The sequence below is a fragment of the Oryctolagus cuniculus genome, chromosome X (assembly GCF_964237555.1).
Source record: "Oryctolagus cuniculus chromosome X, mOryCun1.1, whole genome shotgun sequence".
NCBI lineage: Eukaryota > Metazoa > Chordata > Mammalia > Lagomorpha > Leporidae > Oryctolagus > Oryctolagus cuniculus.
In genome coordinates this window covers 37,112,684-37,255,115 of record NC_091453.1, presented here as the reverse complement: position 1 = coordinate 37,255,115, position 142,432 = coordinate 37,112,684, and the positions used below count along the sequence as shown (strand labels likewise).

At 48.6% G+C, this 142,432-nt stretch overlaps 3 protein-coding genes, 4 long non-coding RNA genes and 1 other non-coding gene across 15 annotated transcripts in view; 2 read left to right on the top strand and 6 right to left on the bottom strand.

The window, feature by feature from the left end:
• Positions 1-4,405, bottom strand: part of LOC108178762 (uncharacterized) — a 20,086-nt gene extending 15,681 nt beyond the window's left edge. The window contains exons 1-2 of the transcript XR_011385674.1: positions 4,274-4,405; positions 805-884 (exon numbers count right to left, since the gene is read on the bottom strand). This is a non-coding gene — a transcript (uncharacterized protein). The remainder of the gene's footprint in view (positions 1-804; positions 885-4,273) is intronic.
• A 6,051-nt stretch (positions 4,406-10,456) lies between these two features.
• Positions 10,457-11,660, bottom strand: LOC138843247 (uncharacterized). Its single transcript, XR_011385673.1, has 2 exons — positions 11,543-11,660; positions 10,457-10,715 (listed from the first exon to the last, which is right to left on the bottom strand). It is a non-coding gene; the product is annotated as an uncharacterized lncRNA (long non-coding RNA).
• A 228-nt stretch (positions 11,661-11,888) lies between these two features.
• TSPYL2 (TSPY like 2) lies at positions 11,889-18,345 on the bottom strand. Of its 2 annotated transcripts, none has more exons than XM_008272646.4 (7): positions 17,363-18,345; positions 16,062-16,139; positions 15,837-15,948; positions 15,604-15,749; positions 15,383-15,480; positions 14,330-15,075; positions 11,889-12,653 (listed from the first exon to the last, which is right to left on the bottom strand). In XM_008272646.4, the coding sequence occupies exons 1-7, from the start codon at positions 18,191-18,193 to the stop codon at positions 12,505-12,507; spliced, it is 2,160 nt and encodes a 719-aa protein (XP_008270868.1). In that variant the 5' UTR covers positions 18,194-18,345; the 3' UTR covers positions 11,889-12,504. The 2 variants fall into 2 exon arrangements, with proteins under 2 accessions (XP_008270868.1, XP_051683072.1); XM_051827112.2 differs by having other exon boundaries at positions 14,343-15,075; positions 17,363-18,326.
• A 1,137-nt stretch (positions 18,346-19,482) lies between these two features.
• Positions 19,483-45,577, bottom strand: GPR173 (G protein-coupled receptor 173). Its single transcript, XM_008272645.4, has 2 exons — positions 44,882-45,577; positions 19,483-23,625 (listed from the first exon to the last, which is right to left on the bottom strand). Exon 2 carries the CDS (start codon positions 23,526-23,528, stop codon positions 22,407-22,409), a length of 1,122 nt encoding a protein of 373 aa, XP_008270867.1. The 5' UTR covers positions 23,529-23,625; positions 44,882-45,577; the 3' UTR covers positions 19,483-22,406.
• Positions 45,578-80,530: 34,953 nt separating this feature from the next.
• LOC103351833 (uncharacterized) lies at positions 80,531-100,108 on the top strand. The gene is made up of 3 exons (XR_519500.4): positions 80,531-80,744; positions 83,598-83,699; positions 99,762-100,108. It is a non-coding gene; the product is annotated as an uncharacterized lncRNA (long non-coding RNA).
• Positions 83,825-120,951, bottom strand: LOC138847725 (uncharacterized). 3 transcript variants are annotated; one of them, XR_011385668.1, is made up of 3 exons: positions 120,733-120,951; positions 120,413-120,551; positions 83,825-84,261 (listed from the first exon to the last, which is right to left on the bottom strand). It is a non-coding gene; the product is annotated as an uncharacterized lncRNA (long non-coding RNA). The 3 variants fall into 3 exon arrangements; XR_011385670.1 differs by having other exon boundaries at positions 120,403-120,551; positions 120,733-120,863; XR_011385669.1 differs by having other exon boundaries at positions 120,704-120,822.
• Positions 120,852-133,593, top strand: LOC138842970 (protein FAM156A/FAM156B-like). Of its 5 annotated transcripts, none has more exons than XM_070067287.1 (3): positions 121,049-121,205; positions 131,645-131,944; positions 132,147-133,593. In XM_070067287.1, exon 3 carries the CDS (start codon positions 132,266-132,268, stop codon positions 132,920-132,922), a length of 657 nt encoding a protein of 218 aa, XP_069923388.1. In that variant the 5' UTR covers positions 121,049-121,205; positions 131,645-131,944; positions 132,147-132,265; the 3' UTR covers positions 132,923-133,593. The 5 variants fall into 5 exon arrangements, with proteins under 5 accessions (XP_069923390.1, XP_069923388.1, XP_069923386.1 ...); XM_070067288.1 differs by lacking the exon at positions 121,049-121,205 and adding an exon at positions 123,078-125,824; XM_070067289.1 differs by lacking the exons at positions 121,049-121,205; positions 131,645-131,944 and adding an exon at positions 120,852-120,984.
• Positions 133,594-136,085: 2,492 nt separating this feature from the next.
• Positions 136,086-142,186, bottom strand: LOC138847726 (uncharacterized). The gene is made up of 2 exons (XR_011385671.1): positions 141,601-142,186; positions 136,086-141,426 (listed from the first exon to the last, which is right to left on the bottom strand). It is a non-coding gene; the product is annotated as an uncharacterized lncRNA (long non-coding RNA).
• Positions 142,187-142,432: the final 246 nt, after the last annotated feature.

Genomic DNA, 142,432 nt, shown 5'->3' with positions numbered 1-142,432 from the left:
GTGAGTACAACTACTGGGTGTGTGTGTGTGTGTGTGTGTGTGTGTGTGTGTGTGTGCGTGTGTTCTATGGATGCTTTCTTTGGATAGTTTCACTTTTTTAGTCAAGTAGAGAACCAGAGTATAAGGATGGCAGATGAGGTATTAGAAATATGAAAAGAAAGAAGGTGTGAAGTCCAGCTCTCTGCTGTGGCCCGGGAGTGCAGTGGAGGATGGCCCAAGTGCTTGGGCCCTGCACCCGCATGGGAGACCAGGAGAAGCACCTGGCTCCTGCCTTCGGATCAGCAAGGTACACCGGCCACAGTGGCCATTGGGGGGTGAACCAACGGAAAAGGAAGACCTTTCTTTCTGTCTCTGTCTCTCTCTCTCTCTCTCTCACTGTCTAACTCTGCCTGTCCAAAAAATAAAATAAAATAAAATAAAATAAAATAAAATAAAATAAAATAAAATAAGAAAGGAGGTGTGAAATAATCACTTTGGAGGTAGGAGAGCATGTGGCCTGGGGAAACGGGGCAAAGCAGGAAAAGAGCTGGATTTAATCAGGGCTGGGGTCTCCCCTGGCAACTATGCTGGAGAGACAGAGGGGTCAGGATGATGAAGGTGTATGCAAGGGGAGGACTGTGACAAGCCCTGGGACCTATCCGGATTAAAGTGAAGGGTAGTAGAAATGTCCCATCCCGGTGGGATTGAAGGAGTTAGCAGAGGGAGTGATCTGGGAGGGTAGGAGGTGCTGGGTGGATGGCAGGATGTCAGAAACTGAGATTGAGGTGACAATGCAGTCATAGGCAATGACAAGAAGGATAATACCATTGGAGCAGGCGGCTCAGGTGGGGTTGAAAGGCAGAGTCTTTGCAGGAGAGTGGATCACAGAACGTGGGCAGGATCACCTAAGAGGATATTAAAATCATCAAGAATTAGGACTGGAACAGAGTTCGAGACAGTAAACTCATAGTTAAATTCCTCTAGGAATGAGGAACAGCAAGGGCTGGGGAGGCGGGTGTGCGTGCCTGTATGTGACTCTGACACAGAGTGGGGGCGGGTTTGCTGGTATAATCTGATGATATGAGATTTAAAACAAGGTAGCTGATATTTACATCACCTCAGAACATCTCACCATAAATCACTTAGGAATTACACAGGCAAAAGAGTACAGTCACACGTCACTTCACCATGGGGGATATGTCCTGAGAAACGCGTTTTTAGGTGATTCTGTCATTGCTTGAACATCACAGAGGGTACTTAAATGCAAATGGAGAGAGTGTCACAGGTGATATAATCTTACAGGACCGCTGTTGTGTATGTGATCTCTTGTTGACCAACCCGTGGTGGTGCAGTATGTGCCAATAGCCAGAGTGAGGAAATCTGGCAGGCATCAGCTTCAACAAGCTGTCAAAATGAAAGCAACCCGTGTTGGAACACAATGACATGGTGTGCATCCTGATATGACACACTGAAGACACAACATCTCTTCTGTGGTATGCTTTGCCAAAATTACACAATCACCTGCAGACAATCCAAAATTCTATGCAATAACTACCATGGCTATTCGGAAGCATCGAAGTTGTGAAAGACAGAGAAAGACTTAAAGAACTGGTTCAAATTAGAATGCTTTAGGGGTCATGATGACCAAATGCAATGTGGGATCCTGCACAGGACCCTAGAAAAGAAAAATAGTATTAGTGGAGAAACTGACAAAAATCTAAACGCAGTCTATGCTTCTGGTCCCAGTATTATTACCCCAAGGTGAATTCTCTATTGGATACTTATGCTGCAGTTCTATAATGCATTAACATTTGGTAGATCTGAGTGAGGATATATGGGAATACTTTAATTTGTACAGTGTTACAATCTTTTTTAAAGCCAGAAATTCCTTAAAAGTAAAAAAACGCTTAAAACTCTACAGGGAAACAAACAGTCAAAAAGGGTTGTTTAAGGAGGAGGGAGACAGAGATGTGTAGAAAGTGCAATCAGAAGCAAGGACCCATGTCTCCTGGTCAGAGGGATATGAGGGTGGAGCTGGGTAATGGTGTATCCAGGCAAATGCCAGACTGCCATCTGTGCGGTGGTTCTTGGCCGAGGTGGGAATCAAGGGATGTTTGGGGGAACTTCTGATCGTCACAATAATTCAAGACTATGGGTGACATTTAGTGGGCATTCAGTAGTGCACGAGGCAGCTCCCTCCACATGCCAAAGCATTTTACTGCATCCCATATTTCTTTAGAGTATCCCACCAGACACTCACACAAGTTGGTCCCTTCATGTAGTCATTTGACAAACATTTAGCAGGAGAGCCTACTGTGTATCCAACTCTGCTTTAGGTAATGGGGAGAACATCAGAGGACAAGACAAAAAAAAAAATTCTTGCCCTTCTGGGCTTACCACTGAGTGGTAGAATCATGTCATAAAAACCAAACACAATAGAGAGGTTAAGTTATATATTATGCAAGCAGGTCCAGAACACTCTGGGAAAAAAAAAAAAACAGAACTAAGAGAGCGCTGCAATTTTAAACAAGATGGTCAGGGTGGCTTTCATTGAGTAAAGAGCATCTGAGTAGAAGCCTGAAGGAAGTGAGGGTCGGAGCTTTGTGCACAGTCAGGGAGGGAGCATTGAAGGCCCAGTACCAAACTGAAGGTGGGAAGTGTGCAGTATGTGTTCAAGGAACATTAAGGAAGACAGCACGGAGGGAACAGGGTGACGGGGGGTGGGGGGAGCAGTATGAGAGAAGGTTGGTCTGTGTGTGTGGGCAGGGGAGCTCAGGGATCTTAATATACACTAGCTTTTCTAGAAATGCAACAACCATATAAATTGAGGGAAGATGGCACGCTGTTTTGTTTAGAACTTCACGAAGACTTGTACATCAGTTATGAAAACTGCACCACCCCGCTTGTGGCTTCTGAATCACCAATCAACACACATGTGCAAGTTTCACTATATGCAAGACCATTTCATTGTAGCTTCCCATGGAGGCATATCCCAGCTTTTACGTATTGAAATATGCAAGAAATATGCACTGTTTTATAAATCAGTCTTCTTTTCCTTGTCCCGTATAGTTCAATGACGGCACCATATTGGTTTTCAGAGAGTTACATATATAGATAGGTTCCATGTTCTATGTGTTTCAGTGCAGAAACACATAGAACATGGGACATTACAAAAACACTCATTATAAAAATGGGCTGCTGGGTCCAATATGCTTGGGACCTATCAAGGCATGGCAAGAAAATTTTGAAGGAAGTATTCAGAAGCCAGGATGAGAATGGAGGTGATTTTTGCTGCTGACCAAAAGTGAGTTCTAGAAGGACTGTAGGTAGGGGACAAAAAGACCGGCAGGGCTGTGTGGAGAGAAAATGTGGGGATTCCTGGACTCCTTGTGGCAAGTAGCACTACATAGGATAAACGGCCATTATAAAGGGGTTTTTTAATCTCTAAGTGTCTCTCCCCACTCAAGGTGTCTCTACATGTTTAACAGAGGATGCTGGGATACAAACAGGGTTCTCTCCTCAACCAGACCAGAAGCAGCCCAAGACCAGGCTTTGTATTTTTATCCACACGATAGTTCAGAGCCCCAGGCTTAGCTCATAGGTGTCCTGAAGCCAAGTTCATGGCTACGAACAGTGCACTTCTACCCTCTTCAGGGATGGGAAGAGACAGGAGAAAGAAGAAAAACAGTAACAGAAAGAGCCCTGAGAAGGAAGACTCAACAGGAGACAGGGAGAAAACAGAGACCAAGAAAGACATTTGCTTTTCAATCACGACTGTCATCATTTATTTAAACATTCCTAGGGGCCAGGGGCTGGGCAACGTGATGTATAGGACTGTCTCAGGTAGAGATTACTACACTCCCATTCAACAGATGAGAAAACTGAGTCAGGTGATGAAACATATGGTTCAAGGTCGGGTCAAGATCCAGTCTGCTAGGTCTGGGTGGTCTACTATGTCTCAGAGAGGTAAACGGACAGAAAGAGACAGAGACCGTGCTAATGTTGGTGGTGGGAGAAACGGAGACAGACACGGACGCAGAGAACCACGTGAGCGACAGGACCCGCACAGAATTTTTTCCTAGAGACCGGGGGTGGGGGCCGCGGAGATCGGGCACAGGTGTTACTCACCTGGTTGCCGTCTGGGGGCCGCGGGAGCACTCGCCCACCCTTTCCTACCCGAATGAATTCTCTGCAACCCGCTGACCTACGGTTGAGAGGCCGTCCGGGTAAAAGCTCGCCCAGGCCCCACCCCTCATGCACTCTGGCCCGGCCTCTTCTCCCACCTGCCCCGCACCTGTCTTTCTGGCTTCTCACCAGACACCTCCGGCCTTAGACGCCCTGCCGCGCTCCAACAGACACCAAGGGTCGGCAGCAGGACCTGCCGTATACACTAGCCGCGTCCCTCTGGCCGGCTGGAGTGCGAACCGGGTCACAGGCCGCCACTGCTACCGACGGCTCCCCGGCTCCCATTGGAGGAGTGCCCTCCTGCCTTCCCTGCGATTGGCTGGAGATGGAAACACTTTATTTTTACCCCTCAGGCCGGGATCCAAGCCCAAGAAAACTCCGCCCCTTCGGGGGACTTTGATTGGTTTACGAGCCAAGCCCACCCTTTCATGGGATTGGCCAGGACAGGAGCATTCATCACTGCCCTTTGCAGGTCTGCTCGACTGGGCTTCCAGGATTCGTTGGGAACACGCAGGCGCGAAGCCTGAACCGAAGCCCGGCCCGAGTCGAGGTAGGAAACCGTTAGCGATCTCAAGTTTCCTGACGTCTTACGCTTGGTCATCCACCTCGCGCTTTCACCGCTTTGCAAAGAGACGCAACTTGGCCCCGTTACCGAAGGCTGCGCCCCCTGCTGGAATTTCCGAGCCAGGTTTCTTTGGTTTAAAGTGGGCAGAGTTCCTAATTTCATCCAGAAAGTATTAGGTGGTTACGGGGAAATGGCGGTTATCCACCAACCCCAGCTATTTACTGAGATATTTAGTCAAGTGACAAGCTCGCTAGGAGCCTCAGCTTAACCCTCTGTGAAATGGAAAGATCCTATTTTTTTCTCCCAACGTAGTGAGGATTCAATGGGAGAAGATAAATTAATTACCAGGGGCACGAATAATTAAACTCGTCTCGCCCAATAATTGCCTTTCCCAACATTCAGGCAGAGGGACTATGCATGGCCCAGAAAGGCAAACTGATTGGCTTGAAGTCACACAGCAATAAGACCCAGAATAAAACCCAGGCTTCTGTTTTCCAAAGGAAAGCTGTTTAACAAGGAAAGACAGACTAAAAAGTCTCCTATTAGCAAGTTTTAAAATTTGGATTCTATAGATTTCTAACCGAGTCAGGATTTGGAGGGGTCCATGACACTGGATGTGAAAATATCTACATCTTTATTTTCTCTCTCTTCACGAATTGAAATTTAGCATTTTTAAAAGACTTAGTTTTGTTTATTTGAAAGGCAGGGCTACAGAGAGACCTTCCATTCACTGACTCACTCCACAAGTAGCTGCAATGGCCTAGGCTGGGACAGGCTGAAGCCAGAAGCCTGGGAGTCCATCCAGCTCTCCCACATGGGTGCAGGGGCCCAAGGACTTGGGCCATCCTCTTCTGCTATCCCCAGGCCCATTAGCAGGGACCTGGATCAGAAGTGGAGCAGCAGGGACCAGGGTTGATACAGGATGCCAACATTGCAAGCTGTGGCTTAGTCTGCTGCACCACAATGCCAGCCTTGAAATTTAGCATTTTTTGTATAAAATAATGTAACCATAGTAACAGTATCAGTGACTGTCACCAATAGAAATCACAGGTTTTCGTATCACCTTATAGTATAGACCTCTTGAAATGTTGTATAAACTCATCACTGTTATAAAATCATGATAGTCATTACATCCTCCATTAGATCTTATTATTTAATGGATTAATAAGGACATTAATTACATGCATTACTGTAGCACATAGTTGATTTTCCCATATTTTGATATTCATATTTAGATGTTATTCTAGTGTAGCCGACGCTGTGGCACAGCGGGTTAAAGCACCGCCTGGAATGCTGGCATCCTGTATGGGCACCAGTTCAAGTCCTGGCTGCTCTACTTCTGATCCAGCTCTCTGCTCTGGCCTGGGAAAGCAGTAGAAGCTGGCCCAAGTGCTTGGACTCCTGTACTCACGTGGGAGACCCAGAAGAAGCTCCTGGCTCCTGGCTTTGGATCGGTGCAGCTTCGGCCACTGTGGTTATTTAGGGAGTGAACCAGTGGATGGAAGACCTCTCTCTCTGTCTCTACCTCTCTCTGTAACTCTGTCTTTCAAATAAATAAAATAAATCTTTAAAAATAAATAAGTGTAATTCGAGGTATATTATTTTATCTATTTAAATGATTTTTTTCTGAGCAAAGGGCATAGGGTTCACTAAATCACCAAACAGGTCCATAGCACCAAAAATATTAAGAATACTTGTTTTGAATTCTGGGCTCTAAGAGAACAGACTTGGCCTATCCCATTTCTTTGCTGTATCCCTATATTGCAGTGCAGTATGGGGCACACAGTAGGTGCTCAATAGGTGTTTAATGAATGAAAACAGGATTCCTCCCCAGTCATCCTCTGCACTCCAATTGAGGGAGCCAGTGCTGGCCCTTTTGGTCACTTAAGAAGGAGGACAGGAGCCAGTGGTGTGGTATAGCTGGTTCACCCTGTATCAGAGTGCTGGTTCAAGTCCCTGCTGCTCCACTTCCAATCCAGCTCCCTGCTAATGTGCCAGGGAAGGCAATGATAATGGCCCAAGTACTTTGGCCCCTGCCACCCATGTGGAAGTGAAAGATGGGAGTTCCTGGCTTCTTGCTTCAGGCTGGCCCAGACCTGGCTGTTGTAGTGATTTGGAGAGTGAATCATCAGATGAAAGATCTCTCTCTGTCTCTGCCTTTCAAATAAATAAATATTAGACAGAAGGAGCAGCATTCCTGAATCTAATTTTGTTCCTGCTAATATTCTGTTCACAGTAGAGGGTGGCACTTTAAAGGCCTGGCCCCAGGGAATCCTGGGAAGCTCACACGCAAGAGGAGGGCACTGTGAAGCAGAGGTGTTGGAGCAGGCTATGCAGGATGATGAAGACTAGTAGTTGCGGCATGGCAGCAGGTCCTGGGTTACACTGGGCTCAGGACTCCTCAGTTTCCTCCTGGATTCTGTTTAAGATCCCAGAAAATGGGGCATGTTTCTCTAGCCTTCAGCAGAGACTGTATTTTGCAGCTCAATGTGATTTTACAGACCTTCTAGAATAGTCTTCCCCTTTGGAGGTGAGCCTCATATCTTACTCCTCATATTGAGGAGTGAGAGGAGAGCACAGGGAATAGAGAACTTCCTCTCTTTCCATGCCTCAGCCCAGGAAATGAGAAGGCACTCCAGAAAGTTGGGGGAAAGTGGAATCCAAAGTTTATTGTAGGGGGCTGGCACTGTGGTGCAGCAGGTGAACACCCTGGCCTGAAGCACCGGCATCCCATATGGGTGCTGGTTTGAGACGCAGCTGCTCCACTTCCTTTTTCTTTTTTTAAAAGATTTATTTATTTTATTTGAAAGTAAGAGTTACACAGAGAGGCAGAGGCAGAGAGAGAGAGAGAGAGAGGTCTTCCATCCACTGGTTCACTCCCCAGATGGCTGCAACAGCCAGAGCTGCACCGATCCGAAGCCAGGAGCCAGGAGCTTCTTCTGGGTCTCCCACACAGGTGCAGGGGCCCAAGGACTTGGGTCATCTTCTACTGCTTTCCCTGGCCACAGCAGAGAGCTAGATTGGAAGAGGAGCAACCCATAATGGGATGCTGGTGCTTCAGGCCAGGGCTTTAACCCACTGCACCACAGTGCTGGCCCCTGCTCCACTTCCAATCCAACTCTCTGCTATGGCCCGCGAAAGCAGTAGAAGATGGCCCAAGTCCTTGGGCCCCTGCACCCGCGTGGGAGACCCAGAGGAAGCTCCTGGCTCCTGGCTTCGGATGGAAGACGCCCCCTATCTGTAACTCTGACTTTCAAATAAATAAATAAATCTTTAAAAAATAGGCCGGCGCCATGGCTCAATAGGCTAATCCTCTGCCTCTGGCGCTGGCATCCTGGGTTCTAGTCCCAGTCAGGGTGCCGGTTTCTGTCCTGGTTGCTCCTCTTCCAGGCCAGTTCTCTGCTGTGGCCCGGGAATGCAGTGGAGGCTGGCCCAAGTGCTTGGGCCCTGCACCCGCATGGGAGACCAGGAGGAAGTACCTGGCTCCTGGCTTCGGATCAGTGTGGTCTGCTGGCCACAGCGTGCCGGCTGCAGTGGCCATTGGAGGGTGAACCAACAGAAAAAGGAAGACCTTTCTCTCTGTCTCTCTCTCTATCTACTCTGCCTGTCAAAATAAATAAATAAACCAAAGTTTATTGTGATGCAAAAACTGATAGAAATATATGCATACTTTTTTCCATAATACACATTTTTCCATGAACCTTTTGAAGACTCCTCATATTAGAATCCCCTAATTGGGTCCTCCGAGTTTCCCTGAAGACCAATGGCCCTTTTTGATTGGGTGGGCAAAGAGGAACTTCAAATACCGGGCTGAGGGGCTGGGCAGTTGGGAATGGGGGCAGCAGAGAGGAATCAGGGATGGGCAATAAGAAATGCAGACTCCAGAGACCTGCTTCAATGCTAGATGCTATCCAGGGATCCTGCAAAGGCTACTTCCGCTGGACAGCTCCTGTGGCATGATCAGCCCAATGCTGTAGATGAGGCCCTCGAGAGAGCATTGAGGGAGTCATGTTGTGAGCTACGAGTAAGCATGGACTTCAACACTGCCTGCACCAAAATAAGCTCTGCTTTTATTTATATGTTTAGGTTTTATTTACTTGAAAGAGTGACAGAGAGGGGGAGAGACCAGCGAGACAGAGAGACAGACAGAAAGAAAGAGAGAGAGAGAGAGAGTCCGCCCATGCTCTGGTTCACTCCCCAAATGGTTGCAATAGCCAAGGCTGGGCCAGGCTAAAGCCAGGAGCCTGGAACTCCAAGTGGGTCTCCCACATGGGTGGCAGGGGCCCAAGCACTAGGTTCACCTTCTGTCATTTTCCCAGGCCATTAGCAGGGAGTTGGATCAGAAACAGACAGACAGAACTCAAACCAGCACTCTGATAATGGTGTCGCAGGCAGTGTGATAACTTGCTGGGCCACAATACCAGCTCCTAAACTTATCTTTTAATTCTGTTTTCCACAGACTCTTTGAAGAACCCTCATAGGGCAGGCAGGTGGGCAAGGGAAACTAGGCTAACTGTCTCTCACACTGGCTGTGATCCTCTTGCTAGTCTGAACTCTTAGCCCACTGCAGGGCCTTTGTCCCTGCTGCTTTTCCCTCACCTCCTCCTCCTCACTATTGTTAATCAGGACTGGCTCCACATATTGCATGTAGATGTCTCTTTTCTCTGCATCAACTTAGGATCCTGCACACTCAGCTCTAACCTGGAAGTACTGCATTACCTTGGGCAAGATGTTGCTCTTTCTAGCCTCAGTCCTGTCTACCTACCTCTGACAGTGTGATTCAAGGTCCAAACTAGAGGCATGGAGCCAGCACTGTGGTGCCACCACCCCATATAGGCACTGGTTCAAGTCCTGGCTGCCTCACTTCCAATCCAGCTCCCTGCTAATGTGCCTGGGAAAGCAGTGGAAGATGGCCCAAGTACTTATGCCTCAGCACCCAACGTGGGACACCCAGATGAAGCTCCTGGCTCCTGACTGGCCCAGCTCTGTCCACTGCAGCCATTTGGGGAATGAACCAGCAGATGGAAGATCTCTCTCTGTGTCTTTCCTCTCTCTCTCTGTAACTCTACCTTGTAAATAAATAAATAAATCTTAAAAAATAAAACTAGAGGCATGAAAACCACCATCCTCTCTCCCAAAACATTTATCGGAATTATGTGCAAGATCTAGTATTGCAACCATTTCACAGAAGAAGCCCAGAGAGGGAAGGGCCTTTGACAAAGGTTCCACAGCAACTTGGCAGTCATGTCTACTCCTCTCAATCTCTTTCTACCCACATCTTTTTAAAAAATATTTATTTTATCTATTTGAAAGGCAGAGAAAGACACCTTCCATCCACTGGTTTACTCCCCAAATGGCCTCAATGGCCAGGACTGGGCCAGGCTGAAGCCAAGAGCCCAGAACTCCATCTGGATCTCCCACGTGGGACTCTCCACTCACATCTAAAGCCAGTTGACTCTAACATCTTCAAAGCTCTCGTATAATAGGCAAATTTCTCATGCAGAAGAATTCTGATTAATTCATGAAGATACTTCCCTCTCAAGGAAATGAAACATAATTCCCCACTCCCTAAGCATGGGCTGCGCTCAGTGGCTTCTTTCCAAAGAGGGCAGCCTGGAAAGCGGGGGTGCAGAAAGCAGTGACTTTAAAGTGGAGAAACCTGACAGACACTACCTCGGCCAGGTGATGAAAAGTCACAACAGTCATGTCATATTGATGGTATGCATCTTTGATAGGGATGTGATGAGAAGGTAATTTTATTTCTGTGGTCTTCCTGCCCCAAACTTATAACCCCAGCAGAATTGTGAGAAAAACACCAGTCCAATCCCCATGAAGAGCCACTCTTGTGGAATACCTGACCAGTACTCCTCAAACGTTGATGATTCCAGGTCATCAAAAACCAAGGACAGTCTGAGAAGCGGTCACAGCCAAGAGAACCCTAAGCAGATACAATGGATAAATGCAGTGTGGTATCCTGGGTAGGATCCTGGAATAGAAAAAAGGACATTAGGCTGTGATTAGGAAAATCTGGATAAAGTGCTTACTAGTAATATGGGGATATTGGCTTATTCATTGTCACAAATGTAAATTGTAGAATGTTAATAGGGGAAGTGGTTGTGAGTTTTCCATATTATCTTCACCTTAATTCTGTAAATCTAAACTGTCGTGAAACTAAGTTTATTTTGTTTAAACTCCCATCTTTGCCCCCATCTGGCCTCTCTGACCTGAGGAATACAGCTAGCATCCGTGCCCTTCCTCCCTGCTCTTCTCCACTCCAATCCATTCCACCGGCAGCCAGCAGGGGGCATCCGCTAAACCGCAAATCTGATAATATTGGAAGCTTTCCAGAAAAGCAAGATATTGGATGGAAAGTTCCGGAGATAGTGTAAAAAGAGCTGATGTCTTTATAAAAGTTATCATTATTATCAAGAACTGACGTGGGAAATGTTCTGGTGTTCGCTGAAATAAAGTTAGAGTATCTAAAAAGTAATACAAGTAATACAAGGCCTCCCACATAAAGCCTGCCTTTCAGATGCCACCTGATCGCACAGATGCATAGTAATTTCTTTTTTTTTTTCTTTATCTCTATGGGAACTCCTCAGCCCGAGCCATCTTTTTTCCTGCCTTATCCCGCACATTCAGCTCCAGGGACCCCACACCTCCTTCCAAAGATAAGAGTCATTCCTGCAAGACTGGGCTGTACTGTCCGTACCCCCCCCCCTTTTTTTTTGACTACTTGCAAAGGAGAAAAATGAATTCCTTTGGCTCCCCTACACCCAGCTCACACTAGGCCCGAAGAAAGGTTTGACGCACTCCAAATGAAAAGATGAATCACCAAATACATGAATGTTCTAGGGCGCAGGGCTTCTCGGTGCGCTTGCGCCGGTCGGAAAGGCGTGGGAAGCTCCCGGCTACCTGGCTGGCTCTACTGCAGCCGCCGGGAGTGGGCGGGGCCCCCTCAACCTCGCCCTGCCATTGGCCAGGACGGTCCGCATTGGTCTGACGCAAAGCCTCTGCAGCTGAACGCCCCCCCCCCCCCCCCCCCCGCAACTAGCATCCTGCAGGCTACTGCGTAGGCCAGGCCGTTTTGTGTGGGCCTGTGGGGAGGACAGCCGCTGGGGACGGCGCACGGGGCAGGACAAAAGACTCGAAGCAGCACTTTTTGAGTTTGCTCAGGATTTTATTAGGATCACGGGGGATCACAGGGAAAGAGGCGGGGCTTCTGGGGGTGGAGGGCAGGAATACCGCAATGGCGAAGAGGCCTTGCATAGACACCGAGGCGGGCTAGCGGGCGCGGCGTGGGGGAGAGGAGAATGGAAAAGGAGAGAGAGAGAAGAGAGACTTGGGAGGGGGAACAGGATGGCAGCAGTGCCTCCAAGGCCACTGCGCGGCTGCAAAGAAGGCCACAGCGACCCTCCCTGCTTGGGGATCAGGGTGTCCACTCCACACTGCACGGAGAGAGGGGCTGGGATCAACACTGACGAGGAGAAGGGGGGTGGAGGGGCCCTGACCAAGGCATCACAATAAATACGGTTAGCAGCACACAGAAGCCTGCGGGGGAGGAGGGCCAAAAAAAAGGGGGAACCCCCCTTCCCCTCCCCCCAAAATAAGAACTTTGCAATTACTAAACCATAAAAATAAACTTTAAACCCGTGTACGAAGTCGGTCACCCCCCAGAAGTGCAATGTGGGGCTGCGCGGCCCTAGCTGAGGGGGAGGGCAGATGGGGTAGGGGCAGGGGGATACAGAGAGGTGACCCTCACAAGGGCGAGATGTTTATCCAGTTTTCCCCCTCTTCCCCAGGGTGGCCCAAACGTTTGGGACCTGCAGCACCTCCTCTATGTCGGAGTCTTCCGAGTTGACTTCGCTTCCTTCTTCCTCATAGCTTCGTTCTTCCTCGTAGCTGTCTTCACCTTGCTCACTGCCTGCGTGGGGCAGAGAGGAAAGGGAAGGCCGCAGGGCAGTTAGATGTGCAGGTAAATGTTGCTCCAAAAGCGAGAAGAGCCTACAGTCAGGGCTGTTGGCGGGAGAGGGGAGAGGGCGGCTGGGACTTGACACAGGCAGCCAAATGTGTGTGTGTGTGTGTGTGAGAGTGAGAGTGAGAGTGAGAGAGAGAGAGAGAGAGAGAGAGACTACCAGCAAGCCCCCAGGGGTGAGGGGGCTGGGAGGGAGGGAGGCAGGAAGGCAGGGTGGGCTCCCCGCCTCTGTCCTGCCAAAACTGACACATCTGAAAATAGGTTTTCCTCCTCCCTGAATTTGTCAATGTGTGTCTCTTATGGAGACACCACCTCCGCTGAATAAACCTTCTATTCATCCCCGGCAGCTCCTTAGCTCCTTTTCCCTGGTCCAATCCAAACAGGCCCCGGTCTGTCTTGTTCAGGCCGATTCCGCGCCCCCACTCCCACCCCAGTCTGGGGAAACAGCTCTCCTCCCTTTCTCAGAGAGAAGAGATGCCATCCGGTGGAAGGACAGAGGGGGCTGACCATGGCCTCGGTTTCTCTAGCCTACCTGAAAAGTATGTCTGGATTGAGGCTACTCACTCAATGTCTCCTTCCTCAGTGCACTGCTTTGGGCCTTGATGGAAGTTTGACAGGGACCCCATGGCCAAAAGCCCCAGGAGACTTCCCATCCCTTCTGCTTCCCCCACAGGCTACAACTAGGCTCTGATACCTCCCTTTGCCAGTCATCTGGGCCACAAAGCTGGGAGTAGCCTTAACTACTACTTTCTCCCTCCAACCCTTGAGTGCCACCCTTCCTTAGCATTTCTCAAAGTGGGTTCTTTGGTAAGCAGTGAGCTTTGACTTCTGTGGTCAAGAAGTCTGTAAAAACACTGGGTTCCTCAAAGTGAAATTGTTGTTTTTTTTACAGGACTTTTCAGAGCCTTTAATGTGCTAATACATAATCTGACTCCACAGGAGAATATTAGCGTATGCAGTATTTCCTTTTGTGATAACTGGTAAAGGGTCCTCAGGAGACAATTTTGGAATGCCTGCCCAAGACACCCTGCACCTTCACCCTTCCAGGTCCTTGTTCACATGATCCCTCCCATCAGGAATGCCCCTTGCTGACAATGTAGCTTGCAAATGGAACGCTACATTCCTCTAGCTCTTCCCTCCCTTATCACTCCTGAGGCAGCATCAGTGTTCCCACTTGTGGCTTCCCAGAGCACACTGTTCACTTCACCCCCTCTCCAATATAGGCCTTGATGTTCCCAGGTGGCCAGGGCTGGGAAAAGAGTACTGCTGAATTGCAATGTGTTTGCTACTTTTTCTCACCTCTTCCCCCTCTCTGTGTGCATGTGATATGGGGACTCGTCTTTTTAGTTTTTCATCCACTGTCTCCCGTCTCTTTGTCTATGTCGGTGGTCATTTGCTCTGTTGCAACCTACCTATCCATCACCCAGAACTGAAGTCTGCTTCTTTGGTCTTTGTTAAATTTGTAAATGAAATTTTCCCTGGTCTGCCCATTTAAAAAGTTGCACAGAATGCCTTTTCCTTCTTCTGTTAAGAGCAGACCACATCTGCGCCTTGACACACTGACCCTGGCCAGGCTTCCTGTGAGTGAAGGGAAAGGAGAGAAGACAAGACAGGGCCTAGCTCACCTTCCTCACTGACCTCCTCCTCCTCTTCCTCCTCCACTGAGTCTTCAGAGATGATCTCTACCTCGTCCTCATAGTCATCCTGGTTGGTGCTGTCCTCTTGATCCTTGTTGAAGTCTCCAATGCTATTCTTGTAATACTCAATGTCTCTTTCGTCATCATCACTGCCTTCATTGTCACCTTCATTGCCATCATCATCACTGCCTTCGCTGTCACCTTCATTGCCATCATTATCTTCATCATCACTGCCTTCATCTCCTTCATTGTCACTGTCACTGCTGTCTTGGTTGTTGCCAATGCTGTTCTGGTTGCCACCTCTGAGGCTGGTATAACCACCAGCATTCTTGTTGCCATCAAAGTTCTTGCTGAGGGTCTCATTGTCATCAGCTTTCTTGTCTTCCGGGTTCTCACAGTTGTCATCAGGGCTTTCATTGTCATCGGCACTGTCATTGTTGTCAGTGGTCTCATTTTCATCAGTGCTCTCGTTGTTGTCAGTGGTCTCATTGTTGAGGTTCTCATTGTGGTCAGGGCTTTCGCTGTCACAGAGACTCTCATTGATGTCAGTTATCTCATTGTCAGTGGTCTCGAAGTAGTCAGTGGTCTCCATAAAGTCGGAGATCTTGATGTCATGAATGGTGTCGTTGTCAGTGGTCTCATCAATGTCTGAGATCTCGCTGAAAATATCTTCTACTGCAAAGTAGTCATGACCGTCTTCCATGATCACCACCTCACATTCGTCCTTTGTTTTACTGTGGGGGAAGGCTGGGGTGAGTAGGGGATTGGTGGGAAGGGGTGTACCCAGAGCAGACACTGAAAGCTGGTCAGTAACTGAGGAGGCAATAAGCTACAAGGGCTTCTGTGGATGAGGCTAGGGTGGGAGGAGCCCCACTTCTGCCCCTGATGGTGTAACCTCAGGCTATTTCGGGGCATCATTCCACACGTGTAAAACACTGTACTAGGTTATCTCAAAGGTCTCTTTTGCCTCTGTGTGACACTAACCTTTCCTTGCCTCCTCGCCAATAAACCATCTCTCAGCCACCCCTCCCCCCTCATTACCTGTCTTTCTCTTCTTGCTTCTTTCTGTTGGCCCTGTAGCCCCCTTCTCTCATCATGTAATAGCGGACAGGGTTAACCCACAGGTCATTCTTGATAATCTGTTGGGAGGACAGAAGACAGAAAACAGCCATGAGTATAAGCCCCAGCCTCACTCCCAATTTTCCAGGCACTCAGGTAAGTGTAGCAAGGCCTTCTCTGGCAATGCCAGGAAGGGCACCCACCTCAGCGATCCGGTCAGCCTCTGGGAGGCTATGGCTCGAAAACCAGCTGAAGAAGCTGTGGCTGGCATCCTGCTTCCTGCGACTCTGGGCCTGGGGTTCCTGGCCCCGGTGCCAGCGGATCGGGGTGGAATGAGACACCAGCCGTCCTAGGGGGAGAAGAGGTTGTGGAGAGAGGACTGAACAAGGAAAACACTGGAGGATGGACATGGAGTTACCCTAGGACCATGTCTTACCCGAGCGGTTGCGCTGGAACTCCTTAACGATCACCATGTTTGTGAAGTAGGGGTTTGTCTGGAAGTACAGCTTCATTTTGTAGCCCATGGAGATATGTCTGAGATCCTGTACCTGCTCAAGGTGGGGGTAATAGTGGAATCTGTCCCCCGAAATACACCATGGCCCCTGCCACCCACCCCTCACCTCCGAGGACCAGATTCCTTGGCCTTCCTCTTCAGCCTGACCTGCAGATTGGTCAAGTAGCGGAAAATGTCTTCATCACGTTGGTTGATCAAGATTGAAATTCTGGGGTGGTTGAGGAACTGATGAGTGGAGCAGTTTAGGTCAAGGATTAACTGTTCAATGAGAGGGAGGGAGGGAAGGCCAGGCAGGGCAGAGCAAGAGAGAGGCTGGAGTGGGAGGATTCCTTCTGTGTTCATGTGTGGAACAAGCAGGTCCTGTGACTTCTATGTACCTTTCTTCTCTTGATACCATCTGTGTAGCGAAAGCTGCTTATGAATGTGAAGCCTGCATTTGCTGGCCTTGCCATTGTTCATGTTTGCTGCCTGGGTGCTGAAGGTTTATGTCCACGAGACGTTTGTCTCTGGGTGCTGAGGGCTTATGTTCTCAAAATGCTTATGTGTCTGTGCCTAAAGTCCCATGTCCCAGTGATGCTCTATCTGGTTGCAGAGAGACTGTGGTCACAGGATGTTGCACGTGTGGGTGTGGACGTTGTGTCCACGTGTTATATGAATGGCTCCAAGGGTCTGTGTTTAAGTGAGGCTGTGTATCTATATGCTGAGAACCTGGGGCTACATGGTGCTAAGGTCTGGTGTCTACGTGATACTATCTGGGTACTGAAGACCCATGGTCATGTGATACTTTGTGTCAGGGTGCCAAGGATCTGTTATCCACGTTAAACCCATGTGTTCCCAACATGCCACATGTATGTCCCCGGAAATGATTCTTCTTTCCATTTCCTTCATGGAATTCTGTGGTCTCCATATCCAGATACTCTCTCTGACCCCCTTCCCTTCAATGTAGGGGGCTCTAGCCAGGAGTGGGCCTCCTAGGATCTAAGCAGAACCCTAGACTTGCTTTCTGGGCAGTTTCTCTGCTCTGTGCCTTGCCCCTCCCTCATCACTGTCTCTGAGTCACTTTATCTTCTGTATGCCCCTTCCACTGTTCCTTTCACCATCTTTGGTCCAATTTTCCTGCTGTGTGCCCCTGTGTTCCCCTCCCCCTTTTACTGTCTGGGATCTTTTTTTATTTTTTTAACATTGCACATCACTCTTGCTTTCCCATCTGTGGTCCAATTTTTATGCTATGTGCCCCCTCCCCCTCCCCCTTCATCATTGCCATCCAGTCCAGCTTCTCCGATGTTTTGCCCTCCTCCTTCCGTCCCTCTTCCACCCAATCGAGCCAGTCTTCCACAGGGGGCTTACCACCCCATCTTTAGCCATTCTCCACACCTTTTCACCTTTTCTCTCCCCCTCCCCCTTCCTGTCATGGGCTTCTGGCCCATGAATATCGATGAGAAGGATACTGCTTTGACCCAGAAGCCTGGAATATGCTGGATGATGAGGTCTCTGCGCTCCAGGAAGGGTCTTCGCATCTGGATGAACTTGCGCTTGAGACGGAGGAAGGCCTTGCCTGCCTTGATATTCACTGCCTCCAGGTCCATTTGAATACTCTCCAGTGCTTGCAGGATGCTCTCCATCCTCTCACCATTCCCATTCCTCTCTTTGCTTTCCTTCTTCATCTTCCTCTGCTTCCTCCTCCTCCTCCTCCGCCGCCGCCGCCTCCTCACACTTTCCTTCTCATCCTCATCCTCATCCTCCACTATGATGACAGCCTCTTCCTTCCTCTTTGGACCGATTAACCTCTGGGACCCCCACACCCCTGCGCTACAGGTTTCTAGGGCCTTCTCTCCAGCAAGGCTGCTGGGCTCTGCAACCTGAACGTCAATTTCCAAGCTTCCCCCAGAGGCCTCGGAAGGGGACAGTGTTTCCAGGCTTCCCATGGGAGGGGGCGCCTCCCCGTACCCCGACTCCATCGCAGGCTCCCAGTCAGGACCCCCAGCACCCAGGGTGAAATATGCGCGGACCCCTCCCTCCTCAAGAATGACATAGGGCGGCGGCGGGGGCAGAGCGGGGCCCAGCCCCACCCCCCTCATGTCAGCCAGCACCTGTGCCGCCTCGGTTTCCTCCCGGAGCCACGGGCGCTGCTGGAGTGGAGGCAGAGGCAGTCGCAGGAGCGGCGGCGGCGGCGGGGGAGGCGGGGGCGGCGGCGGCGGGGGCGGCGGATCGCGCTCTGGAGACTCAGAGCTGCTCAGGCGGCGGGTCTTGGCCGGAGGCCCCTCATCCGGGCGGTCCATGGTGACCGCACTCGCCCCTTCGCTATCAGCGCGGCCGCCGCTACCAGTCACACCTGAAGCGCAGCTTCTGCACCTCACGCGACCAGCTCGCCTCTCCGCCTCGCTCTGGCGTTCCCTCCCACAGTGCCTGCCCTACTCCCTCCGCGCCAATCGTCGAGGTCCCGCCCACTCCTTGACGTAAAGGGCCTGCTCTGCCTCGCCATTGGCTGTCGGCCGCCGCGGCGGCGCGCGCGCTCCCCCGACCCCCTGCCCGCTCTCACGCAATCTGCTTGCCAACACTACACGTCATCAGTTTCCAATTGGTTCCCCCTCAGAACCGCCAATCAGCGGGCTGACTCCCCCAGCGACGAGAGGGAAACTGAAGGGCGGTTGGCTGTGAGGAATGCCAAAGAAGCCCCTCTCCCTAGCCCTCCCGGCGTTTTATCCAATGGGAAAAGTACCAGTGGTTCTGAAGACCAAAAAACAAGACGAAAAACAAACGCAGGCACTGAGCAGGATGTGCTCAAATAAAATCGGGAGAGCCTCGCTATCATTCTACCTCCCCCATTCGCCTCCTCCCCTCAGCAACTACGCACTTCTAAAATCTGCTCCTTCCCCCACGGCCTGCTTCTTCCCTTGGGGCGAACTGGGCTGTAGCTCTTCAGGGCTTGGGTTGCCCTACAAGCTACTGTATTTAGGCACCCCGGGTCTTTGGTTTGGTACCTAGGTTTTGACGTGCCGTTTTCCATCTCTGCAAAATAGCTCTAGAAATGATAATCACACACAAAGAGTAACTTCCTCTGCGTCATAAAAATGATTGTGATTCAGCTTGTCTGCTAGATTTTTCTAGAGCTTTTTCTTCACCCACTTGACATTTCTCTTCCATCCGTTCTTCTTCCTTTCCCCAATATATGTTGCTTTTAATCATATATATATATATATATTTTTTTTTTCGATCAGAGATGGATGGTCTTTTGAGAGGCATGGTGCTGGAATTCTGGTTTTGGTTCTGGGATTCACACCATGGCTGTATCCTTCACATTGAAACTCTGAACATCACTGCCCCTCTATGAGCTTCAGTTTTTTCTCTCATCTAGGTGTCCCTAAAGAGAGGCGTAGGTAACTGCCCATTGCAGCCTTGTGGTAGCAGAGACTTGGCAGCAACCGAGGGATCCATCACCAGGGGAATGGATAAGAAAAATGTGATACATGTTTCAGATGGACCACTAGAATGAATTAGGTCTGTATACGGCAACATGGCTGGATCTCGCAAAAACAGAATGTTGAGTGAAAAAAGAAACAGAACAAGATTTATAGTACAATACTGTTTATGTAAATTAAAACACACAACAATACCATATACTTTTCACAGATATACATATGTAAATAAACACATGAATGGTGGATTGGAAGGACATACATTAAATACACGAGAGTGAGTGCCTATGTTGGTGGGGGGAGAATGGGATCCGGGATGGGCGATGAAAGGGGACAAAAAATAAAATCAAGAATAAAAGGACCTTGCATGAACCAGTGATGATATACTGTGCCAAGAACTGAGGAGTATGGTCAACTCAATTCTGTGCACCTGAGGGAATAAGCAAATAAATAGATAGTAAATTAATTGAGTGCCCAGGGAGCAGCCCGGCTGGGTAGACTCCCAGGCTTGGATCCTCCCCCTCCCCGTGACATCCCTCCCTCTGAATTGAATCAAAGCTGACCAAAGTATCCCCTTAGGAAGGGCTCCCATCCCAGTCTGAGCAGTTCCTCCAGAAGCCACTACTTTGTGTGTGTGTGCGTGTGTGTGTATGGGGGGGGGGGTGTTTCCTAAACCTTTGAGCTCCTCTCAAGTTAGATTCCCAATTCTCAGTCTGCATTCTCCATGGTGGTCCAATTTCAGGAACAACTCGTTTGAGTTTGGGGAGGAGACTAAGACAGGGCTGGGAGTGATACCTGGGGCTCCAGGCTTCGGGAAGAGGTGAGGTTCTCAAGTGCCCTGCTCCCCTCCCTGCTCGGAGTCTGGGGGCCAGTGGTGGACAATCTTATGGGATGGGAGTGTACCCTCTTGTTAACATACATATGTACAGTTTCCAAGTTCCATTTCCAGACCACTGTTTCCTGCTGCAGGCAAATACTCTAGTGTGTCTCCTCTCAACTAAGAGTGTATGTGTGTGTGTACGTGTGTGTATGCTGTATATGTCTCCACATATGGGCATTTGCTCACATGTGTGTACCAAGCAAGATTTCCTCAGGGGTGCTTCTCCACACAAAGTCACACAGACACACACTATCTCACTCAATCACATCTTCCCACATGTGATCACGCAGACAGGACACACAACACACGGACGCAGACACACACACAGATACACAGACACACAATACACAGTCAGAAAGAGAAAACATCCAATATAGCATTGTTCATTTCAGTTTTTCCATTTACAAAATCCAATGGTGAATCCAGGCAGTTAGAAAAAAGAAATGGAGGAAAACCCTCCCGAGTGTACCCTATCTACCCCCCACCCCCTTGGTCTTCCCACCCCACCCCCTTGGAAAGGCACCCCCATCACTATCACTGAGAGAACAGGTACCCCCACTCCTGGCCTCCCAGCCACTCTGGCCTGCCTTTCCAGGGCCACTCCACAGACAGGCTCATTAATGTCTCTCCTGCCTAGAGGGCCCTCCTCATTCCTTTTAGGTCAAGGCTTCCCCACTTCTGGGGGCTGTCTTGGGGTAGGGAGGGAGCTCAGAACAGGGACTTCAATAGGAAGGAAAAAGAGAGGGGTGGATAAATACACATCCTCACCCATCTCCCTCAGGAAATGAGAGGGGGCACAGAGTCTGGGCAAGCCCAGGCAAAAGAGTGGCGGCTTGGCCCACCAGTCCACAGAACTGGCCTTGCAGTAAGCCCAAAGTCAACCTTGCCCCTGGGAGGGAGTCTTGTGCCTCCCCCCTCCGGGGAATCTGGCTGCAGTCTACTCCATTTGGGGTGTAGGCAAGAGCAAAGGGAGCAAGGGAGAAAGGACTGTTAGGAGGAAGGATGTGTGGGGCTGAGGGCCCAGAAGGCCAGGGACTACCAAGGAGGAGGAAGGGGCTTGAGGCCCCTGAGGCTAGAGGGGAACAAAAAGAAGTCAAACAGGAATGGATTCAAGTCTCAAACACCTTGGAGTCTGTACCACTATCGGTTTCCAAGGACACCCCCCCCCCCCGATTTCCATCTTCCGAAGAGTAGTATGAACCCGGGAAGCAATCTGGGGTTGCATTCAACTCTGACTCCAGGCACTAGGGTCTAGCTCCTCTGGGGAGTTCAGCTCCCATTCCTACACTTCTCTGGAGAGCTGCTCCTGCCTGCATGGCCCCCACATCAGCCCCTGTGGGGCTGTCGTGGATTTTTCAACCTTAGGAAGAAGAGTTGGAGGGTCAGGGATCCAGTGCTAGAGAATGCAGACAAACTTGGGTCTCTTCAGCTTGAGGAGTTCAGCTCACAGCCTGCTCTTCACCTAGCCTGGGCCCATGCTGGGGCCCTTCTCCCTGCCCTCTTGGCTTCTTAAGTAGATGTCGAAGAAACACTTTGGAGGTCTGGACACGGGATGTGGGAGGGAGAGGAGACGGGGCTTGGTACCAGGGTTAGCCAAAAACAACATTGCACACAACATAGCAATTAAACATCCCTGCTCCCTGGGGACCCAGCACCCCCTTAGGTCCCTCTTATCAGCAGCCTTGGATCAGTTTCTCCCTCAACATCCAGGCCTTGCTAAAGGACTTGGGAGGGAAGGGTGCATGGGAGCAGGGGGCGGGGGGAGGCAATAGAGCTCTGGAAATCTATTTTACAGGACAAATTTGCCCCTTCTGGACAACGTCAGAAGGAGAGACACTTAAAGCAAGAAAGCCTGTCTCCTCTGCTGTTAGTATAAAAACCTGCATTTTCAGTTTTGTTTTCTTTTTCTGAATTGTCACTTGAGAGAGAGAGAGAGATAGAGAGAGAGATAGAATGAGATTGTAGAAGTGGAGAAGGAGGTGGTGGAGACAGGCCCCACAAAACTAGGAATGTCTCTTTCCCAGTCCCCCACCCTGGGGAGGTGTTGGCAAAGGTGCCTGGATTCCGGGTGGTTCGAGGGACTGGGGCTGGAGCTCAGAAAGGAAGGCTCCCATAAGGGGCCCCATCTGTCCCTTTCATTTGGCCCCATCATGGTGACCATGACCTTTTCCCTGCCTGTCTGCCTACCAGCCTGCTTCACATGACACAGTAGGGTTCTCTGGGAGCCGGGGCACCTCCTGTGCCCCAGCAGGGGGCGTGAGTCCTCAGGCACTTCTTGAGGTCCTTGTTGAGCAGGAAGCAGACGATCGGGTTGACGGCAGCCTGGGCGAAGCTCATCCAAACAGCGGTGGCCAGGTAGCGATGGGGCACGGCGCAGGCTTTCACAAACACTCGCCAGTAGCAGGCCACAATGTAGGGTGACCAGAGGAGCAAGAAGAGCAGTGTGATCGCGTAGAACATGCGGCCCAGCTGCTTTTCACCCTTGACCTCGTCCATGCCCAGCAGCCGCCGGCTGGCTGCGTGCCCATTCTGCCGGATACCCAGCAGGGTTGGTGGCATAGGCCCACGGCCAAAGCCGGCGATCCAGTTGGCAGCAGCCTGGCCGGTGGCCCCAGGGCCATGGAAAGTCCAGTTCTGGCTGATGGCTGGCACCATCTGCACTGGCTTCATCTTGCGGTGACGATACTCGAAGAGGAGAAGCTTGCCATAGACAGCATGTGTGGCTGCCATGAGCACAGCCAACATAAGCATGAAGCCGAGTGTGTCATTGGCCTTGAAGTAGCGATGCTCAAAGATGCACTGGTCCTCCTCCCGGATAAACTTGTAGGTGCCCACGTCGAAGACGGGTGGGAAGGCCATGGCCACAGACAGGGTCCAGGCCATGCAGATGACAGCTGCACATGTCCAGAGTGTCATGCGCTTGGCGTAGAAGCGGTGGTGGGCAATGGCCATGTAGCGGGTGACACTGATGCAGAACAGCATGAAGGCCGCATGGAAGCAAAAGAGCACGGCCATGAAGGCCACAATCTTGCAGCTGAGTGCACTGAAGGTCCATGAGGAGCCGTGGCGCACAGAAGCCAGCACAAAGGGGAAGCAGACGGCAGAGCGTATGCCATCGGCCAGGCACAGGTCCAGCAGAAAGTAGTAAGGAGCCTTGTGCAGGGCACGCTCCTTGAGCACCAGCAGGGACAAGATGGCATTGCCCGCCAGGCTCACGCACATGATCAGTCCCAATAGCACCAGCTTCACATAAGCCGACGCTGACGGCGGGGACAGGGCGCCGCTCACCTCCTCCGGCTCTCCGGTGGTGTTGGCCATACTGAGGGGGCAAGGGCCGCTCTCAACCCTATGGGTTCAGCCGGGCTGGTACCCGATGGGCCCTGTGGGACTCCATCAGTTGTCCTGTGGGCTGTACCTGTGAATGGAGCAATGGTGGAGACACAAAGAGAGAAAAATATATACAGATACCCAGAGATGGAGTGGGAGAGAATGGGAGATGGAACAAAGAGGAAAATGGCAGGGAGATATAAATGGAGAGGAATGTATATAGAAACGGGGGGAATGAGAAAGTTGAGAGAGAGAGAGAGAGATTTGGTTAGTATGTGTCTGAGAGGAGGACTAGTGCACAGAAGGTTGGGGTGAGGTGGGGCAAGAGGACAAGACAGGAGAGAGACAGTGAGAACCTGATGGAAAGGGAAGCTGAGGAAGAAACAGAAAAGTCAGGCTTAGCGGGTCTTACAAGTCCTCCCTGCCTCGGGCTCACTCCTGCGGCTCCCCCCGCTTTGCTGAGTGAGGCTGCCCAATCTTTCTGGGTGTCATTGGTTACCTCCATCCCCCGTGACTGTGTCTGTGATATGGGGATGTTGCTGTGTGGCTCTTATCCCACTTCACAAAGCCCTAAGGCTGTGCTGAAACATTTTTGACCGCTGCCCTCAATCAAACATGCGTTTTACAGCACAACCCAGTACACACACAGGCCTGGCTCAACCAAAGGCTTCACCACACAGTACTGATCCAGTATATAATGCATTAAATGTGTTCTTACTACTAGTTTATAATGGTTAATACTATTCTAGTTCATGGTCTTTTTTTGTCTTTTGAAAGAAATGGCCGGTAGCCACTCATTAAACAGATTTATTTACTGCTTACCAGGAATGTGCTCAAGAAACAGCAAAAAGACTAGTGTGGCTGGGATGGAGTGAGGGAGGCAGGTCACAGAGGGGTCTGGGGCCAGATCATGTAGGGCTGAGGCATTCATTTTAGGTGGGGGCTTGGGTCTGCATTTATTTTTTTAAAGATTTTATTTATTTGTTTGAGAGGTAGAGTTACAGACGGTGAGAGGGAGAGAGAAAGGTCTTCCATTTGCTGGTCACTCCCCAATTGGCAGCAACAGCTGGACCTGAGTCGATCTGAAGCCAGGAATCTGGAGCTTCCTCCGGGTTTCCCATGCAAGTGCTTGGGCCATCCTCTACTTCTTTCCCAGGCCACACCCGACAGCTGGATCAGAAGAGGAGCAGCCGGGACTAGAACCGCTGCCCACAGGGGTTACTGGTGCTGCAGGCGGAGGATTAACCTACTTTGCCACAGCGCTGGCCTTGGGTCTTTATTTTAAGTGAAATGGGATGTGTGTGTGATTGTAGAGCTGGAGGCAGGCTTGAGTCTATTCCACACTCACTGAAGAAAGCATTTACTGGCCGGCGCCGCGGCTCAATAGGTTAATCCTCCACCTAGCGGCGCCGGCACACGGGGTTCTAGTCCCGTTCGGAGTGCCGGATTCTTTCCCTCTTCCAGGCCAGCTCTCTGCTGTGGCCAGGGAGTGCAGTGGAGGATGGCCCAAGTGCTTGGGCCCTGCACCCCATGGGAGACCAGGAGAAGCACCTGGCTCCTGGCTCCTGCCTTTGGATCAGCGCGGTGTGCCAGCCGTGGCGGCCAATGGAGGGTGAACCAACAGCAAAAGGAAGACCTTTCTCTCTGTCTCTCTCTCTCACTATCCACTCTGCCTGTAAAAAAATAAACAAATAAATAAAAAGAAAGCATTTACTAAGCATCTAGTGGGTGTTAGGCACTGAGGGTACAGCTGTGAGCCAGCCGGACAAGGACCTCTGTCCCCATGGGGCTGACAGTCTAGATAACCCAGGACCATCAGAGGAGTATATAACTTGTCTGAAGACAAGTTCCTGGGAAGAAACATAACGAAGGGAAGGGAGCAGGAAGTGCTAGAGATGAGGGGAGGCATTGCGGTGGTCGATGAGGTAGACCAGGAAGGCTTCCCGGAAGAATCGTGTAAGTACACAGCTGAAGGAGGTGAAAGAGTGAGCCACAAGGGTGACTGTGGGAAGATCAGTCCAGGCAGGGGAGCCATATGGCATGCGTAAGGAAGAACAAGATGCTCCTTGAGTACTGGCAGGGACCAGATGGCGGGTAGAATAGAGCAAGCAAAGGGAAAGTGGTGGGAGGAGAGGTCAGATCATGGGCCTGTGAGGACTTGGACTTGGACTCCGAATGAGATGGGAGTCTTGGGAGGGTTTTGCACAGAGGCAAGATGTGACACAACGTGGGGCTGTGAAAGCAGGTAGGTGGGGCAAAGGAGACCTCTCAGGAGGCTCCTGCATAATCCAGGTGAGGTGTGATAGCACCCCCACATCCATTTTCCTCTTGTAGTTTTCTTCCTAGAATTTCTCTTTTCTAGCACACTATATGATTTTCTTTTAAATTTCCTTTGTTGCCTGTTTCATCCTCATAGAATGAAAGCTCCTTGAGGGCAGGGATTATAGACTCAGTCTCCTCGAGAGGGACTCTGCATGGCCACGGCAGGCACGCAGTGAAAATATGGCCCATCAGTTGATGGTGAAGGGACGAAATAGGCTGGCAGGTTGAGAGGGCCCCCTGGAGGCCTCCGGGTAGGACTGCTGAAGGAGGGGCCCGGGGAGTGCATCTGGCAGTAGGGGCCACATAGCAAAGCTCCCACCCAGTGTGTACAGGAAGGAAGTGGAGGGATGTGATTATAACACGGACGATCCCAGAATGAAGTCAGCCAGGCAACGCAGGTAACGCTGGAGGAACTCGGGATTACTGTTGGGGCTAAGGAGAGGCTGGGACCCGGGGAGGTGGAGCTTGAGCAGGTATCCTCCCATCTCCGTCCTCCCAGGGAAAGTCTCCCCTCCATGCTGTTCCCCAGCCAGGCTTTTTTTGGTGGTGAAGTCTTGGTGCCAGCAGGGCACGAGAGGGGGCCAGGGAGGGGCTGGTTGGAATAAGTGGGGTTGGTGGGCCCCCTTTCAGCCCTTCTAGGCCCAACAGCCCCTTCAGAATTGTGGAGCAGTCCTTGGCTGGGTGTATGGAAATGTCTGACTGTGTGCACACCCGTGCATTCACACACACACACACACACACACACACTCACTCGCTCACTCTTTAGCCCTGAGAAGAGGCAGGGAGAAAGGAGTAGAGATAGATGAGAAACTGAATGTAACAGAGTCAGACAGAGTGATGGAAAAGGAGAGAGGGGTGTTGTAACAGACAGATGGAGGGGCCAGCATGGTGACATAGCGGTAAAGCCGCTGCCTGCAGTGCCGGTATCCCATATGGGCGCCGGTTCCAGTCCTGGCTGCTCCACTTCTGATCCAGCTCTCTACTGTGGCCTGGGAAAGCAGTAGAAGATGGCCCAAGTCCTTGGGCCCCTGAACCTGCATGGGAGACCCAGAGGAGGCTCCTGGCTCCTGGCTTCGGATTGGCACAGCTCCAGATGTTGCGGCCAACTGGGGAATGAACCAGCAGATGGAAGACCTCTCTCTCTCTGTCTCTCCTCTCTCTGTGTAACTCTGATTTAAGCAAATAAATAAATCTTTTTTAAAAAGAGAAAGACAGATGGAGACATAGGAGGGAGAGGGAGGGAGGGAGGCCTCACACACAGAGGAATAAATAGAAATAAAGACAGGGGGCTGGTGCTGTGGCGCAGCGGGTTAGGGCCCTGGCCTGAAGCGCTGGCATATCATGTGGGCACTGGTTCTAGTCCCGGCTGCTCCTCTTTTTTTTTTTTTTTTTTTTTTTGACAGGCAGAGTGGACAGTGAGAGAGAGAGAGAGAGAGGGAGAAAGGTGTTCCTTTGCTTTGGTTCACCCTCCAATGGCCGCTGCGGCCGGTGCACCATGCTGATCTGAAGGCAGGAGCCAGGTGCTTATCCTGGTCTCCCACGGGGGTGCAGGGCCCAAGCACTTGGGCCAGCCTCCACTGCACTCCCAGGCCACAGCAGAGGGCTGGCCTGGAAGAGGGGCAACCGGGACAGAATCTGGCGCCCCGACTGGGACTAGAACCCGGGGTGCTGGGGCCGCAGGCGGAGGATTAGCCTATTGAGCCGCAGCGCCGGCCGCTTCTCTTCTGATTCAGCTCTCTGCTATGGCCTGGGAAAGCAGTGGGAGATGGCCCAAGTCCTTGGGCCTCTGCACCCTTGTGGGAGACCCGGAGGAGGCTCCTGGCTCCTGGCTTCGGATTGTTGCAGCTCCGGCCATTGCGGCCATCTGGTGAGTGGACCAGCAGATGGAAGACCTCTCTTTCTGTCTCTACTTCTCTCTGTAACTCTGTCTTTCAAATAAATAAAATAAATATTTTAAAAAAAGAAATAAAGACAGAAAGGGAGAGAAAGAGAATGATACATAGAGAAACAGCATGACAAAGAAGAGAGAGAGACACAGAGACAGACAGAAAGAGGAAGAAAAGAGAGGGAGAAGGCAGGCATAATGCCAGGGAGGAAAAAGATACAGAAGATAGAGACGCGAGAGGGGAGCCAGAGAAAGAGAGGGGAGCTGGAGAGAAACCAAAATAAAGTTGGAGACAGGGAAGGACACACAGAGAGACATCTAAGACCAAGAAGGTGAACAATGTGTAGCTCAGGGTCTCAGTGAAAACAAAGGCTAAATCTAAACCAAGCAACCAACCAACAACAAAAGCAGTCACAGTAAATAGAACCATGGCATTGCAGGGCCAGCTGGGGAGGTGGTATAATTAAAAAGAGGGCTGTCCTGAGCGTGGACTGGCAGCGCTGAGTGGGTCCAGCAGAGGCTGTGTGTGCACATGCAGAACACATGCATGCCTACTGGGGCCCAGCCACCCTTGTGCGCACGCACACACTCACAGGCTGAGGTATGTCTTGGAGTCTGCCTACACACGGATACACAGTGTACCCTGCCTCCGCACAGGTACACAGTGTACCCAGTCGTTAAGTGCCAGAGCTGTGTCATCAACCAAGGTACTACTGCCCCCTAGGGGACATTTGGGAAATTGGTTGGAGCTTTTTTTTTTTTTTTTTTTTTTTTTGGCTGCGGCATGGCTGAGGAGTACCCTGTCTTTCTAACAGCTAGGGGTCCAGGGTGAGGGTGCTCGCTATCCAGTGATAGGTGTAGCAGTCCCACACAGCCAGCACACGGTCCGCATCCCCTAGGTCTTTGGACTTGGAATGTGGCTGTCAGACAAGAGGGGACCATTACTCTTTCCTTGGAGTCATGCACTATTTCAGAAAATCTCGCCCCAAGGACTTGCTTATCATTTTCCTGCACGTTGTGCGTCTGACTTTCCTCCTTCTCCTAAATTGATATTCACTCATTATAACACATTACAAGCCTCTAGTAACTTCCTGCTTTTTCCTGGGCAATGTCACACCCAAGTACTTACATATTGAAATGAATTATTTTCTTACAAATCACTTTCCTTTTATTTATCTTTTGTACTATTATAAATACAATGTGGATATTATATAAAATACTATGTGGTTTTTCTTTATTTTGGGTTAGTGTGAGAGAGATTACATTAGCTAAAACTTCAATTCCAGAAAGCAAAAGGCTGTTATGAAATTCAACTGGCCCTCTTTACCTGTGAATTCAACCAACTGCACACTGAAAATATTTGAAAGCAAAAAAAATTGTGTCTGGATGAACATGCTTAGACTTTTGACTTGTCATTATTCTGGAAGCAATACACTATAGCAACTATTTACATTTACATTTTATTAGGTATTATATGCCATCTGGAGATAATGTAAAGTATATGAAGATGTGCATGGACACCTGTATCTGTTACATGAAAGAGGGAGTTGAGCGTGCGAAAGCACAGAATTGTTCATACACACAGACACATGCAAACACTTGCAATGGTGCACAAAACCACACTCCTTTATCCTACACACACAAGCGGATGAATTCTCCAAAACACTGACAGAAGCCGGCGCCGTGGCTCAATAGGCTAATCCTCCACCTTGCGGCGCCGGCACACCAGGTTCTAGTCCCGGTTGGGGCGCCGGATTCTGTCCCGGTTGCCCCTCTTCCAGGCCAGCTCTCTGCTATGGCCAGGGAGTGCAGTGGAGGATGGCCCAGGTGCTTGGGCCCTGCACCCCATGGGAGACCAGGAAAAGCACCTGGATCCTGGCTCCTGCCATCGGATCAGCGCGGTGCGCCGGCTGCAGCGGCGGCCATTGGAGGGTGAACCAACGGCAAAAGGAAGACCTTTCTCTCTCTGTCTCTCTCTCTCACTGTCCACTCTGCCTGTCAAAAAAAAAAAAAAAAAAAAAAACACTGACAGAAACACACAAGCAGATTTACTCACATACACTGTCCCTCACACACAGACACACACTTGTATATGCCCGCTGTCCCGATATACCTGATTATTCAAATCCTTTCGCGTATTCAAACTCTCACAATACCGATATATACAGTGGCTTATCTCTATCATCACATCTACCAGCACTGTTACAAACATCAACGCTTAGATTCAAAGTCACTTATACAGGCCAGCATGTTCACACACATCCATGAGTGTATGTATATGTATGTATATATAGACAGAATTCCCCTAGGATACCTGCAGTTTATTTGCACAGAGAAAAAATAGGCAGGTAAAAAAACTGTTCATATCAACACACACACACACACATACATACACATGTACTCTAACAGAGAAACCCTCTCACGTAGATTAGGTGCACTCGCCAACACAGACATGTACATCCTGTCATATGTACCCACACAGCCATTTACAGATGTGGTCACTCAATCACAGCTCCAGCACACACACACACACACACATACACACACACTTTTAGTAATATGCAAGTACTAACACAGATAAAAATCACCACAGTAGGGTGAGAGTTTGGTACAGTAGTTAAGACACCACTTGGGACACCTGCAGCCCATGTGACAGTGCCTGGCTTTGAGTCCTGGGTCTGCTTCCAATTCCAGCTTTCTGCTAATGTGCACCCTTGGATCCCAACACCTACATGGGGGAGCTGAGTTCTGGGCTTCTGGCTTCAGTCTGGCCCAGTCCCAAGTTGCAGGCATTTGCAGAGTGAACCAGCACATGGACGATCTCTGTCTCTCTTTCTGCCTTTCAAATAAACAAAATAAAGTTTTTAATAATCCTGTATATATGGATACACTCTCAGATGCAGACTCCTACAAGTGGGGGAACCTGTGCATACAAAATTGGTCACACCTGCAACAGATACACTCCTAAAGACAAACTTGCTCTCTCTGCACACACCAGATAACTCCTGCAGCATAACTGGAAACATAGTAGGGATGCCCAGTTGGTGGATACCTGGCACAGCACGGGGGCAGAAGAAGGGCTCCAGGGAGCCACACCTTGCAAATGTTTTCATTGCTTCCTGTTAATCATCACTGAGGGTTTTGGTTTGGCTTGTATCTATGTGTACAATGCTCCTCTTTTATTTTTTTAAAAAGATATATTTTTATTTGTTTGAAAAAGTTACTGAGAGAGAGGGAAACAGAGAGTGATACAGACATCTCCCATCCACTGGTTCACTTCCCAAATGGCCACAACAGCCAGGGCTGGGCGAGGCCAAAGCCATGAGCCAGAAACTCCATCTGGGTCTCCCACATGGGTGGCAGGGATCCAAGCACTTGGGCTATCCTCTGCTATCTTCCCAGGAAGCTGGATTGGAAGTGGAGCAGCTGGGACTTGAACTGGCACTCATATACGTTGCCAGCGTTGGAGGTGGCAGCCCAACCCACTGAGCCACAACACCAGTGGCCCCCCATGTTTCTATTTTAATGGGATATTTTTCTTATTTTTCTGCAATTCTTTTTCCCTACAAAAATAGAAGGGTTGTATTATTGTTGCTATTATGGACTACAGGTTGAGTATCCTGTATCTGAAATGCTTGGAATATTGGCATACAGATAATGAGATATCTTGGGGATGGAAACCAGACCAAACACAAAATTCATTTATGTTTCATATATATATATATATATCTTGTACACACAGCGTGAAGGAAATTCTTCACAGTATTAAGATTGCACCTGCGTTTTGACTGTGATCCATATATCACATGAGATAAGATGTGGAATTTTTCCTTTGAGTTTTCATCCCAGTGCTCCAAAAGTTTCAGACCCTGGAGCATTGCAAATTTAGAATTTTTGGATTAGGGATGCTCAACTCATATTGTATAGTATTAAGTGTTTCTAAGGAGAGCTGTATTACTTTGTTAACTTCCTTGATTGTTGCTTCTTTACATAAAAACATAAAAATGTACTGTATGTACCTCAGTGTGGGCATTATTCAGAATCACTAATTACCTACTCAGAGCCACTCGTTTTGCCTGTAACCCTGCGCAGTCCTCTCACTTTGCTGTATGCTCAAGCATACCTGCTATGCCATTTCATCTATAAGTATTTTAGTCTCTGCTTCCAAAAGACAAGGACTCTTTTTAGAACATTACATCACTACCATTTTATGATTTTTTAGCTTATTTCTCAATTTGTTTTTCTGGCATTTGACACTAAAAATTAGCCAAATCTGATTCTTCTTGGGATTTCCTAATTATTCTCTTGTTTTCAGATAAAACTATCTGTCAATCATTAAATGACACCTTATAAAAGTTTAATTTTATTGACTCAGTAAACGGAAGTTTAGATCTTTGCGGCTTTGTTTCAGAGTACTGCGTACTGCTTCTTTTTTTTTTTTTTAAAGAGAGATTTATTTTATTTATTTGAAAAGCAGAGTGACAGAGAGAGGAGGAAAGAAAGAGGTATCTTCCAACCACTGGTTCACTCCCCAAATGGCTGCAACGGCCAGGGCAGAGCCAGGCAGAGGCCAGGAGCTTCATTCGGGTCTCCCACGTGAGTGAGGGGCCCAAACACTTGGGCCATCTTCCACTGCTTTCCCAGGCACAATAGCAGGGAGCTGGATTGGAAGTGGAGCAACAGAAACTTGAACCAATGCCCATATGAGATGCCAGGGCAGCAGGCAGTGGCTTTACTTGCTACTCCACAACAATGGTCTTGGCCTCCAAAGTATTGATTTCTTAAGAATGCAGAGAGGGGCCAGCACTGTGGCGTGGTAGGTGGGGCTGCTGCTTGCAGTGCTGGCATCCCATGTGGACACCAGTTTGAGTCCTGGCTGCTCCACTTCCGATCCGGCTTTCTGCTATGGGCTGGGAAAGTAGTAGACGATAGCCCAAGTCCTTGGGCCCCTGTGCCCGAGTGGGAGACCTGGAGGAAGCTCCTAGCTCCTTGTTATTGGATCAGTGCAGCTCTGGAGGTTGCTGCCATCTGGGGAGTGAACCAGCGGATGGAAGACCTTTCTCTCTCTCTCTTTCTCTCTCTCCCTGCATATCTGTAGCTCTGCCTTTCAAATGAATAAATATTTTTTTAAAAAAAGAATGTAGAGAATAATCAGTTTCAGAAGTCACAGAAGTCTGCTGACTCCTTCAATAGAAAGATTTGGACTTGGATTTTTCAAAGTGTCTGGAAGTACAAATTAAGAAATCGAGATCTGGGGGTCAGCGCTATGGTGTAGCAGGTAAAGCCACAGCCTGCACTGCCGGCATCCCATGTGGATGCCAGTCCCAGAGTCTCTACTTCTGATTCAGCTCTCTGCTATGGCTTGGGAAAAGAGTAGAAGATGGCCCAAGTCCTTGGGCCCCCGCTCCCGCCTGGGAGACCGGGAAGAAGCTCCTGGCTCCTGGCTTTGGATCAGCACAGCTCCAGCTGTTGCGGCCAACTGGGGAGTGAACCAGCGGATGGTAGACCCCCTCATGCACCTCTGCCTCTCCTTCTATCTCTGTGTAACTCTGACTTTCAAATAAATAAATAAATCTTTAAAAATTTTTTTTAAAAAAGCAAAACTTTAACTTAGGAGAAGGGAGAATAATATGGTTTCCCAGGTGATATTTATTTGGTTTTGCAATTTGGATACTAAAGAAAACTCATCAGGATGGGTAGAGCATCATCTGTATTTAGGAGGAAAGTGCCATCATTATTTTGAGATACTTAAAATGACTACTTGTGGCAAGAAATTCCAATATCACATTTGATTGAAAGAAAAGAAATATTCAGTTTAAAGAAGAATCTTCCTTTTGAAGCACAAAATTAAAAGACTACAAATTATGCAAATTGTCATTACTAGTGAGAAAGTTTAAATCAGTGAAAACGATATATAGTTTGAGAATTTACTGCCACCTCCTTGTGCAGTGTCTTGTTGGTGCTGACCACCAAAAGATGGAAGAGACAATGCAGTTTTTTCAAGCAGAGAATCTGGGTCTCTACTTTGCCATGGCAAGAACAAGGAAATTATGAAAGAGGGGTGGAAAAGAGAGGCAAGAACAAGCAGCTGTTCTGTTTCTTAGGAGAAGCTGGTGTGGTGTGAAAGCACCAGCCAACGCTAGAAACTACCTGATGCTTCAGAGAAACCCAAATGGCATCTGATGGCCCCAGAGCTGCTATTGGTTTTTTTATGTAAATATTTATTATTTACTTATTTATTTGAAAGACAGAGTTACAGAGAGAAGTAGAGACAGAGAGAGAGGTCTTCCATCCACTGGTTCACTCCCCAGATGGCTGCAATGGCCGGAGTTGCGCCAATCCAGGAGCCAGGAGCCAGGAGCTTCTTCCGGGTCTCCCACGCGGGTGCAGAGGCCCAAGGACTAGGGCCATCGTCTACTGCTCTCCCAGGCCATAGCAGAGAGCTGGATAGGAAGAAGAGCAGCCAGGACTAGAACTGGCACCCATATGGGATGCCCAGCTTGGCCCAGCCCAGGCAGTTGTGGGCATTTGGGGAGCAAACCACAGGATGGAAGATCTCTCTCTTTCTCTGTGTCTCTTCCTGTCTCTGTGTAACTCTGCCTTTTAAATAAATTTTATATATATATATATATATATATATGCCAAACTACTAGCTGTTACTTGCTTCATTTTTTTTTATAGAGGTTTTCACCAAGGAACACAATAACTTGATGTAAGACCAACACCCCAGGACCAATGCATTTACCAAATCAAGTTGAAAATGGCTGCAAGTGAATCAAATGACCAAAAAATAAATCAGGGCAGTCATGACCAAGTCTCAGAAGTGAGTACAAATGTTGGCCATTACAAATTCACATCAGGGAATAAAAACATTGCATTGCTAGAAGTGAGCCCAAATGTGTCATGAAAAAAATCCTGCAAAGATTGCATTCGAAAGTTGTATACTGATTCAATATTGAGTAAACCCCTTAAAACTGTGCACTTTTGCTTTTCTTCTCATAATTGTATAGTATCAAGAAAATGCAAAAAAAAATTCTTTTTCACCAAACTCTAGTATTGCTAACTCCTTTTCCGTTCACTGCATTCAATCATTTCACTTTCTTTATGTGCTGACTTGTGAATGCCCTGACCCATTCACATCTAGTCACATTGCATAGAAACACTGGCACATACAGATATGTGCACATGTGTACATGGAGATTCAAACTGGCATTCACATGCAAACTTACACCAGCTGATAACTGCAATTAGATACTCTCTCACACACACACATCTGCATGTACACAGTTATGCATGCATGGAGGTACCTACTCATTAGCAAGTCACTCAAAGATATAACACCTATGCGTGCACAGATCTAACACTGTGTTTCTATAGAAATAGAGGCCTAGGCAGAGGCACAGTCAGTATTAACACAGGCACTTGCAGACACACAAACATACAAAAGAAACTACCTGGACCTACACACTTTCAGATGCAGTTCTAAGAACTGACATTTAGATATAGGTGAAGTCCTGCTCACATCCTATAGATCCTCTGCCCCCATGCCACTGGCTCCTACACTAAGATACTAAAACCCACTGTCGGCCAGGGCCACAGCTCACTTGGCTAATCCTCCGCCTGCGGCACTGGCACCCTGGGTTCTAGTCCTGGTTGGGGGCGCTGGATTCTGTCTCGGTTGCTCCTCTTCCAGTCCAGCTCTCTGCTGTGGCTTGGGAAGGCAGTGGAGGATGGCCCAAGTGCTTGGGCCCTGCACCCACATGGGAGACCAGGAGGAAGCACTGGGCTCCTGGCTTCGGATTGGCACAGCACGCCGGCCGTAGCGGCCATTTGGAGGGTGAACCAACGGAAGGAAGACCTTTCTCTCTGTCTCTCTCACTGTCTAACTCTGCCTGTCAAAAAAAAAAAAAAAAAAAGCCCACTGTCTTGGGGCCAGCGCTGTGGCATAGCAGGTGAAGCTGCCGCCTGCAGTGCCTTCATCCCATATGGGCACCAGTTCGAGTCCTGGCTGCTCCACTTCCAATCCAGCTCTCTGCTATAGCCTGAGAAAGCAGTAGAAGATGGCCCAAGTCCTTGGGCCCCTGCACCTGCATGGGAGACACAAATGAAACTCCAGGCTCTGGCTTCAGATCGGGTCAGCTCTGACCATTGTGGCCATTTGGGGAGTGAACCAGAGGATGGAAGACTTCTCTCTCTTCCTCTGGCTCTTCCTTTCAAATAAATAAATAAATCTTAAAAAACAACAACAACAACACTGACTTATACAAAGTCAGTCTCACGAATCTGCCCTGGTACACAGACATACACATACAGTACAGACATTCTCATGTGTAAAGGCACTTGGCTCAGGCTCACTGCTACACACACAGAGGACAAGCAGGCATGCAGAGCCAGGCAGACTCAGGCATGCACACTCACGTAGCCACCGAGCCTTTCCAAGACAGAGAGGCATAAACCCCCAGAGACACACACCATTCACACCTGCACATACACCCACACAACACAGATAGAAACATCCTAATGCATCGGCATATAGGCACAATCCTTTATGTGCACACATACCTGCATCATATTACATAAACCTGGATGCCAACCTGCTGGCGTTTTCAAACACTCACAATGGAAATTGACATGCACACATTTACATAGCAACCACTACAAACATGTCTACGTGGTCAGATGAAAACCCACTGGCATGTGCGCATGCACACACGCACACAGAAGCATGCTCACATGTGCAGATGTACCAGCAATGCAAGCAGCAGCACCTGCACTCACACAGACACAACCACAGATACAGATGGGTGCCCTCATACATCCTGATGTTGGCACTGGGAAAGATACCACGAAGGGCCAACCCTCCCCAACCTGTTCCCTGGACACATAATACTTCCTTTTCTCCACACCCGCCCATGGTTTTATAGGCACACTGGGACATATATAAATTTGTAATTTCCTATGCAAACACACGCACGTACACATAGGACAAACAAGCTCATTCTTTTACACAGATATGTGGACATGGATAATGGAGCAAATATGCCCATAGAAGCTTCCTTCACACTTGCAGCGGGGCACATACTGTTACTCAGATACTGGTACAGATAATTATCATAATAGATAGTATATTCTATGGCACAGAGGACTCATTATGTTCCAGGCACTGTTCTAGGACTCATTATGTGCCAGGCACTGTTCTAAGTGCTTTTGATCTATTAACTCATCCAATCCTCACCCTACGAAATGGGAATATTTTTATTCCTACCTTAGGGATCAGATACTGGGCCATGTTGAAGTTAGGGGACTTTACCCAAAGCCACAGCTAGTTCATAACCAAAACCAAGATTCAAACTCAAAAGTTGCCTCTAGAGACTGTGCAGGTCCAATTTTGCCCCACGGAGAACTACTCTCACATCATGCCCAGAGACAGCTATACCTCCACTCTCATGCAAGCACATGCACACACAAGCCAGCTGCCATTTACTGACACCCTCAGACACAAATGGCCCCACATACCCAGTCACACAGTCACAAACACGGACAGATAAGGACATGTCCACGTTGACAGCCATTCCAGCAGAGATATACTTGTATGTGTCCCAGGAAATATTTAGATAGATAGAGATCATATATATGTATAAAATATATTTATGTATTATATAAACATTATATTATATATTATATAATATATAAATAAATATATAAAATATATGCATTCATACACATGCCCACATTCACACACTACCTAGCCATATCCACAGTGCTGAACTCACAAAACATTCAGAAACACCACCTACACACCATCCAGATCAATTTGCACTCAAATACAGATATACCACATTGTCAAACACACTCCCCATCTACATACAGCCAAACACTCACACACATGATCCAGATACACCCACATGAACACCTGCCCAGATTCACTCACATTTATACCCCCCCTGTATACTGATTGGCCTATGCACACTCTGTCTGACACCACCCAGATACACCTGCTCTCTCTTATATACCATCCAGAGAGAACTGGATACATTATGCTCACACTTTCACAGATCGCAATTCAGATAAACCCACATTCTTTCTAACACACACTACTGGGATATATATTGCACACATAGATTTCATCCAGTGCCACACAGTTTCCCACATATCTCATCTAAATATACCCATCCTCATATATGTGCACCCCAAATACACTTACATGTGCAGGCATTCCACCCAGATATAGCCACACTTAAACAAACTCCCAACTCGGTACACCTGCACTCTCACGTACAACACTCACAGACACTCAGAGTTATACCTCCCCAACTCAAGAGTCCTCAGACCTCATTCAGATACACCTACAACCTGTCTTGCACACACACACAGTATCAAAACACATCCCAATGATACACCTTTCAAAGGCACTACACATACACATGTCCCACCCAGATACACTAACAAATTCTAAATCCAAAAACATACACATACACACACATACATGATACAGCTACCCACCCACATATAGTCCAGAAAACCCACACTCACATACAAACCCTATCCAGATATACGCCCAGTTTCTCATGTTCTTTCTTTTTCACAAGCACACCTGCACACACTCACACAAACACACACATGCATACCACAAGCACAGACCCACTCAGATACACCATCCCCCACAAACACACACCACCATTCAGATTCATCTCATGTAGACTACTGAGATCCACTCAAACCCACACACATCAACTACATACATCCATAACCACATATATATCTCGCCCACATATACCCAACTTTCATTCTGGTTGTCCAGGGATAGCGGCCCCCACAAATCCATGCTCCCGTCCCCTCTACACCATCTGGATGCATACACACTCCACCCAAACGTACCCTCAAATGATTTATTTCACATACCCCATCTATCGACATACACATATCCAAGCACATACACACCCATGCTCTCCATCCAGATACACGACTGAAGCCCTCACAACACATCATCCAGCTATATTTTACTACACATGCTACCATCCAAATACACTCATGCTCTCACCTGTCCATTATCCAGGTATGCCTACCCACAAATCCACTCCACTCCAAACACACCAACACATGGTCTTATACACAGCCCAAATGTACCCACATGCTTGCTCATGCACATGCATATCTCTCATACACTGTCATCCTGATACACACACTCCCATTCACATTGTATCACCCCCACTGAGCCCCAAGCTGGATAAACCCAAATTCTCATACTCCATCCAGATCCGCATACACGCTCCTCCTACCAGAGATATCCATGCACTCACATTCCCACCACACTCAGAAGTGCCCACCCTCACACATACACATACATTCCAGATTCCCCATTATCCAGATCTTCCCACACTCCACACACACAATGCAGATACACCCATTCTCTCTCACACACCACACACACACACACACACACACTTCTCACCCAGATACACCCCCATGTACCATCTACAGACATCCCCATATACTCATATACACCCCATATACACTCATATCCACCCCCAACCTCACCCAAATGTGCCCAAGTTTTCTCTCTAACACACAGTCTGGATACACTCCATCACTCATTTCCATTGCCTAGACACACTTGTGCTCTCACCCACCTACACATCATCCAGATCAACCTACACTTGAATCCCTACACCCCAATATGCTCACACACCCTCATATACAAACTCTATCCCAAAACACCCACACTCTCTGTTACACAACATAGATACAGACACACTGTCAAACACATACCCCATCCAGAAAATCCCTGCTCTCTCAAATCATCCAGATACACTCATATTCACATACCCCTCAAATATGCACATCATCACATGTATTCCCACATAGCCTCACCCAAACTCTCATCCATACCACCCTCCACCCAAACAGGCCAGCTTACACCCACATTCACCCCTCCTCTCTGAAACACACCCAAATGTCACAGACATAAATCCTGCCCAGAAATACTCATGTTCTCTCTTCTGTCCCCACAACCCACATTCTCTCTCATCAGATGTATCACACACACACCACACACGCATGCGCACACACACACACACACACAGAAGCTATAACTTCACTGATATGTACACATTTACATCTAGGTTTCTGTCTGGATGGCATAATTTGGGTGCTGTCTGTGAAAATCATTTATCAACTTTAGACATTATATAATGCCATTCTGTCCTAGGCCTTTGATGGTAGAGGCATGGGAAGGAAGGTCTTTGTATTCAAATGAGTCCTTTACTGTCTTTTTTCAAAGATTCATTTATTTTAGAGGTCCAAATTCCAGAGACAGAGGGAGAGGTACAGGGAGATCTTCCATCCACTGGTTTACTCTCCAGATGGCCACAACAGCCAGCACTGGGCCAGACCAAAGCCAGAAGCCAGGAGATTCATCCGGGTCTCCCACATGGGTGGCAGGGGACCAAACACTTGGGCCATCTTCTGCTGCTTTTCCCAGCAGGGAGCTGGATGGGAAGTGGAAGAGCCAGGATTCAAATCAGTGCCCATATGGAATGCTGGCATCGAAGGTGGTGGCTTTACTGAGTACGCAACAATACTGGCCCCAAAGAAATTATTTTCTAAAGAGATCACATGTATCCTCCCATGAAGACATCAGCCATGACTGGTCCCAGTTCCTGGGTATGAATCCTGATAATTATCCTACCACAGGGAGCTGGCATTGTGGCATAGCAGGTAAAAGGTAGCAGGCAAAGCAGGTAAAATCACCGCCTGTGATGCCAGCATCCCATGTGGGCCCTGGTTTGATTCCTGGTTGCTCCACTTCTGATCCAGATCCTTCCTGATGGCCTGGGAAAAGCAGTCGAAGATAGCCCAAGTATTTGGGTCCCTGCCACCCATGTAGGAAACCCTGCAGGAAGAAGCCCCTGGTTCCTGGCTTCAGTCTGGCCCAGCGCTAGCCATGGCAGCCATCTGGAGAGTGAACCAGCAGGTGGAAGATTCTCTCTCTCACTTTCTGTGTAACTATGATTTTCAAAATAAATAAATAAATCTTAAAACCAAATTATCCTACAAGGAGTGACCCTGGGGCAGGAGGCATAGGCTGCTCAGGATTTACAGCTTGCCAATCTGTAGGGCGTGTAGAGAGTTACAGACAGACATGGTCTAGTGGGGCACCACTGACATTCAGACAAACATATAAAGTCACACAGACTTAAAAGCACCTTTATCACCCATTCAGCGAGAAGGCCCATGCCCATAGGCCCAAGGCCAAGTATCTCTCTCTCTCAAACACGGTCAGACAAGCACATGCCCACAAACAGGCAAATTCTATATCACACCCAAGGAGACAATAAACAAACACAGACAGAGATGAACTGCCAAAGGTGTACACACACATACATGTAGACATGGCCATATGCATACATTCACATGCACTCACACATCTGTGCAGGTATATTCACACATGGACACCCAGCTATGTACATGCTTGAAATGAGATGATGTATACATATACAGACACTCTAACACATAGAATTTTGTTGCACAACTGGGCATGTACACCTATGAGCATATTCACACAAATGTACATTGCTACATTAATTCTTTCCCATTCACATATAATCAGACATGAAAACACAAATGTCCTCACAAAACACACTCACACTATGACAGCCAGGTATACACACTATGTACATTGACACACATTCACATGCCCACATAAGAAGCTATGCAAACAAAAGAAGAATCATTTACATTTGCATTCCCACAGACAAACTTGGACACAAAGGCATGCTTACACATGTGCATACATGGGAGAACACTCACATACTCACACACACGTACATCTGCACAAGAACTGATCCACCCTCATCACAGACACACACATGCAAAGACATTGTCAAATATATATATATATATATATTCCCAAATGTACTAATAGGCTGAGAGTGTTAGACACAAATGTATTCACATTTTTCAACAACATATGCTCCAGAGCAAATATATATATAAATACAAACACATGCATGCAAATAGGATTATGCAAACTGGTACATACACACACCTGTACATTTGGTCAGGCACACTCACAGACATAGTCACACACAGAGAGATGTACAAGAACACACAGATACACACACACACACACACATATATATTCTCTCAGATACACACCTAAACAGATGTTCATGTATACTAATGTATACCCACGACCACACACAGGCATATTCAAACACACATTCACATGACACACACTCAGAAATTAAAACAAAACATGAGACATGCACACCCAAGTATTATGAAATGTAGCTACTCATGCATACCACAATCAGACATGCACTTACACATCACAGTGTACACACAGAATTAGACACACGAAATGCATCCATTCACCTATGCACACAGCCTTTGCTGTGCATAGGTGTATACATACACATACAGGCATACACTTCCCACAGCCACAGTCATACATATGATCAAATGTTCACACATACCCATCTTCATAGGTCTCTTTTCATTCATACACTCCCTTACCCCCACAATTAGTTTTCCTCATCCTAGTGTGCCAATCCACCCTAATGTTTCTTGAATCCATGTGGACACATAGACTTGTCTACAGACAATACACACTCAGACAGTCACACACAGGCACATATATAATTTAAAATGCTGGAGAATCCACACCCATGCTCACTCACAGAAATACATGAGAGACACACCTACACAGAAGCATGTTCACATACACACACCATCCCACACATGCATGGGCATGCACACATACATGCCCTGACACTCACCATTTAGATGCACCCACAGTCATGTGCACATGTGGGCATACATGAATATACACAATCAAATACAATTAGGTATTCACCTGATTGGCACTAGGAAACCCATATACTCATACACATAGAATTAGACATGTGCACTCAAAGGCAAATTGATACCACACACATATACAACCAGACATGCAACAGGCCTGTTGGCTACAGAAACACACCCACACCCAAGCCAAAATCAAATACACCCCTTTGCTCACCCAGCAGACATGCAAAGTCATACCCACCCCTCTGTACACACACAAGCCTGCCTAGGCACTCACACACTCCCTCATACCATCATACAGCCTGCTCACACACAAACATATTCAGTGTCCAGGAACAATTACACACACACACAGCCACACAGTTTCAGTTGCACACAGACACCCACGCTCAGGCCCAGATGCCTCTGGACCACAGACTGGGTCCTCTCCCTTCCACACCAAATGCTTCTTCAGAAAAGTCGACTTTATGCCTCAAAGCCCAGCCAGCCCTCCTTGCCCCTACGGAGGGGGCCTTCTGGGCTTCAGTTTCTCCCCTCCCCCACCTCCCCTTGGTCCCTGACCCCTCACCCCATGTTCCACCACATCTCCACACCCACGAACCAATGAGCACACCCCACTCTTCCCCCACTCCAGGCTCTAGGTGACCAAATCCCTGGGACCTGTTCCCCATAGGTCTGGCAGCTGCATGGGCCACACCCCAGCTCCGTTCAAAGCCCTGTGAGCTCAGAAGCTTCAGCCTTGTCTCTAGGCCCTGCCAACCACTGACCACAAGCCACACTCCTGCCAAGTCTCCCCTCAACAGGGAGACACATATATCATCCAGGCCAGGAATGCTGCAGGCTGCAAACTGGGCTTCTGCTGGCTCCAGGGGGCCCAAGCCTGTGTGTGTGTGTGTGTGTGTGTGTGTGCACGCGCGCGCACGGGTGCATGTGCACAAACAAGGGCAAGAGCAAGAAAGGTGGCAGGGATTGAGGTAGAGCCAGAGCCGAGAGGCTCTGCCCCCAGGCACCTCTTATCATTCCCTACAAATGAGAAGTGACCACATAGAGTTGCTTCTGCCTCCCCTCCACTTCTTCTCCCATTTGCCCACCTGCTGCCCTCCACAGATCCCTGCTGAGACCCTGGAGAGGAGGGTCTCCCAAATAATCAATAACAATATTAATCAGTAACAATAGTGATGGCGTCAGTGCCACCTCTAAGCACACCCCACATCTACTTACACAAACTAATTTAATTCCTTCACACACTCATGAAGGAAGGGTTAGCAGTCTCTGACAGGTAGGAAAACTGAGGCTTAATAAGTGGCGTGCTCTACTATAAAGTTACAGAGCTAGTAGTTGGGAAAACGGCCCTGGTAGACTCCATGTTCTCCATGTCCTAGGTTTTCCTGCCTTTCCTGATAGAGGGACCTCTGGCCACTGTGCACAAGGCCATAAGATCGGAGGCCCCAGACACAATACTGACATGTGAAACACAGAGAAAGCCTTGTGATGGAGGCTGGAGCCCACACTGAGGGGAGACTGCTGTGCCTGGCCTCTGTGAGTTGTTGTGTGGCTTGGTCCTTGTCTCCACAGAGCCATCGGGCAGCCCAGGGCCGGGAAGTGCTCCCCACCCCACCTCACCTCCCTTTAGCCCTCCAGTGGCTTCCTCTCCCCTAGCTGGGCATCACAGGAATGTCTCCCTGAGTGAATGAGTAAAAGCCTGTGCTACCTGTGGGGAGAGACAAGGGAGCGAAGGAAGGGAGGGAGGCAGGGAGGGGAACAGAAAAGGAGAAGAGAAGGAAAGAAGGGGTGATCTGGACTGGAAGCAGCTTCTCTGTCATGTCTACCCACCTGCTTGCTACCCAGGTGCTCACACACAGAGAGACACACACAGACACATGCACACTTGGCAAGCAGGCCAAGGAACCGGGAGGAGAGTGGAGGAGGAGGGAGAGGGAGAGGAGGCAGCTGCAGGAGGCTGAGCCTGCCTGGGGTTCAGGCATTGTGAGGGGGAATGCCGGCTTCCCAGGCTTCCCTTCCACAGTTAGCACAGCCTCGTGCCCAAACGCAACCATAATGACAAAAACAGACCCTGTGCAGGGAAACAGGTGGTGGTTCCCTTTCTCATGGGACATTTAGGATTGAGGAAGATGAGGGAAGATGAGGAGTCTCCAGGCTTGGGTAACCCTGTGATGGAAGAGAGAGAGAGAGAGAGAGAGAGAGAGGGACTGACTAACGGAGTGAGAGAAACAGAGCATGGCAGTGATGGAGACTCTGAAATATGTGTGGGGAGGCAGAAGGGAAGTCCCAGCCCCCCACCCTTGGTGAACGGATGCTGACTGCTTACCTGGGCTTTTTCTCAGCAGGGCTGTCTTGGAATCCAGGAAGAGGGCTCAAGCTGTCTCACCATGGATAAATCACAGCCCAGGCCACATTGTGGGACCCTCTGTGATCTGGAGGCCAGTGACTCTCCCGCTTCTGTTGCCGTGGATACAGCCAGGCTGGTCTAAATCGCAGGCATCAGGGGAAGCAGGCACCGGAGGGGTGCACTAGGCAGGGCTGGGGGTGTTGGGGAATACCAAGTGGGCAGCATACTGCCTTAGGGTGCCCAACTAGCTGGCAGGTGGGGGTCCCGGTAGGTGCTTCCCCCATTACACACTACCACCCCCATCTTCATGCCACTGCCAAGCTGGGAGGGGGCCCAGAGCTGGCCCCTGCTGCCCGTCTGTCCACCTGGCTGCCGGTCCCCCTCCCCCCACCCCCCCACCCCGTCTGCCTGCTGGCCGCCGCCTTTTGTCCTCAGAAGACACGGTCCCCGCGGGGCCTCTGCCAAGCCTCTAGCAGATGCTCAGGGTCCGGGGCTCCTCCCTGGGAGCACCCGGGCCATGGCCTGGGAGAGCCCCAGTTGGGGGGGGGCTCTCATCCAGGCTCACCCTGCTCCCGGGACCTGGCGGGGACGAGGAAGAGGTGCAGGTCCACAGCCAGAGGCAGCAGCAGAGGTGGTGTTGGGGAGGGGATGGACGCCAGAAAGAGGGGGTGGGGTGGAGAGAGAGAGGCTGGCCTGATAGCTGTGTCCCGGGTTTTAGATCCGGGTTGAGGAGGGTGGCTGAGAGCATCCGAGGGGGGTCCTGATGGAAAACGAGGTCTCCACGGGCCTGCCGGAGGGACCCTCCTGGTCTGGGAACCACCCCAGCTCACAGAAATCCAGGTCCCAAGATGCTGGGAACATTCAGCCCCGACAGGGCATCAGTGAGGAGTCCGGGGTCCTAAGCTGGACCCCATCCGGCCGCTCCGTCCCCCCCTCTCCTCGATTTGCACGGTCCCTGCCTCAGGGGCGGGCGGAGGAGGGAGGGAGGCAGGGAGGGAGAGGGAGGGAAGGAGGGAGGCTGAGCAGGCAGGGAGACTCCCAGCCGCCAGCCTGGTCCTCCCCGGGGCGGGGCGCGGGGTGTGTGTGTGTGTGTGTGTGTGCGCGCGCACGCGTGCGTGCGTGCATGGTGTTGGGGGTGGGGGTGCAGCGAGGGCACGGGAGCCGGCAGCGGGCTGACTGGGTGGGGATGCTGGCGTGGCGGCTTGTGCTACCAGGACAATAGCTGGCTGGGCAAGTGAGACTCGGCCTTGCTGAGATGCTCCAGAGAGGCGTGCGTGGAGGTGGGGAGAAGTGCCCTGGAGGCAGCCGAGAGCAACTCACGTGGGCTACAAGTACAGGGGAGGCGGGGCGGGGGACAGGGAAGTGGGGGCTGGGGTCCCGGGAGAGACAAAGGTCCTGTGGAAGTTTCTGAAACTTCATCTTATTTAGAATGGGGTTCTGTGGGCAGAGGCTGGAGCAGGGATCCGGGGGAAAGAGCACAACCCAGCTCCAAAGAACCCCTCTCAAAATGTCTCCTGGACCACCTTTAATAGTTCCAGCAGGTAGGCATAAACCCACACTAAAGGCCAAGATCCAGGAAAGTAGAACGGGACAGGCGAGGAAAACACTTGGAAGTTCGAGATAAGAAAAGGAAAAACTACTTGTGTCCTTCCTGCAAGGGATTAAATTGGGACCAGTGATTCCTCTCATTTATAGCATTCAAAAATTCCAATGTATTCGATATAAGAAATTTTCTTCTCTGCTTTTTTTTTCGCCCTTATGTATGTATTGGTTCATTGATTTATTAAACAGTGTTTTATGTTAGCTCCAGGGCTGGGCAGTGATGATGTAGACTTCTATCTGATGAATCACACTTGCTTCCTGCTCTTAGGAAACCCATGCACCACTATCCAAGTGTGGGGCTGGAACCCATCTGCATTTGAATACCCTGGAGAGATTGAAGTGTAGGCACCCTCCCCCCAGGCCTACCTCCCAGAAAAACTAATCTAGTGTAGCCTTGGGATGGGGTCTCCGACCTTTATTTGACCAGATCCTCAGGTGGTTATGGCCCCCTGAAGTTTGTGCACCATGCTGTGGGAAGCAGGAAAAACCACATGGGTCAGAGAGAAATTCACAATGGAAATTAGAAAATATTTTGGATTGACTGATAATGAAAATTTGAAGACCTGTGGGATGCTGCTAAGACTGTGCTTAGGGGCCGGTGCTGTGGCATAGCAGGTAAAGACGCCGCCTGCAGTGCCAGCATCCCACATGGGCGCTGGTTCCAGTCCCAGCTGCTCCACTTCCCATCCAGCTCTCTGCTATGGCCTGGGAAAGCAGTAGAAGATGGCCCAAGTCCTTGGGCCCCTGTACCTACATGGAAGACCTGGAAGAAGCTCCTGGCTCCTGGCTTCATCAGCTCAGCTCCAGCCATTGTGGCCAGTTGCAAAGTAAACCAGAAAAGAGACCGGATCAACAAAACTAAAAGCTGGTATTTGAAAAAAATTAGAAAACATAAATCCCTGAGACCAATCCAGAAAAACAAACTGTAGGAGGTACATGAAGAGTATCAACAGCAAAAGGAGACACTACAATGCAGGTCACAGAGACATTAAACAGTAAGAAGGGTTTTTTTTTTTTTAAGACTTATTTATTTATTTGAAAGGCAGAGTAGAGAAATGGCCACATCCAAAGCCAGGAGGTTCTTCTTGGGCCATCTACTGCTTTCCCAGGCCATATCAGAGAGCTGGATCTGAAGTGGAGCAGCCGAGACTCGACCTACACCCATATAGGATGCCAGCACTTACAGACAGCAGCTTTACCTGCTATGCCACAGCACCGACCCCAGTAAGAAGGTTTTATGAAAAACTTTATATCGACAATTTTTTTAAGATTTATTTATCTGAAAGGCAGAGTTACAGAGACAGAGTCAGAGAGACAGAGAAAGAGATCTTCCATCTGCTGCCCCAAATGGCTGCAACGGGAGGGGTTGGGCCAAGGTGAAGCCAGGAACCAGGAACTCCATCTGGGTCTCCTACATGAGTGGCAGGGGTCCAAATACTCAGGTTGCTTTCCCAGGCACATTAGTAGAGAGCTGGATAAGAAGTTCAGCAGCCAGGAATCAAACTGGGTGCCCACGTGGGATGCTGGCCCTGCAGGCAGCAGTTTAACCCTCTATGCCGCAACGCCTGGTCCCAACAAATTGGAATATTTTGAAAAAATGGAAAAATACAATTCACTAAAATGCACACAAGAAAAAATAGAAAGTCTGAACAATCTATTAAATATATTGAATTTATCATTAAAAAAATTTTCACAAAGAAACTTCCAGGCCCAGAGACTGTCAACAATGAATTCTACAAAATATTTTTTAAGGTTTATTTTATTTATTTGAAAGTCAGAGTTACACGGAGAGAGAAGGAGAGGCAGAGAGAGAGAGGTCTTCTATCCGCTGGTTCACTTCCCAGTTGGCTACAATGGCCGGAGCTGCGCAAATCTGAAGCCAGGAGCCAGGAGCTTCCTCCAGGTCTTCCCACGCAGGTGCAAGGGCCCAAGCACTTGGGCCATCTTCCACTGCTTTCCCAGGCCACAGAAGAGAGCTGGATTAGAAGAGGAGCAGCCAGAACTCAAACCAGCGCCCATATGGGATGCTGGCACTGCAGGCGACGGTTTTACCCACTACACAACAGCGCGGGCCCCCACAAAATATTTAAAGGAAAAAAAAACTTTTAATTTTCTGATTTTATACAGATTCTTCCTGGGAATTGGAGGAAAATTATATGATCATTTTAAAAGATGCAATAAAATGACACAACTTTAAGTTTGCGAAGAATATAGGGGAAAATCCTTTAAAATGCTGTAGAAATATCACATCTAATTAAGACATGTTGAATGTTTTCTGTTTAAGATTGGGAATGAGTGAGTCACTATAATCACTTTTAATCAAATTGTACTGGAAACACTGGCTAGTGCTTTAAAGAAGGAAAAATAATAAAAGACATAAGATTAAAAAGAAAAAATGGGGGTTGGCGCGTAGCGCAGTAGGTTAATCCTCCGCCTGCAGGGCCGGCATCCCATATGGGCGCCAGACCTTTCTCTCTGTCTCTCCCTCTGTCTGTAACTCTACCTCTCAAATAAATAAATAAAATATTAAAAAAGAAAAAAAATGAAAATATGCAAATATTTACAGATATTATAATTTTTGTGTGTAGGAAGTCCAAAAATGTATAGAAAGATTATTAGCTGGCCGGCGCCGCGGCTCACTAGGCTAATCCTCCACCTAGCGGCGCTGGCACATTGGGTTCTAGTCCCGGTCGGGGCGCCGGATTCTGTCCCGGTTGCCCCTCTTCCAGGCCAGCTCTCTGCTATGGCCCAGAGTACAGTGGAGGATGGCCCAAGTGCTTGGGCCCTGCACCCCATGGGAGACCAGGAGAAGCACCTGGCTCCTGCCTTCGGATCAGCGTGGTGCGCCGGCCGCGGCGGCCATTGGAGGGTGAACCAACGGCAAAAGGAAGACCTTTCTCTCTGTCTCTCTCTCTCACTATCCACTCTGCCTGTCAAAAAAAAAAAAAAAAAAGAAAGAAAGAAAGAAAGATTATTAGAAAAAATTAATCAGGGTTGTGAGGCACAAGGTCAATATATTTAAAAAAAAAAACACAGTATTTAATGCACCAGAAATAGGAAATTAGAAAAGTAAAAAAAGAAAACATTTATATCAGCATTAAAACATCGAGTCAAATATGAAATAATAAACCTAACAAAAATATGCAAGATCTCTATACAGCAAACTATAAAACATCATTAGAAGTAATTAAGGGGCCGGCGCTGCGGCTCACTAGGCTAATCCTCCTCCTTGCGGCGCCGGCACACCGGGTTCTAGTCCCGGTCTGGGCGACAGGTCCTGTCCCGGTTGCCCCTCTTCCAGGCCAGCTCTCTGCTGTGGCCTGGGAGTGCAGTGGAGGATGGCCCAAGTGCTTGGGCCCTGCACCCCATGGGAGACCAGGAGAAGCACCTGGCTCCTGCCTTCGGATCAGCGTGGTGCGCCGGCTGTGGCAGCCATTGGAGGGTGAACCAACGGCAAAAAGGAAGACCTTTCTCTCTGTCTCCCTCTCTCACTGTCCACTCTGCCTGTCCAAAAAAAAAAAAAAAGTAATTAAAGAAGACAAATAAATGGAACAATATACCATGTTCATGAATTGTAATGACAAAATTGATAGAGATGTTGAAATTCTAAACAAATCCCAATGTGTGTGTGTGTGTGTAATTTGAGAAGTTCATTCTAATATTTTTATAGCATCTCAAAGGCCCAAGAATAATCAACACAAGAAAGAATTTCCTCTACTAGATAGTAACACTATTAAAGCTACAGTATTTAAGATAGGGCAGCATTGATGCAAGGATAGAAAATAGACCAACAGAACAGAAGATGAGTCCATTACGTAACCCATGCATATATGATCACTTGATTTATGAGAAAGTTGGTATTGTAGAGCAGTAGGAGGGTAGTCTTTTGGATATTCATATGCAAATGTGTCTTAACCTCTGCTTCATTAAACACCCCTAAATCAATTTGCTGTATATTGAGATGTCAATCTAAAACATCAAACAATAAAGCTTCTAAAATCTGATATACGAGAATATTTTCATCACCTTGGAGTAAGGAAAGACTTGAATGAGACAAGAAGTAGTTACCATAAAGGATTGATACTTTGAAAATTAAACTGTAAAACATCTGGTCATCAAAAGACATCATTGAGAGAAATAAAGAGTAAGTCACAGAATGGAAGAAAATATTTACAAAATGTATATACTACAAAAGAATCACATCCAGAATATCCAAAGAACTCCTGCCAGCCATAAAAATAAAAATAAAATGACAAATAACCCAACAGAAAACAGGCAAGACACTTGAACAGAGCAGTTAAAGAAGAATATCCAATTAGCCAAAATCATGGAAAAATATGCTTAACCTCACTGGTGTGTTTACAAAATGAAACCACACTCACCAGAATGACTAAAAAGAAAAGGACATATTGAGTGTTGGTGAGAATGTGGGGTAACTAGGATTCACATGCAATGTTGATGAGAGTACAAACTGATAGAACCACTTTGGACACTGTTTAGCAGTATCCGCTAAAGGTGACCACACGCACATCTCATAACCCAGTAATTCTATTAGGTACATGTCCATCAGAAATGCTTATATGTTTACCAAAAAGGCATATGCAATTATCTGAATAAAAGCACCATTTGTAACAGTGCAAACTGGAATCAACCCAAATGCCATCAACAGGGAAATGATAAATAAATTATGGTCTCTTCTCAGAATAGAATACTATACCTCAATGAGAAGAAATGACCACACAACCACATACAACAATATGGATGAATCATGAAATAAACCAGAGATAAAAGAGAACATACTATCTGATTCCATTTATATAAAATTCTAAAACAGGCAGAACTCAACTGTGGTGAGTCAGAATAGTGATTAACATTGGGGTCTGAGTAGGAAGCCCAAGGAGACTTTCTAGAATGCTGGAAATATTTCTTTGTAGAAAAGATTTTATTTATTTGAAAGGCAGAGTTACAGAGAGAGAGAGAGAGGGAGAGACAGAGAGAAAGAGATCTTCTATCTGCTGGTTTGTTCTACATATGACCAAAATGGCTGGAACTGGGCCAAGCCAAAGCCAGGAGCCTGGAACTCCAACTGGGTCTCCCACGGTAGAGTGGGCCCAAGTACTTGGGCTGTCTTCTGCTGCTTTCCCAGGCACATTAGCAAGGAGCTGAATGGAAAGTGGATCAGTTGGGACTTGAACAAGCGCCACATGGGATAACAGCATTGTAGGTGGCAGCTCAACCCACTGCGCCACTATGCCGGCTCCTGCAAATGTTTCCTGATTTCAATGCTGATTACGTGAGTGGTTACCTAGTGACAATTCATTGAAAGCTGTGCATTTAGACCTTGAATACTTTTCCTTATGTGTGGTACTCTTTATTTTCAAAAAGTTGTGGAATAAGCATTTGGCCTAGTAGTTTAGACACCAGCATAGTTTAGGCACCATATCACAGTGCCTGGGTTCGATGCCCAGCTCTGGCTGCTAACTCCAGCATTCTGCTAATGCAGATCCTGGGAGGCAGCAGTAATGGCTCAAATGATTGGGTTCCTGCCACTCATATGCAAGATCCGGACTGAGTTCCTGGCTCTCAACTACACCAGCGCTGGCCTGGGACTTTGCAGGCATTTGGAGAGTGAACCAGTAGATGAGATCTCTCTCTCCCTCATTCTCAAATAAATAATTTTTTAATTGTTAAAAAATGGAAAAAGTAAAAATGGCAACCAGACTGATTCATATAATATGAGGAAAAGGTGGGATCTGGGAGCTGTGGGAGATGGAAAATTTGAGGGGTGTGGTGGGGAGAGGTATTGATACCCAAGATGAGTGTGGGAGAAGTGGAAATGAGTTGGAAAAAGTGTAAGAGGCAGTTGAGTATACTAGCGAACAGCACTGACCCTGCACCAGATTGCTTGGATTTGAATATGTGCCTCTTACTCTCCTGCCCCAAGTTCCTTAATGGGTAAATGAAGTAATAATAGTCCTTGCAACATAGAGTTGTGAGGACAAAGGAAGGAATATCTGTAAAGTGTTCATAATAGTGGCAAGACATAATCAGTACCGTGTACCTCTTAATTAAATTTTAGAAAGTGCCCAAGGGAGTGAAACAGCCTATATAAAGACTTGGGGATGGCTGGCACCGCGGCTCAACAGGCTAATCCTCCACCTAGCAGCGCTGGCACACGAGGTTCTAGTCCCGGTCGGGGCGTCGGATTCTGTCCCGGTTGCCCCTCTTCCAGGCCAGCTCTCTGCTGTGGCCAGGGAGTGCAGTGGAGGATGGCCCAGGTGCTTGGGCCCTGCACCCCATGGGAGACCAGGAGAAGCACCTGGCTCCTGCCTTCGGATCAGCGTGGTGCGCCGGCCGCGGCAGCCATTGGAGGGTGAACCAACGGCAAAAAGGAAGACCTTTCTCTCTGTCTCTCTCTCTCACTATCCACTCTGCCTGTCAAAAAAAAAAAAAAAAAAAAAAAAAGACTTGGGGCAGGGTAGTCTCAGAAAGCAACATGTGTTTGGAGTATGGTAGAAGCAATTTCTTTTATTTATTTATTTTAAAGTCAGAGTTAACACAGAGAGAGGAGAGGCAGAGAGGGAGGGAGAGAGAGAGAGATCTTCCATCTGATGGTTCATTCCCCAATTGGCCACAACAGCCAGAGCTGCGCTGATCCAAAGCCAGGAGCCAGGAGCTTCTTCCGGGTCTCCCATGCGGGTGCAGGGGCCCAAGGCCTTGGGCCATCTTCTATTACTCTAGAGCTGGATTGGAAGTGGAGCAGCCAGGCCTCGAACCGGCGCTCATATGGGATGCCAGCGCTTCAGGTCAGGGCGTTAACCCACTGCGCCACAGCGCTGGCCCCAGTAGAAGCAATTTCGTATAGCCTACTGAGTGACACTCATCAGGCAGGTATCCAACCCTGAATGGTAGACCTTTGATTTTTATCTCAAAGACGGAGACCTTGGGATCTACTGTGGCACAGTAGGTTAATCCTCTGCCATGTGGGCGCCGGTTTGAGTCCCAGCTGCTTCTCTTCCAATCCAGCTCTCTGTTATAGCCTGGGAAAAGAGTAGAAGATGGCTCAACTCCTTGGGCCCCTGCACCCATGTGGGAGACCCAGAAGAAGCTCCTGGATCCTGGCTTCAGATTGGCCCAGCTCCAGCAGGTGCAGCCATTTGGGGAGTGAACCAGTGGATGGAAGACCTCTCTTTCTCTCTCTCAATCTCTCTGTAACTCTCCCTCTCAAATAAATAAATAAAATCTTAAAAAAAAAAGATGGAGACTTTAACCTTGACTCTTGTTTATTTCTGTTTGCCTGAGTTAGCCTTCAACCTATAACCTTCCAAGACCCTCAGGAGAAAGGATTATTCTGTTGAGGTTGTGGGCAATGGTGAGGAAGAGTGATGAGGGAAAGAATGGCTTGCAGAGGATGCAGGGAGACACAAAGGAAGCTGGGAGAGGTCAATTGGATGCAAACCCTTCCTTTCCCTCCCTGCTGAAGCAGCCTTCCTCCTTCGGCAGTTGGAAAAATGCGTTCTCCATAAGGCCTAAGTCTATGAAATGAGCGTGCGGAAACCAACAGGCAGAGCTGCAGGGGGGAAGAATAGGGAAACTGAGTCATACACTTATAGCCACATCCCTCTATTTTGAATCGACTCAAACACTCTAAGCATGGAAGAGCTTCGGTTTCCTTCTGCCTGTGTCCCTCCCTGTTTAGCATCCCAAGCAGGTGGGGAGATGAGTTTATTTTAGAGGATGCAAGAAGTTGCTTATTTCCTTCTGTTCCTTTCCGTGAAACTACAGTACTCCAATAGCTGTGCAGAGCCTCTCTGTGGGCCTGCTGTGATGTCCTTAACCAGTCCAGGCTGTACTGAATCAAGAGAAAGAATGTTATGTTTTACCATTCAATTCTACATATTCAAAATTCAACTTTTTAAGGGTGAGTGTTTGATCTAGCACTTAAGATGTCCATATGCTTTCTCAGAGTGCCAGCTCTGGACTTCAGCTTCCTGCTATTGCGCATTGTGGGAGCCATCAGGTAATGACTCAAGTAGTTGGGCTCTTGCCACCCACGTGGAAAATACGGATTGAATTCTTGCTTCCCAGCTCCAGCTGGGGCCCAGTTCTGGTTTCCATTACAAGCTTTATAGGAGTAAACTAACAGATGGGAGGTCTGTCTCTCAAAAAAATTCAACTTTTAAAATTGTGAAATATAAAGTACAGATAGAAACATGCATAAATCTTAGAGACACAGATCAACAAATAGTTATAAAGTGAACATCCATATAACCACTGCTCAGCTCAAGAAATAGAATATTAACAGTACCCGGAAGCCCTTAATATAAATGATTCTTTCATCTTGAAAAATAAAAACACATTCCTATCACATTCCTGTTCCTTTTCTGCTTGCCGTATAAACACCTGGGAATGATTTGGTACATATTTCACCCATTTTTAACTGTTATTGAATCAAATCAAGGGGTTCATCCCAGGCTTGAATAAAAGTGCTTTTTTCCAGGATGGACGTTTGGTCTAGTAGCTAAGACACTGGTTAAGATGTCTGTGGCCGAGTTAGCCCTTAAGGCACTCGGATCTGGCTGAAGAGCCCATGAGAGTATTTTAGGCATGGAAAGCCAAGACACTCTGGCGAAAAACAAACAAACAAACAAACAAAAAAACCTAAATGAAAGATCTCTGCGAGTGAGATCCCAGTGGAAAGAACAGGCCATCAAAGAAGGAGGTACCTTTCTCTGAAGGGAGGAGAGAACTTCCATTTTGACTATGACCTTATATAAGATCGGAGTCGGTGAACTCAAAATGCTTCCCTAGCCTTGGCAACTCATGACAAGAGCCTAGGGTGATTACTGCCACCATAAACAAGAGTGTAAATTTGCTAACTCAACAACAGGAGTCACTGTGCACTTACTCCTCATGTAGGATCTCTGTCCTTAATGTGTTGTACAATGTGAATAAATGCTATAACTAGTACTCAAACAGTATTTTATACTTTGTGTTTCGGTGTGGGTGCAAACTGTTGAAATCTTTACTTAATTTATACTAAATTGATCTTCTGTATATAAAGATAATTGAAAATGAATCTTGATGTGAATGGAATAGGAGAGGGAACGGGATTTGGGAGGGTTGTGGGTGGGAGGGAAGTTATGGGGGGGGAAGCCATTGTAATCCATAAACTGTACTTTGGAAATTTATATTTATTAAATAAAAGTTAAAAAAAAAAGATGCGTGTGGCCCACATTAGAATGCCTGGTTTGATGGCTGCCTCCAACTCCTCACTCCAGTTTCCCGTTAATGTGCACCCTGGAAGACAGTCAGGATGGCCCAAATGATTGGGTTTCTGCCACCCATGTGGGAGACTTGGATCACATTTTCAGCTCCCAGCTTCAGCTCCAGCTCAGTCCTGGCTGTTGTGGGCATTTGGAAAATGAACCAGTGGATGAGAGCACTCTATCTCTATGTTTTTCAAAAATATACTTTTAAAAAAGTTTCTTTCCAACTTACTAAAAATTTTCTGAGAGTCATGATCCTCTTTCATCCTCTCAAAAAATGCTAGTTTTAAAAATTATGAGTGGAGCCGGCGCTGTGGCACATAAAACTGCTGCCTGCAGCGCTGGCATACCATGTGGATGCCAGTTCAAGTCCTGGCTGCTCCACTTCCAACCCTGCTCTCTGCTGTGGCCTGGGAAAGCAGTGGAAGATGGCCCGAGTGCTAGGGCCCCTGTACCAATGTGGGAGACCTAGAAGAAACTTCTGGCTCCTGCCTTCAGATCAGCCCAGCTCTGGCCAGTGCAGCCATTTGGGAAGTGAACCAGTGGATGGAAGACCTCTCTCTCTCTCTGCCTCTGCCTCTCTGTAAATCTGCCTTTCAAATAAATAATCTTTTTATTTTATTTACTTTTTAAAAAATTATGAGCATTTTAAGCATACAGAGAGAAGTTCCATGAAAACACACACACCAAAAGGTAAGCAAACAAAAACAAAGACACCCCACTGCTATAGCTTGAACATGATTTGACTCCCAAACTCATGAAGGTCATTGTACCCCAGAGCCATATGTCGATGGTACTAAGAGGGTGGATCCTTAATCTAGTTATGGTGTTTGCGGAGTGGGCCTAGTAGGAGATAATTAGGTCATTGGGGGCGTGGCCTTGGAAGGTAGAGAGAAAGTTACAAAAGCCTGATTGGGCCCAGCCATTCTCGCTGCTTCCTGGCTTGCCATGTGATCCTTCCTCTGCACATGCTCTGCCCTCCACCACCCAACCAGCTGTCAAACCAATGAGGCAGCTCAAAACTGTAAGCTAAATAAATCTCTCTTTCCTTCATAAGTAGCTTCCTTAAGGTAATTTTGTAATGATGAAAAGCTGACTAATACAACCATCCAGATTGGACAGTGAAGGAGATTTATTTCATCTGCTCTTTTTTTGTCTTTTGTGACAGCATTTTAAAGCAAATCCTGAACATTGCATCACATCCCTGTGTACTTCAGTATGCAGTTCTTAATACGGTTCTGGTTTCCGTATGCCTGTGTCCCTCAGTCATTTCTCCAAAGAACCCTGGCTCCTTTTAGTTAGGAGGTACCCTTAATAAATAATTGAATACGGAAGCAGTTTTAATAAAACCACTATGCCATTATCACACTTAAGCATAGCAACAATTACGTGGTAATGTCTAATAATAGCAAATCCACAATTACCCAATTGTCTTCATAATCAAATGGCTTTGTACATTGGCTTGTTCTAATCAGAACACATTGAATTGTTCAATATGTCTCTTGAGGGTCTCTTAAGCCTCAAGTCCGTCGTCTCTTTCCATTTTTTGTTTTATGCCTCTGACTCATTGCAGTTGTCCTATAGAAGGACTCATCTTCCAGATTTGTCTGCTTCGATGTGGTATTATTTAATATGCTCTCTATTTTCTCCAGAGATAGAAGTTGACGCTTAGAACCTTATTGCATTTAGGTCACTCATTATTTATTTATTGCAAGAACATTCATGGGCAATGCTGTCAGATTCCTAGTTCATCATACCAAGTGGCACATACCTGGTGGTTCTACTTTTAATGAAGTTAAAATTTATCAGCAAATTCAAGTGGTAATAGTCTGATCTCTCCATGGTAAATTTCCTCATCATCCTTTCTTCTGGTGCTTTTATCAATAGATAATGTTACCTGAATCAGCTATTTTATTAGGACTTGCAAAGTGGTGATATTTCTAATTCTGTCTCTTTTCTACATTTAGTAACCAGGATTCTTCTGTAAGTAAAAACTTTCCTTCATCAACTTGGACTATTGAGTTATCTCAAAATACAGTTCATGTAGGAAATACAGATAATGTATTCTGCCACTAGAAATGTCAATTTTCAGAGGAAGCAACTGATACCCTAGTAATTTCTATAGTTCAAATGGGGGTTTTGTTTTTGTTTTACTTTTACTGTCATTATGAACTCAGGTTTTTTTTTTTTCAAAAATAAATTCAATGTGTTTCAATCCATTGCCATCATTATTCTATTTGATGTTCAAATTGTCCAAATCTAGCTGGTGGAAGGCCCTTCATGATTTTTCTCTGTGCCTTTTTGACATGGCACTAGTAGTCTTTGATAGTTTTCTTCATTTCTAGTGTGAAAAGATGTCCCAGACTCATATTGGATATTGCCTGTTTTAGACCTATAATCAGCCATTTCTGTAAGGAACCTAATACCTTGTAGATAGGATGTATTTAGACACCAGGATGTGGACTGTAGGTGTGCTCATTGATCCTAGGTGTCACTACATCTGGGTATTTCCAATGAACAGGGAAAAGGAATTTTTGTGAAAGAAATAAAAATGTCACTTGATCATAACTGATATTTTCAATTCAAAATTAACATCCTGGGGCCGGCGCTGTGGCTCACTTGGTTAATGCTCCTCCTGCAGCGCCGGCATTCCATATGGGTGCCGGATTCTAGTACTGGTTGCACCTCTTCCAGTCCAGCTCTCTGCTGTGGCCTGGGAAGGCAGTAGAGGATGGTCCAAGTCCTTGGGCCCTGCACCCGCATGGGAGACCAGGAGGAAGCACCTGGCTCCTGGCTTCAGATAGGTGCGGTGCGCCAGCCGTAGCGGCCATTTGGGGGGTGAACCAACAGAAGGAAGACCTTTCTCTCTGTCTCTCTCTCTTTCTCTCACTGTCTAACTCTGCCTGTCAAATAAAAAAAAATTAACATCCTAAGATGTTTATGTAATTTTTAAAATGTTATATTTGGGGGCTGGCACTGTGGAGTAGTGGGTAAAGCACTGCTGGCATCTTATTTGGGTGACTGTTCGAGTCCCGGCTGCTCCACTTCCTTTTTTTTTTTTTTTTGACAGGCAGATAGTGAGGGAGAGAGACAGAGAGAAAGGTCTTCCTTTTGCCGTTGGTTAACCCTCCAATGGCCGCCACGGCTGGCACACCGCGCTGATCCAAAGGCAGGAGCCAGGTGCTTCTCCTGGTCTCCCATGGGGTGCAGGGCCCAAGCACCTGGGCCATCTTCCACTGCAACCAGCAGAGAGCTGGCCTGGAAGAGGGGCAACCAGGAAAGAATCCGACGCCCCGACCAGGACTAGAACCCCGTGTGCCGGCGCCGCTAGGTGGAGGATTAGCTCCACTTCCAATCCAGCTCCCTGCTAATGTGTCTGAGAAAGCAGTAGAAGATGGCCCAAGTCCTTGGGCCCCTGCACCCATGTGCAGAGACTTGGAAGAATCTGTACGCTCCTGGCTTTGGATTGGCCCAACTCTCAACGTTGTGACCATTTGGGGAATGAACCAGCAGATGGAAGACTCTCTGCCTGTGCCTCTCTGTAACTCTGCCTTTCAAATACATAAATAAATCTTTAAAAATATTTATATTTCATAGGTGGCACTTGTCCCTGGTTCTTTTACATTTATGTAATGATTCCTTTGTATTAAAATAATAAAGCCAATATTTTTACTAACAATTAGACTCCCCAAAGAAGTGTAAGATTTCTTAGTAGTTCTATTTGTTCTTGGAATATATCCCACTGAAGATATGCATTCAAAACACTATGTTCTTTTTTTTAAAAAAAAAGATTTATTTATTTATTTGAAAATCAGAGTTACACACAGAGAGAAGGAGAGGTACAGAGAGAGAGAGAGGTCTTCCATCTCTGGCTCACTCCTCAAATGGCTGACCCGAAGCCAGGAGCCAGGAGCTTCCTCCGGGTCTCCCAAGTGGGTGCAGGGGCCCAAGGACTTGGGCCATCTTCTTTTGCTTTCCCAGGCCATAGCAGAGAGCTGGATTGGAAGTGGAGCAGCTGGGATATGAACTGGCACCCATATGGGATACCGGCACTGCAGGCGGTGGCCTTACCAGCCATGCCACAGCACTGGCCCCCAAAACACTATGTTCTAAAGTTGCTGGAAATAGTGTGTCATCTCTGGAAGCTATGTCACCAATTTAATATAGTTAGGTTTATCCATTCCAGGTTGTTTTTAAATTTTTAGAATTGAATTTTAATTTTCATATATGTAAAATATTTTCAGATTTCCGAAGTTTCAACTATATGTCCAGGCTTATTCAGAGAAATCCCACCTCTACCCTGCTCTGACACCCTTTTATACCTCTTCCCTCATAAGTCACTGTTTTTGCTAATTTTTGGTTTATCCTTCCAGTGTTTTCTTAAAACATAAATATATGTGAGGGTAATTTTAAAAGTTCATGGAGGGGGCCAGTGCGGTGGTGTATTGGGTTAAGCTACTGTCTGAAGCCTGCTGCTCTACTTCCTACCCAGTTCCTTGCTAATACACCTTGGAAAGCTGCAGAGGCCAGCCCAATTCCTTGGATCTCTACATTATGTGGTAAATCCAGAAGAAGCTCCTGGCTCCTGGCTTTGGCCCAGCTATGGTTGTTATGGCCATTTGGGGAGTAAATAAGTGAATGGATGATTCTCTCTCTCTCTCTCTCTCTCTTCCCTTCTCCATCTCTCTCTCCTCTCTATAAATCTGACTTTCAAATAAATAAAATAAAAATCTTTTTGAAAGCAGTTCATGGAAAATGAAATTAAAAGTTTAGTTTGGTGCAAAAATATTTTGAAACCCATGTGTCGTTTTTTCATAACAGGCATTTTGACCGAACTTTTTGAAGACTCCTTGTAAGCATGGATTTCAATTTTTTGGTACCAAATAAACCTTTCTTTTAATTCTATTTTACAGGAACATTTTGAAGTACTCACATACATAGATACATAGGAGTGTATCCACATATATGATATATGATTTAAATACTTATATTTTGCATCCCCCTTTCTTATGCAAAGTTGCAGACCAGCTATACTGTTTGACATCTTCTGTGAGTATCTATTGAGTGCTATTTATGTTGTCAGCAGTGTTTTGGGGTAGTCAGGCAAGGCAATCCTACTTATCACCACATTCTAGCATTTTTTGGTGTTATAGTTAATTAGGGCTGCCACTCTTATCTCTGTCTCTCAGGAGACAGTGCTCCTGGGTGCCACCTCCGTGTTACTTACTTATTGCCACTATCTTGCAGGAGCACTGACAGTCACAAACACTTGTCCCTCAGCAAAGACTATACACATTTTTAATTGCACAGGTAATGCATGAGGACATGCACGTTGTGAGACGCTTGAACAACACAGGAGTGTATGGAATAAAAAAGCTCTCATTTTCCCTCACCCTCACCCAATCCCGCTGCACTTGCTGGAAATGTTTGTTATTTTGTTGGCTGCCGAATGGTAATTTTCTGAGTCCCATATTCCTTCTACATTTGTTAGGTCACATTTCACGCTTCTCCATGTATTTATTCATTCATTGAGCCAGTATTATCATATGAATAGACTCTTTTTCATTTTTTAAACATGCATTTGCAATGTATTCCCATCTACTGGTTCACTCCCCAAACTCTGAAATGGCCCCTGCCTGGGGCTGAAGCTGGAGCCAGAAGTTCAATTGAAGTTTCCCACAAGGGGGAAAGAAACCCAATCACTTGTGCTATCATTGCTGCCTCCAAGGGTTTGCATTACAAGGAGGCTGGAGTCAGGAGGAGAGGCAGGAATCAATCACAGGCATTCTGATACTCCTAGGGGTGTCTTGACTGCTAAGCCAAACGCTCAGCTCTGGATTTGTGAATTCTTATTTCATTCAATAGGTTATAAATGGCTACATTATTCATCCTGATGCCCAAATGATGCAAGGATTTGACATGGGGCCCCCTTTGAGCTTGCTTTTATGTCTTTTTGTTATGTCGCAACATTCTTGGAGGATGTCTTCACTTTCTAAAACAGCAAGCTGATTCACGTTTTCTGCCTCAGCTCTGGAGTCAGCCAGGTACCCAAGAATCTAGGTTTGTTTCCTCTGGGGAAGAGATACTAAGATGTGGGCAGTAGGTTTGCTCTTGCTATTAACGACTCACTGTTTCCAGGCCATCTCAGAGGACAGAGCTAGGAAATACATATTCCCCCTACACACCCACACACGTACACATACACTTCTATGTATCCTATCTACCCATCGATCATCTCTCAAATCTCTGATTCATCTTAAACACAATGAGCTCATACAGATATACCAATTCTAATCCAAAACCACCAAGATCATTCTAGGCTTCCTGCTTGTCATACTTCTGACTACCTTGTCTGACAGTAAGAAATCCATTTCCACTATCCACAATATATTTACTTCTTTGTTCAGTTCTAAGATACTCATACAGTAGTTTCAGAATTGTTAACCCACAGCACTGTGAAAAACTAAAGCTACTAAGTAGGGTTTAAGATGTGTTGATAATTCTTTTGGTTTACCCCCTTCAGTATAGTCATGTTATTCATCTGAAGTGGGTACATTTGTTTCTGTGTGTATTCTTTTTTGTTTTCCCCCATCCTTGTTGGCTTATTGACTATAGGAAACATTAACATGTTATTTTTTAAAGATTTATTTTATTTGTTTGAAAGGCAGAGTAACAGAGAAAGGGAGTTGGACAGAGAGAGAAAGATCCTCCCTCCATTATAATTTTCAATATACAAGTCTTGTACAATCTTTTAAAAATCTTTTGTAAAAAACTTTTTTATTTATTTATTTGAAAGGTAAAATAAGAGTGGGGGGTGAAGGGGAAAAAGGTGGGGAGAGAAACAAAAAAAGAGAAAGAGTATCTTCCATCTGCTGGTTCACTCCCCAAATGACCACAACAGCTGGGGCTGGGCCAGGCCAAAGTCAGGAGCCAGGAACACCATCCAGATTTCCCATGTGATTGGCAGAGGCCTAAGTACTTGAGCCATCATTTGCTGCTTTTTCAGGCATATTATCAGGAAGCTGTATTATAAGCAGAGCAATAGGGACTCAAACTGGCACTTCAATATAGGATGCAGGTGTTCCAAAAAGTGGTTTAACCCACTGCACCACAATGCCTGACGCTTGTACAACTTTTTTTTTTTAAGATTTACTTATTTAATTGAAAGTCAGATTTACACAGAGAGAGAAGGAGAGGCAGAGAGAGAGAGAGAGAAAGAGAGAGAGAGAGAAAGAGAGAGAGAGAGAGACATTGGCTCACTCCCCAATTGGCCACAATGGCCGGAGCTGCGCCAATCCGAAGCTATGAGCCAGGAGCTTCCTCCAGGTCTCCCATACGGGTGCAGGAGCCCAAAGACTTGGACCATCTTCTACTGCTTTCCCAGGCCACAGCAGAGAGCTGGATTGGAAGTAGGGCAGCCGGGTCTGGAACCAGTGCCTATATGGGATGCCGGCACTACAGGCGGTGGCTTTACCCACTACACCACAGCGCCAGCCCTCACTTTTTTTTCCTAAGATTATATTTATTTATTTGAAAGGCAGAGCTACAGAGAGAGAGGGAGAGACAGAGAGAGGTCTTCCATCCGCTGGTTCACTCCCCAAATGGCTGCAAAGTCCAGAGCTGGGACAATCCAAAGCCTAGAGCCAGGAGCCTCTTCCAGGTCTCCCACGCAAGTGCAAGGGCCCAAGAACTTGGGCCATCTTTCACTGCTTTCCCTGGCCATAGCAAAGAGCTGGATCGGCAGAGGAGCAGCTGGGACACAAACCAGAACCCATATGGGATGCTGGCGCTGCAGGTGGAGGCTTACCCTACTATGCCACAGTACCAGCCCTGCTTGTACATCTTTTAAAACTTATTTATTTATTTAATTGAGAGGCAGAGAAACAGAGACAAAGAAAAAAGCATGAGAATTGAGAGAGAAAGAGAAAGAACACTCCCATCTATTGGTTCATTTCCTAAATGCCTGCAACAGCCAGGAGATGGTTGAAGCTGGGAGCTAGGAACTCAATCCAGGTCTCCCATTGTGGGTAAAAGGAACACAACTAGTTGAACCATTACTGATGCCTCCTAGGCCCTGCGCTAGCAGGAAGTTCAAATCAGGAACCAAAACCAGGAACTGAACCCAGGTACTTGTCTGTGGGATGTAGGTGTCCTAACCAGTGGTTAAGCCACTAGGCTAAATGCCCACTCTGCTTTATTTTAAATTACGTATTTAGTAATTTATTTGAGATGAGAGAGAGAGAGAAGGTCTTGTACATCTTTTCACAAGTTTATCTTCAAGAATTTTTATCAATAGTGATGCTATTGTAAATATTTAAAATTTCAAATTATGTTTATTAATTGCCACTACACTCATCCCTCTGTATCCATAGGTTGGTTCCAGGACTCCACCTCGATACCAAAATCTGTGCATGCTTAAAGTCCTTTACATAAAATGACAGAGCATTTGCATATAACCTACATACATCCTCCTGTATACTTTAAATCATCTCTAGATTACTTATAATAGCCAACACAATGTAGCTATTATGCCAATCGTTATTACACTATTGTTTAGGGAATAAATGAGAGAAAAATCTGTATCTGTTCAGTACATACACAATATTTTTTTCAAAAGATTTTACATATTTATTACTGAACTAACCTACTAGTACAGAACATAGAAACAAAGAGAAAAATCTTTTTCCCAATAAAATATGCCCAACTGCACAGTGGTGACATCTTCAGCATGATATAGTGAGATGATAGCGACCTTGATATAATAAGTATGTGTACTGTCTCATGTCCAATTCCTTGTAGAGTCAGCTTAGTTCTTCTCCAATGTGTCCTTTTGGAGTTGTGCCTGATTTCATTATACTAGTTTTCATCCAAATCCATTAGGATTTTGATTTTTGGATACGAATCTCTTCAACCTAAAAGTCTTATGAGAAGACATATCGAGGAAAGGAGTTCAGCATGTACAGTACGATGGTAGAGGGAAAGAGGATGCCAGATACATTCCTTTTTCCAATATTTTTGAATCCACAATTGATTGAATCCATGGATTCATTTTATCCTGACATGTTGCTGAACTCATTTTCTTTTATAAAAGATTTATTTATTTGAAAGGCAGAGAGACAGAGAGAGAGAGAGAGACAGAGAGATGTCTTCCATCCACTGGTTTACTCCCCAGATGGCTGCAATGGCCCGAGCTGGACTCATCCGAAGCCAGGAGCCAGGAGCTTCCTCCAGGTTTCCCATGTGGGTACAGGGGCCCAAGCACTTGGCCTATCCTCTGCTTATTTTCCCAGGCCATTACCCGGGAGATGGATCATAAGTGGAGCAGCTGGAACTCAAACCAGCACCCATATGGGATGCCAGTGCTGCAGGCTGGGGCTTTAACACACTGTGCCACAGTGCCAGCCCCTCTTCTTTTAAAAATGTTAAAATTTATTTTCATTTTATTTGAGAGAGAGAGAGAGGAGAACTTCCATTTTCTAGTTCACTTCCGCAATGTTCACAACAGCCAAGGGTGGACCAGGCCAAAGCTAGAAGCTGCAACTCAATCTGGGTCTCTTACATGGATGGCAGGGACCCAAGTGTTTGAGCCATCATCTGCTCCTTCCAGGGTGCACATTAGCAGGAAGTTGGATTGGAAGTGGGGGAGCCAAGACTCGAACCAGACACAAGAATATGGGATGCAGGCATCCCAAGCAGTGACTTGGCTGCTGTACCACACCACACACTTGCCCCCATTGCTATCCTTTTAAAGCCTGTGGAATCTATACTCATTCCCAATGTTGGCAATATATGTCTTCTCTTTTTCTCATTATCATTCTGCCTAGGCATTTACCAAGCTTATTGTTCTTTTAAAAGAAATAACTCTTGATTTCATCAATTGTTCCCTATTATTATTTTCTTTTCTGGTAAAATTCTGACATTTTTTCTTCCATTTACTTTGGGTTTTCTTTGCTCTTCTTTTTCTAATTTATTATGCCACAAACTGAGATCATTGATTTGAGTGGCTCCTTTTGTAACTGCCTTCTTTCACTTCAGAGAACGTTTTCAGGGTCACACATATTGTAGCATGGATCAGCACTTAATTTCTTTTCTTTGCCAAAATAATATTTTGTTAAATTGGTATATCATATGTTATTTGTTTATTCATCAGTGGGTTTGTTTATTCATCATTAGGGTTGTTTCCACTTTTGTGTTATTATAAATAATGCTGCCATAAACACTGGTGTGCAAGTTTTTGTGTGGACATTTGTGTTTTTAGTTCTCTTGAGTATATAACTAGTTGTGGAATTTCTGAGTCATATGGGGACACTATGATTAACATCTGAAGACTTGCCAGCCTGTTTTCTTTTTTAAAAAGATTTATTTGTTTGTTTGTTTCAAAAGTAGAGTGAAAGAGAGAGAGATAGACAAAGATCTTCCATCCTTTGGGCACTCTCCAAATGGCCATAATGGCCAGGGTAGGGCCAGGCCAAAGCCAGGAGCCTGGTGTGGGGAGCAATCCGGACCAGACTAAGTTACTCGAATTAGGACTTATTCTATGCATCTGCTCTCCCACAATATGGCGCTGGGAGAGAAGTAAACAGCTTCCGCACAGCTGCCTCCAGTTCAACCAATTAACTGTAGGACTTGCTCCTGATTGGAGAGCAGCGTACTCGGCGTGTGGGCAGCCGAGTTGGGATTGGCAGAGAAGGACTATAAAGGAGGAGAGAGACGGCATGCACCAGGAACATCTAAGGGGAACACCTGTGCAGCCCCCCGAGAGAGCCGGCCGGCGGTGTGCCGCTCCCCTGCGGAAGTGGGGAATGCGGCCAGGGGGAACTGCCCTTCCACGGAGGTGGAAGGGATAGTAGCCAACCCGGGAAGAACCAGCAGCAAACCCGGGGAGGGCCGAGCAGACGAAAGAACAGCGCAGGGTCCTGTGTTGCTCCTCCACGAAGAGGGGGAGCGACACCTGGAACTCCATTTGAGTCTCCCATGTGGGTGGCAGGGGCCCAAGAACTGCATCATCCACTGCCTTCTCAAGCACATTAGCAGGGAGCTGAATTGGAAGTGGAGCAGCTGGGACTCCAGTCAGCACTTTGATATGGGATGCTACTATTGCAAGTGTTGGCTTAACCTGCTCACCACAACACTGGCTGCTAAGTAGATTTTTTTAAAAATACCTCTTTGGTTTTTTTAAAACATTTATTTATGTATCTGAAAGGAAGTTACAGAGAGGCAGAGAGAGAGAAAGAGAGAGAGATCTTCTATCAGCTGGTTCACTCCCCAGATGGCCACAACAGCCAGAGCTGGGCCGATCCAAAGCCAGGAGCCAGGAGCTTCTTCCCAGTCTCCCATGTGGGTGCAGAGGCTCAAGAACTTGGGCCATCTTCCATTGCTTTCCCAGGCCACAGCAGAGAGCTGGGTTGGAAGTGGAGGAGCCAGGACTTGAACCAGCACCTGTATGGGATGCCAGCACTGCAGGCAGTGGCTTTACCCACTACACCACAGCGCTGGCCCCAGTAGATGTTTTTGAAAGCAACATTTCTTTATTTGTTCTGTGTCCTTAGGACATTTCCTGAATTTTAAATTTTTATTTAAAAAAAATATGAATTAACATGAAATACCTGTACATTTTATGTGGCATAGTGTAGTGTTTCAACAGATATACACAGCATAAATCAATCATCAGGTAATACAAAATTATATTTATATATTTGAGAGCCAGAAAGAGAGAGAGAGAGAGAGAGAGAGAGGTCTTCCATCCACTGGTTCACTCCCCAGTTGGTCACAACGGCCAGAGCTGTGCTGATCTGAATCCAGGAGCCTAGAGCTCCCATCTGCTTCTTTATTTTCCCAATGTCCACAGTGACCAAGATTGGATCAGGGTCGAAGACAAGAGCCTGGAATGTAATTCAGGTCTCCCACATGGGTAGCAGGAAAAAAATTACTTGAGCCATCATCACTGCCTCCCAGGTTCCACACTAACAGGAAGCTGGAGTCAGGAGCCAGAACTGGGCATTGGACCCAGGTACTCCAATGTGGGTAACAGGAGGTCTTAACCAACATCTTAACCAGAAGGCTAAATGTCCATTCCATGGACATTTTAAAGGAGTCTTTTCTACTCCGCTGACTGCTTTTAAGATGTTCTCTTTTCTTGTTTACTGCTTTTAAACATTTTTATTATAATGTGCCTTGATGTAGTTTCCTTTATATTTCTTGTGCCTGAAACTTCTTGGATGTGTGGGTTCATGATTTGCATCAGATTTGAGAAAATTTCAGCTGTTATTCTGTAAATTTTTTTGTGTCCACTTCTTTCAGCAGCTCCAGTGATATGTATTATTAGGCTACTTGAAGTTGTCCTCCAGCTCACTGTTATTCAGTTCAGTTTCTACCAAGCTTTTATATTCCTTTGTTAGCTTCATTTTAGATATGTGGGGAAAAAATCTCATTATGTCTTTAAGTTCACTAAGCGTTCTTTCTGCAATCTCCAATTTGCTATTAACTTTATTCAATGTATTTTTCATCTCGGGTCATGTAATTTTCTTTTATCTCTAGAAGTTCAATTTGGGGCTTTTATATAACTTCATGTCTTACCATGCTCACCTTTTCTTCTACCTTCTTTAATACATAGAATACATTCACATTAGCTGTCAATTAACTTTATCACCTGTTATTTCTGTGTCAGTTTCTCCTGATTGATTTTTTTCCTCATGATTGGTTGCAACTGTTTGCTTCTGTGCCTGCCTAAGGAATTTTTTATTGGATGCCAAGCATTGTGAATTTTTCCTTGTTGGGTTCTGGATTTTATAACAACAATAACAATTCCTTTAAGCGATTTTGAGCTTTGTCCTGGGATGCAGTTAATTTACTTGGAAACAGTTTAATCCTTTTGAGCTTGCTTTCAAGTATTGTTATATGGGGCCAGAGCAGTCTTTAGGGCTAATTTGCTTTACCACTGAGGTTACATCTTGCTAAGTACTCTCAAAAAGACTGCATATGATGAGATTTTTCCTGTCTCTGGCAGGTGAGAAGATAAAGCATTTCCATTCTTTGGGGAGCTCTGAGGTTTTTCCACCCACTCCTTTTTGATGGCTCTTTTCCCAGCTTGGGGAGTTTCCGCACACGCTTCTGCTGATCAGAATTCAGCTGAGGACTTGAGGGAACCCTTGGCATTCTCAGACCTCTCACTTTCTCTCCCTGCCTCTCTCTCTCCTGAACCGTGCAGCTTTCTTTCTTTTCTTGGGACTTCTGTTCTGTGAATTCTAGCTGTCTTGGCTTCCCCAAAACTCTCAACTCTGTTTCCTCAACTCTAGAAGACTGCTGGTCCCTGAGTCTGAACATGCGCAGGGAGGAGGGGCTCATGGGCACTGAGAGCACTCCACATAGCCACTGTCTCCTCCGCATGTTGTGAGGGCTGTATTACTTTCAGAGGCTGTACAAATGGGGCCTTCACGCAGCTTTGACTACCTTTGGTTTTTTTCAAATTAATTTATTTTTTAAACATTTATTTATTTGAAAGCTAGAGTTACAGAAAGACAGAGGCAGAGAGTGAGACAGATAAAGAGATCTTTCTGGTTCACTCCCCAAATGGCTGCAACAGCTGGAGCTGGGCCAATCTGAAGCCAGGAGCCAGGAGCTTCTTCTGGGTCTCCTACACAGGTGCGGAGGCCCAAGCGCTTGGGCAGGGGTGCAAGGGCCCATCTTCTGCTTTTTCAGGCCATAGCAGAGAGCTGGATTGGAAGTGGAGCAGCCAGGACTCGAACCGATGCCATATGGGATGCTGGCAGTGCAGGCAGCAGCTTTACCCGCTATACCACAGCACTGGCCCCATTGACTACTTTTTTTAACTCTAGTGGTTATTTTCATTACAGACACTGCTGTGGAATAAGGCATAGCCAGGTATTATGGACAGGAACTCTGGGGCCAAGTAGAACTAGGCACGACTATGTGCCTTTCCCCTCTGGTTTGGGGAAGTTAGCTGGTGCACTGTGCCTCAGTTTCTTCAGCTGTAGAATGGTGACTGATAATAACAACCTCCCTCCGGGGTATGCTGTCAATGTTACAGCAGTAACAGATGATTAAAACAAGGGATCTCAGGAAACGGTATTAATGACAAGGACAATAATAATCCTGGCTATTTATGTCACATTTACTCTGTGCCAGGCCCTATGGAAACTCTCACTGGGGCCGTCTTATTTACCATTCATCATAACCTGTGAAGGCTAACACTATCTCACCAGGGAGAAGACAGAGGCCCAGGGCGGGTCAGGCAGTGATCCCCACTCCCACAACTAAGAAACAAACCTGGGATTTGCATTCAGAACCCAACCTCCTGGTCACCACCGGCGTGGAGGGGCCCAGCCTGGAGGGGGCTCTGCTGTAGCTAGTACTGAGAGAAAGGATCAGAGTAGCGGGCTGTCTACCATGAGCATGGGAAGATACAAGTAGAAGAATGGTGGCAGAGTGAAGGTGAAGACGCCTACCACAGGGCTTCTGTAGAATTTCTGTCAGCTTTTCGTTACTTTAACTACCATACCCAAGAGGAGCATCTTAGGATGGAAAAGGTTTATTTCAGCTCACATTGCTAGAGGCACACAGAGTTCAAGATCAGGCAGCCTCATTGGCCTAGCATCTAATGGAGACTGGCAGTGGCAGAGTGTATGCAGAGTGGGGACCACTTGGCCAGCTGGGAAGCAGAGAGAAACAGGAAGCACACTCTTCCCTATCCTCTATGTGGTCTCTCTCTATTTTTTTAAAGATTTATTTATACAACCAACTTATATTTGACCAAGGAGCTAAAACAAATTCCTGGAGCAAGGATGGTTTCTTCAACAAATGGTGCTGGGAAAATGGATCTCCACATGCAGGAGTATGAAGCAAGACCTCTACCTCAGCTTACACAAAAATCCTCTCAACATGGATTAAATAGCTAAATCTATGACCCGACACCATCAAATTCCTGTAGAACACTGGGGAAACCAGGCAAAACGTTAGGCAAGGACTTCTTGGAAAAGACCCCAGAGGCACAGGCAGCCAAAGCCAAACTCAACAAATGGGATTACATCAAATTGGGAAGTTTCTGTACGGCAAAAGAAACACTCAGGAAAGTGAAAAGGCAACCGACAGAATGGGATAAATTACTTGCAAACTATGCAACTGATAAAGGATTAATAACCAGAATATACAAAGAAATCAAGAAACTCCACAACAACAAAACAAACAACCCACTTAAGAGATGGGCCAGGGACTTAAACATTTTTCAAAAGAGGAAATCCAAACGGCCAACAGACACATGAAAAAATGTTCAGGATCACTAGCCGTCAGGGAAATGCAAATCAAATCCACAATGAGGTTTCACCACACTCCAGTTAGAATCGCTTTCATACAGAAATCAACAAACATCAAATGATGGTGAGGACATGGGGAAAAGATACCCTAATCCACTGTTGGTGTGAATGTAAACTGGTAAAGCCAATATGGAAGACAGTATGGAGATACCTCAAAAACCTGAATATAGACCTAACATATGACCGAGCCATCTCACTCCTGGGAATTTACCCAAGGGAAATGAAATCAGCAAACAAGAGTTATCTGCACCTCCATGTTTATTGCAGCTCAATTCACAATAGCTGAGAAATGGAATCTACCTAAATGCCTATCAACCAAAGACAGAAATTATGGGCTATGTACACTATGGAATACTACACAGTAGTAAAAAAAATAAATGAGGGGCCTGCGCTGTGGCACAGCAGGTTAACACCCTGGTCTGAAGTGCCGGCATGCCATATGGGTGCCAATTCAAGATCCGGCTGCTCCTCTTCCACTCCAGCTCTCTGCTATGGCCTGGGAAAGCAGTAGAAGCTGGCCCAAGTCTTTGGGTCCCTGCACCCACGTGGGAGACCCGGAGGAAGGTCCTGGCTCCTGGCTCCGGATCGGCACAGCTGTGGCCATTGCTGCCATCTGAGGAGTGAACCTGCGAGTGGAAGACCTCTCTCTCTCTCTCTCTCTCTCTCTCTCTGCCTCTCCTTCTCTCTCTGTGTAACTCTGACTTTCAAATAAATAAAAAAATCTTTAAAAAATAAGGGTGTTAATTATTAAATTAACAACAAGAGTTACTGTGCCCTAACTCCCTATGCAGGACCTCTGTCCTCAATGAGTTGTATTACGAGAATTAACTGTAAAACTAGTTCTCAGGTGTATCTGTGTGTGTGTGTGTGTGTGTGTAAATTATTGAAATCGTTACTTAGTATAGAGTTGGTCTTCTATGTACAAAGTTAATTGAAAATGAATCTTAATGGAGAATGGGACTGGGAATGGGAGAGGGAGGAGGAGGAGGTGTGGGAGGGTGAGTATGGTGGGCAGAATAAATATATTACTAAAGTTGTACCTCTGAAATTTGTATTCCTTAAAAAATAAATTTAAAAATTATTTACAAAATGTTCATTTATTTGAAAGGCAGAGGGAGAGGGAGAGAGAGAGAGAGATAGAGAGAGAGAGAGAGGTATTTTCCATCTGCTGGTTCACTCCACAAATAGACCATGTGGGATGCCGGCACTGCAGGCAGTGGCTTTACCCACTACACCAGAGCACTAGCCCCAGTGGCCTCTTCTTATAAAGCCATCATGATTTCATCATGGAGCTCCACCCCAGCAACCTAATCCAATCCAGTCCCTTTCCAAAGCTCCCATCTTCAGACACCAAAACTGGATCAAACCTCCACCCTAATACATCAACCATTAGCCATTAACATAAGATTTTGGGGTTCAAATATCTGGATAACTTTGAGAGGAGCCAAGTTCTGTTCAATTCATAACAGTGTCCCAGAGGACATCAGTGGCTGAGAATAGGGACCATTCTGCAGGTAGGAATGTTAGCCCCTGGTCTCATTCATTTATTCAAAAGGCTTTTTTTTTTTTTTTTGACAGGCAGAGTGGACAGTGAGAGAGAGAGAGAGACAGAGAGAGAAAGGTCTTCCTTTTTTTTGCCGTTGGTTCACCCTCCAATGGCTGCCACGACCAGCAGGCTGCTGCCGGTGCACCGTGCTGATCTGATGGCAGGAGCCAGGTACTTATCCTGGTCTCCCATGGGGTGCAGGGCCCAAGCACTTGGGCCATCCTCCACTGCACTCCCTGGCCACAGCAGAGAGCTGGCCTGGAAGAGGGGCAACCGGGACAGAATCCGGTGCCCCGACCGGGACTAGAACCCGGTGTGCCGGCGCCGCAAGGCGGAGGATTAGCCTAGTGAGCCGCGGCGCCGGCCTCAAAAGGTGTTTTCTAAACTCTCACTCTCTTCCAAAAGGACTCCAGAAAGGTCTCAGGAAGATTTGCCTCAGACTGGGGTCTCCAGGCCTGATCCCACTCCCAGGCACATTGTTCTACATGGCTTATGTTGAGAGATGAACCACAATTTTTTCTATTTAATTTTTTTAAAAAACAGCATTTGTGTGCAAAGGTGCTGTTTTCATCACTTGACCTTGCTATACAGAGTTACTGAAATATGAGTACTCACATGGGCCTGGTGTCCAAGACTCCATTAGTACATTAGTACACGGACTGCCCAGGTCATCCCTTCCCAACCACATTCTCTCTCTCCCCAGCTTACCACTGGAGTAAGATGTGGGCATTTCTTCCTTGTTTTCTTTCAAGCATATTTCCCTGTATTTAAACACATGCGCGCACTAACACGTGGATCCCACTATGTGCATCTTCTCCTTGCTCCCCGTCCTGCCACAGACACAGCATTTCCTGAAGATGATCCCTTGAATCAGTGCACACTGGTCCTCTCATTCTTTTCCAGGTGGTGCTCCACAGTATAATATCAATACCCCATCATACTCAGCACCGTTTATCATCCAATGATCATTGACTATTAATGTATCTTTAAAGGTTTTCATGGCTATCTGCTACTGCCTTCCTTGTACACAGAGCCCTATGCATGTGCATCTCTTTATTATGTATTCTTCTAAAATTTTATTTTAATTTAAAATCATTTTATTATTCCAAATTTTTTATGAACGTGGAATACTAGTGCATTTAAAGGGGGTACTGTGCGATATTTCAGCATGTATTATGCATTCATTTAAGTGTACTTGCTGGATCAGAGTTCAGTCATTTAACAATCATCCAGTGTGCACTTACTATGTGCTAGGAACTGGGGAGACTGAGGAAACAAGAAAGAAAAATGGACCTAACATTCTCAGGGCTTAAATCCAAGGAGTTTTCATTTTGATACATGCTGTCATGGTACTGCCCATCAGAGGTACAGAAGAAAAGTTTATTTCCTTCCACCCTCATGTCACTCATGGGGCAGAAACTGAGGCGATGGATTGGATGCTTGGAACTTTGATCCCTTTAAGATTTTCAGGGCAGTACGGAGATGCCTCAGAAATCTGAGAATAGATCTAGCATATGACTCCTGCCATCCCACTCCTGAGAATTTACCCAAGGGAAATGAAATCAGCATATGAAAGAGTTATTTGTACCCCCATGGATTTATCAGCTCAAGTCACAATAGCTGGCCGGCGCCGTGGCTCAATAGGCTAATCCTCCGCCTTGCGGCGCCGGCACACCGGGTTCTAGTCCCGGTCGGGGCGCCGGATTCTGTCCTGGTTGCCCCTCTTCCAGGCCAGCTCTCTGCTGTGGCCAGGGAGTGCAGTGGAGGATGGCCCAAGTGCTTGGGCCCTGCACCCCATGGGAGACCAGGATAAGTACCTGGCTCCTGCCTTCGGATCAGCGCGGTGCGCCAGCCACAGCGGCCATTGGAGGGTGAACTAACAGCAAAAGGAAGACCTTTCTCTCTGTCTCTCTCTCTCTCACTGTCCACTCTGCCTGTAAAAAAAAATTCACAATAGCTAAGATATGGAATCAATTCAGATGCCCAGCGACTAATGACTAGATAAAGAAAATGTGGTATATATACACACTATGAAGTACTACACAGCTATAAAAAATAATGAAATCCTTTTGCAATAAAATGGATGCAACTGGAAACCATAATGCTTAGTGAAATAAGCGAGTTCCAAAAAAGACAAACATCATGTTTTTTTCTGATAAGTGGTAGTTAATGTAGAATACAAAAAAGTGTATGGAAATGAAGCAGACATTCTATGATTTGATTGTTGTTTATAGCCCTTCCTATATTCCTGTGGAGATGTGGTCTTTCTAACTTTTACTTGTTGACCATTATGATTAGTGGTGCATTAAGGCTGTGATTATAGAGTAGATTGAAATTATGTTTTGCAAAAATTAAAAGAAAAAGGAAGGAAGGAGGGGGATTGAGAGAGGGAGTGAGGAGAAAATGGTTATCTTCTTAGAACTGTACCTATGACATCCATGAAGTCTGTTCTCTTTATATTAATAAAGTGTTTTTTAAAAAGAGAAAATAGGAACATTCACATAAAATGAACACTTTCCTCGTGGGCTGTAATGCTACACCGCTGTCTGCTGTTCATCTCTTGGAGTCACATAGTGCCTTCTGGTGGAGTTGCCCAATGGCTTCCCCATGAGCACTGTGTCTGTGTACTCTATTCATAAAATTGTAAGGTAAAGAAGTCCCCTCCTTGCTCCTTGAGTTCCCATTGTGAAATAAACAAACTGACCTTAAAAAAAAAAAAAAAGCTCATCAAGGGCTGCAGATAAGATGGTCTATTGAGATGTGTTGGGGTTCAAGGAGAGAGGGAAAGACAGGCAAGTAGAAAGAGACAGGAATAACGTCCATTTGGTTGCCTGAGAGGGACACTGGGCTTGGTTGGAAATGCACATTCTTGGGTCTCACTTCAGATCCAGTGATTCAGAAACTCTGGGAGGTAGCACCCAGAAGTCTGTGTTTGAACAAGCTTTCTAGGTGATTCTCATATACGGTAAAGCTTGGGAACTACCAGAATTCTCCATGGGACTTAAACATGAAGTGCCGCCTCTTCTTGGGTCTCAGCTACTGGGAGGGTGCCCAGATGAAGCATGAAAGATGGAGCTGTCCTCTCATGGAGAAGGCTATTGCAGGTGCCAGGAACAAATACATCACTGTGGAAGCTACTGCAGGGGAGGGGCTGAGGGGGCACTGGTATTTTATAAGAACACAAATACTTTGTATGTGAGGGCAATAAAGCTCACTCCACTGCAGCAGAATCAGTCCCACCCTTTGACGGAGTAGGGATCACACTGAGTTGACTGTCCCAGCCGGCAACCTGGACCCTGGGTTGCACCTGGCCTCAAGTGGACTTCCCCAGAGACTGCACTCATCCCATTTCTGGCCATGCCCTTCCTGTTCCACAGATTTGAATAAACCAGGAACCTACAAAGGAGCCATGATTGGTTGTAAGATGAGGAAAGTGAGAATCAAGGACTGCTCTGGGAGATTTAGTGGGGGACTGCTGGCTCTGGCTTCTACAGGGTACAGAGGGATGAGCTCCCAAAGCCCAGTGTCTATGCTTTGCATACTGTCAGTGCCTGATGGCTGGGAGCTCGTGATGCAGAGCCTGGCCTTTAAAAGACTGGAGGACCAGTTGAGTCTCGTCCCCAAGACTTGATTGGCTGTCAGGTGACAGAGCTGAAGATGCTTCCCCAGTCAGAGGTAGGGTCAGCAGGTGCTCTGACTGACAGTGCCCTAAGCTCTTTGTATGTGCCATCTCATTTAATCCTCACCAGGCCTCTGAGAAGAAAAACCTGTCACTGATTAGGCCTCTGAGGCACTGAAAAGCCGGGTCCCTGACTCAGGTCCTCCAGCCAGGGTGGTGCAGAGCCCTGGTCTGATGGCAAAGCCCTGGAGAATGGCAGCAGAGGCATCCCCTGTGTTCATACTGACTCAGCCGCTCTCAAGTTCCCTCTCCCTGTCTTCATCCACCCAGCTCTGCGTTGTCATCCCATTTCATGAATCAAGCGACAGTCACCACAGCTCTTTCCTCAGGAACTCTGCCCCCTTCCAGCCCTAGTGGATCTGCCTTGGACGCCCAGTCTGGACCTGAATTGCATCTGCATCCTGCAGAGACTTTAAATTCTGCCCTATCAGGGCCGTCATGACAGAGCCGTGTGTGGGGGCAGGAGGGAGCTCTGTCCTGCACGATGGTCTGCACATTAGGAAACAGGACAAGTCCTGAAGGCATCCTCTGGCAGCAAATGGAGCGAGAGGGCATAAGCGTGGCCCATGGCTAGAGCTAGGGGATGAGCCTTAAGGGGTTCCTGGAGGGAAAGAGAAGGCCTGGTGACCCACAGAGGTGGGGATTTGGGAAGAGAGGTGAGGTGTGCCAGCTGCACACAGGGTAGTTTGGGGGAAAAGACTGAGCTGTTCAGAGGGAGCTTAATGGGGTTTGCTATAGGTGATGTGAAGGGAAGACTTCTGCCCTCTCCAGGATCCAGTGTCCCACAGTGGGTGCTGAGAGATGGCAGAGATGATTGGGCACATGGGTCTCCTCCTGGGTTCTGAAATGCAGGATGTGAAGGTCACCATGACCAGAGGTGACCAGGGTTGGTTGAATGATGGTCATTCCTGGGACTCCAATGTGACAGCCCACTCTCAGAACCCTTGAGTAGCAGGTGGTTTGCCCTATCCCTGATTGGACCTGCCTTCCTCATGACAACGTGCTGGTAACTGTAGACAGCAAAGGACTCCAAGACTAGATGCCTGCCCCCAACAGGGCTGGAAGGTACAGAGATTCAGTGCGTCACTCACTGCCCACATAGCATCCCTAGCCCAGTATTTGTGGGTCTGTGTCCCAGGGTGCAAACTGCAAGGTCTTTCGTGAGTTGGCAGATGACGTCACTAAGCTGTTACCTAGAGGCAGGGATCATCTGAGTTGGCTGGTGGTCTGTGTCCTCAGGTGTAGCATCTTTGTGCTATTTGGTGGTTGGTACCTAAGGTGAGAGGTCCCTGAAATATTTGTGGGACTCTTATCTCAAGAATAAGGTCTTTGAACTATTTGGTGTGTGTGGAAGCAGGCGGGGGGAGGGAGGTGAGATGGAGCAGGACTTTGTCCAGAGATTTAGGTCTCAGAGTTGTTTGTGTATCTGCATCTTAGAGTGCTTTCATGGGGAAAGTAGAATGCATCTTCCTCACACGGAGCCTAGAATAAGGTCTGTGATATCAGATTGGATCTGATTTCTCGCATCTCTGCCCTGGTGCCATAGAGATCAGAACATAGGCTCCTCTTCCTCAGGGAGGGCGAGTCCTCATTCATGTGAAGCCCTTAGGAGCCCATGCTAACAACACTACCAATAATGACAGTATCCGTTGACACCAGCCACATCCAGGCTCCAGGCTAAACCCTGTGACAAACCCATGTATACATAGCAATCTACTAATCTGCCAACCATCCCAAGTGGAGTTCACTGTTTTCAGATCGTGAGGCTTAGACTAAGTGAGGGTGGGTCAGATGCTGACAATTCTCAGCTCCCTAGGAGAGGAGGAACTGGATGCACCCTTGGACTCGTGGATGGAACCTTGGACTCAGTGTCAGGGAGGGGAGGGGAGGCGAGGCTCAGGCACAGCTGAGGTTGAGACAGGGATGACAAGGGAAAGGGAAAGGGAAAGGGAAAGGGAAAGGGAAAGGGTAAGGGTTTCTCAGGCCCTTAATGGGGGCTAAGGTCCCCCAAGGATCCTTTAACTGTCTTAACGTTGGATCATACACCCATTCTGAGGTACAGCATGCAGTAGTCACATTATCTATGGAGGTTGTGGCATGAAGTAGAGGGGTGGGAAATACCTCAAACTCCTCAATTTGTACAAGGCCCCGCAGCAAAATGTAGGGAACCTTGCTCCCCTTTCCTGCTTTATTTTCCAGTGCCAACAGCAGAACAAAGATTTGAGGGAGTGTGAGGGACCCTGTGTACAGCATGGGCCTCCCCATAATTAAACAAATCCTTAACCTAACAGTTAGAGGGTCCTGACGTGTGTCAAGGTAGAGAGGAGAGTCTTCCCTCATGACTGAAATCAAGGCCAAGGGCAGCTGAGTCATCTTTAAAAAGTCCCAGGAAGGAAATTCCTTTTCCTTGTAGAGACAAGCACAGCACCTAGTAGCATGGATTGGGGTCCAGAACTGTGGGTGCTGATTCAGCTGGGACAGTGGGTGGCCAGAAAAGTTCTCCATCCTTGTCTCTGGAATGTTCTCCTTCTTTCTGTCTTCCTTGTGCCTGTTACTTTGTCTCTCTCACACATGGAGCTGGGTGTGATCTCATTCACCGCACGCTATGAGGCCCCTTCCTCAGCCTTTCCTTAAGATATCATCCACTGACATGGATTTTTGTGGGGAAACAGATAGGGGAGGGTCCTCCTGAGACTAAGAATTGTCCAGGAAGGCACATTTGGCTGCACAGGGACTGGGGAAGGGGTCCTTCCTTGAGGAAAGCCAGACTCTCCTCCTTATACATTGCATGACCTGGATGTCCACTCTGGCCTCTGAAAGAGGCATAGGGGCTTCTCTGTCAAAAACCCTCCCAAGGCACACTCAGAGTAAGTTGAGATCCTCATCATGGCCCAGAAGGCCCTAGTGATCTGGCCCTCTATGACCTTATCTATTAATATATTACCTCTCTTTCCCTTGGCCACACAGCCCCGGGTACAATGCCTTCCTCACCCCCCAGTCCTCACACATGCTTGGCAAAATTCCCACCCCACTGGCATTTTTGCACTGGCTCTTATCTCTGCCTAGAATGCTTTTCTCCCAGATATTCACCTCCTGTAGGTTTCTGCTCAAATGGCACGTCCTCAGAAAGGTCCTCCTTGGCCATTCTTTCTAGAACTGATCCTCACCACTTTATTTCATTCTCCTGACTTAAGTTTCATTACATCAATGACCACTACCTGACAAACGATGTTGCTTAGATTTTTGAGCTTAGATTTTTTCTGTATGTGATCCCAATAGAATGCAGGCTTCATGGGGGCAGAGATTTTTGTCTGTTTCCACATAGCTGTATTCCTAATACCCATAACAGGGTCTGGTACATAATTTGGACAGAATGAATGAATGAAATATGAAAAGTTGTGGTGAAAGACATACCTAAGGCAGGTGGAGGATTCTGCTAACGATCATGCTCAGAGGTTACAAGATTTATTGACCTTCTCTGTGTCCTTGGGGCCCTGGAGAGATGGCCCTTTCCCTAACAGGAATAGAAGGTCTTGCTGTCTCTCTGACCCATAACCGACAGTCAAGGACAACAGCCTCCTCAAACCAGCCCTCCTGCTCCTCGGAGAACTGCAGTTGGGTTCCCAGGCTAGCAGGCCTCTTTTAGACCTACTGTACATTAGCCAAGGAGGTACAAGCGAGCCCAATGCCCAAAGTTTAATAACACTCCCTCATTGTAATGGTAGACACTGCAGGAAAATACATTTCAGCCTAGGAAGACTTCTTCCTGTGTCTAAGACTGCAACAAATACACAGTCAGGATTTTAGTCTTCACTTTGCCCACTCACCCTTTGGGGACCTGCCTGGAACAGTCCATGGCTATCAGCACCAACCAGCTGTTCCCTGTTTCACCACCAAGGGGCGCGCGAGATAAATTAACTGGAACGCGCACCACTAAGGGGCGCGCAGGTAGGAGAGTCCACTCCGGAGGTACACGGGGAGGGGATGTCCATTTTGGAATAACACCTTGCGTGCTTGACAACACTCAGCGTCCTCGTAAACACACCTGGGGCATCAACCACGGTTCCCAGTGGAGGAACTAATGGCCCCGGCCAGGAGGTCTGTACTCCGACCACTTGGTTTTGCTGGCCCATCCGAGACCGCGGCGGCGAACACCCCTTCGTTTTTACATAGACATAGTCAAATCCAGCTGGGGCGCGCAAAGGGGCGAGCATTTGGTTCCGGGATGTGAAGGGTAGTGTCAAGGGCCGTTCTGGGCAATGATTGGGCACCGCAAGAACGCCCGACTAAGCCTTTCCGGGTTCAGGGCAGCTCCAAATGGACCCCTAGTCCCTGCCTCCCTCTTCGTGTACCCAGTGCCCATTGGCCGACTGTTGGGGACCGGCACGATGATTGCAGGACGGAGTTCAGGCGGCAGGTGAGGGGTGTGTGTGTGGCCTTTCAAAGTGTTCACCAACTGATTGTCTCAAACGGGCTGAAGATGCTGCCTTGGCAGAGTTCATCCTAGTTACATGCTTGTAGCTGCAGCCTGAGTCTAGGTGAGCAGGATGATGGGTACTCTCTTCACGTGAGCCCTTTCTGTTTTGTTTACCTGTAACCTCGACGCAACCCTGGTCGGGCACTTTGGGCAACCACCATTATGTCAAAAATACATTCCGTTCCTGTTCAGGGAGCAGTCTCTGAGCTGGTGTCTGCCCCGGAAGTGTGGAAGGCAGTTTTGGGGGGTGTGTATCGCTAGGTATCACATCCCAGCCGTTTGGGGGATTGTGTCTGAATGGAATGTTTTGTCTGAATGGATTTTATGTGTTATGGTGTGAGGTCTCCAGGATCTGTGTGCCTATGTGTCAGGGTGTGCATTTTCTGAGCTTTTAGAGCTTTTGTGTTCCTGAATGTGCCTTCTCTTTGGGGGTACCTGCATCCTAGGGTGTGAAGTCTCTGAGCTGTTTGTGATTCTGGTTTCCAAACTGTGGTGTCTCTGGCTTACTTGGTGTTGGGGGATGGGGGTGGGGAGGCAGCTATGTCTTAAGGTGTAAAGTGTTTGAGTCTTTGTCCACGGTGTAGGGTCTCTGATTTGTCTGGAAACTTTATCTTTTTTAAAAAGATTTATTTATTTATTCAAAAGTCAGTTACACAGAGAGAGAAGGAGAGGCAGAGAGAGAGAGAGAAAGAGAGAGAGAGAGAGAGGGAGAGGTCTTCCACCTGGTGGTTCACTCCTTAATTGGCCGCAACAGCCGGAACTGTGCCGATCCGAAGCCAGGAGCTAGGTTCTTCCTCCAGGTCTCCCATGCGGGTGCAGGGGCCCAAGGACTTGGGCCATCTTCTACTGCTTTCCCAGGCCATAGCAGAGAGCTGGATGGGAAGTGGAGCAGCTGGGACTCGAACCGGTGTCCATACAGGATGCTGACACCTGCTACACCATAGCGCCAGCCCCTGGAAACTATATCTTAAGGTTATATGATGTTTCTGAGTTATTTGAACTTCTGTGTTACTGTTTTGGGGGTCTTTGTATTAAGTTTGGAGGTGTCTTGTGGTTTAAGGGTCTCTAGAGGGTGATGTATATGAACAGTTTTAATTTGGTTCCCAGAGGTGAGCAATGTGGTCTCTTGGGGAGGGACCAGCCTTTGCTACAGTGTTTGTGGTCTCTGTTCTGTTTGGGGGTCTGTGTCTCAAGCTGTGTGTGCTCTCTATAAGGAATTTTGCAGTCTATTCTGAGTTCAGTAAGCTGTTTTTGGTGTCTGTGGGTATCTGAGCTATTTAGGGGTCTGTGTCTCAAGAGTGAAATATCTTCCCTTTGTGAGTGTGAGGTCTCTGTCCATGAACTGTAGATTTTGGAACCTGGCAAACATGATTTCAAAGCCTAGAGCTCCCAAGTCCTGGTTGTGTGATGTTAGGCAAGTCACTTGTCTTCTCAAACCTCAATAGATATAATAATCAATAAAACAGGGCCAGAACACATTTTGGAGAGCATCTTAGCAATGTGAGTAAAGGGTCCCGCTCCCATCCATCCTTCAGCAAGAATTTTCTGAACACCTACTATGTGCCTGGGTACTATCCGAGGTTCTGGAGATGCAACAGAGAACAAAACCAAAGTCATAGATGTGGTCAGTAAATACAAAGGTAATTCAGAAAGTTCATTGAAAAACAGAATTAAAATATGTTTATTTTGGCTCAAAAAAATGAAATCCATGCATACTGCACTGGCCCTGGGTGAGGAAGCTCTTGGTGTGTTCCTGGGTAGCATGCAGTCCTGCAGTAGTGGTAAAGTCTCACGCGGGTTTGGCACGTGGCACTCACTGAAAGCGTCTGGTGTCCACAGCTCTATTTCTCCCAAAGCCTGTGAGGGAGGTGGGGTTAGCCCTACGTTCCAGATGAAGGACTTGAGCCTGCTCACCTGCCCACACCTGACACCCCTAAGGCAGGGGTGACTCTCTGTTGCACCATGGGAGACAGAGGGTGTGAGCCTCACAGCTGGAGGAGGATGCCTCCACACTGAGTGCCAACCAGGCAGCCAGTGTAAAGGATTCGTGACAGGATGGGGACCCTGGCCATCACCGCATTTCTACTTCCGACAGAGGGCAGGACTTCTGGGAAAAGGAACTGAGGTGGAAGATAGAGGAAGAAAGGAGGGACAGTGAGGAAATACATGCTGGCTTCATAGTATTACCAGGACTTGGCCCAATAATAAATGAACCTTTTAAGAGCTAGTCACTCCTCCTCCCTTTTGTGCCTGAGCAGTTTGGTCCTAAAGCCATTCAGTGAGGCAGGGCGAGGCAAGCGTCTGTGTGTACAGGGGCATCCTAGCTTGGAGAATCAGAGCCCAAGCACACTGAGGAGGACATCTAAACCTAGGGACACCTGGAGTGGGTGTCGGGCCCAAGATGGTAAGGAGCACATGCTGGGAGTTGAGGAGAGGAGGCTAATTGTGTTTTAAAAAAAAGATAATGCACATTTTCCATGAACTTTTTTCCCCAAAGAAACCTTTTATTTAAGGAGTACAAATTTCATAAATACAACTTTAGGAATATAGTGATTCTTCCCACCATACCTACCCTCCAAATCTCACTCCCACCCTACCTCCTCCTCCCTCTCCCATTCCCAGTCCCATTCTCCAGGCTAATTGTCTTAAGAATTCTAACTTAAAGGCAGCGCGGAGATCCAGGGTCAGGAAGAACTCTGTATAGAGACGGAGGGCTTATGCGTTGTTGGGCTTCATCAACAAAGTGAATGTATTGAGGAAAACAGAAGCTAAGTCTCTCTCTCTCACTTTTAGAAAAAGAAATTTCAAATATGGAAAGGAGGAAAACTGGAACACTGAGGTGATATACTGGAATTGGAGAGCTACACCTAAACTCGTGGTTTGCAATATATAGATGTGAGTATATGGATATGTGGATGTGCACAGATACATGTGTGTGTATGTGTACATGTATCTATTCCAAACGTCCTGGAAAAAGCAATACCCCAATAGCAATAAGCACACTGACTCCCAGATGTTGGTTTCTTTTTTTAAAATTATTTATTTATTTGAAAGTCAGTTACACAGGGAGAGGAGATGCAGGGTAGAGCGAGAGGGAGGTCTTCCATCCAATGGTTCACTCCCCAATGGGCTGCAATGGCTGGAGCTGTGCCGATCTGAAGCCAAGAGCCAGGAGCTTCCTCTGAGTCTCCCACGTGGGTGCAGGGGGCCCAAACACCTGGGCCATCTTCTACTGCTTTCCCAGGCCATAGCAGAGAGCTGGATCGGAAGTGGAGCAGCCGGGTCTTGAACTGGTGCCCATATGGGATGCTGGTGCTTCAGGCCAGGGCGTTAAGCCACTGTGCCGCAGTGCCGGCCTTTTTTTTTTTTTTTTTTTTTTTTTGGTTTCTAAGTGCCATTCTTCCCCCCTTCCCCAAAAGGGAGCCAGGGCTCATTTGAGAAGTGATTGAGTCCAGGGCTGAGGGAAGGAAAGGATAAGATGAGCTTTAACTGTGGTGTCAGCAATAAGGGAATATCAAGGACTGATTGTAGACATGTAAGTTAAACACAGCAACCAGCTCAAAGAGGCTCCCTGCTAGCAAAAGTGGGGATAATTTTAGCATCGAAATAATGATGGTAATGGATTGTACCCCACTGAATAAAATGGGAAAGACTGGGTCAATACTGACACAATTAAGTGAACAAATCAATTGCAAGTTTGATGAAGAATGGAATATTTAAAATATGTGTCAGTCAAGTTGGAAAAGTGCATGTTTAAGCACATATGCCACCTTCATGAAGTGATCCAAATGAACACCACGAGGGATAAGACAAATCAAAGTCACGTGCCACGCAATAGGAAACAATGAAAACAGAGCATCATGTATGCAAAATTCTGGCCAACGATGCGTAACTGGAATCTGAAACGTGGGACAAACCCAGGCCTGGGGGTACTGTAGTTGCCCAGAGTGCCAAGGCCATGAAAGTCAGGAAAAAATGGAGGAACTATTCCAGATAAAAGGACATTAGAGACATGGTAACTAAATGCAACACGTGATTCTGAGCTACATCCTTGTGCTATATATAAACTGCATTGTTAGGAAAATTGGTAAATTGTAATGGGTCTCAGGATCAGGTGGCTGTACTGTAGCAGTGGTAACTTCCTGATTTTGAGTTTAATCATCCTCTTTCTTTCCCCATATGCAGCAGTGTCTAGTCTAAGATGAGGCCAGGTGCAAGACATTTTTTTTTCCTTTCGTTGAGAGAAGAGCAGTGAGAGGCTGGCGAGGCCCCCTGGTGGCTGTGGTCCTGCTGTGAGCTCCCCTCAGTGGCCGGTACTGCTCAGCCATGGACTGTTCAGCTTTCTGCAATACCGGCCTTTGCCAGCAGGAGGCGACTCACCTCCCAAACCGGGAAGGCCTCAGAAGACAGAGGAAGGAAGAAGAAGGACAGAGGTTCAACCTTCCCTCCAAGTGGGGCCACAGGCCTCTGGGTGCATGAGCCCCAGGCTGCGGTGTCCCTTGGTGCCTCCCTCTCTGTGTGTGGACAGGTGAGGGCAGCCTAGGGCTGGCTTTCTCCCTTCCTCCTGCAGGGCCAAGGATTTAGTCAGTGCTGTTCAGGGTTTTCTGCAGATAGTCTTCTTCTTCCATCTACCAGGAGCTCATTTACATAGTTAAAGGGAGATTCTCATCTGTTTAATGTTTTCTACTTAAAGTTTGCATTATAGGCTCTGTTCTGTAAGATACACTGGCTCAGCAACCTGGATGTCAGGGCACTTTGTACTACAGCTTAGTTGGTCCTGAGAGCACAGGCTTGGATCCCACAGGCCCTGGGGACAGTCCCAGCAGAGCCTGGGGTTTAGGAACCGACCACTAAACCCTCCACTCTCAAAAGCCAGATCCTGGCCAGCTGCCCTCTGCCTGCACCCAGTCCCTTGAATGCCCAGAACCTGAATGCTGGGTCTAGAACTCCTGGTTGGGATCTGCAGTGCACCAGGCCTGCTGGGGTGGGGGAGACCAAGGTCAGGAGGGTCCATCGGAAAGGAGGCAGCAGAACCTCTCCATGCGGCTTGAGGGATGGGCAGCATGGGGAGGGGAGTGCTCCCCCACTACCTGCTCAATGAGCTGTACAGCTGTGGCCCCGTTCCTGCCCCCTGTGAACCTGTTTCCTCCCCTGCACAAGGGGTGTAATTACACGCCCAGCCTGCAGGGGGCGCTCCTGAGCGGAGGGGCACTGAAGCTATGGGTAAGCAGATTTGTGGAGGCTCAGAGTTAGTAGAGGACTGACTTGGGCCTACCTTCCTGGGAATGCTCAGGGCAGTCAGGCAGGGCGAAGCTCTGAGGCTGTGAAGGGAGCCATGGGCCTGGGGACCAGGATGGGCATCTCTGGCATGCTCTTTGGTGGCCAACAGTGTCACTGGCTCTTTTCTGTTTGTCTTCATCTCTATGGCAAGGACCAGTTCAGTGAGCGCATTGCCCCATTGGTTCCTGCAACCCACAGGCAGTCACAGAGCCATGAGTCATCACCACCAGGGCCCCAGGTTAACACTTGGGGGATTCGTTTCACAAGATGACTTGTATGAGGTGTCATGATTTAATATCACCACTGTGTACTTAGGTGTTCCCCTACTGGATGGCTATTGTTTGATTTACATTTTAGCATCATATACTAGCTCAGGTGAGCATTCTTACTCATACATGTAAACCTGGGAGAGATACAGGAATGCTCATGTAGTAACCCTGCTTGTAATAGCAAACAAAAAAACAGAATTAGAAATAGGTAGCCAGCGTTGTGGTGCAGCAGGTTAAGCTGCCATCTGCAGTGCCGGCATCCCATATGGGCGCCAGTTTGAGTCCCCAGCTACTTCACTTGCAATCCAGCTCCTTGCTAATGTTCCTGCAAAAAGCAGAGGAGGATGGCCCAAATGCTTGGGCCCCTGCACCCACATGAGAGACCCGGATGAAGCTCCCAGATGAAGCTCCTGGCTTCTGGCTTCAGCCTGGCCATTGTGGCCATTTAGGGAGTGAACCAGTAGATGGAAGACCTCTCTGTCTCTCCCCACCCCGTTCTCTGTAACTCTGCTTTTCAAATAAATAAATAAATGCAAAAATCTTAAGGAAAAAAACCTAGAAACAGCCCAGTTACACATCCATAATGAATGCATAGGTAAATTGTGTTATGTTGACACCATGGAATACTACATAGCCATGAGAATCAGTGATAATCAATGAACTAAGACACAGGGATAATGTTAAGGGAAAGAAGCCAGATACTAAAGAGGACTTGCTACCTGATTCTCTTATGTAGGGTTTAAAGCTAAATGAACCTAGTGTTTAGGTATACATATGGCTGTGTTAAAATAGTTTTGCAGAAAACAAGGATTCTCATTTGTCTGATAGGCATATTTTTATCTTAAGTTATTAATAGAGGGAAATGAGGAGATGTTTTTTATTTTTTTGGAGATGTTTATTTAAGGGTACAATGTTTGGTTATAAGACGTGTAACTTGGGGCCGGCGCTGTGGCACAGCGGGTTAAAGCCCTGGCCTGAAGCACCGGCATCCTCTATGGGTGCCGGTTCAAGACCCGGCTGCTCCACTTCCGATCCAGCTCTCTGCTATGGCCTGGGAAAGCAGTAGAAGATGGCCCAGGTGCTTGGGCCCCTGCACCCACGTGGGAGACCTGGAAGAAGTTCCTGGTTCCTGGCTTCGGATCGGCGCAGCTCTGGCCATTGCGGCCAATTGGGGAGTGAACCAGCGGATGGAAGATCTCTCTCTCTCTCTGCCTGTGCCTCTCTCTGTGTAACTGGCTTTCAAATAAATGAATATATATTTTTTTAAAAAAGACATGTAACTTATAGGTATCTAATGTATAGCATGGTGACAGTAGTTAATACTGTATTGTTTACTTGGAATTTGCTAATAGAGTGGATTTTAAGTGTCCTTACCACCCACCCACCCCACCACACACAAATGGTAACTATGGATGTGTTTATTTATTTGACTGTGGTAATCACCACATAATGTGTGTGTGTGTAGCATCAACTTGTTGTACACCTTGAATGTATACAAGTTTTATTTTTCAATTAAATGATTTTTTTAAAAAAATCACAAAAGAGGCTGGCGCCGCGGCTCACTAGGCTAATCCTCCGCCTGCGGCGCCAGCACCCTGGGTTCTAGTCCCGGTTGGGGCGCCGGATTCTGTCCCGGTTGCCCCTCTTCCTGTCCAGCTCTCTGCTGTGGCCAGGCAGTGCAGTGGAGGATGGCCCAAGTGCTTGGGCCCTGCACCCCATGGGAGACCAGGAGAAGCACCTGGCTCCTGCCATTGGATCAGCGTGGTGCGCCAGCCGCAGTGCGCCGGCCGTGGCAGCCATTGGAGGGTGAACCAACGGCAAAGGAAGACCTTTCTGTCTGTCTCTCTCTTACTGTCCACTCTGCCTGTCAAAAAAAATTAAAAATTTTTAAAAATCGCAAAAGATCATACAGTAAAGTTGACATTCGGAGTATTCAGTTCTATAAGTTGGAATACATGTATAGATTCCTATAACCACCAGCACAATCAGAAAACACAAATATATTCCCTACCTCAAAGAACTCCCTTTAGCTACTACCCCCATCCTTAAGCCCTAGTGATCTATTTTTTCATCACTCTACTTTTGTCATATCACTGTACTTTTGTCATTTTAGGAGTGCTATATACATGGAATATAGCATGTAATCTTTTAAGACTGGCTCCTTCACTCAGCATAATGTGTATGAGTTTCATGCATGTTCTATGCATCATTATAGTTCATTCTTTTATTGCTGGGTAATATTCATTTTGTGTATGTACCACAGTTTGTTTAGCCATTGCCCATTTAAGGACATTTGGGTTGTTACTTGTTGTTAGTGATATGAGTAGTGCTGCCATAAATATTTGTAGAGATGTTTTGTGTGAACACAAGTTTTTATTCCTCCTGGAAAAATAGTATAGATTTCTAATTGTTCAAACAGCATTTGGAAAGATTATCTTTTCTCCATTGTATTGGATAAAATTCTACAATATTCTTCACACAAATGTGGCCAACTGATTTTTTAAAGATTTATTTATATATTTGAAAGAGTTACAGAGAGAGAGAGAGAGAGAATCTTCCACCCACTGGTTTACTTCCCAGATGACCACAAGGGCCATGGCTGGGCCAGGCTGAAGCCAGGAACTTCATCTAAGTTTCCCACATGGGTGCAAGGACCCAAGCACTTGGGCCATTTTCTACTACTTTTCCCAGGTGCATTAGCAGGGAGCTGGATCAGAAGTGGAGCAGCCAGGACTTCAATCAGCACCCATATGGGATGCTGGCAACGCAAGTGGTAGCTTTACCTGCTTTGCCACGATGCCAGTCCTGGCCAATTGATGTTTACGGAGGTTTGTTTATCTGTTTGCCAATATGATGTTGTCTTGATTACTATAGTCTCATGGCAAATCTTCACTTGATTTTAGCCAAAAGGCCGAGAAGCTATGGCAGATCTTAAAATTGGTGTTATTCTTCCAATTTTGTCCTTTAAAAAAAAACCAAAAAGATTTATTTATTTATTTGAAAGAGTTACACAAAGAGAGGAAGAGAGAGAGAGAACTTCCATCTGCTGATTCACTCCCCAAATTGCCACAGTGTCCAGGGCTGGGCCAAGCCAAATCCAGGAGCTTCTTCCAGGTCTCCCTCGTGGGTGCAGGGGCCCAAGCACTTGGGCCATCTGCTGCTGCCTTCCCAGGCACATAAGCAGGGAGCTGCATCGGAAATGGAACAGCTAGGTCTCAAACCAGTACACATATAGGATTCTAGCATCGTAGGCAGCAGCTTTACCCACTATACCATGATGCTGGCCCCCACTGTTGGCCTTTTTAAATATTTTATTTATTTATTTATTTGAGAGGCAGAGTTACAGATGGAGAGAGGGAGAGACAGAGAGAAAGCTCTTCCATCTGCTGGTTCATGCCCTGACTGGCTGTAACAGCTAGAGATGGGCAGATGCGAAGCCAGGAATCAGGGGCTTCTTCTGGGTCTTCCACTTGAGTGCAGAGGCCCAAGGACTTGGGCCATCTTCTACTGCTTTCCCAGGCCATAGACAGAGAGCTGGATCAGAAATGGTGCAGGGGACTTGAACCAGCTCCCTTATGGTATGCTAGCACCACAGGCAGAGGCTTAACCTACTACGCCACAGCACCAACCCCTCCACATACATTTTTTTTTAAGATTTATTTTATTTATTTGAAATACAGAGTTACAGAGACAGATAGAGACAGAGAGAGAGGCCTTCCATCCGCTGGTTCACTCCCCAGATGGCCGCAATGGCCGGAGCTACGCTGATCCGAAGCCAGGAGCCAGGAGCTTCTTCTAGGTCTCCCACGTGGGTGCAGGGGCCCAAGGACTTGGGCCATCTTCTACTGCTTTCCCAGGCAATAGCAGAGAGCTGGATTGGAAGAGGAGAAGCCAGACTAGAACCGGCATGCCTATGGGATGCCGGAGCTTCAGGCTAGGGCATTAACCTGCTGTGCCACAGCGCCAGCCGCTCCACATACATTTTTAATCAGTTACTCCTGCTGAGATTTTTAATTGGAATTGTATTGTCTGTAAGTTAATTTAGGGAATATTGATAATTATATTGAGTCTGTCAACTCTTGAGCACAGTATGTAGTTCCATTTATTTGTATCTTTAATAAGCTTCTTGTAGATTTTTAAAAGATTTATTTATTTATTCAAATGAAACAGTGACAGAGAAAGAAGAGGCAAAGACAGAGAGAGATCTTTCATCCACTAGTTCACTTCCCAAATACCCACAACAGCTGGGTCTGCACTAGGCTGAAGACAGGACGCAGGAACTCCATTCAGGTCTCCGACATAGGTGGCAGGAACCCAAGTACTTGGGTTATCACCTGTGGCGTCCCAGGTACGTTAGCAGGAAACTGGATGGAAACTGGAGGCGGGACTTGATCCCAGGAACCCTGATATGGGATGGAAGCATCCCAAGCAACAGCTTAACTCAGTGTGCCACAACGCCTTCTCCTCTAATACTTTTCAGTATATAGATCCTGCACATATTTTCTAAGGCTTTTGGGGAAGCTATTGTAAATGGTATGTGTATATATTTTGGTTTTTTATTTTAAGATTTATTTATTTATTTGAAAGGCAGAGTTACAGAGAGGGAGGGAGAGAAAGAGAGAGAGAAGGAGAGAAAGGGGGGGGGAGAGAGAGAGAGAGAGAGAGAGAGAGAGAGAGATCTTCCATCCGCTGATTCACTCCTCAAATAGCCAATAATGGCCAGAGCTGCGATGATCTGAAGCCAGGAGACAGGAGCTTCTTCCAGATCTCCCACATGAGTACAGGTGCCCAAAGACTTGGGCCATCTTCTACAGCTTTTCCAGGCTATAGCAGAGAGCTGGATCAGAAGTGGAGCAGCCAGGATGTGAACCAGTGCCTGTATGGGATGCTGGTACCTATGCCTCAGCACCAGCCCCTGTGTTTTGTTTTTTAAATTTAGGTTTCTGGGGCTGGCATTGTGGTGCAGCAGGTTAGTCAGCTGCCTGGGATGTTGGCATCCCATATGAGGTTTCAAGTCCCTGCTAATGCAACTGGGAAAGCAGCAGAGGATGACCCAAATGCTTGGGCCCCTGCACCCACATGGGAGACTCAGAAGAGGCTGCTGGCTGCTGGCTCCTGGCTTTGGCGTGGCTCAGCCCCAGCAGTTGCAGCCATTTGAGGAGTGAACCAGCAGACGGAAGATCTCTGTCTCTCCCGCCCTCTCTCCAACTCTGCTTTTCAAATAAATAAAATAAATCTGGTTTCCAGTTGTTCATTGCTAGAATGTAGAAGTACATTTTATTTTTTTATATTGAACTTATATCCTTTAACAAAGCTAAACTCAGTTATATGTCTTAGGAATTTTATAGATTTCATTTGGATTTTTATATATAGACAAGCGTGTCATCTATGAATTGGAGCCCTTCCCAATCTGTAAGCCATATATTTATTTTTCTTTCCTTGCTGGAGTGGCTGGGACCTCCAGGAAGTCAGAGTGGAAATATTTGCTTCATTCCTGACCTTAGGTGGAAAAGAAAACATTTAATCTTTATTAAGTATGATAGAAGATATGGATATTTGTGTAGTTGTTCTGTAACAAGATAATTCTTTTCTTTTTAAAGAAAAATCTACTTACTTATCTGAAAGGCAGAGTGACAGGGAGAAAGAGAGTTTTTTTGTTTGTTTGTTTTTTTTTTTTTTTACAGGCAGAGTGGACAGTGAGAGAGACAGAGAGAAAGGTCTTCCTTTTTTCCGTTGGTTCACCCTCCAATGGCTGCTACGGCCAGTGTGCTGTGGCCAGCGCACTGCGCTGATACGAAGCCAGGAGCCAGGTGCTTCTCCTGGTCTCCCATGCGGGTGCAGGGCCCAAGCACTTGGGCCATCCTCCACTGCACTCCCAGGCCACAGCAGAGAGCTGGAGAGGAAGAGAGGCAACCGGAACAGAATCTGGCGCCCGGACCAGGACTAGAACCTGGGGTGCTGGCTACGCTAGGCGGAGGATTAGCCTATTGAGCTGCGGCGTCGGCCCCATAGTTATTTGATAATATGTGGGGAGCAACTCGGACTAGACTGTTACTGGAATTAAGACTTATTCTATGCATCTGCTCTCCCACAATATGGCGCTGAGAAGGGAGAAACAGCTTCTACACAGCTGCCTCCAGTTCAACCAATAAACTGTAGGACCTGCTCCTGATTGGAGGAGAGCAGCATACTCGGCGTGTGGGTAGCAGAGTTGGGATTGGTGGAAGAGGACTATAAAGGAGGAGAGAGACAACATGCACCAGGAACATCTAAGGGGAACATCTATCTGAAGGAACACCTGTGCAGCCCCCGAGAGAGCCGGCCGGCGGTGTGCCGCTCCCCCGCGGAAGTGGGGAATGTGGCAGGGGGAACCACCCTTCCACGGAGGTGGAAGGGACGGTAGCCAACCCGGGAAGAACCAGCAGCAAACCCGGGGAGGGCCGAGCAGACAAAAGAACAGCGCAGGGTCCTGTGTCGTTCCTCCACGAAGAGGGGGAGCGACATAATGGTGCCGTGACTTGGATATGAAGCCTAGGCAGGGTTTAGTGTCGTTCCTCCATGAAGAGGGGGAGCGACAATAATATAAATTTTTCACCAACTTTTTAAAGACCCTTCATGTAGTAGATAGCATTGATTGACTTTTGAATATTGTGATACCTTGGCATTTCAGGAATAAACCCCATTTGGTCAGGATTTATTCTTTTTTCTATATTATTCGATTTAGCTTGCTAATTCTTTTGAGCATTTTCCATATATGTGTTCATGGAGGAAATTGGAGCATGGTTTTTTTCTTCTACTGATTTTAGTAAAACTGTGGAGAAGTGTTCTTATTCTTCTCTTTCTTTGAAGAAATTGTGTAGAATTGCTATTTCTTCTTAAATTTTTGGTAGGACTTTTCCAGGGAAACCATCTGTGCCTGGAGACTTTTTTTTTAAAGTTTCCAACTGCAAATTTGATTTTCAAATAGATATACATCTATTCAAACTATCTATTTAGAGGAGCTTTTGGGAGTTTGTCTTTCAAGCAATTGTCCCGTTTCCTCTAGGCTGCCAAATGTATGTGTGCACAGAGTTGTTCCTAAGATCCTGTTGGTTTTTTTAATTTTTATTTGCTTATTATCTGAAGTGTAGAGGACACTGGATTGGGCCCTCCAGCCACTTAGAAGTTACTTCATTTCCACAAGTGTCGACTTGTGCCTCCTATATGTCATCCTCTGCTCTCTCCTGAGGACACAGGGATGTAGTGGGTGTGTTTCCACCCTTCTGGGAAGGACCCCTGAATCTGCTGAGGAAGAAGGTCTGGAAACAGAACTTCGGTGCAGTAGCAGCCTTCAGCATAGCTGGTGTGTCCATCAGTTCCCAAGAAACTGCAAGATGAACATCTCCCTGTTGATCATCCCCACTGATTAACAGCTTATCCTGGAAAGATCCTTTGGGTTTGTACATTGGATTTCCCTCATCATATTTCCTCAAGACATGTACAGCTAGAAAATAGTGGTACTGATATGTTGGATCAAACTGGAATCCAAAAGAGAATTGCCTTCAATAATGTGATTTCCCCAAGCAATTCATCTTTAAAAAAATATATATTTTATTTATTTATTTGAGAGGCAGAATTACAGAGAGGGAGAGACAGAGAGAAAGGTCTTCCATCCACTGATTCACTCCCCAAATGGCCACAATGGCCAAACGTGAGCCTATTTGAAGCCAGGAGCTTCTTCTGAGTCTCCCACGTGGGTGCAGGGACCCAAGAACTTGGACCATCTTCTGCTGCTTTCCCAGGCCATCACAGAGAGCTGGATTGGAAGAGGAGCAGCTGGGTCTGGAACCAGCACCCATATGGGATGCTGGCACTGTAGGCAGAGGCTTAGCCTACTATGCTACAGCGCCGGCCCCAATTAGGATTTGTAATTGTCCAGATGAGCAACATTTTAAGCTTCCCTCTATGGAAAAAAATGATTTGTACCCCTCAACTCCCAAATGCTGGTAGTCTACATTAATCATTATAACACCCATAAATGCCCTCTGAAATTTCTTTGTGGGCCATAATGATACACTGGTTATAAGCTTCAGGTTTAGGATTTTAAAAACTGTCCTCAATATCTCAGGCATGGAAAGCCAAGACACTATGGCAAAAAATGACCTAAATGAAAGATCTCTGTGAGTGAGATCTCAGTAGAAAGAACGGGCCATCAAAGAACAAGGTACCTTTCTCTGAAGGGAGGAGAGAACTTCCACTTTGATTATGGCCTTGTCTAAATAATGTTGGAGTTTGTGAACTCAAGAGGCTTCCCTAGCCTTGGCAGTTCATAACAAGAGCTTTGGGTGATTACTAACGTCATAAATAAGAGTGTCAATTGTTAAATCAACAACAGGAGTCACTGTGCACCTTCTCCCCATGTAGGATCTCTGTCCTTAATGTGTTATACTATAAGAATTAACAGTATAACTAGTATTCAACAGTACTTTATACTTTGTGTGTCTCTGTGGGTGCAGTCTGTTGAAATCTTTACTTAGTATATACTAGTTGATCTTCTGTACATAAAGACAATTAAAAATAAATCTTAATGAAGACTAGGATGGGAGAGAGAGTAGGAGATGGGATGGTTTGCTGGTGGGAGGGTGGTTATGGGGGGAAGAACCGTTATAATCCAAAAGTTGTACTTTTGAAATTTATATTTATTAAATAAAAGTTTTCTATTAAAAGATAAATAAATAAAAAACTGTCCTCAAGTTTCTGATTCACATCAGAAGGAATGTTGCAGTTGGTATCAGGACTCAGTGCAGAGGAAATTACATGGCAGCGTGGAGAAGGACACACCATTCCCCAGGAAGGACAGTGGGCACCTTCCTCGTCTGTCCTGCTTTCTGTGATAAGGGGTGGGGGGTATTCGGGGACAGGTGGGGAGTGAGGTGAAGCTTCCTTTCAAAGATAAACCACTCTGGGGCCAGCGCTGTGGTGTAGCAGTTAAAGCCACTGCCTGCAGTTCTGGCATCCCATATGGGTGCCAGTTCAACTCCCGGCTGCTCCACTTCCAATCCAGCTCTCTGCTATGGCCTGGGAAAGCCATAGAAGATGGCTCAGGTCCTTGGGCCCCTGCACCTGCATGGGAGACCCGGAAGAAGCAGCCAGTTGGGGAGTGAACCAGCGGATGGAAGACCTCTCTCTCTGCCTCTCCTTCTCTGTGTAACTCTGACTTTTAAATAAATAAATAAATCTTAAAAAAAAAAAAAAGATAAACCAGTGCCATAGCTCACTGATGCTCAAGATGGCTATGTGGTTCTTTGTGCCTCTTTCCAGGTTGGGATACTAGAGGAAGTGGTTGTGCTAGGTCTTTAAGCTCTCCTGGTAAGCTTCCTGGTGTGGGATGGCAGATGAGATTAGGAAATGGATAGTCAAAAGAAGAAGGGAGCAGGTACGCTCAGGTGATAGGTAGCTTTGGTTGAGTTGAAAGGAAGACATTTGTCCTAAGTTCTGCTGTTGCTCTAGGCTTTGTGTGGAATGACAGGGTGGTATAAGACACATGCTGGTAAGAGGTGGCCCTGAGAAAAGTCAAAGCCATTTACAGATTCAAAAGATTAGTCCCTGCCCCCCATCTCCATTCATCACCCATAAAAAGAAGTGATTTGAAATAAACTGAAGTTCAAGGAGAAAATACTGTCAGGGTTGTGATGTCTTTTCAAGAGAGCCATTGCCCTACCTCTACCCTGTCCTTGTGACTCGTACACTGTGTTCCAGGAATGGTCCACGTGTTGGAGACAACCCTGCCACTGAAGGGATTTAATAAAGTCCCCTGAAATTTTCCTAGGCAGAGCTGTAAAATCTCAGAATCTAAGAGATCATTCCAGCCACACTAAATGGGACTCACAGGGTGAGTCACAGAATTCATATTTTTAAAAAAGTCCCTGGGTTCTGACTTACTTGAAAATCTGTCTCAGACCTACTACTAGAGCAGGCAAATAGTCTTATTTGTCCCAGCTACCAAGCTTCTTTCTCCACTGTGAGGGTGTGGATATGACAAAGGTTTGGTGTGGACTCTGAAGCACAAACCAAAGACCTTCAGTTTAGGAGACTCAGCAACAGCCTGTTACAATAAGGAGGCTCTCAGACCAGTGTCTCCAAATAATATCCAGACTCTAATCCTTTAAAGTGTCCATGTCTAAAAGAATTCTGAGAAAAACAAATTTCTGACTGTGCAGGCCCATGCTGAAATTTTAAAAAGAAAATTGGTTTATTTGAAAGGCAGAGATACAGAGAGATAGGAAGAGAGAGAGCTCTTCCATTTACTGGTTCATTCCCCAGATGGCTGCAATGGCTGGGGCTGGGCCAGGCTGAAGCCAGGAGCCAGAACTCCATCTGGATGGCATAGCAGGTAAAGCCACCGCCTGCAGTTTCAGCACCCCAAATGGGGGCTAGATCAAGTCCCAGCTGCTCCTCTTCTGATCCAGCTCGCTGCTGTGGCCTGGGAGAGCAGTGGAAGGTGGCCCATGTTCTTGGGCCCCTGCATTCGTGTGGGAGACCTGGAAGAAGCTCCTGGCTTCTGGCTTTGGATCTGTTCAGTTCCGGCCATTGTGGCCAATTGGGGATTGAACCAACAGATGAAAGACACACACACACTCACTCTCTCTCTCTCTCTCTCTCTCTCTCTCTGCCTCTCCTTCTCTCTGTGTGTAACTCTTTCAAATAAAATAAATCTTTTTTAAAAAATAAAATGTGAATGAAAACTTCTCTAGGGCATTTGAATTCTAAAGACCTCACGATGTGATTTGTATAATGCTTTGGAAAAGGGAAGTGGTCACTGGATAATGACAGAACATACACATATACAAATTGAAAAACATTTGAAAGCATTTTAAAGACCCAAAGAACTTCATCTTATGGATCCTTTTGGGGACATTAATTCTGTCTGCCAACCTTCCTGCATCAGATTGTCAAGATCCAAGATTGGTGAAGACAGGAAACTGTGGGCAAACTTGCATCAGTGACAGTTTATTTCTTGTATAATTTTCACAATCAGACTTTTTTTAATCTTGTTTATTATTTCTGCCAATAATATCCTTTATGGATCAAATGAATATTGATGATATCAGTATTTTCTAAGCTAAATCATAAGGAGAAAGTAAACTTTTTTTTCAGATTGGAAGTCTGAGGAAAGGGGAAAAGAGGAGAGAGGATGGAGTGTGAGAAGAGGACGTCGAGGTTATGAGGGAGCAGTGAGAGATGTCTGAGAGGGTAAAAGGGAAGAGGAACAATGGGGAAAGGCAGAAAACAGATGAGCTAGTGTTGTGGCACAGTGCATTAAGCCACCTCCTGTGATGCCAGCATCCCATGTGGGTGCTAGCTTGAGTCCTGGCTGCTCCACTTCCAATCCAGCTCCCTGCTAATCTGACTGGGAAAGCAGCAGAAGACAGCCTGTGTACTTGAGCCCCTGGTACTTGGCTTTGGACTGGCCATCCCCAGCTATTATAGCCATTTGGGGAGTGGTTGGAGGATGTCTGTCTGTCTCTCCCTCTCTCTCTCTGTAACTCTGCTTTCAAATAAATAAATATTGTTTTGTAAAAAAAAAAGTGAAATCTCAGGGCCAGTGTTGTGGCGTGATGGATAAAGTAGCGATCAGCACTGCTGGCATCCCATACAGGTGCCAGTTTGAGTCCCAGCTGCTCCTCTTCTGATCCTGCTCTCTGCTGTGGCCTGGGAAAGCAGAAGATGATGGCTCAAGTCCTTGAGCCCCTGCACCCACGTGGGAAACCCGGAGGAAGCTCCTGGCTCCTGGCTCCAGATTGGCACATCTCCGGCCATTGTGGGCAACTGGGGAGTGAACCAGCAAATGGAAGAGTCTCATTCTCATTCTCTCTCTCTCTCTCTGCTTCTCCTCTCTCTGTGTAACTCTTTCAAATAAATAAACAAATCTTTTTTAAAAAAGTGAAATGAAACATAAGATTTAAAAGCTCAGCCAGCGCCGTGGCTCACTAGGCTAATCCTCCCCCAGTTCTAGTCCCGGTCGGGGCGCCAGATTCTGTCCAGGTTGCTCCTCTTCCAGTCCAGCTCTCTGCTGTGGCCTGGGAGGGCAGTGGAGGATGGCCCAAGTACTTGGGCCCTGCACCCGCATGGGAGACCAGGAGGAAGCACCTGGCTCCTGGCTTCGGATTGGTGCAGCGTGCCGGCCGCAATGCACTGGCCGTAGCGGCCACTTGGGGGTGACCCAATGGAAAAAGGAAGACCTTTCTCTCTTTCTCTCTCTCTCTCTCTCTCTCTCTGTCTAACCCTGCCTGTCAAAAAAAAAAAAGATTTAAAAAAGCTCACACTTCTGGATACTTGTTGTAGTCCACACATTGTTTTTAGTGTTCATTCATTCTCTCCTTCCCACTCCTCCCTCCTTTCTCTTTCTCTCTTTCTCTCTTTCTCTCTTTCTCTCTTTCTTTCTCTCTCTCTCTCTCTCTCCTTCTCTCTTTGCATGCATTCACACACACACATTTACACAAGGGTTCTTCCAAAAGTTCATGGAAAATGGAATTAAAAGATAAGATTATTTTGGTGCCAGAAACTCCAAAATCCATGTGCACTTTTTCATTACATGCATTTTCTATGAACTTTTTGAGGATGCCCTGTGTGCATGGAGTTCAAACATTTTTGCACCAAGATAAACATTTTTTAATCCCATTATCCGTGAACTCTATGGAGTTCCTCATATGTTAAAGTCACTGGGGCTGGCGCTATGGCATAGCAGGTAAAAGCACTGCCTGCGGTACCAGCATCCCATATGGGCACCAGTTCAGGTTGCGGCTGCTCCACTTCTGATCCAGCTCTCTGCTGTGGCCTGGGAAAGCAGTAGAGGATGACCCAGGTCCTTGGGCCCCTGCACCCATGTGGGAGACCCGGAAGAATTTCCTGGCTCCTGAAATAAGCTCCTGGCTCCTGGTTTCAGATCGGCGCAGCTCTGGCTATAGCAGCCAATTGGGGAGTAAACCAGCGGATGGAAGACCTCTCTCTCTGCCTTTCCTTCTCTCTTTGTGTAACTCTGACTTTATTGAGAGGTAGTGGGGCCTTTAAGAGGTGTTAGGGATGTGGGGGCACTGCCTTCAAGAAGGGATTAATATAGTTCTCATGAGAGTAGTTACCACAAGAGTGAACAGTCATAAAGCAAGTTTATCTCCCTGTTCTGTCTTGCATGTCAGCCCTTCTGCCTTTTCCACCATGAATTGAAGCAGCATGTGGCACTCACTAGAAGTTGAGCAAATCCTGGTGCCATGCTCTTGGGCTTTCCAGTCTCCCGAACTATGGGCCAAAATAAACCTCTTTATAAATTACCATCTCTCAATTATTCTGTTACAGTGACAGAAAACAGACTAACACAATGCCTATGGCAATACTATCAGGTAAGTACTGTTAATGTTATCTCTTTTTACAGATGAGGAAATGACAGCACATAGAGTTTAAGAGGCTAAGTAATGGGGCCAGTGTTGTGGCATAGCTTGTGACACCAGCATCCCATTTGGGCATTGGTTCGAGTCCCGGCTGCTCCTCTTCAAATCCAGCTCTCTGCTACGACCTGGGAAAGCATCAGAAAATGGCCCAAGTCCTTGGGCCCCTGCACCCATGTGGAGACTCAAAAGAAGCTCCTGGCTCCTGGCTTTGGACTGTCCCAGATCAAACCATTGAAGCAATTTGGGGAGTGAACCAGTGGATGGAAGACTCTCTCTCTGCTTCTGTAACTTCGCCTTTCAAATAAATAAATAAATCTTTAAAAAATTCAAAGAGGCTAAGAACTTGCTCAAAGTTACCTGACTAGCAAGGGCAGAATCAGATTTCTGCCCAGGCTAGAGAGAAACATAAAGAGACACGGAATCCAATCCCAAAGCTCTAGAATGCACTGCAGGGTCAATGTTTTCTGGATCAAAAGGCAGGTGGAAATGTTCAACAGCATTAATCAGATTAATCAGATTCCTTGTGTTTGTGGATGGATTTAATGCAGTGACAGACATAGAAACATCCGTAGGCTTACTATTCAAATGGCTGCAACAGCCAGGTCTGGGCCAGGCCGAAGCCAGGAGTCAGGAATTTCATTCTGGTCTCCCATATGGGTGGCAGGGGCCCATGTACTTGGGTCATCTTTTGCTGCCTTCCCAGGTGCGTTAGCAAAAAGCTGGATTAGAAATAGAGAAGCCTGGGGCCAGTGTTGTGGTTTGGTGGGCAAAGCTGCCACCTGGGACACCAGCATCCTGTAGGGGCACTGGTTCAAGTCCCAGCTGCTCCACTTCCTAGTTCTTGGACCCCTGCACTCATGCAGGAGACCCAGAAGAAATTCTTTTTTTTTTTTTTTTATTTTTGACAGGCAGAGTGGACAGTGAGAGAGAGAGAGAGAGAAAGGTCTTCCTTTTGCTGTTGGTTCACCCTCCAATGGCTGGCACATCGCACTGATCCGAAGGCGGGAGCCAGGTGCTTCTCCTGGTCTCCAATGCGGGTGCAGGGCCCAAGCACTTGGGCCATCCTCCACTGCACTCCCTGACCACAGCAGAGAGCTGGCCTGGAAGAGGGGCAACCGGGACAGAATCCGGCACCCCGACCGGGACTAGAACCCGGTGTGCCGGCGCCGCAAGGTGGAGGATTAGCCTATTGAGCCGCGGCGCCGGCCAGAAGAAATTCTTGACTCCTAGCTTTAACCTGGCCCAGCCCTGGCCATTGCAGTCATCTCGGGAGTGAACCCGTGAATGGAAAAATCTGTTTCTGTCTCTCCCTGTCTCTGTAACTGTGCCTTTCAAATAAATAAAAATAAATCTCAAAAAAAAAAGATAAATTTTTCAAAAAAGTGTAGCAGCCAGAACTCAAACCAGTGCTCTGATATGGGATGCCAGCCTCACAGGCAGCAGCTTAACCCACTGCTCCATAATGCTGGCACCAGTGTGAAGTTTAAATAATATGGAGTCGAGGCCAGCGCCGTGGCTCACTTGGTTAATCCTCCACCTGCGGCGCCGGCATCCCATATGGGCACCGGGTTCTAGTCCCAGCTGCTCCTCTTCCAGGCCAGCTCTCTGCTGTGGTCTGGGAAGGCAGTGGAGGATGGCCCAAGTGCTTGGGCCCTGTGCCCGCATGGAAACCAGGAGGAAGCACCTGGCTCCTGGCTTTGGATCGGCGCAGTGCGCCGGCCGTAGCGGCCATTTGGGGTGTGAACCAATGGAAGGAAGACCTTTCTCTCTGTCTCTCTCTCTGTCTATAACTCTACCTGTCAAATTAAAAATAATAATAATAATAATATGGAGTCAATACATGGAAAGCAGGAAGGATGGTTTCTGGTCCACATCAAGCTTTGCATATGTGTTTTCTGCCATCAACATCAGCAGCAACATCCTTGTCAATGTTATCATTATGAAAAATTGCTTTGGAATAATGGTAAACAAATGAAACAGCAGATTTAATGTCATGAAGATATTACCTCTCTCTAATCTCATAATTTTTTAATAAATGCATAGAAAAAGACTAAAAGGTATTATAGTACATATTACATGTTTTTCCATACATGTAAGACTCAGATAATTTTCAAGGAACATTCTTTTCACTGTTTTATTTGCTTTTTAGTCATTATTATAACTCAACCACTATTTCTATTGTAATTTTTCAAAAGTTTTTTCTGAAGACTGTTAAGTGTCTTGTTTTTTAAAGATTTATTTACTTGAAAGGAAGACATACAGAGAGAAAAGGAGGGAGGGGGAGAGAGAGATTTTCCACGTGCTGGTTCACTACCCAAATGGCCGCAACAGCCAGGGCTATGCCAGGCCAAAGCCAGGAGCCAAGAGCTTCTTCTGGGACTCCCATGTGGGTGTAGGGGCCCAAGCAACAGACAGGGCTGGGCCAGACTGGACTCTAAGCAGTGCCCCACAGGGGGTGCCCGCACTGCAGGGAGCATTGTAGACAGTGCCTTAACCAGCTATGCCACAAAGCCAGCCCCTACAAAATTATTTCTTGGATAAGTTGAGAAGAAAGGAAAAAAATGCATATTTGTTTTTTTATATTTATGTAATTGCCTTTACCTGTGATCAGGGGTGATTTGTTTCAGCCAGAAGAACTCCCTTTAGGCTTTCTCATAAGGAAGGTATGTTAGCAACAAGTTCTCTTTGTTTAATGGGAATGACTTTATTTTGTTTTCATGTTAAAGTGATAGTCTTCTGGATAAAGGAGTCTTAATTGACAGTATTTTTCTTTTTTAAAAAACACATATGAATCACTGTGTCATCCAGTTCCTATTCAGAAAAGCTCCAAAAAAAAAAAAAAAGGAAGAAAAAGCTCTAGTCCATCTTTTATTTTTTTTATAAATTCCTGACATTACATAGCTAAACCTAAATGTATTAATATTCTTTTATGTTTCCATGACAAACAGAAAAATTCATGAACTAAAAAAAAAAAAACACCAAAACCATACAGAGAGAAGCTTATAAAACTAAATATGGATCTCAGCATTTACAGCTAAACAGAGAAAGGAATTAAAATGCTTTAATTTAAAAATCACAGGTGGATAACAAAGTGGGTAGAAACTGAAAGTTTACAGATGATTTAAAACTGGGAATTTCAGACTGTTTAGAAACTACACAGGCAGATCATGGGTGATGGAGAACAACAGAAAGGGATGATGCATGACTCTGCATCATTCTAGTGACGCCCCATGCCACCCATCTCTGAGGAAAATCTGCTGCTGATTAGATTTTTGAGGCAGGCTAATGCTTGCAGCAGATCCGAGTGAGTAACCTGCCTGTCAGTGTTTGCAATTTTGCTCTGCACCCCAGACATCTGATGAATCTCACTGATTTTGGTACGACAGAGTAACCTCAGTCCTTTTTTTTTTTTTTAAGATTTATTCATTTATTTGAAAGAGTTACAGAGGGAGGGAGGCAGAGAGAGAGAATCATCCAGATGTCCGCAACAGCCAGGGCTAGGCCAGACCAAAGCCAAGAGCCAGGAGCTTCTTCCAGGTCTCCCACATGGGTGGCAGGGGCCCAAGCACTTGGGCCATCTTCCACTGCTTTTCCCAGGCCATTAGCAAGGAGCTGGATCAGAAGTGAAGCAGTCAGGACTTGAGCCTGAGCCCATATGGGACGCTGGCCTTGCAGGCAGCAGCTTTACACCCTACACCACAGTGCTGCCAATCCTGTCCCTGTTCTTGGCTTCCCTTTCCCAGTGTGAAACCAACTAGGACAACATGGATAGGAGTCTGTTTGCAGCAGTGCTGCACCAGAGATGGAGCCTCTAGCCCACCACTGGGGGTTAGGCTGAAAGAGGGGAACCCTTGCGTCTTAGTTGCACTTGCCTAGAACATAGCTTCAACAACAGGCAGTTGGAAGAAAATGAGAAATGCCGATACCATCCCCTGCCTGAAATGATAGCTCTCATGCTGGGAGGCAGTGGGAAGAGGGAGCCCCTTTGCGCTCTTAGCTACACCAGTCTGGAGTGTAGTTTACTTCTTGCGAAGTAAAATATAAGAGGAAGGGAGCCAATGTTGGTTCAGACATCAGGAACTCACATGCCCTTCTGAGGCTGTGGTAGATTTCCTTGATAAATGTTTCTTCTTGGGGCCGGCACTATGGTGTAGCAGGTAAAGCTACCGCCTGCAGTGCCAGCATCCCATATGGGTGCCAGTTCGAGTCCCAGCTGCTCCTCTTCTGATCCAGCTCTCTGCTATGGCCTAGGTGAGCAGTAGAGGATGGCCCAAGTCCTTGAACCCCTGCCCCCGCGTGGGAGACCCAGGGGAAGCTCCTGGCTTCAAATCAGTGCAGCTCAGGCCATTGCAGCCAATTGAGGAGTGAACCAGCAGATGGAAGATCTCTTTCTCTCTATGTCTCTCCCTCTTTCTCTGTACCACTGCTTTTCAAATAAAGAAATAAATCTTTTAAAAAATTCAGTTTATAAAGGGCTATGGAGGGGCCAGTGCTGTGGTGTAGCAGGTAAAGCTGCCACCTGTGGTACTGGCATCCTGGCTGCTCCACATTCGATCCAGCTCCATCCTAATGTGCCTGAGAATGCAGTGGGGGATGGCCCAAGTCCTTGGGCCCCTACACCCATTTGGGAGACCCAGAAGAAGCTCCTGGCTCCTGGCTTCGAATCTGCCCAACTCAGGACTGTTGTAGCAGTTTGAGGAGTGAACCAGCAGATGGAAGATCTGTAATTCTGCTTTTCAGAAAAATAAACAAATCTTTTTTTAAAAAAAGATTGGAAATTTTGGTAGAAACTGCTTTGAGTCAGGGAGAGAATTGAAATATTCTCAACTTTGATATTTCCAATACATTAACATGTTATTTATTTGTGTTTGCTTTAATTTTTAACAGTGACTTGTAGATTTCTGTGTATATTTTATTCTTTTTAAAGATTTATTTATTTTGGGGGCCGGCGCTTTGGTGCAGCAAGTTAACGCCTTGGCCTGGAGCACCAGCATCCCATGTGGGCGCCAGTTCGAGACCTGGCTGCTCCACTTCCGATCTAGCTCTCTGCTGTGGCCTGGGAAGGCAGTGGAAGATGGCCCAAGTTCTTGGGCCCCTGTACCGGTGTGGGAGGCATGGAGGAGACTCCTGGCTCCTGGCTCCAGATCAGTGCAGCTCTGGCCATTGCGGCCAATTGTGGGGTGAACCAGCGGAGGGAAGACCTTTCTCTCTCTCTCTCTGCCTCTCCTCTCTCTGTGTAACTCTGACTTTCAAATAAATAAAACTTTAAAAAAAAGATTTATTTTTTTTTTATTTTCAGAAACCTGGAACTCCATCTGGGTCTCCCATGTGGGTGGCAGGGATACAAGTACTTGGGCCATCTTCCATTGGATTGTAGGCACATTAGCAGGATTGGAAGCAGAGTAGCTGAGACTGGAAGCAGTGTTCCAATATGGGATGCCAGCATTACAGGTGGCAGCTTACACTTCTGCACCACAATACCTGCCCTGATATAATTTTTATAAATCATAAATAATACTTGTTGGAGAAGATCTAGAGAAACTGCAATCATCATATATCCCTAGTGGGAATTCAAAATGCTGTAGCTGCTATGGAAAACAGTTTGGCATTTCCTCACAAAGTTAGACATAAGAGTTACCATATGACCTGGCTATTTTACTCCTAGGTATAGGCTAAGGAGAACTGAAAAAAAAATGTCCACTTTAAAACCTGCATACTAATGTTCCTAGTAGCATTATTCATGATAGTCAATGAGTACAAACAACCCAAATATCCATCAGCTAATGCATATATATATAAACCAAATGTGGTATTGCATCCATTTAATGGAATTTCATTCTGCCATAAAAAGAGTGGAGTAGTGATACGTGCTAGAATGTGGAGGAAACTTGAAATTATGGGCCCGGTGCTGTATAGTAGGTTAAGCCTCTGCCTGCGGTGCCAGCATCCCATATGGGCTCCACTTCTGATCCAGCTCTCTGCTAATAGCCTGGGAAAGCAATGGAAGATATCCTGAGTGCTTGGGCCCCTGCACCTATGTGAGAGACCCAGACGAAGCTCCTGGCTCCTGGCATTGGATTAGTGCAGCTCCAGCTGTTGCGGACATTTGGGGAGTTAACCAGTGGATGGAAGACCTCTCTCTCTCTCTCTCTCTCTCTCGCTCTAACTCTGCCTCTCAAATAACAAAATCTTCAAAAAAAGGAAACTTGAAAATTATAATGGTAACAGAAATCAGACACAAAAGATCGTCTATTCTATGATTCTATGTATATGAAATGTCCAGAATGATAAATCCATAAAGACAGAAAGCAGGGTAGTGAAAGACAAGGGGTGAGGGTAAGGGAGAATGGAAAAAGAATGCTAATTCCAAGTACTTTGTTCTGGAATTGGTTATCAGCGATTATTGCACTGAACTGTGCAGCTCTAAAAATGAATACTTTGGAATGCTTAATAAAGTAAAACATACTTTATTTTTATTTGACAGGTAGAGTTATATATAGAGAGACAGAGAGAAAGGTCTTCCTTCTGGTGGTTTACCCCCCCAAATGGCCGCTACCGCCAGCGCACTGCACTGATCTGAAGCCAGGAGCCAGGTGCTTCTTCCTGGCCTCCCACACAGGTGCTGGTGCCCAATCACCTGCACCACCTTCCACTGCCCTCCCGGGCCACAGCAGAGAGTTGGACTAGAACCTGGTGCCCATATGGGATGCCAGCGCTGCAGGCAGAGGATTAACCAAGTGAGCCACGGCGTAGGCCCCCAGTAAAACATACTTTTAAAAAGACCACATGCGAGCCGGCGCCGCGGCTCAATAGGCTAATCCTCCACCTTGCGGCGCCGGCACACCGGGTTCTAGTCCCGGTCGGGGCGCTGGATTCTGTCCCGGTTGCCCCTCTTCCAGGCCAGCTCTCTGCTATGGCCCGGGAGTGCAGTGGAGGATGGTCCAAGTCCTTGGGCCCTGCACCCGCATGGGAGACCAGGAAAAGCACCTGGCTCCTGGCTTTGGATCAGCGCGATGCGCTGGCCGCAGCGGCCATTGGAGGGTGAACCAACGGCAAAAGGAAGACCTTTCTCTCTGTCTCTCTCTCTCACTGTCCACTCTGCCTGTCAAAAAAAAAAAAAGATTAAAAAAAGACCACATGCAACTGCACATATTTTTGGGAAACGTGGTCTTATTACACTAGCAGATAAGCTTTGTGAGTCCTGCTACTGTTAGCACAGTCACCACATTTAACCACTGTAGACAGTTTAGGTGATTCTTTGCCCATGTTTTCTGTATGTATATATGTCACATGCACACACACACACAGAGTACTCCCCAGTAAGAGCATGTCATGGCAGAAAGCTCTGTGGTGGTAAGGCTGGTTCCCTCCACTCTGTTTTAAGGGTAGAGGGTATTCAAAGGCATAATAATAACATAGCAGTTCTCATTTTGTCCTCCAATACTCGCTGGGAATTAATGGGCATTTATGCATACCCCCAAGTAGTTTCTTCCTGCTGTTGCTGTAACATAGCTCTTTGGAAGTGTAAACAATTCTTTAGGATACATCTTAGCACTGTGATTTCAAAGTCAACAATTCATTCCTTAAACAAACATCAGTGGAGCGCCTCCTGTGTGCCTGACACTGCTCCAAATGCTGGAGAAAAAGCACAGAATAAGACCAACAAATATCGCTCTTTCCAATGAACGGAAGAGGCAGAACACGAATGCCCAAAGAGGCCGTTACCTCTCCCTGCACAGTTGTGCCACCGATCTGCATGTCCACCACTGAGGCAGGGAGACGCTGGCCCTGGGCCAGCACACTCGGCACCACTTCTGGGGCAAGGACCTGCCACCGCAGGCTATGCCCTATCCCAGCCTCCACAGATCCTCAGAGTCTGCAACCCAATAGGATGCTACAGCAGAAATGAGACCATGGTGGAATGGTCCCCTAAGAGCATCCACAATGCAGCGGGAGATCCAGTGTGATGTTCTGGGAGGGGGAGGAGGGATAAGCTGAGGATGAAATGACCCGCTGGAAATGACCATCAAACTGCCAGATCTAGGTGAATCACCAGAGACGGCAGGGACGTGGAGGAGTGGCGGGAGGGGATGTCCTGGACAGAACGTACCATGAGAGGCTCAGATGAAGCAGTCTGCCTGGGAGATAGACTGGGAAGGGGAGCTCCTACCCGTAGTTCAGATAAAGCACTGTGTGCCAGGTGCAGCGGGCTGCCCACCACACACAGAGCTCCACGCCTCCACTTTCACCTCCCCAAAGGTCACCATGATCTCAGTTCTGGCTCCAGCCCAGATTTGTACAGATGCAAATCAAGCAGGAGCCGCGGTCTAGGACAACAAAGCAAGTGAATGGCTCTCAGGTGGATGAGCTGGGCAGAGGCTAGGAACGATCCTAGCATCATCTGGATACAGGCAGGATTGCTGCTCCGTTCTCTCCCACGGAAGAGAATGTTCGCTGGCGTGGGGGTTGTCCTGCTTTGGGAGTTCATAGTTGCACATTTGGAGCATAAAGTGGTGGAGGTGGAGAGGAAAGTGGAGGGTCAGAATTGTGAGTCACACATGTTCCCTGGGGGACTAAAGGCCAGGAACCTCTGTCCTGGAACCTCAGCCAGCTTATAGGTACAAGCAGCCAAAATACTGCCTAGTGACTGGGATCACAGGTTTGCTCTATATTGTCTTCAGGCCTCTCCATCAGTTCTCATTGAGAAAAATGCTCATGGGAGGGGCCAGCTAAGCCTCTGCCTACAGTGCTGGCATCCCATATGATTGCCAGTTCAAGTCCCGGTGGCTCCACCTCTGATCCAGCTCCCTGCTAACAGTACCTGGGAAGGCAGCAGAAGATGGCCCAAGTACTTGAACCCCTGCACCCACGTGGGAGACCCGGATGGAGTTCAAGGATCCTGGCTTCACCTTGGCCCAGCCCAGGCTGTTGCAGGCATTTAGGGAGTGAAGACATCTGTTTGTGTCTCTCACTCTTTGTAACTTTCCCTTTCAAATAAATGTAACATTTCATAGCCACACTGAGAAAACCGTTTAGTTTCTGGCATCTGTCCACCAGCAGAACTGCAGGTCCCAGATGCGCAGTCAGAGGCCTCAAGACCCTTGTGCAGCACAGGTTCCAAAAGGGAGGCAGCAAGTCCCTCAACAAACAAGCACTTCCATGATGGGACTAAGGCAATGGGCAGGGGCAGATGTTTGGATGGTGTAGGCAAGTCGAGGGAAGGGGTTTCCCAAGTCAGTAAACCCTGACGGGGCCGGCAATGTGGTGAAGAGGGCTAAGCCTCCGCCTGCGGCACAGGCATCCCATATGAGCACCAGTTCAAGTCCCAGCTGCTCCTCTTCCGATCCACCTCTCTTCTATGGCCTGGGAAAGCAGGAGAACATGGCCCAAGTGATTTGGCCCGGTCACCTGTGTGCAAGCCCCAGAAGAAACTCCTGGCTCCTGGCTTTGGATCAGCCAAGCTCCAGCCACTGGGGCCATTTGGGGAGTGAACCAGCGTATAAAAGCCCTTTCTGTCTCTCCCTCTATCTGTAACACTCTCTAATAAATAAAATCTTTTTTTAAAAGAAAAAAACCTGTGTTCAGAGCTGAGCAGGTGCTTGAGAGGTGAGACTGGATTCCCATAGTCCTGGGGGACTGCAGATGCAGGGGATCAGAGATGGGCCAGTGTGTGTGCTCCCCAGCAGGAAGATGCCACCAGGTAGGCACACATTCACCTCTGTGCCCAGAGGCCATGCCTTGCAGCTGTGGTGCCCAACAGAAAATAGCCATGATGCAGTGCTGGCCTCCTGGGGGGCAACACAGGGAAACAGAGATCTGTGCTCCACTGTTTGGACAAAGCCCTCCAGCAAGTATAGAAACCTGACATTGCCATTCCTTTTACAACAGAATTTGGCATTGAGAGAAAGGGGCCAGGCCTGCTGCCTGGACACAGGGAGGCTGAGGGTCAGGGGTGAGTGGGGCAATGGCAATGTGGCATCTTCAGTGAGGTCTGTACCTTGTCATGGTGCCCATCACCGCCGTGCCAACAGCTGCCCCGCCTCTCCCTCTCCCTGCCTCTGACAAAGCATCTGCAGGGGTCCCAGTATTCAGGGTGGAGGAGGACAGAAGGAAACCAGCTGGCTGCACGCCTCCAAATTCCACATGCTCAGGAGGCAAAGCAGTGTCATCCAGGGCAAGCAGAAGTGGGTCCCGCGGTCCCGGGAGCTGCAGGAGGCCTGGTCCCAGTGGCTCCCGGACTGAGCAGCACAGAATCTACCTCCCCATGGAGCAGGAATTCAGTACAACAGCAGCACGGGCCTCAGGTGGGGGTCCCACAAACCCTCCAAACCTAAAGGGGTCCCCACTTTGGTGGGTAGAGGCTGGCACGGGTTCGGGACCAGAAGCTTTCCTCCCAGACCCAGCGCAGCAGTCACTCCCCAGAAATGGGCTCAGATGGCAGATGCGGGGGCTGCCTGCCCCTGGGGAGGGCAGAAGCTGCTCAGGTCCAGGAGGAGGGTTCTGACGGGGGCCGGGCACAAGGGATAAAGAAAAAGACCAGAATGGGCTGATTCTCAAGCCCCTCCCCCTGTCCCCATCTCTCGCTCTCATCCTGACTCCTCAGATGCCTGCTTCCTCGTGTGGCTCACCAGGCAGGGGACTCTGTCAGCATGGCTCCACCTGACATGTGCTCAGGTCATGAGGACTTCATGGGGCCTACAACACTGACCTTGGAGCTCCAAGCAATGTCAGGCTGCAAGGTCCCTAAGCTCTTGCAGGATCTGCATCCAGGACGTGCGGTCTGATCTGTGGGGAGCTTGTGGCCGTGGGTGAGAGGGCTCTGGGCAGATGAGGGGTCTCTCTCCAAGTGTCTGTAGCTTTCTGATCTGCGCTGGGTGCCGAGTCTCGGGTGGAAGAGATCTGGGCGGATCTCCCTCTGCACCTCAGGAATTGGCTTTGAGCTCTGCTGAGGGGCAGCATGGACAATGTGATGTACTGGAGCCCCTAGGGCTTCTGTTGTCCCACACCTGGAGGTCACAGAGGTTTCTGGAACACAGGATGGGAGGTGGCTGACCGGCGGGAGTGCTGGCACCTGTGACTTCTCTGACTTGCTTTTAAGTGTGCGTGACAGGAACGGAAGGGTTGACACCATCGCGGGCTGGAAGATTTGGGCAGTGTGGAACTGGCTACCACATGGGCCAATCTCTTCCAAGTCCCTTGCACACAAGGTCATGGACGAGGTCTCACTGTCCCAGGCCAGGCCTCTCAGCTGTTCACGTGTCTGCATCCCAGGCTGGCGCTCCAGGATTTTGCACACTGCTGCACCCAAGGTGTGATGTGGGTGAGCTACTGGGTTTCTCCACCACAGGGACTGAAGTCCCTAAAACGCATGTGGGCTGCACCGTAGGATCTGGGGTCTCTGAGATGCTTCCTGTCTCTGCCTCACCGCTGAGCTCTCTGAGTTGTCTCCATTCCATCCCTTGTTGAGATCTCACCGGCTCTCTCCTAGGTGGTATCTGGGTTGGGAGAGATGCTGGGGGAGTTGGGGTTTGGAAGCCCACAGTGTGAGGTCCCCGAGGGTCTGGGAGTCTGTGTCCAGTGCTCCATGATGCTGACCAGCGCTGGACAAATGCCCTTCTCGTGGACAAGTCATCTGTGCACATACTCCCCTTCCCCTCTGAGCCCTGCTCGCTGGGGATGCCCCGCACTCAGTTCCCGGGCGTGCTGAGGACTGGGAGGACTCTCACCTCACAGGCCAGGGCACAGGGAGTCTCAAGGCAAGGGGCAAACGTGAGGGTGCCGCTTTCACCTCCTGACACTCCCTCTAATTCTGTAAGGCCACAGAGGACCTCTCAGAGGGCATGGAGGTGTTTCAATGCTGAGTCCCGGCAGCCCCCACAATATAGTACACAGAGTCTCTCCTGAGCAGCACATACGGGGTCACCCACAGCGGAGGGTCAGGCAGGGGACACTGAGCACGTCAGGAGCTGTCAGCTGACGCTGGAGTGAAACCTTCCCCCGTTCATGACACCAAGAAAAGGCTGAAAAGGAGAGTAAGAAACGAGGAATACGAGGCTGCACATGCTGACACTGGCCCGAGCCAATTCATCACCCACTAGTCTTCTCTTATTCAGGAACCGCCACAACCTGGCTTCTATTGCACATGCCGAGAAGGGAGCTGAGGGCCAAAGCAGAGACGAAACAGAATACATCCAAATTCCTGGAAACTCCCTGTGCTTGGCAATCAGTGCAGCCAGCACTGAGGGCTCCATCTTGTGGGAGAGCAAAGCCCCAGGCCAGGGTGTGGACCTAGTGGGGAAGAGACCCCTGCCCTCCGGCAACAGGCCCCTCTCCTCCTTGAGCCTCTGTCTGCAGGCACCCAGGCTCATCAATGCCAAATGCACAGATTCCCTGCCCGGGGTCTTGCAGGCACTGAGGGGAAGGGCAGGTGGGCTCCCCAAACCATCTCCGTAACACAGAAACTGCCTCCTGGGCTGGACCCTGAGGGCATCTGCTGGAAACAAAAGATGCAGGGGTCACAGTCACAGATCAGCCACCTGGGAGGAACCACATGAGCTGCAGGGGAAAAAGTGAAGTGAAGTGACCAGCCTAGGAAGCACAGGGAAAGGCACACTTTGCAGAGGAGGGAGCTGAGCAGATATCTGGGGTCAGCATATTTCAGCACATTCCAGGACCCAGGGAGCAGCTGGGAAACAGCGAGGCAGAGCCTGCCAGACGGACACACGTTGACAACCTATAGATGGCTCACCTGGGCAGCCAGGGGCCCAGGACCGTGTGCTGCACGGAAGGGGCCGCCTGTTGCCTCAGAGCAGCCACACGCACAGCTAGGAGGGGCTCAGACCTCCTGGGAGGGAGACAGCAGCAAGAGCAGTCAGAAAACAGCAGGGTTTGTTCAGAGAGCAAGGAGGACAATGGACAAGGCTGGCCAAGCTCAGCGGGACTGGACACAAGCGCCCATCTGTGGGATCATGCCCCTTGTCTCAGTGGACATCTGTGCTGTAGCCACACCACACACACCCTGCTCAGACAGCACCCTGGATTCACCCAGCCGGCCCCACGGAAGGTCTCATGGGGCCTACCACTGCCCTGCATGCTGACCTCCTGGGAAACTTTCTGTAATTGACTAGAGCAGCTGCACTGTGAGGCCAGGCCTCAGCCAAGTGCATTGCCCAATGTGCATTTAAAGAATTCAGTAGCCTCACTGATGACGAGTCCTGGAATCAGAGATGGGATGAAACAGAGTCCACCTCCCACATCCGAGGGAGACATTCTGAATATACTGATGTCCTTGTTAAACGGATCCTCCTGTGTCATCCTACTGCAGAGATAAGGGCTACACAAAGAGATGCAGGCTGCTGGCCAAGGCTCCAAGCTCAAAGTCCCTCGCTCACAGGAAACACATACTAAGTGCTGACTGGCAGCAAGTCTCTACCTAGGGGCCACCTTCAGACGCCGGGATTGCTTAGGGGTTACCGCTGTGGGCAGGTGAGCCCCACACAGACTTGGTGTGGGGAGAGCAATGGCAGGGTTTAATCTAGGTGCCTGGGAACAGAAGAGGGCGCCTGACCCCTCCTCACCTGACGGGTGGGCGCAGTGAGACAGACTTCCCAGGGCAGGGAGGCGTAGGAAACTGGCACTTTCTTACCCACAGTGTACTGCAAGAGAGTTGCAGAACAGTGGGGTCAACATGCACCAGCCACATCTCCTTTTCTCAGTCCACTGGCCACCAAACCAGCCTGGGGGTCAGGTCACTGTGCAGCCCCTAAAACACCTTCTGCGTCTGATGGCCTCCAAATCCTACCACCTCTTAGAAGGACAAAGGAGATGTGCCCTGGGACTGGGCTGGATTCCAAGGTCCCTACCAGGGCAAAGTGTCTCCCACAGGGGAGCCCTAGACACTGAAATCCTGCTCAGCCGTGAGCCCTGAGGCGAGGCTAGCCTTCACAGAGTGCCTCAGAACTCCTCAGGGTGGCCTTGTCCACTAGGAGCCAGACGTTCACAGGTGGACATGGTGCTGCAATCATGGGACAGTATCTGCATCTCCACAAGGGTCACTTAAGCAAAGTGTCCCGCCGTGAGTGGAACACGGCCTGCTGGAAGGAGGCACAGCCTGGGGTGATTCCAGATCCACACGTGTCGGCATCTGCAGCAGTGAGCTAACTGCTTTTCTGGCCGTTTACTCATCTGTAGAAGCAGGCTAGATGCTTGCCTCTCCGGGTCTTTTGGAAATAACAGTCCACGTGTGGTACACACTACAACCTTAATGGCTTTTTCTATACAAAGCTTTTATTTAATAAATATAAATTTCATAAGTACAACTTTTGGATTATAGCGGTTCTTCCCCCCATACCCGCCCTCCCACCCCCAAACCACACCACCTCCTACTCCCTCTCCCATCCCAGTCTTAAGATTCATTTTTAATTATCGTTATATACAGAAGATCAACTCTATACTAAGTAAAGATTTCAACAATTTGTACCCACACAGACGCACAAAGTATAATGTACTGTTTGAAGTCAAGTTTTACCGATAATTCTCATAGTACAACTCATTAAGCAAAGACATCCCACATGGGGAGCAAGTGCACAGTGAGTGCTCTTGTTAACAATTGACACTCTTATTTATGATGTCAGTGATCCCCCGAGGCTCTTGTCATGAGCTGCCAAGGCTATGGAAGCCTCTTGAGTCCACAAACTCCAACATTATTTAGAATAGGCCATAATCAAACTGGAAGTTCTCTCGTCCCTTCAGAGAAAGGTACCTCCTTCTTTGATGGCCTGTTCTTTCCACCAGGATCTCACTCACAGAGATCTTTCATTTAGGTCATTTCTTTGCCACAGTGTCTTGGCTTTCCATGCCTGAAAAGCTCTCATGGACATTTTAGCCAGATCCCAATGCCTTTAGGACTGATTCTGAGGCAAGAATGCTATTTAGGACATTTGCCATTCTGACTCTGCTGTGGATCCAACCCCTATGTTGGATTGTTCTTCTCTCTTTTTTAATTCTATCAATTATTATTTTTTTTTTATTTTTATTTTTATTTTATTTTTTTTATTTTTGACAGGCAGAGTGGACAGTGAGAGAGAGAGACAGAGAGAAAGGTCTTCCTTTGCCGTTGGTTCACCCTCCAATGGCCGCCGCGGCCGGCGCGCTGCGGCCGGCGCACCGCGCTGATCCGATGGCAGGAGCCAGGAGCCAGGTGCTTTTCCTGGTCTCCCATGGGGTGCAGGGCCCAAGCACCTGGGCCATCCTCCACTGCACTCCCTAGCCACAGCAGAGGGCTGGCCTGGAAGAGGGGCAACCGGGACAGAATCCGGCGCCCCGACCGGGACTAGAACCCGGTGTGCCGGCGCCGCTAGGCGGAGGATTAGCCTAGTGAGCCGCGGCGCCGGCCCTCTATCAATTATTATTAGCAGACACTTGGTCTTATTTCTGTGATCCCGTTGACACTTAATCCTATTTTATGATCAGTTATTAACTTAAACTGATCACTCTAATGACCTACCTGCTTTTCTGGCTGCTTCCTTGTCTGTAGAAACAGGCTAGATATTTGCCTTTCCAGGTCTTCTAGAAATAACAATGGTCCACATGTGGTACACACTACAACCTCCATGGTCACGCTCCCTTAGGGGATATTCACACCATGCTGCATGTTAGGAGACACTTCAGCATGGTGGGAAGCAAGGCAGGGCCCCTGGGTGTCTACTGTGTACCCTTGAACCAGGCTGGAGGTTGGGGTTGTGCTGGTGGGACTGGTGTCCTTCCCATCTTTCATTTACAGGGTCACTGATGGCACAGAATATCTTGCCATGCTTCTACGGAGCCCTCCTCACCATGAGGTCCTCAGCCTGCATCCTGCCACGGTATCAAAACTGCGGCCACCATCAAAGAAGGAGGTACTTTTCTCTGAAGGGAGGAGAAAACTTCCACTTTGCTTATGGCCTTGTCTGAATACTGACGAAGCTTGTGGACTCAAAAGGCTTCCATAGCCTTGGCAGCTCATGTCAAAAGCCTTGGGTGATCACTGACATCATACATAAGAGTGTTACTTGTTAAATTAACAACAGGAGAGTCCAGTGCTGTGGCACAGCAGGTAAAGCTGACACCTGCAGTGCCAGCATCCCATATGGTTGCCGCTTCTAGTGCCAGCTGCCCCACTTCCAACTGACGTCTCTGCTATGGCCTGGGAAAGCAGAAGATGGCCCAAGTCCTTGGGCTCCTGCACCCACATGGGAGACCCTGAGGAAGCTCCTGGTTCCTGGCTCCAGATCACCGTAGCTCTGGCCATTGCAGCCACTGGGGCAGTGAACCAGCGGATGGAATGTTTTGACCAGATAGCGATAGGGCCAAGAGCTGTGCACAGACTTCAATATCAGAGGCTTGATTCACGAATAAACATCCACATACCCATGAAAGTAGGAAGATCAGATTTATTTATTTACAAAGACTCCTGTCTGGTAGAAACTTACATCCACAGCACCGGAATAAAGCATCACAGGCAACGCATGCAGCATTCAGGAAGCAATCGGTACCACCTTCATTGGTTTTTCTCCTTTTATATCCTTTCCTTATGTAATCCCTTACCTGACCTTAACCTTAGCAGTGCTTGCCAATCGGCCAGAGGCAAATGTTTTTAAAGTTGTCTGTGAATTGGCCTAGCCAGGGCCATATTCCCACAAATTTGATTAGAACATTGTTTGGAAGAACAGAGGGCACCCTCTATTCCCCAAACAGCCTCTGTGTTCACCCAAGGTTGTACAGACTTACCTCCTTATCTTGTTTACTTCTTGTCCTTGAGTTAAACTTTTTCCTTCTATTTTAACAGAACTTTTTCATTCTCTTTACATGGAAGACCTCTCTCTTTCCCTCTCTCTCTACGCCTCTCCTTCTCTCTCTGTGTAACTCTTTCAAATAAATAAAATCTTAAAAAAAAAAAGTAACTGTGCAGTAGCTTCCCACATAGGACCTCTGTCACCAATGAGTTGTATTGAGAGTTAATTGTAAAACTAGTTCTCAAACTGTGTGTGCGCAAACTGTTGAAATCTTTACTAGTATAGAGCTGGTCTTCTGCGTACAAAGTTAATTGAAAATGAATCTTAATGGAGAATGGGACTGAAAAGGGGAGAGGGAAGAAGAGGAAGGGTGGCAGTGTGGTTGGGAGGGTGGGTATAGGGGGAAGAATCACTATATTCCTGAAGTTGTACTTATGACATTTTTATTCCTTAAAAATCTATTTAAAACATAAATATATTCAAAAACAATAAAAACAAATTTAAATGAAAAAAAGAAACCAAACCTGTGGAACCATTACAAACTCAATATTCAGATACAATGAGGTTCCCAAAGAATTAAGGGGAGACCTACAATGTGCCCACCCTATTACTCTTGTCATTTAGACTGGTGCCTTTGTTATTTATTAATTTTACTGTACCAACACAAGGTATATAGCACATTTCATTATCTACACACACAGTGAAATGTTTATTCCAGTCAAGCAAACTGATCTGTCACTTCCCAGGTACTGTCATGCGTCCTATTCTCTCAAAGCCTTCACCAGAAAACCTTGGCAAGAGGCCAGCACTGTGGCACAGCCGGGTAAAGCTGCCGCCTGATGCCTGCATCCCATATGAGTGCCGGATGGTGTCCTTGCTGTTGACTTCCGATTCAGCCCCCTGATGCCCTGGGAAAAGCAGCAGAGGATGCCCCCAAGTGTTTGGATATCTCCATGTCTCCCTGCTACCCATGTGGGAGACCCGGATGAAGCTCCTAGCTCCTGGCTTCAGCCTGGCTCATCCCTTGCCATTCATTCCGGCCACCTGGGGAATCAACCAGTGGGTGGAAGATCTCTCCCATCCTGTCCCTCCCTCTATATAACTCGTTCAAACAAATTAATTCATTTAAAAAAAAAGGAAACCCTGTCAAATTGCACTGCACAATGTACCTGGAGACTGTATTTAATGTGCATCATGTGTTACTCAGTAAGAAATATCAAACCTGTCAAGTGTGCCTTCGATCGAAGTACTCCCCAGGTAAAACGGACACTGTTCTAAACATAGTGTGAAGCTGAAGGTACACAGGGATCTGGCAGATGAGACGGGCAGAAGAGCATTGCAGATAAACAGAACAGCACGTGGCAGGTTGCAGGAATCAGACAGAAACAAAGGGGGAGCAGAGGTTGTTGGATGAACAGGAAGTCGTTTGTTTGGTTTGCCCAGAAGACAGAGTGAGGGTGCAAAAGGATGCCAGCTCTGCTACAACTGAGCAGGCTGGGGTACTCAGGGCCAGGTGTACCCAGTCTAGGGGGCTGCACTCTTTGGTGTGAGCAGACCCTGCAGTCTCAGCAGGGGGGACAACACCCAGAGTCTGGAAACATTCCTCAGACAACGCCAGAGAATGGGGCCAGATGGGGTGCACTGTGGCAAAGCAGGTAAACCCCGCACCCTGCAGGGCCGGCATACCATATGGGCACCGGTTCCAGCCCTGGCTGCTCCACTTCAGATTCAACTCTCTGCTATGGCCTGAGAAAGCAGCAGCAGATGACCCAAGTACTTGGGCCCCTGCACCCGCATGGGAGACCCAAAAGAAGCTCCAGGTTCCTGGCTTGGGATTGGCACAGCTCCAGCCGTTGCAGCCAATTGGGGAGTAAACCAGCAGGTGGAAGATCTCTCTCTCTGCCTCTCCTTCTCTCTGTGTGTAACTCTGACTTTCAAATAAATCTTTGAGAGAGAGAGAGAATGAATGAATGTGTGGGAAGCACTCAAGATGGCCAGCAGGAAGATCAGCCAAGAAGCAAACGGTGGTGGTGGTGAAGGAGAGATGAGGGGGACAGAATCTGGGGGCTCCCTGTGGTGATGGAAAGCATGTAGATACCTTGCTTAAAAAAACTTCAGAGGTGGACTGACCAGGCCTCCAACTGGGGGTGGGAAAGGGGAGAGAGGCAGCAACCCTGGATGGCTACACATCGCTGGCCTAAGCAGCTAGGTAGAAGGTGGTGCCTTCATGCAGGCAGCCCACATGGACGAAGGGCCGCTGTGCAGAGGGAGGCTGGATGGATTCAGACTGTGACAGGCTGAGCGTTAACGGCTGTGAGACAAACACGTCTTCCCGCAGTGACCCTGGGGAGCTACACCTCTCTGTCCCAGAATCCTCACCTGTAATAAGAGACTGAGGATGACAGGGAAACATGACTAATCTGTTTCACTCGTTTAGTCCAGGAGAATGTTCTCTTTTTACAAAGGAGAATGGTGCCGCTTTTGATCAGGTACACCCCAGGTAATATGGGAATCTACTTTTCCATATACTGCCTTGCTTTTACAACATATCTGCTTTGAGTATTGTTACCAGAGGGTATGCATTGCCACTGCTAAACAGGGAAGTGACAAATAAGCAAATGCAAAATAATCCATGATTCCTGAAATGCGATGGGCCTGCGTTGTGATGCAGGGGTTAAGCTTTGCGTGGGGAAGCCAGCAGCCAGTTTAGGGGTCCCACTGCTCCGCATGCAATCCAGCTTCCTGCTAAACCCACCTGGGAGAGTGGCAGAGGATGGCGCTAGGGCTTGGGCCCCGGTGACTAACGTGGGACACCAGGATGGAGTTCCTGGGTCCTGGCTCTGCCCTGGCCCAGCCTTGATATTTGTAGCCATTTGGAGAGTGATCTCTCCTGCGCTCTCCCCTAACTTTCCAAAAAATGACAGAATCAATAAATCAGTCACCCTTCTCAAAACACACAGGTGTAGTAGGATGGCCCTTCAGGTGGTCTCAGGGAAACCTCTCCTGCTTTACACCCATCTTCCTCCTGGAGCTCCACCCTCCGCTCAGGGTATGGGGTAGGCCTTGGGCACCCAGCGTCTGTAACGCTGTCTTCTCGGAGGGCATCACCAGTGCCCCAAAGTTGTCTAGGACTCCTTGAGAGCAATCTGCCTGTGGCCTTGTCAGTTGGCTCAAGAGGCCTGCAGGAGAGCAGACAGGATAGAGCCAGCCTCGTGGATCGGGAAATGGGCCGCGAAGCCTGTGCAACAGAGAGAGGAAGCCTCCCACGCGGGGATTGGAATCAAGGCTCCACCACTTATTCCCTTAGGCAGACCACCTGACTTCCCTGCGGCTCCCTTATCTCATCTGTCAAAGAGGAGGAAGACTCGCTCCCTGGGATAATTAAATCAGCTGCGCCTCCTTCATGTAGCTCTGAGAACGCTGCCTCCTGAAATCTGCAAAGCGCTGTTCCGGCCTCAGTTCCCTCCACGGAGAGAGCAAAGTGCTCTCCGACCCATGGCGCTGCATGGACAGGCGTCAGAGACGTCTTGCTCAATGGAATCTTGTCGAGAATGTTGAACTGAGTACCTGACAGCTGAAACGAGCCACGGTGGAAACGTCTCTGCACCCGCTCCTGCTGTGGGAAATGGCCGAGCACAAAGGACCAGCTCCCTCACGGGAATTCAGACAAGCCTGGCTGTCCACCCACCTCACCACTCCACAAACCTCGGGGACGAAGGAGCCTCCCACCCTGCTCTGTCTCACCACCGAATCACTTGCACTGGAAGTGTATCCTCGGGTAACTACGAAGTTCAGCTGAGACCACTGCCGATTACCGACCCGCCCCCCGCCCCAATAACTGTGTGCATCGTACCTTTTCCTACCTCTGGAAATTAAAAAGGCAAAGCCACCCCGCCCAGACACTGCTCTCCAGATCGGAAGCGCTGTCCCTATTCCTGCAGCCTGGATAAATTCAATTGCTTCATCGCTGGGTTTTCATCCTTCCCGTTATGCTAATGGCACCTGTGCACAAGCAATTAGTTATAAATAAGCAAGGAGCAGGCATGGGCCCTCCCGTACACGGTCTAGACCGGACCTATCCAGCCCGTCGCGCAGAAGGCGGCCTCCTCCAATCTCAGCCCAGCTCCCACGGGCCCCCTCCTCCCCGAAGTCACCTCCCCTGCCCGGAATCTCTTCCCACGACCTCAGGAAGCATCCGCGCGTCCACACACCAGGCTCCTGGGACAGCCGCCGGGCTGCTGCCGAGAGCGGCGATCTCACCGCCTGCCCTCCGTGCAGCCCGGGCGGACGCCGCTGGCCGCGGGCCGCAGCAACGCACCTACGGGTCCCGCACAGGAGCCCACCGTCCCGCCCTCCTGCTTCCAGCCGAACGTCCGGCTTCTCTCGGGCGTCGCACCCCTCTGACGCAGGAAAGACCCGCAGACGCCTCTGCACGGTGCGGCCTCTCTAGGCGGGTGGCGGAGGGCTCGTCTCGGTGGTCTTAACCCTCCCTTGTCCCGCGCCGCACTGCGTTCGCCGCGCACTGGAGGCGCCGGCGCGCTGGTGTCTGCATGGCGGGAGCTGCTCCGGAGAAAGAACGCGCGTGAGAGAGCCCGAGACAGAGACAGAGAGAGCATGGACCCGAGAGCGACAGAGACATGGAGACAGAGAGACGGAGTGAGAAAGGGGGAGGGAGAGAGATTCAGAGAGAGACCGAGGGAGCCCGAGCGCCCCAGAGACCGACGCTCGGGCGGGGGTGGGGAGAGACTGGGGGCAGAGACTGGAGCGGGTGGGACAGTCGCTCGGAGGCCCAGAGACAGAGCGCCTGAGACACAGGGGCAGCAAGGATCTTGTAGAACAGGCCAGGTGTGCGTTGGTGTCGTGGGCCCACAGCCTCTGGGGCACCCGGGAGGGAGCTCTCCTAGCGTACGGAGGTTTTCCTGTGCGCCCACCACTTGTGCGCGGCGGAATGGCGGTTGTCCTATCTGCTTGTGGCGTATTTGTCTCTCGCTAGCTGGGGCTCGGCGGGGTTGAGCAGAGGAGCAGTGGGCAGTGCTGAGCACCCGGGATGTAGCTGGCTAGAGCCAGTGTGCAACAGGTTCAGAAATCGTGCTTCCTTGGCTCCCCATCCCCCCAGCAAGTCTCCCTCCCCGGGGTCTAATACAAAACCACTGGCTTGGTTTCTAGGAAAATGAGAGACACTCTAGGGCTGGAGCGAGAGAGGTGGGTCGCGATATGACAACACAAATGCTTTACGTAGACCGTGTGATTCCTGCGTTGCCCTGCAATAGCTGACGTTGTCGGGGTCGCTCAGGGTAGCCTATGCGGGGAAGTAGGCACCCAGGCCTGTCCGGATTGCTGAACTCGGCAGGTGCCCAGACAGGCGCCTCCTAGGAGTGGTGCTACCCGTGCGGTTCAGTGTAGCAGTTGTTCTCCTGTCCCTGTGGTAGGAATAATTCTCAGTGGGTGAGCTGATACAGTGGAGAGCTCCACGTAGGTTTCTCTAAATCCACAGAATGTTTCCAAGTCTCTGCTCCCCACCCCATCCAGCACAGTATCAATGAAGGCAGCGCCCAAATTCGGCCCTTCATGGTGTCTAGCTGTCATCACACCAGCTGTGTCTCAGCTGGCAATGACGCAAGGGGAAGGAGGGAATGCGGCAGGTGCTCTGCTCAAATTCTGTCCCATCAAGAGCTGCAGAACGTGGTGTCTTCTATCCCCCATTCTATTAGCACCTGTCTACACCCGTGTAGTCCCACTCACCCCGCTTTATCCCATTCCTGGGACCACCTGTTACTTCCCCAGATCTCTCAGCGCCGAGCAGTGGATGCTCAGGAACGCTCAGTGGCTAAATAGAGCCACCCAGTCAGGTTGTTTTGCTCCTAGGTGACAGGTGTTGATGTCCCTCAGGCCGACATCAGTATCACACAAGGTGTCAACACAGTGATCCATGACCTGGGCTGAGTCCACCTGAACTCTGCACTCCCAGCTGGAGGCTTTCTCCTTGTCCCTCCTCTTGCTGCTTAGGCTTCTCCTCCTCTTTCTCTCCTCCCCCCACTGCCCCCTCCTTACTCCCTCCCACTGCTTCTCTCCTGCGCACCTGCCTGTCGCCTCGAATGCATGCGGCAGGCTTCCTTCTCCTCTTCCTGTTCTTCCACACGAAAGTGGGCATCCCCGGGTGTTCACCGAATTCCATGTTTTGTGGTGAAGCCGTCAGGAAGAGTCTGCCCTCTGTTCCGCACCCATAGGACGGGGGTGTCTGGGGAGGCCTCTGAAACACAGCATACGTGAGAGCCAGGCGCAGATCCAGCTCTTTGGCTAACCTGCATGGCTTTGCGTGGCAAAGACAGGGCCTCCTTGCTCCCTAGCAATTGCACAAGGCTGGGGGCACAGTTTTTGGCATGCAGCCAACTGCAGAGCCCTCCCTTCCTTTTACCACTGTGCCATTTCTGGGAAACACTCACTCTGCTGTGGGATTAATATGATTGAAGGAAGTCTCTTTCTCTGAACTACAATAAGCTCACTTCGTGGGGGGGGGGGGGAGGGGTAGGTATTTCACACCGTTAGGAAAAGTTGTAGAAAGTGTCCTGTGTCCCTGGTTAGTTATCCAAATGCATCCAAATGCCTCTAGTGCTCATCACCCAGGCATAGCTGGCACTCACTGGCTTAGCTGTTGACATTCTCCACACCCACAATAGAACGCAAGCTGATGAGGGCTCGGGACATTCCGCGTCTTTTGTGCAGCACTGCTGGCACTGAGACCAGCACCTGGGGGAGAGTAGGTGCCTGCTGTGTCAGTCTCCTGCTCCCTGCACCAGCCCTGGTCGGCTCCCAGTGACAGGCATCCTAACTGAACTGTGTCCCTCAGCATCCCAGCTCAGGCCCCTTGGCAGGCTGAGCGTCCAGAGCAGAAGCGTCTCCCACCAAGGGTGTGCACCTGGGCAATGGCCGTCCTGTCATGGAATCTTCCTCGTACTGCTTGTGTGTCCCTAGGGCCAGCACGTGGCCTCTCGATACAGTCATCTCCTCCATGCAGTGTGGGAAAGCACAGATTCTGCAGGGCCAACACGCTGAGTGATTGCATCTAAGGCCCAGATGCTTCCTTCAGTGGATGGCAGCATAAAGACAGGCATCTCACACTGGATGGCTCCATCCCACTTGGCTCCACGTCTGTGCACATCGTGTGGGGCAGCCTCTGGCTTGGCACGTGGCCCAGGACAGCTACACAGAGCGTGTAGTTTGCTGTTGCTCTTGTGTGGCACGGAAGTCCTCCATTTCTGGCCCCAGGTTTGTCCCCAAACCTCTCTCCCTCTGCTGCAGATGTCAAAGCGTTCAGTCATACCCAGTTCCATCGTGGGCCAGGCCAATGACTTGTGCCCCAGATTCTTCACTTGCAAAATGTTAGTCACCTTTGTTGTTTGTTGGGGAACCTCGCTGAGATAGTCGGTTGAAACACTTAGCTCAGGGTACTGCCGTGTGGTGCAGCAGATGAACCCAAAGCCCGCAACATCAACATCCCTTATCAGAGAGCCAGTTAGACACTTGGCTACTCTGTTTCTGATCATACTTCCTGCTAATGCACCTGGGAAGGCAGCAGAAGGTGGCCCAAGATCTTGGATCCCTGGTACCCACGTGGGAGACCCAGATGGAGTTCCTGGCTCCTGGCCCAGTCCAGACCGCATCTGGGGAGTGAACCAGCAGTTGGAAGCTTTCTTTATCTCACCCTCCCCCTCTGTCACTCTGCCTTTCAAAGAAATAAAATGAAACACATAGGTCACAATACCTTGCTTGTGGCAGAAACTGAGTGACCAGAAGTCATTTTCTGGGATGCCTCTTTCAGTCCCCACAGCCAGGTGAGCCACATGGTTTATGACAACGTGTAAGTGTATTTAGATTGCACTGCAGAAAGGTGCATACTGTGGGCATGTTCATGGGGGTCGCCAGAGAGACAGACCAATAGGAGAGCTATGTGCCTCTACATATCCTTCCCTCTCTAGCTACTCAGAGATTGAGTTAGTGTGAGGATTTGGCTCATGTGATTATGGCTACTGACAAAGCCCAAATGCAGAGGGCCAGTGGAACGGCTGGAAATTCAGGTGAGTTAATGTTGCAGTCTTTTTTGTTAAGATTTATTTATGTTTGAGAGACAAAGTTAGAGAGAGAGGGAGAGGTCTCCCATCCACTGGTTCACTCCCCAGATGGCCAAAATGGCCACCGCTGGGCAGATCCAAACCCAGGGGCCAGGAGCTTCTTCTGGGTCTCCCAATCATGTGTGGAGCCCCAAGCACTTGGATCATCTTCTACTGCTTTCCCAGGCCACCAGCAGGGAGCTGGATTGCAAGTGGAGCAGCTGGGATTCCAGCTGGCACCCATATGGGATCCCAGCACTGCAGGAAGAGGCTAAGCCTACCGCAGCATTGCGCCTGCCCCCATGTCTTCAGTGCCAGGTCTGCAGGCAGGCCGGCAGGTGGGAAGCACAGCAGGGGTCTATCTGGCAGCCTTGGTCCCAGTTGCTTCCCCCTTCAGAGCCTGTCTTGTTCTGGGAGCCCTCACCTGACCAGAAGCCCATCCATGTTATGCAGCGTACCGTCCTTTCCTGAAAATCAGTGCCTTGTCAATGCTCATCAGATCCTCCACCGCAGAGTCTGGACCGGGCTGGATGCTGGGCCTCCTGGCCTAGCTGAGGTGCCCATCAACATGAACCATCACAGCCGGGCAGCAGTACGGCCAGGGACGAAGTCATCTCCCAAACCTAAGCTTTGGCCAATAACCGTCTGGGTTCAGTCATGTCCACTTGCGCTGTTCCCCACTTCAGAAGGAGCGGCACATGACGAGGGCAGGGAAGTCAGACTGACTGCACGCGTAACCCTCCCTGCCAATGGGGGACATGGCTAGGCCTCGTCGGCCTCGATGCCTCTGGAAGGGTGGTGAGAGTGGGTGGAGACGGTCGTGCTGGGCATAGAGATAGGACGGGGAAATGGTTCACTTCCCACGACTGATGGGCGGAGGGAAACGAGGCATTAAAATGGGGTCAGTCAGGCGGGAGTGAGGTGTCTCAGGTCTCAAGCGTTTCTCCGCGAAACAGCATGGGTAGAATCCTTGGCTTTCGCTGAGTGGCCGCGGCAGGAATAAGGATCATCCCGAGAGTCTGTGACAAGTGGAGACTGCTTGGGAGGTAACTGGGCTAAGATCACGTTCCAAAGGTTTCACGCGAAAGTGTTGGTTTACGACAAGGATGGCCCATGGGATGTAACTGGGCCGAGTATTTGGAAACCTACATGGCAATGACAGAGATGGTAAGAGACCCTCTTTGGGGATGTATGAGTTTGTGTGCACGCATAGCCAGGTCACAGGACTCCATGGTTCCAATATTGCTGTTTCCTGCCCCGGCACCTGTTGATCACCACAGTTTGATGAAAAAACATTTCTGAGTTCCAGGACCCCCTCAGGAAAAGCAGTGCGTTCATGGTTCCCAGGTTTGCTGAAAGAAGAGAGTCTGGGCTGCTGATCTAAACTTTCAGTGGAGCTTTTGTATCTTGCTTTTTATTCAGTCATGCACAGTGTGTTCCCAGGAAGCACACCGAGAGAGGTCCTTCCTGCAGAATCCACTGGTGGGTTTTTGCTCTTAACATGCAGTGAGATTGAGTTGTTTGCTTTTGCGGTACGGTGCATTGAGATTTAGACACGCGGAGGTTTGTGTAGGCACCCCAGAGTCTGGATCCCAAACCGTCCCTTCAGCCCGAGCACTCCCTGGAGCTACCCTGAGCAGTGACAGCCACTTCCCCTTAATTTAGCTCGGGAAACGCGATCTCTCCCTCTTCACTGTAGCCTTGGTTTGGGGACTGGGCAGGACGTTGGCCTTTGCTCCGATTGCGGTGATTATGAATAGGGCTGCTTGGAGCGTTCACCCACAGGCTGCTTGGAGCGTTCACCCACAGGCTTTCGTGTGAACCCACGTGTTCCTTTCTCTAGGGTACACACCCTAGAGTGGGATTGCTGCCCAGAAGGTCTGGTTAGCTGGAAACAAAGTGTCAAACAGGATCTCCTTGTGGCTGTGCTGTTTCACTTGCCCACCAGCAGGGGGAGCATTCCTGTGGCTCAGCCTGTTGGCCAGCCCTTGCTCCTGGGAGTTCTTGCCATTTCAGCCATTCTGGGGGCAGCCAGGGGCTGTCTGATCATGGGTAGAGTTTGCCTTTTCCTGACGCTCAGTCACACGGAGCGTCGCTTCATGTGCTCCAGGTCTGTTTCTTCCCCATTTCTCACGGGCTTCTCTGTTTCCTTACCGTTGAGTTGAAAAATGCCTTCTAAATGTGTTCTAGATAACAGGCCTTTAGGAATCTGTGATTCACAAACATTTTCTCCTAATGTGTAGCTTCCCCTCTGGTTCTCCTAACACTCTGTCACATTCACAGCAACCTTGTAAAGGTTTAGTGATAAATTCCAATTTATCCTTTTTTTTCTATTATGGACATTGCTATAGGCATCATGTCCAAGGCTGGCCATTCCTCAAGCCTCAAAGACATTCTCCTAAGGTTTTTTCTTTTGTTAAATATTTGTTTATTCGTTTTATTTTATTTTTCTAACTTTTATTTAATGAATATAAATTTCCAAAATAGAGCTTATGGATTACAATGGCTTCCCCCCCATAACGTCCCTCCCACCCGCAACCCTCCCCTTTCCCACTCCCTCTCCCCTTCCATTCACATCAAGATTCATTTTCGATTCTCTTTATATACAGAAGATCGGTTTAGCATACATTAAGTAAAGATTGCAACAGTTTCCTCCCACACAGAAACATGAAGTGAAAAATACTGTTTGAGTACTAGTTATAGCATTAAATCTCAATGTACAGCACACTAAGGACAGAGATCCTACATGAGGAGTAAGTGCACAGTGACTCCTGTTGTTGACTTAACAAATTGACACTCTTGTTTATGGCATCAGTAATCACCCTAGGCTCTTGTCATGAGCTGCCAAGGCTATGGAAGCCCCCTGAGTTCACCGACTCTGATCATATTTAGACAAGGCCATGGTCAAAGTGGAAGTTCTCTCCTCCCTTCAGAGAAAGGTACCTCCTTCTTTGATGACCCGTTCTTTCCACTGGGATCTCACTCGTGGAGATCTTTCATTTAGGTTTTTTTTTTTTTTCACAGTGTCTTGGCTTTCCATGCCTGAAATACTCTCATGGGCTTTTCAGCCAGATCCGCATGCCTTAAGGGCTGATTCTGAGGCCAGAGTGCTGTTTAGGACATCTGCCATTCTATGGGTCTGCTGTGTATCTCACTTCCCATGTTGGATCGTTCTCTCCCTTTTTTATTCTATCAGTTAGTATTTCCAGACACTAATCTTGTTTATGTGATCCTTCTGACTCTTAGTCCTATCATTATGATCAATTGTGAACAGAAATTGATCACTTGGATGGATCACTTTGATGGCATTGGTATATGCCACCTTGATGGGATTGAATTGGAATCCCCAAGTATGTTTCTAACTCTACCGTTTGAGGTAAGTCAGCTTGAGCATATCCCGAATTGCACATCTCTACCCTCTCTTACTCCTTGTTTATTTGTTTTAAAGAGCTACGGTCAGAGAGAGGGAGACAGAGAGAGATCTTCCTTCCAGTGGTTCATACCCCAAATGGCTGTAATGCCCAGGGCTAGGCTAGGCCAAAGCCAGGAGCTTCATCCGGGTTTCCTAAGTGGATAGCACTTGGGCCATCTTCCCTTGCTTTCTCCCAGGTGCATTAACAAGGCTTAGGATCCTGAGGTGAGCAGATGGTGCCCATCTGGGATGCCAGCATTGCAAGCAACAGCTTTATGCACTGTGGCACCCATCTAGGTTGACAACATTGCAAGCAACAGCTTTATGGACTGTGGCACCCATTTGGGATGCCAGCATTGCAGGCAACAGCTTTATGGACTCTGGCACCTATTTGGGATTCCAGCATTGCAGGCCACTGCTTTATGCACTTGGCTCCCATCTGGGAAGGGAGCATTGCAGGCAACAGCTTTATGCTGTGGGCTGCACGTTTGGGATGCCAGCATTGCAGGCAACGCATTTATGCATTATACCACAAAGCTGGCCCCTCGTATGGTTTCTTCTAAAAATTCATTATCATACCTTTGACATTGAGATCTGGAACTCATTTTAGTCAACTGCATATTAATTATGTGGTTCTGGTTCAGTCTCTTGCATATGGTTGGTTATACAACACCATTTGGTGAAGACTTCCCTTTCTTTTTCTCCCAGCACCCTTCTTGTCCCAAACTCCCATGATTTTATTTGTGTGTGGGTGTGTGTATTCATACACTCTCTGTTTGGCCACTGAAACTTACAGCTACGCCATATCAAGTCAAATTGTCTTAAGAAAAGATTTATTTATTCATTTCAAGGTCAGAGTTACAGAGAGAGGAGAGACAGAGAGAACATGCATCTGCTGGTTCACTCTCCAGATGGCTGCAACAAGCAGGCTGGGCCAGGCCAGAGCCTTAACCAGGAGCTTCCTCTGCGTCTCCAACATGGGTGCCGTTTTCTGTTTTCCGCTGCTTTTCCAAAGCCATTAGCAGGGAGCTCAATAGGAAGTGGAGCAGCTGGGACATGATTCTGCACACACACAGCACGGGATGCCAGCATCCCAGGTGGCAGCTTTATTTGCTCTGCCGCGCCAACACGCCAAGACAGCTTTTTGATTACTGCAACCTCATGGCCAGCCCACAACATGATGTCTACTAGCACACTTTTCTGTTTCTAATTTGTAAGTCCATATGAATTGTGGAATTGGTTGCTATCTCTATACAAACTCCCTTAAGAGACTTTGATTGGCATCACCTTGATTCTTTTTTTTTTTTTTTTTTTTTTTTTGGACAGGCAGAGTTAGGCAGTAAGAGAGAGAGAGAGAGACAAGAGAAAGGTCTTTCTTTTCCATTGGTTCACCCCCCAAATGGCCACTATGGCCGGCACTGCGCCAATCCGAAACCAGGAGCCAGGTGCTTCCTCCTGGTCTCCCATGCGGGTGCAGGTCCCAAGCACCTGGGCCATCCTCCACCACCTTCCCGGGCCACAGAAGAGAGCTGCACTGGAAGAGGAGCAACCGGGACAGAATCCGGCACCCCAAGTGGGACTAGAACCAGGGGTGCCGGGGCTGCAGGTGGAGGAGTAGCAAAGTAAGCGCACCTTGATTCTACAGATCAGCTTGGAGGTCACTGACTATGTCCCCCCTGTTGATTGTTCCAGGGAAGGAGCACATTGTTTCTCTCCAGTAGAGGATCTTCTTTCTTTTTTCTTTTAAGGATTTATTTTATTTATTTGAAAGACACAGTTACAGAGAGAGAGAGGTCTTCCATCCGCTGGTTCATTCCCCAAATGGCGGCAACCACTGGAGCTGAGTTGATCCGAAGCCAGGAGCCTTCCCCGGGTTGCCCATGCGGGTGCACAGGCCCAAGGACTGTACTGCTTTCCCAGACCATAACAGAGAGCTTGATTGGAAGTGGAGCACCCAGGGCTCGAGCCGGCGCCCATATGGGATGCCAGTGCTGCAGGCTAGGGCTTTAACTCTCTGGGCCACAGCACCAGCCCCTGGGGGGTCTTCTTTCATTAGCCTTTTATACTTGGTAGCATACAGGTCCAGTATGTTCATTTTATCTGTAACTGTTTCATTGTGTGGGAGGGCTGTGATATATAGGGCTTTTTTAGCTTTACATTTCCAGGTCCTCGTCTGGTTTTCCATGTGCTGACTTGTCTCCTGTATCCGTCCTAAACGGGTCTCTTTGTTCCAGGGGATTTGAGGGTGATGGCTGGGGGCTCGTTGGCAGCAATCGTGAGATCTATGAGCAGGGGCACTTTGCTTTCTTACCGTCTCACTCGTATGCATGATGGCACCATCGAGGACCTCCCGCTTGCAGTGGAATAGCCACGGTGAGAGTGGACATCCTTGCCCGTCCTCAGCCTTAGGGAGAAAGCACTCACTCTTTGCCCACTTCCGGGATGTTATCTGTCTGTTTTTCTGTACACACGCTTAAAGAGGTTCTGAAGTTGTCTTCTAACCCCACAGTGGTAGAGCTTTTGTTCATCGTGCATTTTGAGTCTTATCAAGTGGATTTTCTGTGGATCTTGAACCGTCCTGTCCTCTTCTTCATCTCTCAGTCTGTGCATTCTGTTGATTGATCCTCCGTTGTTGAAAGAGCAGCCCTTGCATTCCAGGAGTGACACCCACTTCTTTCTGGGCCTTTTCCTATATTGATGGAACAAACTACTAGTCTCTTTTTGAAGAATCCTGTGCTAAGGTCGGTGGAAATACTAAGTTCCACTTTTCTTGGTATCAGGGTAATGGTACCCATATGGAATCATTAGGGAGTGCTCCCTCTGCTTTGTCTTGGTGCAGAAATCATGTATGGAATTGGTGTTCTTTCTTCATATGCTGTCTGGCAGAAATTCCGGGGGGGGGGGGGTCTAGGCTCTCAGATCTTTTAGCAAAGGCTTTTAACTCACTCCCAAGTCACTTTTTGTAAAACTCATGGGCCTGGGTCTGGCACTGTGGCATAGTGGGTAAAGCCGCTGCCTTCAATGCCGGCTTCTGATATGGGCGCCAGTTCGAGTCCTGGCTACTCCATTTCCTATCCAGCTCCCTGCCATAGCCTAGGAAAGCAGTGGAAGGTGGCCCAAGTCCATGGGCCTCTGCACCCTCATGGGAGACCCAGAAGAAGCTCCTGGCTCCTGCCTTCAGATAGGCCCAGCTCCTGTAGTTGCAGCCACTTGAAGAGTGAACCAGCAAGTGGAAGACCTCTCTCTCTCTCTACATCTCTCTGCCTCTCGCCCTCCATATCTCCCTGTCCTCTCTGTAAATCTTCCTCTCAAATAAATAAAAAAAATACTAAAAAATATCAGTATTTAGAAAAAAAGACATGGGCCTGTGAACACTGTCTCGTCTTGGGTCAGTTTGGGTAGCTGACACGTCTCAAGTCATTGGGAACCTGGTCCTTCTCTGTTGTTTTCCCTGCTAGTCGTGAACAGCTGTATCAGTTATGTTGATCATTTAAAGAACCAGCTTTTAGCTTGATTGGGATTCTCTATTTTTTCTCATTGTAATCTCTTCATTTTTACTCCTGTTTCCATTAAAGAAAATGCTCACTTATACACTATGGCAGTTTGGAGGTCATTCGCCCAGGCACACCAACCTTTTTGACGAGATGCAAAGCCAAGAGCGCTGAGGGTGGAAATGTTCAAGGCTGCTTGTGTCCTGGACACAAATGCTGAGTGCGTAGTGAAAGTTGGCTTTCTGTAAGTGTGTGAGTGTGGACGACAAGAACACATTCCTCACCCAGTAATCTTAAGATTACGCTGCAGAATGGGTGGGGAAAATCAGCAAGGAATTAACGTCAATGACTGCGTCATTTTGTGCGGCTGGACACGTGGATACGGTAATTGCTGTCACTTCGAAAACCTTTATTGGGTGCCGTAGCACTCTAAGCTCCCGAGGAGCAGGATTCCTGTCGTGCTCAGAAGCAGCCAGGGAGTGGGTGTCGTTATGCCCACTTTCCGCACAGGAAGTGCACGGGCAGCAGCCTACCGTGAGATGTGTAATGGTGCTTTTCTTTCTCCTTTTGCTACCCTTTGCTGCAGCCCTGCCTCTTCTGGCCACACATCTGCCCTGCTACCTTCCAGCTGTTTGAGAACCTACAGCCTGACCTCCCTGTCTACACTCGCGGGCTGGGTGGAGCTCCAGCTTGGACTCGACCTCCATGGATCCACTCCAGAATTGGAGTCCAGGGTTTGCTGCTGACGCCTCCCCGATGGCCATGGCAGAGACTTCCGCGGACAGCAGAGCCGCCTCTCAGCCGCCCTCCGCAGAGCAGCTCGTGTGGGGCCTGGGGAACATGAACCCCGGTGCCGGCCCTGATCTGCCTGTGCCGCCGCCGGCGGGGCTGCCGCAGCAGCAGTACAGGGAGGCGAAGACCCAGCAGAGGCGGTACGAAAGGCTGCCGCCCCCGCAGGGCAAGAAAGAGCTCCTGGGGCACATAAGACGGAGGCACCGCGACCACAGGGCACCTTATCCGGCCTCACAGGAAGCCAAACTCTCTCCCTCGGGTGACAGACCTCAGAATCGGTTCCACTGTGAATGTCGCTACTGCCAGAGCAATGGGCCGAATACGTCCGGGTTATCTGGGGAGAGGGGTGGGGCCTCGTGGGAGACCCTAGTGCAGGGCCTCAGTGGCTTGAGCCTCAGCCTGGGGACCAGCCAGCCTGGCTTTCTGCCTGAGGGGTCCCTGCAGCAGCAGCAGCAGCAGCAGCGGCAGCAGGAGGAGGAGGAGCGAGAGGAGAAGTGCCAGGCCGAGAGGCAGCAGGAAAGCAAGAGGATGTTCCAGAGGCTGCTGAAACAGTGGCTAGATGAGAAATGAGCCGCTCATCCTCACGGGACGGGAACCTGAAAGGGTCCAGACATAGAAGCTGTCCTGCCAGTCCTGGGTATGGGTCCTCCTTGGGGACCAAGCAAGGGGCCACAGTGGGAGGGGACCAAGACCTGTGTTGTGTGTGGAAACCCTGAGAGATCCAGTCCCGGGAAGGGCCTACTCTGCCCTGCCTGTCACGTGTGGAGCAGGTGGAGGCATTCCGTGCAAGAGGCACTGCATGCCAGTGGTCTGACCTCATCCGCTGCGGCCCCCGTGATGTGTGTGTCCCTTTTCCACTCCGGATCTCCGTCTTCCCTCCCGCCTTGTCAGATAGAAGCTGTGCGTGTAGAGTGAACCCCTCGTTGATGTCCTTGTGCCCTGTGCCGTGTTATCCACTTCCCCGAGAAGCAGCACTAGGTGTGTTGACGTGCACCATGCTGCACTGGGATCCGGGATCAGGAATCTGACACTAAACAAGGAGTGGGGAAGGGGCGTGAAATTGGAACTTGGTGGTTCCCTGTTGTATTTCTGCGTGTGCACTTTTATGATGACGACATGCTAAATGTATCCAAACCATTTCCTGCTCCTTAACCATCCAATAGCATTCTCCCTCACTGCAGTTCCTTTCTGGGTATCTCACCGTCAATACCGAATAAATAGAACGCAGGCTTCTTTGTCAACCCCGGCTGTGTCTTCTTAGATCTGAGCTCACCACCTTTCATTCCCACCTGTACATCAGAGTGTGTCAGGAGGAGCTCCGCATGGTGGGTTGTGGAACTGGGAGGAGGGCAGGCGCCAGCAAACCCCTCAAGTCCCGGTCTGCGGCCACGAGATGAGACCAGCGGCCACGGCAGCGAGGCAGTGCCACTGGCAGTGAGTGCTCCTGCTGCAGGGGAGTTGCACGCAGAGAGCACGCCCCCAGGAGGAGGGGCTGCGGGCTGGGGCTGCTGGCCTGGCTGAGGCCCACGGGCATCTCCATGGTGAAGGTGAGCACGGTGGGTGTCCTGCCTGCTACGGGAGCAGCAGAGCATCCTCGAGTCATTTCAGGGTCCTGTTGGGCTTTGGACTCGGGTGTTTGTATTGCAGGAGGTGGGATGACCTCTCCCTTTTCTTCCCCTACAGAGTCCTGTCATGTGTCCCCACCGAATGAACACGGGATTCCTCCGAACTGAAAACCAATTCCACTTGGTGTCTGTCTGTGTTTTTAGGTAGGCCCCGAGCTGCATGGCTGCAGACGTTTACGCCTCAAGCCAACACAAGGGACTGGAGAACAGGTGAGTTCCTGAGATGCTGACCTTGGGCTCTCATCTGAGAGCTTGAGTGTTAAATTCCCCTGTCCTGGCACAAGGGCACTGCATCAGGGTTTTCCCTCCTAAACCTCCAAGGTTCAATGCAAGCTGGCTACCTGGCAGTGCTCAGCAGGGCTGCCATGGCTTCTGCCTTCTCTGCCTTTTCCCTGGACCTGCCGATCCTCCTGGGCTCTGCAGTTCCTCCCGTGAGCTCCTTTCATCCTCTCATGCATGCACCACTTAGGCTCATTTCAGTCCCTGTGCATGAATTTGGAAAGCAGGGGACAGAGCAGTGAGGGAATTTGCCCCTGGTTTCACGGGTGGAGCAGGTCCAGAGAGGCGGAAGTGGCACGCCAGCTGGGGCAGGCCAGCTTCAGAGCCGGCTCTGTGCAGCAGCTCGCTCTGCAAGGGCTGGTGGTGAAGGGCGGAGAGCCAGTCACTTCGGAGCACGTGTCGTGGCTGGAAGCACCAGGTCTTGGGAGGATGCCACAACCCAAGGGGAGAGGGGCAGGGATACTGGTTCCCATGTCACTCTGTGTGCAGGTCGGACGTGGAGGCCACAGACACGGGCCTTTGTCTGAGACCAGACACCTCCCTGCTCTCTGCACCCAGCAGCTCAGGGCAGCGGCCACAGCAGGTCCACGGTGCTGGCTGCAGTCTGTTATTGAGCCAGGCCCCGAGGTACCCATTTTCTCCCCTGGCGTCCCCCATTCGCTGCTCTGCTGCCTTTTGGTGGGGAAGTGCAGAAGCCTTGCAGAGCTGGTCCCTACCCTCGTGATGGCTCCTTTAACCAGGGAGAGAGGTGAGGCACCTATCTTAGACTGTTGTGTGCTGCTCTGGCAAGCTACCACTGACTGGGTGATTTACAAAGAAGGAAATCTGTGTCTCACTCGGCTGCATCCTGGGCTGTGTGAAATGAAGGCACCCATATGTGGTGTCTGTTGAGGGCCCTCTTGCTGTGTTCACTCGTGTTGGATGGCAGAAAGCGAAGCAAGGATGCATGTTTTGTCCTCTCGTGGCAGAAGATGGAAGGAGAGTGCAACGCACTCCTGCAGGCCCTTTGGTTAGGGGTGTTAATTCATCCACGAGTGCAGAACCCCCATTAAATATGCACTTCCCATGAGGCTACACCTCCCAGTGCTGCTGCCCTGCAGGTTAAGTTTCTGTTTGAGTTGGATGGGAGCAAGATGCTGAGACCATAGCAGACACTCATGCTTTGGTTAGACAACCTACAAGGGATCCCCGGCATGGCATGTATTGCCCAGGAGTGAAAAGTAGCAGGGTTAGAGGAAGTATACCTGGGGAGAGGGGTCTTGCCCAGAGAGGCCAGAGCTGCACTTAGAACCGAGGTCTGCCAGCAAATGCATGGAGAAAGTCTGGACAGGAGTCGTGGATGGGGACAGAATCCCCTCTGTATCCCCACCTCCAAGTTTCTACTACCGTGCCCACGCATGGGGTGTGTGTGTGTGTGTGTGTGAAGGGCTGCAGGGAACCTGGCAGTGATGCCTGAAACATCATAGTGTCCTGAGTTTCAGACGCGGAGCTGTAATCCCGTCATGTCCACAGATGCCCAGCATGCCCTTTCTAGCCAGGACCTCAAACCAAATGCAGCAGCAGACAAGGAAGTGTTGGGACAGTGTGGGGTCATTTGAGCAGACCTAGAGTAAGGGAGGAAATTGAGAGCATCTATTTTAAAATCTTCCCTCGGGTGACAGCCCAGACCCAGTTTCCTTTGTGGGTAAAGTCAGTCCACGTTCGTAGAAGAAATAATACGAGACCTTCCCCAACTATTTTGGGACGTGCAAGAAAGGGAACACGTGCCATCGTGTAGGGTGACAATAGTGCTACACGACCACTAAAGCCAAATACACACGTCACAGTAATAGTGTAAGCCAAAGCAGATGATGAATAGCGATGCCAACACCACCCACAATGTATTGGCAAACCAGATCCAGCATCGTACACATATGACCATCCAATGTGACCAAGTGAGACTGATCCTAGGACTGCAAGGTTAATTTCACCTTCAAAATTCAATGGCAGTAATTCAACATGTTAATAAAACAGAGAGTAGAATCACAGCACCATATTAATAGGCAAAGAAAAAGCATTACACAAATGCAAGACCCATTCATGATGAAACAGAACCTAGTTTCTTAAGTTTGTGCTGCAGTAGGCTAAGAGGCTGCTTGCAATGCAGCCATCCCATATTGAACACCGGATCAAGATCTGGCTACACCATTTGCAACACAGCCTCCTGCTAAGATGCCTGGGAATGCAGCGCATAATGGCCCAAGTGTGTGGGTCCCTGCCTCCCATGTGGGAGACCAGGATGATGAAGTTTCTGGTTCCTGGCCTTGGGCTTACCCAGGCCAGCTGTCAAGCTATTTGAGGACTGAACCACTTGGAAAATTCCATCTCTCTCTCTCTCCCACTCCCACTCCCTCTCTCTAACAGGCATTTATGAGAAACCCCCAGATCATATCCTATTTGCTAGTGAAAGAATGAAAGCTTTCCACTTCAGATCCTGAGCAGGGGAATGGCATCTCCTCGTACCACATCTACCCTATGTCCCACTGCCGTCTCTAGCCAGTGCAGTCCTGTAACAGAAACTAATGGAAACGTGGGGAAATTGAAGGAAGGCGTATGTCCACACTAGTCACATGCTCAGATGTTCCTTGCCATGTTCATGGCGGGCGCAGACTAGAAACTACACGTCTGCCAGTCAGCACAGGAGTGAACTAAAGGTGTTATCTCCATAGGCAGAATATTCCAGAACGCTAAACAGAGCCTTCCTACTCATACCTGCCACAGAAGGGACAGAACCAGACACAGGAGGCACATATTGCAGGAGGCACTTTGGAGGAAAAGTACAGGAGGGCAAATCTACAGAGATGGGGAAGACCTCAGTAGTTGCCTGGGCTTCCAGGTGTCGTGGGGAGGGAGCACTGGCAGGAGCAAGGGGTCCTCAGGCGGGTGATGGAACTGGTGTTACACTGCTCTGTGCTGGTGGCTGCATCACTGCAGATTGTCTCAGTCACTGCGCTGTATCCTTAGTTGCATGAATACTATCGTGTGGTGATTGTACTTCCATAGAGCTCTTTTTATAATGTAATGCCTATGTGCACATAAGTCAGGGTTGGAGGCTACGGGATAGTTTTGTACGACAGTAAGGAATCTCCCCCTCTCTTTGCGGGTTCTGGGTCCTGCATCGTCCATGTGTTTGAAACTCCAGCCAGACACGGCCACTGTGCACCTCTGGGCAGAAGGCGTGCTGGTGAGTGCAGTCTCCATGTGTGTCTGTATGCATGCCCAGTCGTGAGTCTCCACCCATCAGTATTGGCTCACCAATCTGCTCCACGGGCAGGCTCCGGGACTCCATCCTGCATGCTCTATCCCAGTGCATGCTTGGCTGTTCATGAGTCTCAGGGGCCAGGTTTCAGTTTCCCTGGAAACCAGCCTCAGCCCTGAGCTTCATCAGAATGGGGAGGGCTGTCTTCTCACCCCAGAGGACCCTGGCCTGAGCTCAGCCAGCTAGCAGCAAGGAACAGCAGAGTGGTTACCAAGACAACGGGGTTCCAGATCCTTCCACCCCAGGAGGCCTTCTCTCTCCCATGGGGCCTACCTGGGTATCCAGTAGGAAAGGGGCAGTCGTGGCCTGAACACAGCCGAGTCCTGGAAATGATTCAAATACGACTGCAGGAGATAAGCAAGGCAAAGGCAGCTCGCGAAAGAGAGGTACCTCATACAAAACTTCCAAAATGCTAAACAGCAGACAGCTAAAACTGCAAGATGATATTTTAAAGCAACACAGGTACCGTGCTCCTGTGCGTATGTGTCTAAACCAGCCTGTGTGCACATCTGCCCTGGGGTGATTCTAAAGGACAGATACAGGGGTGCCCTCCCCACAGATTGGGGGCCAGGACTTGGCAACTCCGCCAGGCCATGCCTAGGCCTCGGCTGTGGACATGGACCTGCCCTGTTAGGACGCTGCTCCTGGAACATAAAAGCAGGGCTTTGTCATTGTGCTGGTGTGCTTTAGATCCTGCAGATAAAGTGTTGATGGTAGAAGCTCGCACTTGCTGATGAAACATAGCGCGTTTATTTCTTGTGACGGCCTGGTACTGGAGTTATTTGCAAAGGTACTGAATTAATTCTTTGATACATTCCTGAGACTGAGCAAAATAGTCTCGTGAAAACGAAATGTGGCTCAGGGGTCATGTCGGCCAGTGTTGGTGAATCAGCTCTTGGTGCGTTGTCGTGTTGCATTTCTTCCCTTCTGATTTGTGCAATCGATTGAACTTGTGTGCCGAGAGACAAGGCTACCTAGCACCAGGAGACCGGGGTGAAAACTAACGTTCAGCACGCCCTTGTTTTCTGCACCTCCAAGGGGATGCACCTTTTGTCCTGAGCTGCTGTATCAGAATTGGAACCTCCTGCTTCTCCAGGTACATGCTCCGCACACTGTTCATAGAGGATATGAAGGTGCAGCCTCCTCAGGTCCAGGTCCTCTCATCCCAATTCATGGTGGGGGCCACCAAACCCAGGACCTCTGTTCAGGACGCATCTGGGAGTTTCTGCCTGGGATGAAGCCCTCACAAGAGACTTTCCACAGCCCTCAGGCTATGTGACACTGTGACTGGCCTCTTCCAGAGAATTCCAGGGCATTCATGGAGTGCTAAGGGCAACCGTAGGAGTTTCAGGAATTGTGTGGGTGTCAGCACCACCCATGTCAGAAGGGACTCCGCTTTAGGGTCACCTGGTTACTTGAAGGCCTGTGGAATATGTGGGTGCAGATGCACATAAGATACCTAGCCCGTTGGGGCGTGGGGCTCAGCTGAGATTACCCCCGGAGAGTGGGTGGTCAGAGAACCCGTCGGCATACAAGGCAGAAGGGTGAACTCAGGTCCTCTTGGTAAAAGGCCTGGGTGGTGCAGTGACCACCCAGGATCGGGAACAGGGTGAGGTTAGCCCAGGGCAAGGTTGGAAGCAAGAAGGAACCGAGATTGTAGACGGGAGCAAAGGAAAGTGACCAACGTGGAGACTGCAGAGGCATCGCTCAGAGGGGGAGTAGGGGGGCCAGGGACTGGCTGCCACAGACCGTGAGAAAGGTGAGGGCCTTGGAACGGGGTGTTGTCCATGTCCCGGGCAGCAAAGGGCACGTGGCTTCGGCAACGTGAATCTGCTTGGACATTTGAGCTGGGGAATGCTCCATGCAGGCGGGATGGGCTGGCGACTTTGAGCAGGCAGGGGAGGGTAGCACAGCAGTTTGGTCTCGCACGCTGCACTGGCAGGAACCCTGGCTGGACAGGTGTCACACAGACAGTGTGGTAGAAGCAGAGGGCGTGGACTCTCCACGCTGTGCCATCTCCTGTTCTGCTAAGTAACGGATGCACGTGCCAGCATTCCGAATTGATCCAGAGCAGACAGGGAGCTGGGAGGACCCTCACTGTGTTTCTCCCAAGGGGAGGTAGGCATAGTGGAGACTTTAGGCCGCGATGGAGTGGCAGGAAGGCTTGTGGCATCTCTGGGGTCCTCATTCCTGTCTCTGACATGCAGTGGTGTGGGTTGGGGGACGCCACATCTCCCACAGAAAAGAGCTACATGAGCAGTGTCAGGAGATCCCAGGGCCCACCTACCTCAGAACAGAGTGCAAAGCTGCAGGAGAGGAGGGAAGGTGTGGTAGTGGGGTGTAGCATCCTGTTGTGGAGCACACACAAGCTCGTGATGAGCACAGTGCATGTGGGGGCTGGTGCTCCAGCGTGAGGCTGGATCCTGACGCCTGCTGCTCTGGGCTCCTCTCCAGATGGAATGTCTGGCCCTGAGGATTCTCTGTCCAGGAGGATAGAGCAGAGGGAGGGATCAGAAGCTGGAAGTCGGTTTCCTCTTCTGTGGCCCTGGCCAGTCCGAGTTGCAAGTCTCAGGAAAAGGAAGCCTGGGCCATGAGCTGGGCCTGCATGTGTCCTGCCTGGTGGCAAGGAGGCCCAGCTATTAAGCCCTCAGGGCAGGCACGGAGAGGCTGAGCCATAAACCAGCGATCAGAACTCCCTTGTGAATGTGGACTCTGCTGAGCTCCTATATCAGACCCTCAGCGGGCCAGAAGGGGTGTCAGGGCCCCAGGGCGCAGGTGGGCCTAGGGAGGCCAGAGACCTGGGCACATCTGGAGGTCCAAGGAAACTTGGGCTTTCTGCGTTTTCTCCAGGTGCCCTCTTCTGCTCTGGAAACACTGCCTGCGGCGGCCTGGCGGCTGAGACCCTGGCAGTGCGGTCTGTGTGGTTAAGCCTCGCCTGGGGAGGCGGTGACTGGCCCCAGCAGGCTGTGTCCACCTCAGTGGAAACCCTCATCCCTGCCTCCCCTCGGCCTGTCTCTGCCAGTCTGTGCTGTGTCTTCAAAGCCCCACCCCGAGGGAATGAAACAGCGCCTGGTTAAAGAGAACAAGAGGCAAGGAGGCTTCGTTCCTCCCCGGGGGCAGAGACTGAGAAAAGGGGGGCAGAGGAGGAGCCGCTGTTGAGGGAGCGCAGAGACCACAGATGCACTGGGGCCTCTGGGTGTGAGCAGCTCAGGGAATTCCCGCCAGATGCCTCCCTCTCCAGGAATCATCAGGGAGGTGGTGGAGGGGAGCAGGGCGACTGGCGAGTGTGCACTGTGGCCGTGGTGCGGGAAGCCACAAGCCAACCGCTCATGGTCACGGACGGAGACTAGACTATTCAGTCAGGCTCTCAGGTATCGGTCTGGGAGGTTCGGGCGGGCTGGCAGCGGGTGCGGAACTTGCCCCCTCAGGCCCTTTGGTCAGCAACTCGCAACCCCGCTGCAAGTCCCCCTTCAGGGAGAATTCTGTGACGCAGAGCGGAATGGACCTCAGCGGCCGCCTACGCTCAGGCCCGGAACCCGCCAATCCGCGTGTAGTCCGGTCGCCCCGGGGCGGGGCTTCGCTGTGGCGCTGCGGCTTCCGGCGGCCGTTGCCATGGTTCCCAGGGCGGAAGCCCGGAGGTCTCCGCGGAGACCCAGGGCTTTGGGGCTGATGCCTTTTGGTCCGTGCCAGTGCCTCGTCCTCTTTTCGATTTCGTCGCGATCGGCTGCACCGTGCAGGACCCCCAGGCCTCTAGGAGAGCGGCTGTGGAAGAGACGGGTTTCTGTGCTGTTGGCGGCTCTCAGTCTCCGTGGACGGCAGATGGCAGTGTGGGCTCGCGCAGCGCCTCGGCCCCGGTCTCCCCGCCCTTCGTGCTGGAAAAAAACGCGGCCGAGGTGGTTTTTAGGCCGCGGGATTTTCTGTGGGTTTTCTCCGCGGGAGACGGGGTGCAGAATTCACGCGCCCCGGTGTGCCACGTCCGCACCGCAGACTCCCTCTCTGGCAACAAAGCCACTCGCTTTGTTTCTGGACTTTGAAAAATTACTTACGCTCTCTTCCTTAAAATGGTGTTGATTAACTTCTCCTTTGTTTCCAACTTCCAGCGGGTGAGTGGGCCTGGGTTCCCTTTGAACTTGGCTTTCCTGCAAAGTCGTCTTCCTCCTTCTCAGATTGATTGGGGGCGGCGCCTCGGCGAGCGCGTCTGTCCTTCGTGCAGTCCCTGGGCTCCCTGTAGCAACGCAGAGACCACTGAGAGTTAGGAAAGCCCGTCCCACCCACGCTGCCATCGCCTTTGATTCTGCATTTGTGGCACTTCCCTCACAGGTCTTTCATCCCTGAGGGAGCATTTGAAACCTAGTAGGCTCCTGTTCTCCTCTTGACCCCTCTGTTTAAAGCTCGGCTTCCCTGCCAGAAAAATCCTCCTTCTATTCAGTCCTTTTCGTCGAAAATGATTTCCACGACGTCGAGAGTTTCTGTAACGAATCCGAAATACACTTCCTCCTTATCCGAGACCACTGTGCTGTCTTTGGAGCGCGGGAGCTGTGACCCGTGTTCCTTTCCCAGCCTAATCCCGAGCACCCAGCGCCCAGGGGACCTAGGACGCAGTGGGGGCCGGGTAGACGCCCTGAAACAAGGTTGAGCTCCCATTTCCGCCTGTGCTGCCTAAAATATGTAAGGTCAGTCTTTCCACGGCCCTGGATTACAGGGTAGCCAGGGTGTTCAGAGGGTCCTTTATCCTTGGGCGTGAGGGGCTCAGCCTTTGCCTGTGTCACTAAGTGTTCTGTGAAATCCATTGCGGGCAGCAGATCAGCTCACTCACTGAAGCTCCTTGGGCCATGGCTTCCAGACTCAGGCCAGAGCCCAGAGTCTGCAGGTTCAACA

Bases quoted from the DNA above. Each gene is read 5' to 3' on its own strand.
- TSPYL2 (XM_008272646.4), bottom strand. From the start codon at position 18,193: ATGGACCGCCCGGATGAGGGGCCTCCGGCCAAGACCCGCCGCCTGAGC. The intron at 15,949-16,061 runs GTCAGGCTGAAG...CACCTTGAGCAG, and splicing joins GCTACTTGACCAATCTGCAG to GTACAGGATCTCAGACATAT. The intron at 15,750-15,836 runs GTAAGACATGGT...TTCTCCCCCTAG, and splicing joins GTTCCAGCGCAACCGCTCGG to GACGGCTGGTGTCTCATTCC.
- GPR173 (XM_008272645.4), bottom strand. From the start codon at position 23,528: ATGGCCAACACCACCGGAGAGCCGGAGGAGGTGAGCGGCGCCCTGTCC.
- LOC138842970 (XM_070067289.1), top strand. From the start codon at position 132,266: ATGGATCCACTCCAGAATTGGAGTCCAGGGTTTGCTGCTGACGCCTCC.